This window comes from Ceratotherium simum, chromosome 6 (genome assembly GCF_057802395.1).
Source record: "Ceratotherium simum simum isolate JZ-2026a chromosome 6, ASM5780239v1, whole genome shotgun sequence".
Taxonomy (NCBI): Eukaryota; Metazoa; Chordata; class Mammalia; order Perissodactyla; family Rhinocerotidae; genus Ceratotherium; species Ceratotherium simum.
The window spans coordinates 61,166,045-61,308,149 of NC_141905.1; the positions used below are offsets into that span (position 1 = coordinate 61,166,045).

At 50.6% G+C, this 142,105-nt stretch overlaps 2 protein-coding genes across 6 annotated transcripts; one reads left to right on the forward strand and one right to left on the reverse strand.

Annotated features, from left to right (window-relative positions):
* Nucleotides 1-30,427: 30,427 nt before the first annotated feature.
* On the forward strand, nt 30,428-109,305 carry PAX2 (paired box 2). Of its 5 annotated transcripts, none has more exons than XM_004427956.3 (11): nt 30,428-30,485; nt 33,951-34,119; nt 34,869-35,066; nt 61,393-61,478; nt 63,035-63,154; nt 69,003-69,071; nt 87,669-87,844; nt 90,068-90,194; nt 105,224-105,325; nt 107,641-107,727; nt 108,216-109,305. In XM_004427956.3, the coding sequence occupies exons 1-11, from the start codon at nt 30,443-30,445 to the stop codon at nt 108,335-108,337; spliced, it is 1,299 nt and encodes a 432-aa protein (XP_004428013.3). In that variant the 5' UTR covers nt 30,428-30,442; the 3' UTR covers nt 108,338-109,305. The 5 variants fall into 5 exon arrangements, with proteins under 5 accessions (XP_004428013.3, XP_004428016.1, XP_004428014.1 ...); XM_004427957.3 differs by having other exon boundaries at nt 30,443-30,485; nt 108,197-109,305; XM_004427959.3 differs by lacking the exon at nt 69,003-69,071 and having other exon boundaries at nt 108,197-109,305.
* An 18,849-nt stretch (nt 109,306-128,154) lies between these two features.
* LOC101402870 (prefoldin subunit 4) lies at nt 128,155-128,579 on the reverse strand. The gene has a single exon (XM_004427960.2). It carries the CDS (start codon nt 128,572-128,574, stop codon nt 128,170-128,172), a length of 405 nt encoding a protein of 134 aa, XP_004428017.1. The 5' UTR covers nt 128,575-128,579; the 3' UTR covers nt 128,155-128,169.
* Between the last annotated feature and the right edge of the window lie 13,526 nt (nt 128,580-142,105).

Genomic DNA, 142,105 nt, shown 5'->3' on the forward strand with positions numbered 1-142,105 from the left:
GAAGAGGGCCGGTGGCCCGTCTGGCCCAGCCTGGCCGCGCAGGGAGAGCCGGGAGCGGGGTGGGCGGGGTAGGGCGGGCGCCACCAGGCGTGGCGCAGGGAACCGAGCAGAATGAAATGCAGATGCAAAACGTGCTCGTAAGAGTTTCCTCTCTCTCCCCATCTGCCAAAGCCGAGATTTTAATCTTTAATCCATGAGCAATCAGCGAGCAGCGGCGAATGGCACATTACAGATGTTTTACTGTCGCGGGCGCTCGCAGCTTCCGAGCTCCGCACAGGCGCGCCGGCGCCCTCGCCCCGCCGGCCCCCACCCCTCCCCTCTGGTCCCTCTTCCTCTCCCCTCCCCTGGTCGTCGTTTAACAATAACCCCCTCGCCTGCAAGCTCCTGGCCCGCTGTGGAGGTGGGAGTGGGGCGCAGGGCCATTAACCCTTCCTAGCGGACCTGGGGCTCCGCTGGTGGGGGCACACGCAGAGGCACTGGCGAGGCGGGGCGGGGCGTCACTCAGTATTCCGTTGAGGCGGATTCCCAGCCCGGTCCAGATTCGGGGCGCGAGGACAGGGGCATCGAGTGCCCCGCTAGCTGAGCTATCCCATCCCTTGTCCTCTTCCCGGACCCCACCTCCGGGGCCGCTCTCGGCTCCTGCGATTAGCGCTCCAGATGTTCAGCTGCGCTGGGACCCCGATTTCCAGATGTTGGGCACCTCTATTCTCTCGTGTGGGACCACGATCCCTCTGCAGCGTGAGGGAGGAGAGTACTTCAGTGGTCAGATCTGGAAGACCCTACGGAAATCTGAATGGATGGAGTCTTGAAAAACAGCTGATAAAAATCTCCCTTCAGTTAGGGAGTTGTGCCCTCTGTAAAATTGAGGCAGGAGTCCCTCCTACTTCTTGGGAGCTTGAGCATAAGGAGGAAGATGGACCCCCCACCCCCCAGCCCCCATAGGATCCCTGAAAGCCACAGGGATGTACTCTTCCACCAGCTCAGAAATCCTTAGCGTGATCCCATCTGCAAAGATATATTCATGTGACTATTTGATTAATATGTCACTTCCACTAGTCCATAAGTCCCATGAGATCAGGGACTGTGTTTTCACTCATCGTTCTGATCCCCAGGTGTAGCCTGGCACATAGTAGATGCTCAATAAATATTTGTTAACTGAATGAAGGAACTCGTGTGGTCTGCTGTGGTCTTGGATATTCTTGTGCCATTATCAATGAAGACAGGCCCTTCACCCCATGCACCTAAGCATGCAACACAATCTCCCTCCAAGACTCTTCCCAAACTGCAGCCCTCATCTCTCTAGGTAAAAGCTCATTTTTTCCTCTACCTCAATGGTGGGTCTTTTCCATTAGTTAGAAGGGGACTCCAGGGGCAGTGTGTGTCTGACACTAAGCCAGGGCTCCTTTGGCCAGCTGCCTTCTCTCCCCAGGCCCCAGGGGCTAGGCCTCTCTGACTTATCCTTCACCCCCAACTCTTGGACAGCCTCCCCCTTCCCCCAGCTGACCCCTTCTGTTTGCATGGCCACAGACACCATAACCCTCTCTGACACTCCCCTTCCTTAGTGGCCCCAAGTGGCCCCCCAATCCCAGTCCAGGCCCAACCTAGTCCAAAGCCCCATTTCACTAAGCAGGGTCTGTCCCATCACCGGGACTCCCCACCCCAAATGGCTTCTGGTCTTCTGAGAAGAAAAAAGAAGGATGTGGCGACTGGAAATGCAGAAGATAAAGAGGTTGAAAAGAGAAAAGCTTGAGAGGAAACCTAGACAGTTGGAAGAGGACATCCACAACAGAGGTAGGGGCACAGCGGGGCACACAGAGACGAAAGAAGAGCGCCTGCGATGAGAGGACAGAGGCAGGTGTAAAAACAGAAGAGGGAGCAACAGTGATGGGCAGAGGCAGCGGAAGAGGCCCAGACAGGCAGAAAGAGGGCTGGAAAAGAGGGAGGGTGCACTGGGGGATGTAGAGGGAGGGCAAGAGAAGAGACTCGGATTCCGGGGGCAGCAGCGTGGGGAGGCAGACGCCAGAGGGCGAGGGCTGAGAAGGCGAAGAGCCGGGAGCCGGGCCCGCCCGAGCCGCGCGCCGTCTGTCGGGAGCCGCCGGGGCCTAGGCCGCAGGGCCCACAGGCGGGCCTGAGAGGCGGCGGCGGCGGCGAGGGAAGCCGGAGTGAGAGGCAGCGGAGCCGCGTGTGTGTTTTTATTATTATTATTTCTGATTAAAGAGGAATTCATCTCGTATCTGCCTCCTGCCAGGGGCCGAGGAGCCGCCATTGGGGTTAACGGTGCGGAAGAATACAAAAAAATTTCATTGAGGAGGATTATAAAAGTTACTAGCTGGAACATTAACAGAAGAGTAACTTGTAAAAAATGCAATATTACAATATTCACAAGGACGGCAGAGCGTGGTAAAGCTATAAAATTCAACATTAAAATCTTCCACAGCCTAGATAACCTAGTTAACAAACATGGTATTGGAACTACTTTTCTGTTGGGCTGAGGAATACGAGCCGGGGGGCTGATCACACCTCGGCAGCCGCGGAGGGAGGGGGCGGGGCGGCCCTGGGCGAGCCCCGCCCCTCCCCAGCCTCAGCCTCCTCCCCAGGAAAATGGGGATAAGCCCCGTCCATCCAGTGTTGGGGAGTGCCTGAGGCAGCACCTCAAAACCTCCGATGGGGCTGTACACCTGTGAGGTTATTTTTTGTGTGAAGTGCTATTTAAAGGAAGCGATTCACCGTGGATTCAGTCCTGCTGAAGAGGATACACATTTCTGTAACTGCAGGATGTGCATATAAAATGCATTAAGAAAGGATTGTATGTGTGTATGAATGTATGTGTTCAGGGTGGGATATGTGTGCCTGTGCAGGATGTGTACCCAGAGTCTCTGTATGTGTGTGCATAGTTCTTGAGAACATAGGCATGGTATGTAATGTGTATGTAGGTAGGGTGTGTGGGGCACAGAAATTTGGGGTGCAGAGTGTGTGTTCATAATATGTGTTTATGCCAAGTGAGTCTCTATGTAGGTATATATGTGTATGCATAGAATCTGTGTGTAGGTAAGATATGTGTCCAGACAGCACAGGTATTTGCTGAGTGTATGTGTGTGCATGGTGTGTTCATGTACAGGATATGTGTGTCATTGCATTGTGTATCTTTTTGTAAGAAGAGTTTATAAAGAGGATATATGTTTGCATGGCTCTGTGTGCATGCGTGTGCAAGGCATACATATCACACGGCATTATGTGGTTGTTAACACAGGGTGTTTGTGTGTGCAAATAGCATAGAAAGCATAATATGTTTGCTATGTGTGCAGAATATGTATTTATGCACAGGCCCTCTATGGGATAGTGTGCATAAATGTGTATGTGTGTGTTCAGGGCACGTGTATCTGTGTTCAGTATGAGTGTATATGAGCAGAGGGGATGTTTGTGAGTGTCTGTGTCCAGGTATTTTATGTATATTCAAGTATCTGTAATGCATATGTATGTGAGCAGAATACATGTACGTGAAAAGTGTGTGGATGAGTGTTATATGTGTATGAAAAATACACAGACATTATGTGAGACATCTGAGTATGTGGAGTGTGTGTCTGCAGTCCTGTTTCCATCAGGCCCCCAAATACTTGTAGTGTGATGGTTAAGAGCAGACTCTGGAGACAGGCCGCTTGGGATTGAATTATATAGCTTTGTCATGCATTTAATGTATGACTTTGGGCAAACTTAACCTCTGGCTGCTTTAGCTTCCCCATCTAGCAAAATGGGGATAGTAATAGCACCTACTTCATAGAGTTTTTATTAGGATTAGATGAGTTATAACACTTGCTGTGCTAGGCAGAATAATGGCTGACCCACCAAAAATGTCCACAGCTTAATCTCCAAAACATATGATTATGTTACCTTACATGGCAAAGGGAATTTTGAAGATGTGGTCATGTTAAAGATCTTGAGACGAGAAGATTATCCTGGATTATCCGAGCAGGCCTAATGTCATCACAAAGGTCCTTATAAGAGGGAAGCAGCAGTATCAATCAGAGTCAAAGAAGATGTGAGGACAAAAGCAGAGATTGGAGTGATGTGGCCAGGAGCCAAGGAATGTGGGCGGTTTCTAGCAAGTGGGAAAGGCAAAGAATTCTAGTTCTCCCCTAGAGCCTCCAGAAGGAAGACAGCCCTGCCAACCCATTTTAGACTTCGGATCTCAAGAAATGTAAGATAGGGGCCGGCCCAGTGGCGTAGTGGTTAAGTTCACGAATTCCGCTTTGGCAGCCCGGGGTTCACAGGTTCAGATCCCGGGCACGGACCTACCCACTGCTATCAAGCCATGCTGTGGCAGGTGTCCCACATATAAAGTAGAGGAAAATGGGCACAGATGTTAGGCAAGGTCCAACCTTCCTCAGCAAAAAGAGGAGGATTGGCAACAGATGTTAGCTCAGGGCTAATCTTCCTCACCAAAATAAATAAATAAATAAAAGAAGAAGTAGTAACGTAAGATAATAAATGTGTTGTTTTAAACCACCAAGTTTGTGGTAATTTCTTACAGCAGCAATAACATTTGTAAAGTGCTTACAGTAGTGCCAAGTACACAGCAAGTACCTTCTAAGTATTGGTTAAATAGATTCCTTGGAGATGATGCCTGAGGCCCCAGGGGAGGCCTAGTAGGCCAGTTAGTTGCCAGATTTGCCATCCCTATCTATGGCTGCCTCTGGGTACCCTGGGCCCTCCAAGATTCTGGATTCTGCCAGAGCCTGTGTTTCGCCCATATAAGCACGGACACATTTCGGGGCAGGAGGTGCTCCCTCAGTATCGCCTGCTTGTTCTTCCTTAATCATGCACTGGGCTGCTACTAGGGATCTAGGCCTGGCTGAGGAGATTGCGGGGCAGGGTGAGAATCTTCGGACCTTCCGGTTCACTTGCTCTTTAGCCCAGGCTTGGCAGGAAGACAGGGTTGTTGTGGGAGGAGGGAAACTTGTGTGGGAAGTTGGTGCCTGGAGAGCCAGTGAAGAACACGCATGTCCTTGTGCACAGAGAGCTACACCAGACCATTAGTCACCCTCAGCCACAGTTTTAGCCATAGGACTTAAGCCACCAATGGGGGCATTCTTGCTCAAAGCCATGGTTCTTCTCTTACCTCTCTGCTTCTCTTGCTATTTTCCTCCATCTCTAGCTTGGGGCCCCAGGTAATGTTGCCGCAGTGGTTCCTAGACGGCGACAGGGACTTTGGAGGCATTGCCCTGAGATAATGGAATGACTAGTCTAATTTACGCCACAATGTATTTTTAATTCTTACAAGCACGTGTGTGTGCACGTGCATGTGTGTGTGTATGTCATGTGTGAGCCTCAGTTTCCTCACCCACAAAAAGGGAATAGTAATCCTTTTCTGCCTTCCTCGCTGGGTGTTAAGAGAATCGAAAAAGAACGTGCTCTATAATCACTTGGTATTGTCAGTGCCTGGGGCCCTGGAGCCAGACTCACATTTACTCAGAGAAAAGAGGTAACTCTGGTTGCTTTCAGGCATGGGGCAGTGCAGGGGCCTAAGCAGGAAGGGCAGGTCATAGGGATCGGAAGGACCATTGCTGGCAGTTAGATACCCATTTCTTCTCAGCATGGAAGAGGACACAGAAAGTCTGTCCCCTGAGGGCATCTGCTCTGGGGCTGTGCAGATGTGTCTGGACAAATAAACATGTACACAGGTCCACATTATAGGGGTCAGGGGCAGGTCCCAGGGAGGTGTGACAAAGCGTTCTTGAGATGGGCCACCAGGGGTACAAAACTAGGATGCGGAGTTCTCTGTGTGCATTGAGATGGTTAAGCACCAAACTTGAGTTAGAATACCCGGGTAAGGATCGCAGCACCACCACTTCCTGGCCAGTGTAACCCTGGCAGCTTAATTAACCCCTCTTTCTCAGCTTCCTCATCTGTAAAATGAGATAACAATGGGGTCTAATTCAGAAGATTGTTGTGAGGGTTAAATGCGACTGTGCCTGGCACGTAACAGTTTCCAATAAGCATTGTTGTCGACCATGATGATGTTATTAGCATCATTAGTCCTCCCCTCTTCCAGGGAGAGGCAGTGTGTGCTGTGGCCTGTGCCAGAGGGACCTGGTGAGAATCGAAGCTCCACCACTAACAAGTTGTATAAACTTGAACGGCTGTGCAACTTGGAGCCTCAGCTTCCTCATCTGTGTAATGGGGTCAGTAATACCTACCTCAAAGGGATGCCCCATGAGGATCAGAGTTTATAATTAATGTGGCCCAAAAGCCATAGCTGGCTTTTAGCTAGGTTCGCTCAGCCTATACTGTAAATACATAAATCATGCAGTTAATGCAAAGTCAAAACATACCGAAGGGTATACAGGGAAAAATATTCAGATGGAAGTCTTCCTTCCATCCCTGCCCTCTTCTTTGAGGCCATTACTGTTTCCAGTTTCCTGTATATCTTTCCAGAGCTAATCTATACAGATACAAATTTGTGCACGCATGTATGTGTGTGTTTCTTTTTCTCTCAATAACTGGTACCTTACGCATTGTTCCATGCCTTATTTTTTTTCACTTAATTCACCTTGGAGATTTTTCCATATCTATATATGAAGACTCACTTCATTCTTGGTTAAGGTTGCCTAGTATTGAATAGATATGGCATAAGTCATTTAACCAGGCTTCTAATAGTGGACATTTAGATTACCTCTAATCTGGAAACAAAGCTGCAATGACTATCCTTGCACATCCATCATTTGATCATCTGCCTGGTTAGGATTTTTTTTTTTTTAGATAGTTTCCAATGAATTTCAAATAAAAACCAAGATTCCTGGTTGCTCTTAAAAAATCAGACAACTTGGCCTCACTGGCCCCCACTTCTGTGTGACAATCACATCCTTCAGCAAGGCCTTGCCCTCTCCAGTTGCCCCAGAACCCTCGTCCCTATTGTCTCCCCAACCATTTCTGCCCCCACAGCCGTCTGTGTCTATGAACCCCTAGTAAGACTTAGGATATGGCGTATGCAAATAGTGTCTGGTAGCCAAGAAATGCTGTTGTTACTCTTTCATGGGGAGTTTTTAGAATGGGCCTGTTTGAGAGGCATGGGTTCCAATGTTCATGCGCATGTGGGTGGCTTGTGTTCCTATAGCGTGTAGGGAACTGGTGGTCCAGACAGGAAGAGGAGCCATGCTCAGAGGCCCCTCACTCACTCACACAGGCCTTCCACAGCTCTGGAAAGAGGGAGGGAATTCCTTCTGGTATATCCTGCCCCATTTAACGAAATGAAGACTAACCTGACCACGAGACCTGTGCTAGTCAATAGAGTAGCCATTAGCCACAATTAAATTAAATAATTAAATGAAATGAAACGAAATTTAAATTTCAATGAATAAAATTAAAAGTCAGTCCCTCAGTCACATTTGCCACACTTCGAGTACTGAATTGCCACACGTGGCTAGTGACCACCATATTGAACAGTGCTGATATAGAACATTTACTCTGTCACAGAAAGTTCTATTGGACAGCACTGCTCTAGACTGTAATCCCCATGGAGGCAGGGATGGGGTATTTCTTGTCCAGCACTGTAATTCCTGTGCCAAGTACAAGGTTGACAGAGAGAAGGCATCTGGTAATGTTTGTTGAATTAATGACTGAGGAATGAATGAATCAACCAACCAACGGCCCACGGGAGAGACAGCCACAGGCTCCTCCACAGTAACCCACTGAGGGGTCGGGCTAGGTCAGAGGGGACTTCAATACGATGCTGGAGCCTGGCTGCCCCCAGAGAGGCCAGCGGGGTCACTCTCAGGACTGAGGCCTAAAAAGGAAGCAGTCACCCACAGATGGTTGTTTGAGTCAGAAACCTGTGTTCTGAACATTCCTGCTGTCACTTTTTGTGAGGTCTCCCTCCTTAGAATCTGAACAAAAGCCCCTTCAGAAACATCCTGATGTTTGTGGGCCTGAACTGGGAAGAACTCATTAACCCCCGGGGGTCAGTGCAGAGCAAGTGGGGCTCTTCCAGTAGCAGGATGGGGCAGCTAAGATCTTGCTGGTTACAGGGAAACTCCCTCACCCAAGCCAAAAGTTGTTCCAGAGGCTCTGATGCCTGACCTGTTCCTGCCTAAAGTGTACGTATATGTTGAGAGAGAAAGAGAGGAGAGAGAGATGAGGGCTGAGCATCTGGGTAAGAGGACATGAGGGGACACCTGTGTGTCTGGGATGTGCGTGTCTTCCTGCACCTATGTGTGTCGTATTGGTACGTATTGGGGGCTATATGTGTGGTAGGGAGGTGTGTACGTAGGGAGCTGTGTGTGGTATGGAGGGGGCTGTGTGTATAGAGAGACTGGCTACATAAATATGGTTAGGAGGTTGTGTATGGGGTGTATGTGTTGGCGGCTGTGTGTGATGTATGCGGTGGGAGCTGTGTGTGTATTAGGGGTTGTATGTGGGGTGTGTATGTGGTGAGGGGCTGTGTGTGCGTGGCATGAGGGGGCAGTGGGGGGGTATGTGGGGGGGGTATGTGTGGTGGAGGCTATGTGGTGTGTGTGTGTTGTGGGTTGTGTGTGTTTGTAGTAGGCTGTAGTGTGTGCCAGGCACGTACATGTCTCTGTGTGGCCCTACTTCATTTCCTCAGACTCCTGGATGTGGGCCTGAGTTGACCCCTGGAATCAACCCAGGGAGCCCCACTGTGCAACACCTCCTCTTCCATGAGGGGAGGCTCAAGTTGTTTTGCCACAAACCGCCCTTCTTGCTTCTTGGTTCTGGCAGGGAAATGGGGACGCTGGGTGGGGAGAAAGCAAAGACACAAAGAGAGCGATAGAGAGAGAGGGGAGACTTGACCAGGCCCTGGAGACCTGAGGGGGGGTGGAGAGAGAGAAGGGCGTGCCGGGGTGGGGGGGGAGTGGATCAAAGGCCAGAGGGAGAGATGAGAGAGAGAAGAGAGCGGCAGAGAGATGAGAGAAAGAGAGATTGATGGGGAGTGAGGAGAAGAGAGAGAGCGGTGGGGGAAAGCAGAGACAGCGGATCAAAGGCCGGAGCCGGGGCCCGCGATGGGGGAGGAAGGGGAAGGGGCTGAGGGGAGGAGGCTCCGCGGGGGAATTGCCGGGCGGGCGCTCGGGCGCTCCGAGCCGCGCGGCTCCCCGGGGAGACGGCAGACACTTTGCGGAGATGTTACTCCGGAGTTGGAGACGATGATAAATATGATAATTTGTATAAAATCTGAATGGGTCTTGTTTTCAGGGAGAATGCCTCGGATGATGAATGGGCCCGGCTCTCAGATAGATGGCTGATAAAAAGTGTATTGAATTGTTGAGAGCGATTTTAATTCTCATTCTGTACCTGCAGATGCCGCGGCCGCCGCGCCCGGCCTCCTCCTCCCTCCTGCCCACGGCGCGGGGCGGCCGGCGGCCCGGCCGGCCTCGGCGGCTCAGGACGCTTCTGAAATGACTCTAATTACAGAGTTATTAATTTTAAGAGGAGGGTGAACGGGGGGTTTATGATTATTAATCGAGCGCCGGCGCTCGGCGCGCGGGGCGGGGCAGGGCGGGCCGCGGGCGAGAGCGCTCAGAGCGCGGAGGACGCGCCCGGCCCCGAGGCAACTCCAAGCCCGGTGGGCTCCGTGGCGGCGGCGACCAGGCCCGCTTCGGACACTGGCTGTAGGCGGCAGAGTACTCCTGCGCGCATTCTGCACCCCTCACCTCTACCTGCGCACCCCTCACCTCTACCTGCCATCGGACCCGGCTGTCCAACCTCCAGGCCTGGCCCGAGCGCCTGCGCATCCAAGCGTCCGGCTCTGAGCCCGGGGGACCGGCGGGTCCACAGCCCCGGATGGGGGAGGTGCGGCTCTGCCGAAGGAAGGGCACCCCGCCCCCCCCCCCCCCCCCCCCCCCCGCTCCCAGCTGACACGGGTGTTGAGGAGTGCCCGTGAACACCGAGCCTGTGACTGACGCCCGTGCAGGCTCCTTTAAAGACATATGATACTAACAATGACCTTTATGGGGGTCCTCATGTGTGCCAGGAGGCCATGCTGGGCGCTATCATCTCCCCGTGCAGACGGGATGAGCCTCCCTACATCTCAGAGGAAACTAAGACTAAGAGAGTAACTTGTCCTTCGGAGGGGATATATCCACTTGAGGGGTGCGGATCCCCCTCTACACAACTTTCCTTGAGGAAGAGCTGGGGGTGGGGGGACGAAAGGGCGGCAAGAGAGAAAGCTCCTCTCTAATTTACATCTGTCAGTCACCTTCATCCCTGGCGTCTGCTCTGAGTGATTTGGCATCATGCCTAACACCCTGTCCGTCTTGGAGGAAGATTTTCAAAAGACTAGGCTTGGAACTGGGCAGGCAGGCACCCAAAAGAAGTCCATAGAGGGTTTTGCTCCATGGTGCTGACACTTTGGGAATAATATCTTCCTGACTATTCTAAATAACTCACAGGTCATCTAGAAGAGGCCATTCGGTATATTAGATGGGGAATTGGTTAAATTCCAGTCAAAAATGAGACCCCTCCAAATGTAGGCACACACCCCTCCTCCCTAGACATACACATTCATCCCTGCCTCACTTTACCTGGGTGGGTTAAAGGAAGGCAGAGATAGTCTCCACAGATCTGGATCATTCCAGAACTTCTTCAAATTCTGTCTTTTTGCAAAGATAACTCTTGCCCAAAAGGGGAAAAAAAGACCTCTATGGGTCTAGAGAAAGGAGGGACTGCAGGGTGGTCCCAGCATCTAGGGGAGGGCAACTCTCTGGCCACAGTGAAGTCAATTCTGACGATAGCCACAGTGCCTGTTGTGTGGACCCAGGGGAGCCAGTAGAGAGCATGGGTTCATGAGTAGGGTCCTCTGTGCTCCTCTGCAGTTCCCAGAGCGGTTTGGCCCAGCTCAGGGGGATCTGTATGGGATGACCCAGGCAGGGCCTGTGTAGGGCGCGTCAGGATCAGTCCAGGGGATTCTTGTCTGTGGCTGGTGTTGAGGATCAGGATCCACTGAGGCCTGGTCAGAGGCTGAGCCCAGCTGGGGCGAGGTGTGGAAGGGAGTCCCCCAGCCCCATATTGAGGCTGCAGGCCTGGAAGCTGGAAAAGCCTGAGGGCCCCTGGAGAGGGACAAGTTCTGGCTGGGAAAAATCAGTCTCCTAATACAAAGGACAGTCCTTCGAATGTGGCTCTGAGATTCCCGCAGGGCTGGTGGAGGGCTGGTGGCCCCGCAGCCTCACAGACTTGGCGGGCCTGGTCACAGGAGCCAGCTCTCAGTTTCAGGGTTCAGAGGCGCTGGGCAGAGAAGAGAGAAGAGCATGGCAGTGTTAAAAGGGGACTGGTGTGAGGATCTAGAAGAGACAGGGGAGGAGGGCTCCTGGGTTTCACCCAGTGGATGCCCTGAAGGAATCCTCTCAGACCCATTCGACCTCTGAGCCACAGCCAGTGTCTCTTTTCCCTCTGACCTCCCTTTGGGCACTAGAAATATCCAGTACAGCATGTGCTTAAGAGTGTAGGTTATGGAGGCAGTCTCTGGGTACAGATCCTACCCTTGCCACCTACTCTCTGTGTGATTGTGGACAAGTTACTAAAACTCTCTGTTCCTCAGTTTCCTCATCTTTAAAATGAGGTTAATAATAGTAGATGAAGATTAATGGAATTAATATATGTAAAGAACTTAAAAAAATGCCTGACATGTGGCAAGCCCTCAGACAGGTTAGTAGTTTTTGTTGCTGTTGTTATTAACCTTGCTCCAGTGGGCACCTGCCCTTCCCCCCAGATTGACAACTTCTCCAGAGTATCTATATTACTGCTCTCTGTACCCCTGACACCCTGTGCCTGTGCTGGAGACAGAGCTCAATCAGTGAATGCAGAGGTCTGGGCCTGGGGTGGGCATAGGGAATGAACTAATGTCTCAGGGGTTAATAGACCCCTTATTTAATACCACCCAACAATTCCATAAGGCAAATATTCTTGTCCCCATTTTACAGATGTGGACACTAAGGCACAGTGAGTTCAAGGAAGGTGCCCAAGGTCACACAACTGGTACATTTTAGAACTGAGAAAGGTGGGGTCTACCTCAGGACTCCCTGGCTCCACTGATCACTCTTGGGTGCTGCTTTCTCCATCTTGGGGTTAGTGAGAAGTTATCCTCTTCTGCAGTGCACATTGTTCTATGAGGCTGTCTGGTAAGGGTGTGTGAGGTGGGGAGAAAAGTGTTGCCTCCACACATGATACGTGGGTTTCCACTTCCACAACCACGACAGGGGGAGGGTTTGCAAGGTGAGGGAGGTGGAGAGTGAGGAGAGAGGTCAGAACTGACACTAAAGTTACCCAGAGACATAGACAGACCTTAACTTATAATCTCACCCCACAATACCCACACACACTCCCCCCCAATCTGTGCCTGCGTCCTGACCATCCTGCCTCCATCTCTCACATCTACCCTCTCTTCTCTATCTCCCTCAGACTTGTTTGTTTCGAGACCTCCCGTCTTCTCTTGCTAAGACTGCTTTCCTAGTGTCTGTTCTGTCTACCCCAGCCCACTGTCCATGTCTGCAGAATGGTCTTTCCCCTCCACATCACATCTTTTCCCTTCCCTGCTTAAAATCCTTCAATGACATCCCACCGCCTAAAGGAGAAAATCAAAACTCCTTAGCAAAAGTGCTCCTTAATCTGGGTCCTGCCTCCCTCCCAGCCTTATTTCCCTTGCCTCACCTCTCACTCCCATTTGGCCTCACAGAATCCTTTGCAGTTCCCCAGCTAGGTGGGTTGTTGCCCCCTCCCCATGCCTTTGCTCCTGATCTCCTTCTGCCTGAGAACATTTCACCTAGCTATCCTCTGCATTTAGGGTACATCTAATCATCTTGCTCAAGACCCCATCTCCTCTGTGAAGGTTCTCTGGGCCTTTGTCTGCTACAGCCCAGGCCATATCTTGACACTTTCCAGAGTTTCTTGGCAAAGCTCTCTCTTTGCCACCAGGGAATGTCATCCTTGAAAGCAGGGCCAGTGTCTGATTTACCTCTATAACCCCAGTGTCCATCATTTACCTCTGTAAGATGCAGTCGTACTGACTGACTGGTGCCCTACCAGCTGGTCCAGTTGGTGGCTGCCTCTCCACTTTCTCCAGCCCAAAGTATTCTAGTCTAGGTATCAGTTTCTTCCTGTCTCTGTGCAAAAGTAGGAAATGACCGAACTGCCTGTCTTCTTCCTTAAGGTCTTCCCAGCTACCCCTTATCTAGTCTGGCTCCTCTAGTCTGGCTCTGTGGCTGACCAGGTCTGCCAAACAAGGCAGGAGGGTGGGGCAGGAGTGGGGAGAGAAGCAGAGTGGGCTGGACTACATCGACCCAGAAGTCCCAAAGGTTGGAAATTTTCTGAGCACTTGTCATCCCAGGGGCTGCGTGGCCGACAGGGAAGCCTCCACTTCTCACCCTCTTGTCCCACGGGCACAGACGCCTCCAGCCGCCTTGTTGGGATCTCAGTCTCCAGCCCGGCGTCCTGGGGGCGCCAGAGCATAGGGGCTCGAGGAGGGGGCGCTTCCACATTTGTCGGCACAGAGACCTCATCAGACCGGAGGGGAGACCCTCCCTAGCACCCTTGCTCCTTCCTTTCCCCTCTGGTCTGCATTTCCACTTTTCATCCCTCTCTGCTTCTCTTCTGCACCGCCCCGGCTCCCTCCCCTGCTTCTTTCTCCTCTTCTTTCCTTTCCTCCTCCGCACCCTCCGGCCTGGGCAGTCAAGTGCCAGGCCTGGCCCCTAGAGCGAGTGGATCGGCGCCGTGCCTCTCAGTCGCCGCGGGGAGGCAGTTCGGGAAATGCGCCCTCCGCTGGCGCCGGGTCGCGGTTCTCGCGGCGTTACTTTTTTCTGACAGCTGTGCCTCGGCTCGTGGGCCCGAGCACTGGGGATCTGCAACGGGGGAGTTCTCCGAGGCCCTGCTGAAGGGGGTGGGGAGAGGATCCTAGCTTCGGGGACGCTGGTCGGGGTGGGGGTGGGGGGTGGTTCTGCGCTAAGCGACCGAAGCCCGCCCTCCCGGGGTCCCCGCCTCCCGTCGCGCCAGGGCTGGAAGTCCCAGGAGCCCAACTCGCGCCCAAGAAAGAGCCGTGCGCCTTTTATCTACCCATCCCCTCCCCACCTCGGATCCAGGATGACACCCCCCACACAAACACCATTCCTTCCAGGGGCAGATACTCCTGTGCGCCCTGAGCCCTGGAACTTCAACTTGGAGTCCGGTTCTGCGCGCGACCCGGCCTAGAGCCCCCAGCGCGCAGGCTGCGCTCCCCGCCTGGCCTCCCGGGTCTGCGGCCCTTGTGCTCGAGCCCTGGCCGCTGCGGGGCGCGCTTTCACTGCCGAGCCTCGAAGAGGAGTTTTTGTGGATAAACAAAAGCGTTTGCTCTTTTGGTTTTCTTTGATTTTTCTTTATTCTTTTGCCCCCTCCTTCTTAATCTCCCTCCTCGCTCTTCTCCAACTTCTCTTTCCCCTCCTCATTTTCCCTTTCTTTTCGTTCGCTTTTCTGTCTCTGTCTCTGCCTCTCTTCTATCTGTCTTTTTCTGTAGCTCCCTTTTCTATTTTAGCCCTTTCTCTGCCTCTGGGTCCCTGTCTTTCTTTGGGTTTCCCTTCCCGGGCCCTTCGCTGTCCCTGGGTAGGGTTGCGCCGTCTCCCCGCATCATTTTTCCCGACTCCGCCGCCTCTTTCTCACTTTTTCGTTCTTCCGGCGGCCCCAGTCTGGCGGGCTGGAGTCCGGCTCCCCCGCCGCCGCTGCCGCCGTGGTGATTTATTCGCCTCACCCGGCGGAATCAGGCGCTGAACCGAGCCCCGGAACGAGGGAACAGATTTCTCCCAGGAAGGATTTTGTGAAGTAAATGATGCTAATTACGGGGTGGGGGACGCGCCGCCGAGGAGGGGAGGCGCGCCGGGCCAAGCGCGCCGGGTGAGGGGAAAGGCCGGGGCTGTGCCGCGGCCCTCCCAGGCCGCCTCCCCTGAGCCTCTCGCCCGGGCTTTCGCCTTTCCCTGGGAACTTTCCCGTCTGAGTTAACTATTAACCGCTGTCGAGAGGCAATTTTCTTCGGAATTTCAGCGATTTCCTTTGCGCAGTGGAGGCAGATTAACATGCAAATGGTAAGATGCTCGGCTTGAGTCTGCGCGCGGCCGAAGATGCCTCTGCCCCTCCAAACAGTGCCCTTCGCGAAGGCGGAAAACTACAGCCCCGGCCCTCCCCCCGCCCCTCTTGTGCCAGCGCAGGAAGCCGTGACCAAGCCAGTGCCCGGCCGGTGCCCGGAGTTAAGGTGGAAAAAGCCGAGCGTTCGTGCTTGGGGCAGGGTTGGGGGGGGCTTCACCTGGGCAAGCCCGGGGGACCTCAGACTCGCGGCCTAGCACGGCCACCCGAGGAGCGCGCGATCAACACAGCCTGGTCCCTACTAGGAGCCCAGCATATGGGGACGCTCGTGGAGGGGTTGACAAACTCGGGGGAAAGCCTTTTCCAGCCTGCAGAACCCCCAGACAGTCCCTCACTTCCTCCCCGTTCGCCACTGCCGTGCAACCCAACACACACGCACACACACCCTGCTCTGGCTTGTGACCGCTGCCAACTGTGTCAAACTTGAGCCGCTGGGCACAAACTCCTCGCCTTTTCCTCTTTTCCTCTCTTGCCCGGCCCGCTTTTCCTGGAGCAGAACAGGAAGGGGGTGGGGGCGGTCCTCGGCGTCTGGACCTAGAAGAGGACAGTTTTCGAAAGTCCGGGCCTCGTCTCACTGGGACATTAGCCCCTGGCCTCCTGCCAGGCCGCCGGACACCCAACGTGTTCCAGGGTGAAAGGCGCTGGCGGTTGCAGCGGCGAGGCTTAGCCGACAGCCCCGCCGCTTGCCCGGGCCGGGCCATCCCAGAGTGCCTGGGTCCCACTGTTGCGTCGGACCGCGCTGGGCTTGGAGCCCCGGTTCAGGGCTGCCAGCCCCTTGCCGAGCCGTCCTCTCTGCGCTCTGAGTGTTTCTAGCCCTGTTCCCCCCAGCGCTTGTCCCGGGTTAGCTCTCTCCCCGCCCGCCTCGCAGGCTCAGTCTCTAGTAGGGCTGCCTCTCTCTCTCCCAGTCTCTCTGTCTCTGTCTCTCTTGTTTGTTTCAACGCGCGGACACTGATTGCGCCTTATGAAGTTCTAACTGGTTTTGTGTCAGGAAGATCTTTCTCGCTGCTACCCAGCCTGGCGTGACGGATTAAACATCAACTAGTTAAATAAAAATTAATATCAACTGCCTCCTAACTTCTAATGTCATGTTGTTTATAACTAATGAACTGATTAGGGGATAAACACATCACGGAGACATTCGGCTCTCCTGCCTGGGCCCTGCTGCTGCCGGTGCCCACTCCCTAGCACAGCCTGACGGCTGCCAGGCCAGGAGGAGGGCCGGGGCTGGAGGGGCTTCGAGCTCCCTGGGGCTTGCTCCTCTGCCTGCCTTGGTCTTTTTTCCTCTCCTTTCCTTCTTCTGTACATTTCCTTTTCTCAGTCTCTCCCCTCTTTCTTTTCTTTTCTTTCCTTCTTTCTTCTGTCTTCCTTTCCTTCTTCTGTCCTCCTCTTCTGTCCTTTGCTTCTCTGCAAAGAACAGTCCATCAGACTGTCCCTGGTTGTGTTTGTCTGTCCCTCTCTCTTGATCTCTGCTAGTCTGCTCCCCAAACCCCCCTTTCTCTATGGGAGCCTCTACCTCTCTCTTCCTGCTTCTCCCCTGTCATTTGAATTCATTCCTCCCCCAGCGCAGAGTGTGATGACTAAAAGCATCCTTGTGACTGGGTTTCCACCCTGCTACAAAGCAGGAGGCTGCAACCTCTTTCTCAGCAGCTTCTGAAAGACTGACACGCCCTCCCCAGCGATTTAGGGGAAAGGGAGGGAGCTAGAATAAATGGGGTTGTTTTTTCTATTTCTCCTCTATTTAATCTAGAAGGGAAGGGAGAAAATAAAAGTGATTTTTAAAACTTTCACCTTTCCTCTTGTCCCAGAAGCAATTAATACAGGTTCAAGTGCTAAATTATTTTCAAGGAAAGAAAAACTGCTCGAGTGTCCTTCCTCCAGGGGCTTTAGAGCCCTCTCCATACACACACAGACACCACACCAGCCAGGCCCAGCCTGTCCTGAGCAGCCTCCTTCAGGGCCCTTTTCCTAAAGATACTTAAGCAAAATCACAATTGTCATCATGACACCATAAGGCAGGAAAGCAAGTAATCACAGACCTGGCCCCGGTGATTTTTTTTTCCTAAGAAGCCACAACATTTAAACTTGGTTTGCCCTGGACCGCAGGGTCTGACAAGACAATAACAACAGAAAAAGCTTTTAAAACCAATTTAGCACACGTGAAAATGTAATTCTAATGAAGAATCAATAGGCTGGTGGATCATTTTTCCCGGGACTCCTTGGAGAACCTGAGAGAGACTTTCAATCAATGGGGCGGGCAATGAGCAAAAGGGCCCGAGAGACAGTGTAGGACCGGGGTGAGGGCTGGGGGACAAAGAGAAACAGAGCCTGAGGGAGGAGGCTGGAGGTAGGCTAAGGTACAGAGCTGGGCCCTTTGACTGGCATCACTTCGCAGGCTTCCAGAGTCCCTAAGGCTCCAAGAGTATCAGAGCCAAGAGCTAAGAAAGCTCCTTCCTCCTCTTGATCCCTCTGGTATGCGACAGGCTGCTTAGCACAATGGCCTCAGCTGCCTTCCCCTGGGCCTAGGCCCCAGCCCTGGCATTGCCCCAACCCTGGGCCCTGTGTTCAGGTAACTGTGACGAGCTGGCTCAGGAGCAGGCAGGGACACTGAGCTGAGTATGTGTGTCCCCAGTTCAAAACACCTTGTTCCCCAGTGGGTGCCTCCCTGCTATCTGTGTGTCTGGAACCTGGGGTGTCAGTTCCTGTCTCTGATAATACAGGTGCAAGAGCAGCGAATGTGTCTGTGGTCACACTTCACATTTGTTTTATAAATTACTTCCACACAAGTTATCTGGTAAGAAACCTGTGAGAAAGGCAAGGATTGTTACCACTATTTTAGAGAAGAGGAAACAAAGGCACAAAGAGCTGTGCAGTGAAGGTGTGACTCAGCAGGTCACTGCCCTCCCTCATGTGTGACTGGGTGTGGTTCTGAGGAGGTGACTATGTGAGTGGGAGGCTATGTGAGTGTGTGTGTAACTAGGGTTTTATTTATGCATATTGCTCTCTCCTCCTTATACTTGGAAATGTTGCTCTGTGTATAACAAAAAGCATGAAAAATTTTTTTTTGCTTTTAAGTTTTTGTGCTCATAGATTGGAAAATCACGGTTTGATTTAAAAAAATAGAAAAGAAACTCCCACACAGTCTGATGTTTTAAATCACAAATATTGGTAAGATGATAATTTGGCCATGATGTGCCTGATAGAAATTCACGTTCCTGTAGGAAAATTTTAAAAATTTAAACTGGGGATCATGAGATAGGTTTTGCCTCTGGGCTCCTGTGCCCCTCCAGTTTCCTGTCCCTAGTTGCACAGTCTTTCTAGAAGAACTTCAGCTGAAGTGGATGGGACTCCAAGTGAAGAACTTCAATTCCTGACCTAAATGGGCTCAGCGGGCCTCATGGACCTGGGCCCTCCGCCTTGCCTTGGTGCCCTTCTGCCTGGGGCCTGGTTGTGTGTGTGCAAGAGAGGGGGCCAGTCACAGACCCCTGCTTGCACACTAAGGCTTACCCAGCACTTTTCTTGACAGCCTCTCACGGTTACTCAGCACTTGTGAGCAAGGCTGTGTCAGAGTGGGAGACCCAGGGCAGGCAAGTGGGTGGGGATATAAAGTAGGGTAAATTATTAAGGGGTACATGGGGGGTAGGAATGGGAGCAGTAGTGCTTAAGAGGTGTGTGAGTGTGTAAGATGTGGGAGTATGAAAGAGTGCATATGAGAAAAGTGGTGTAAGAGATTTAAGGGAGAATTTGTGACAAAGGTGTGAGGGGTGTAAATTCCAAATTGGGAGGCATGATGAGGGAGAAAGCTGAAGTGAGCCTTTGATCAGGGATGAAAGTGTGAGTGTGCCTGGAGAGGGTGTGAATCTGAGGGTCCAAGAGACTTGGAGTGAGAGGACTAGAAAATTGTGGAATGGTGTGGCTAAAGCACATGGTCATGTGAGTGTGGCAGAAGCTTGAGAGGGATCTGGTCATTCTCCCTTACCCCCACCATCTCCTTAAGGACAAGGAAGCCAGGAATTTTTCCGTTTCCTCTAAGTTTAAAAAGAAACAGAAAAAAAACGAATCCTGAGCAGGAGAGCTTGTGAGGGATTTAGTGAGCAGTGCCACAATGTATTGGTGACAGGGACCTCCAGGAAGCAACTATGCGGCCAGAGAAAGTTGGGGTACGTCTATAATGGATCTTGGAAACTGAGGCCGAGACCCAAGACCCGCGGGTGTGTGGCAGGCTGTGGAGCCTGATGGTCGAGAACGGAGAATGGGGTGGGTGCCGAGATTGGTGGGGAAGGGGAATCGTACAAAGTTGGGAAGGGCAGGAGAGTGAAGACGCCCCTGTGTGTGAGGCTGTAAGGCTGCCGGGGAGCGTGTGACAGTGAAGAAGAGGGGGTGGGGTGAGAGGGTGTGCCGGCGTCTAGGCTGGGGATTCGGTCTTTGGGTGCCTCTGGCAGCGCGGGTGCCGGCTTGCCCGCGGCTGGCTCGGGGCCTGGGTGCGTGTGCGCGCGTGTGCGCGGGGCGGAGAGCCTGAGGCTCCTCGGCGTATGGCTGTGCCTCGGCGTGGCCGGCTGTGTGAGCGCGGGCGGGAGCGGAGCGCACAGCCGAGGCGGCGGGCAGCCTGGGTTATCTGAGCCGCTCGGTCTTGGGTGGCTGCGCCCAGATCTCGGGGCGGCGGCAGCAAAGGCGAGACGCGCTGTCGGGCCGCGGAGGAGCCGAGAAGCGAGACCCAGGCCCAGACGGTAGCGGCGGGGAGCAGAGCATGGAACAGCGCGCGGGCCGGGCAGGTAAGAGCGGGAGCGACCAGTCAGCGCCACAGGCAAGGGGCGGTGGCATCTGAGAGGGATGGGGGCCGCCAAGCCCAGGGCAGACTCCACTTCTCTTTCTTTCTGTGTTTGCCCGGCGGGGCCACTGTAACGGCTGGGTCCTGGGGCTCTGCCGCCTCTCCCCACCACTAAGGCTTCCTGGGCCTTCCCTCCCGGTGTCCTCTAAATCTACTAAAAACTTTCCACCCAGCAAACACGAGTTTTACACTTCTCTTGGTCTCTTTGCGGAACCTGGCTTTTCCTTTCTGTTGTGCGTTTAGGACTTGATCTTTTCACTTTCCCTCAGTGTATAAATATTTTGCACAACTTCCTCCAAGGTGGGAGCACTGGGCAGACCTTAGTTTCTAGTGGGAATGGAGTGTGGGTGTGTGTGCATGTGTGCCACTGGAGGGGACATGCTGTGTGCACGTGTGAGGGTCTTGTGTATTTGCGTATGAACCAAAGTGTAAGCACTGGTGTAGATGTGCCAAACTTGTGTTGAGAGAAGGGTCTGCCTCCAAAATAAACAACTAAAGGGAGGCATGGGGCAAGGGGAGGGGGGGTGGCAGGCCCCAGGGGACCCAGGTGGGGGTGAAGAATCTGAAGCTGCTTACCCAAAAAACTAAGGGAGTAGAGGGCTGTTCTCTCCCTTTTTTTCTGTTCCTCCCTTTCTCCTCCAGGCCTGCCAACCCCGCTCAGTCTGCCCACTAGGTATCCTGGTGTACTGCAGGGGCGGTAAGCCAGCCACCTAAATTTAGTTTTGGATTGGTGGGAAGGGAGGCGGTTGGATCAGGTTTCCAAGAGTTTTCCAAACAATTCCACAGAGGTCAAGGACTAACTCCAGACCCTTTTTTGCCTCACTCCTCACCTTCCCCAAATCTCCTCCCTCCCCCCACCAGCTCAGGTTCTAGTTCTTTTCTCCCTCAGCACTGCCCTCCCTCTAGCTTCTTGGCCGTCCCTGGACTGCTTCCATTCCCCCTTGGGGGCTTTGTCCCTGCTAGGGAACCTGGGCCTCCAGGAGTGTCAATTGTGCCTCCTGGGCTTTTAGGGCTCTGGGCCACCCCTCCGCACCAGAGGTTTAAGTAGGGAGATCAATAGCAAACAGTTGTAATGATCTAATTAATTATGGCAAAATTAAAAGCGAGTACAAAATCAATCTCTGATGGTGTTGAAGATGGAATTCAATTGAGAGCCCATCTGTGCACCCCCTCGACCGTATAAATATGCAGCCCAAGGACAGACGTAATGGCTGGGCCTTCCTGAAACCTCTCTCTCCCTTTCTTCCTCTCCTGCACAGGGCTTCTCCCTCACTCTGAATCTATTTTGCCTTCTTCCGCCTTCTGCCCCCACCCCTTCTTCCTTCTCTGTCCCCTCTGCTCAGGCTCCTGACACTCCCACTTTTCCATTTTCCCTCTCCCAAGGCAGCTCTCCCCTGCCTTAAATGCCTGAGGTGCGTGGACCTGGTTCCCAGTCCCGGCAAGTGTCCCAGAAGACGCAGCCAGGCCCCCTCCCCAGTGCCTAGGGAAGGAGAAGGCAGAGCGGTGGGAGGCATCCTTGAGCGCCTATCAGGGCCCTCCTCCCAAGTTTCCTGGCGCTCGGGATATTCCAGAAGGGACCAGGGTGCTTACGCAGGGGTGCTTGCGCCTACCTGCGCCTGGCCGGGTAGCGGTTCTCCCGGCGCGCGTGGCAGTGGCCGGGAAGACCAACTGCGCACCGCGCTCCCTTCCCCTTCCCTTTCCCCGCTTTTGCCGGTGCGAGGATCGCACTCTCGCCAGCCGCGGCTTGGGTAAGGGTGGGGAGGAGGTGCGGAGCTGGACAGGAGGCAGGACTGTGTCTCAGAGTGGGAAACCCCCGTACCCTTCGAGGCGGCCCCACCGAGCCCCGGAGTCTTCCGCCCTCCAAGCCGCCTTCTCTCTCGCTTTCTGTCTCTTTTCACCGCCCCCTCCCTCTCCTCTGCCCTCATCTCTTCCTTAGACACGTCTAGCCCGGGCACAGCTCCCCGGGGGCCCCGCGCCCCTAGACGGCCCCCGTGCCCCTTTTGGCCCCATCCAGCTAGTTCAAAATGGCAATGACACGCGGGCGCGAGCGAGCGAGCCTGGCAGACGCTCTGGCGCAACCGCCGCAGCCGGGTTTGCGAAGGATGCGGGTTTTATTTAGTCTCGCTGAGCCTGTTCGGGAGCAGCGAAAACCACCAGGAAAAGGCGGGGGAAGGGGGAAAGGAGTGACAAGCGGTAACTAGGTCAATTGTGGTCTCTGGCCATCGTCGCCTATACCCCCAGAACCATAAAAATAAGACTTTTACTTGATGTTCTCCCTTTTACTCCGCTGGCCTGTCCCAGCTGGCTCTCTGGCTCCCTGTCGCTGGTCCCCTGCCTCTCCCTCCGGGGGCCCTGGGCCCACTCCCTGCCCCACACGAAGTTCCCAGGGTTCCTTCTACCCTCGGAGACCCCCCGCCCCAACTCCCTGGTCCTGACGCCGGGCCCTCAGAGCCTGGGGGAGACACAGCCCCACGCCTCCCCGCCCGCTTTTGCCAGGCCTCCTCACCCCGTTATTAATTACTGTGTTGACCTGCAGGATTGATTGGCGGCCCCGCTGGAAGCGGCTGCGGAGGCCTTGGCCTCGGAGCAGCCACGGCTGAGGGCAGAGGGAGGAGGGGGAGGTGCTGGATATGGGCCCTAAGCTCGTATCTCAGCCCCGCCTGGGACACAGCTGTTTGCCTGGACATCCTTCTCCACCCCCCTCACACACACACCTTTTACACACCCTCACAACACACACTCACACGATCTCCGCACCAAGAGTCGTTCAGTCCCCAAGGAGACACATCAGAAATTCTCCTTAATTGATTTAGAAATTGAAAGAGGCTTCCTCCCTCCATTAGTCAGTTTCTTCAATATATTGGTTAGCCGCGGGTTTAGACCTCACCGCCAGGCCAGACATGGTGGAGCCAACTACTGGGAATCGGGCTTTTTTCTGTCCGAGATTTACTTGCATCTTTTTTTTTCCCCCTAGGAACAGTTACAGAAAGTTAAGAAATAATCCTGGATGAGGGTAACCCTTGAAGTCTCGAACCAAACCACTTTTTCCAGAAAGAGCCCTTGCCCTGGTTCCTAAGGAATTCGGTTGCGCCCTTTTGTTTCAAGTCCAGGGAATGGACGGCTCTGGACCGCGGAGAGCAGAGGCGGAGGCTTGCAGCCACCTCGGGCAGGGGTCTAACCCGACAGTGAAGGCCCTCCCCTCCCCTCCCCACCGCCATCCCCCGCCTGCCTAAACCATTGCGCGCGCGCGCACACACACACACACACACACACACACACACACTTACACGGCCCCCACAGCCACAACAACACCCCTTGCCCCGACCCCAGGCCACCGGCCCAGGGTCCAGGAACCCAAGCGGGAGTGAGCCCCCGGGACGTCCCGGCTCCAGGCTAGAGTAGGCGGAGGCGGCAGGAGTAGACAAACCTCGGCCGGTCTTTGCTCGACCCTTTTCCTAGGTTCTCTCTCCGTCTCACAGCCCCTCTCTCCTCCGTTTTCCCCTCTCCCCTCCGCTCCGGTCCTTTGTCTCCAGCCACTTTGCGATGCCGAGCAGCCTGTCCCCCGCCTGGCCGGCCCTGCTCTTCGCTTCCCTGTTTCGCTGGCGGGTCTCCCCTGCCTTACCCGCTCCCGGCTCTGGCGCGTTCTCCGCCTGCTCCTCACATCCACACAGCTGCTGGGAGAGGAGGAAGGGAGGGCGGGCGCGCCGCGGATGGATCCCAGAGTAGATTTGGTGCTTGCTCGCAACTCCGGGAAAACTCAGCCCGCCGGGGTTCTCCCGCCCCTCTCCAACTATTCCTCAGCGCTGCGGAGCTGCGTGCCCTCGCCTGCGTTTGGCCCCTTCCTTTCCTTGTGCATTGGCTGTGGCTACTTCGCTCCCCTGCTCTGTCCAGCATCTGGAGTTGCGCTCCTCCTGCCCTGCACTCCGTTCCCTTTGGGCTGCCCCTTGCTACCGCCTGCCCCCTTACTCCGCAGCCCCCTTCGTCGCGGTGGCCGTGGCGGGTAGCGCTGGGGAGGTCGGGGGCCCGCCGGCAGTGTCTCCCTCCACCACAGCCAGGTCAGGCTGCGGGCTCGGGGGCCTGGCGGAGAAGAGGGTTAATCATTACTTCGCCACCGACACCGCCTCACTCGGACTCTCTCACCCTGGGTTGGGGAGGAAGGGAAGGGGCAGTTGGTCGTGTGGGGACCTCGCTTCGCCCAAACCAGCCTCTTCAGGCCTTCCAGAGACAGGTGCCTTCTCCGTTCTCTAGGCACCCCTTTCATGTCCGTTTCTTCCCCTCCTTTCTCCCCCCTTTCCACGCCTCCCCTTGGTCAGGCCTCTGTCCCCACCTTCCCATCTCCGCTCTGGCTGTGGCAGGTTGACTGCAGGTCCTGGGAGGACCAACTTTCTTTGTTCGGAACCGGACTGGACGGGATTCCCTTCCCAAGTCTCCGCCAATGGGCCAGCTCCTCCCAACGGTTTTGGCAGAGTGGCCCGAAGGGGACCGCGCCAGAGCCACAATTAACCTGGCTGTTGGGGGGAGGGGAAGGATTTAACTGATCCTCTAGCAGCTGCGCTGGTGCAGTGGGGTGAGGGTTCAGGAAGAAGTGGGAATGGAAGAGTGGCAGGAAAGACAGAAAGCAGAGTGATAAACAGGTACTGGTGTGGTATAGTCAATGAAAAGAAAAAAAAATCCTGAAAGGGAGGAACATAGGAAGGGAGGTGGTGAGGACTCCTCTAGTTACCTTTATAGGATAAAAGTTGGATGGAAAACACCACCCTCTGCCCTGCCTAAGCGCCCAGACCCCTCCCTTCCCTCTTTGTGGAAGATTAAGGGGTCAGAAACTAGGCACTTATTCCTTAGTCTACTATAGAAATGTTTGGTTTTCAAAATGCTTTCCTACTGGCTAGCTCCATGGAGTAGGCAAGACAGGTGTAAATATCCCTATTTTACAGGTGAGAAAACTAAGACTCAAAGAGGCAAAGGGACTGCATGTGGCGGCTGCCGCTCCTTCCTGTGGGCTGTGGAGTGAGTGGCCCCTTTAGCTGTGCAGAGGACCATGAGTGTCTAAGGGTGAGGGGGACAGGCTGTGTCCAGGTCTGAGCCCGAAGTACCAGAGCCTCACTGGGGCTTTTGTGCCCCCCTCCCCCCAGCTTGTTCTCTGTTGGACAGAGCCCTCCACTTCTATCCTATAGACCTGCTGGCCCAGTTTCTCCTGGCTTGACTATTTTTCCGGCTCCCTAATAGGGTGGCCCACCGGCGGCAGCCACCTGGCAGGCCCGTGCCACTAAGAGGCCGCTTTGGTGGCCAAGTGGCTTGCATTGTCATTTCCCCCTCCAAGGGGCTGCGAAGGGCTAGGCAGGTCGCTAGAACCTCTTGTGAGGAGAAGCCGGGTTGAAGGGGGAGGGGCCAGGGAGGATAAAGGCGCAGCACGTGCGCCCGGCCTCCACAGGACCAACAGACAGAGCGGGCGGGGCCCGCCCGGAGTCAGGCCCCCCGGGCTTCACGCAGGGAGCCCAAATATTGGGAACAAAAGCGGGAAAAGAGGAGTGAGAGCAGGAGGGAGGGAGGGAGCAAGGGAGGGAGCGAGGAAGCAGAAATTAGGGGGTCTCAGATGAAAAAAAAGAAAGTAGCTTTAGGGGGAATGTGCCGTGGAGTGTGAAATTGCAGCCCATGGTGCTCCATATTGTACCAGAAGCTCTTCCAAAAAAAAAAAAAAAAAGAAAAAAACCCATCCTCCAACGTGACCAGAGGGCTAGGAAGGGGGAGAGGCGGGGAGAGAATGGGGAGGAGGAGGGGAAAGGGCCAGGCGGGAGCCGGTCCGGCCGAGCTAGAGAGGCGGCCCGGGTGCGTGCACCGGCTTCCTGGGATCTGATCGCCGCGAGTATGAGCCCCAGGGCGCGCCGGGCCCCTGGGGGCGAGTGGGCCGCAGCCGTCCGGGACTTGGATTGTCAGACGAACTTTTTTCTTTTTTCTTTTTTGTGGTGGTGGTGATAACTTCCAAAACGGTACTAATTCAGAAAAGGAGCTCGGCTGCTGCTCTGCTCTACCCTCCTCTCTTCCCTCCTCCGTTTCTGCTTCTCTTCCCTTCGGACTAGTTTTTCCCTCCTTGGTTCTAAACAGCTTTTTTTCCCCCTGAACTTTAATGCGTTTAATTTGGTCCGCGCTGTGGGGAGCATTTCCTAGGGAGATACATTTAATTTCGGCATTTCTAATCCCCTCCCTCCGAGCCCCGGCCCTGGCTCCCCTCGCCGCTCCCCAGGAGGTGGAAGGAGTGGAAGGAGGAAGGCAGGCCCAGGCCACGTGGGAGGGGCACGGCAGGGATGCTCCCGCGTGCCTGCCAGGCGCCCCGCAGCCCAGCCGCCTTCCCAAACTGCTCGAGGTCGGGAGCCTGGGCCCGGTCAGGGCCCTGCCTGTGGCGAGGAGGTGGCCACGCCTCTGCCTTTCCTCGCCTGGGCAGAAAGCGCTGGGCCGGGAAATGGGAAACTGGGGAAGAAGCAGAAGAGTGGCGAAGGGACCGGGAGCAAGCGGGGACGGTGGACAGGGTCTGTACGAGCACTTCACTTCATGGGCCGTCTACCCAGAAACGCATTTGGGAGCTTGGGGTGCTAGCCGCGCTTGGTTTGGCTTGAGGCACCCGTGCATGTGTACACTTGTAGGGGAGCTCCGTGGGGACCACTGCCTCTAGAACACTTACACCCTGGCAGAGCAGGCCCGGGACAGGCGGAGAGCCAGGTGGGCTGCAACTCCTCGATGAGGAAGGAGGCAAGGGGGGGGGGCGCTCCGGGCACCCGGCAAGCCTGGCAGGGAAAGGAGCATAGAAAGCGAAGGAACAGAGATCCACAAGGAAGATTTATTGGGCAGATCAGATGCAAGGAGGCGGCTAATGAAGCAAATCCTGAGATGGGTATCAGAGCAACTCCCCAAAAGTTTATTTGCCTTTAAATTTCCGCAGGGAGGCGGGCACCTTGTTTGAAGTGTAAATGCCCCTAGCTTGGGGGGGTGGAAGGGCCGCTTTGAAAACACCAGAGAGAAAAGGTTCATTTAGAGGCAGACGGGAAAAGCAACCAACCCTGACAGGTCGGAGCCCGGGTTGTGTTTGGGGTTGAGTTGCTTTCTTTCTTTCTGTTTCTTTTCCTCTTTCCTTTTCCCTTTTTTCCTTTCTTGCCTTTTTCTCCTCTACTAGACTCTATAGAGAAGAAAAGGAAGAACAGGAAAGGGCGCATCAGAGGGAGAGGCCAGCCCTTCAGCCTGGAGCCCTAGGAGAAGGCAGAGCCTTGGCTAAAAGGATTTCTAATCAGGAAGCATTGCTCTTTGACTTTCTAGACCCAGAAATGGGCTGGAGCTAAGGAGGAAGCCAGCAGGGGCTGACCTGGTTGGAGGGGGGGTGAGTGTCCAGCTAGTGCAATGCTGGGGAAAGGGTCCCAGGAACAGGGGAGGTTTCTGGAATCTCAAGGGCTACCTGGGAATTGGACTATCATGGAAGGGTCTTCACGCCTCAGGGGGTATATGTGAAGGATAGATGTGTGAGTACAACTTCCAGCACATTTTGTGCATTAAGTCCCCTACTTTACAAAACGTGAAAATCTCTCTTGCCCTATATGTGAAAATGCCTGTTGTCTGCACTCACACTCCATTGTATGTGCAACAGAGATATGTCTAGCTGGTTCTAGAAAAATCTATGTATAGAGAGGGGTTCTGCCCTCAGTCTTGTTCCTCCAATAGTCCAGACTCCCCAGGACTTAACTTCCTGGACCAACATAGGGAGACGTGGGGCAAAGGGCTCCTTTAGCTCTGAACTCCTCCCAGTAAAGACCTTTTCTGGATGCCTCCCCGCCTCCAGCCCAATTCTGGATTAACTACCTCCCTAAAGGAAGCCCAAGGCTGTACCAGCTGATACCACCTGAGAGCCCCTTGCTCCCAGGCCTGGGAGCCTTTCCCTTTAGGGTTCGCGAACTCCTGTTTTCCTTTTTCGCTCGCCACACGAAGTTAGTGCGTGTTCGTGGGGTTGTGAGGCCAAAGCAAACCCGGGAGCGCCATCTGCAGGTCTCGAGAGGAAGAGACTGACCTTCGGGGCTGGATCCTGCGCCTTCCACCTCCCGCCCAAGGGAACCAGCTTGGCCTCCCAAAGGAAGTCGAGGTGGGGGCTGGGAGAGAGGGGGCGGGCGGGCGGGCAGGGAGGGATTTTTTCCTCCCAGAAGTTACTGCGCAGGTGGATTAACCGGATCGGGCTCAGAAGGATCCAGGAAGAAGGGCAAATGCTAGGATCTCTGCGGACCCGGCCCCCTAAGTGGGAGGCTCAGAACCCTGTGGGGCTGAGCTCGGCCCTGCCGACGATTAAGGGCGCTCGGAAAACCTGGGTGCAAGAGGCCCAGTGGAGTCTTCTCTTGGCTGAGTCGGGCAGATGCGGCCCCCATGCTAGCTGCCGTCTGGGCTCCGGCCAGTGGGACAGCAGCACGAGTCCGCGGAGCCTCCGCGGCGCCAGGGACTGCAGTCAGGGGCCAGAGGAGCCTTGAGTCCGGGCGGCCGGAGCGCAGCGCGGGCTTCCCTGAGCCGCCCTTTCGCAGACCCAGGGAAGCGGTGGGAGGGAGCGAAGGAGGGAGAGTTAAAACATCAGCTGAAGTGCCAAGATGATTTATGAGACGAGGGAAAATATTTCATAAAGATCTCCCGGATATTCTGTACTTAACCAGTTAGGAGACAAAGGGCTTCTCCCGCCTGGTGCGTGAGAGCGGACCCGAGCGAGCGAGGGAGCCAGGGCGGGCGACGTCTGCAGAGGCTGGGCCAGCGGCTCTGGCAGGAGCGAGGCCGGGCCCAGCGCGCTGCGCCTCCTGTGCACTAGCTCCGGAACCGCCAAGCTGGCAGCGGGCGGCGCTCAGCCGCGTTCGCAGCCTCTTCTCCCCAGCCGGGGAGAGCAAGCCCTAGTCTCCCGCGTCCTCTGCCTCCAAGACTAGTCGCTCTGCGCCGTCTCCTTCCTCAAGCACCCCCCTCCCCGGCCACCGGAGGGCCCAGGAGCCAAGTCCTTGGGCTCTCCCATTGTCCGCTGGGTCCCACTGAGGCAGGTGGGTCTTTGCCGGAGGTCTCCAACTCGATTCTAAATCGAGCGTTCTGGACTGCCCAGACTCCGATGGGCAAGGGGACGAGGGAAGCCCTACGCGCAGCCGCGCGTGGGACGGGAGAGGACAAACTGACGGGGCACTTTGCCCCGGAATGAGAATTGGGGGTGCGTGGGTGGGGAGGTACCTCAGGAGGGAAAGGCGAAAGGGAAGGACCAGAGAGGAAGGAAGAACCAGGGAGGAACGGAAGGGAACTCAGAGCTGAGAGTAAGAGGGTTAGGACTAGGGATGCGACCCTGGCTCGGGGCCCCGTGGACCATGCGGGCATTAGCCGGTGGATGGCAGGGCTGGGTGAGTTGGGACTATGAGCCCGGCTTCCGAGCACGGCGCGCTCCGCGGCCCTCTGTCGTTGCCTGAATATTCATTAGACTGGCCGCTCTTTATCCTTATCTAACGTTTATCTTATCGGCGAGTTTCATTTCTCAGTGTAGTTTTAATCCCGGGCTCCCCTTCTCCCTCCCCCTTGCCCGCTCCCCTCCCTCCCTCTTTCTTCGCCCGCTCCCTCCCTCCCTCCCGTTTCCCCCTCCCCTACCCTCCCCTCGCCGGCACCGGAGTGACAGGCGCGGGGCCCTCCTCGCCGAGGCTCGGGGCTCCAGCGCTGGCGAATCACAGAGTGGTGGAATCTATTGCCTTTGTCTGACAAGTCATCCATCTCCCAGCGCGGGGAGGGGGAGGGGGTCTGGAGGGGGCTTTGCAGCTTTTAGAGAGACACACACCGGGAGCCGAGACTCCAGTCTCCGGCCGAGTCTTCTCGCAGCCGCAACCCACCTGGGGCCAGCCTAGTGCTGCCGGCGCCGCTCGGCTCCCTCCCTCCCTCCCGGCCCTTCGGCCTCGGCGGCGTGCGCCTGCCTTTTCCGGGGGCGGGGGCCCGGCTCGCGCTCTCCTCTCCCGAAGGCGCCCGCTCGGACATCCCGAGGATTGCTACTTCTCTGCCAACTTCGCCAACTCACCGGCACTTGGAGCTGCCCGGCCCCCGCCGGGCGCCCTCGGGCCGCCCCAGCTCCTCGCCCTTTCCGAACACCGCCTCTCGGATGACAGAGTTCCAGGGGAGCTGAGCGAGTCGCCTCCCCCGCCCAGCCTCAGCCCTGGCCGGAGCTGCCACGCGCGCCATGCGCCCCCAGATCCCCCCGGCCCGGCCCGCCACCCTGGGGCCGTTCTGCTGACCGCCCAACCCCGCGCCCCGACGGTGGGAAGTTGCGGCCGCTGGCTGCGGTTGCAATCTTCGGCCGGCCGGCCCGGGAGGAGTCCCTGCGGGGAGCGCAGCGCGGCGCCCCCCGCCCCCGGGCGCCCCGCCGGAGCCGGGCGCCCGCTCACCCTCCCCCCCACCGTCCCTCCCTTTTCTCCTCAAGTCCTGAAGTTGAGTTTGAGAGGCGACACGGCGGCGGCGGCCGCGCTGCTCCCGCTCCTCTGCCTCCCCATGGATATGCACTGCAAAGCAGACCCCTTCTCCGCGATGCACCGTGAGTACCGGCGCCCGGCTCCTGTCCCAGCTCGGGGCTCCCAGTCCCAACCCTCTCCCATCCTGGCGCGGCCCTAGCCCCCTGAGCTCATGTCCCATCTTGGAGCCCACGCTGGCTTCTCCTTGTCCCTCCTTTCCTCCCTCTTTCCCTCATTTCCCAGTGTTTCTAAGGCCTCTGGTTTCTCTCCCTTCTTTCTGTCACTGATACTTCTCCCTCTGCCTGCTTTCCTACTTTCCCTGGTGCCCATCACCTGCCTGCCTTCCACCTGCTCCTTCTTAGGTCGTGAATTCACAGCCCCTGGCCCTGGCTCCAGCCACCCTACTCCCTGGTCACCCTCTTGCCCTGGGCTGGGGGACTAATAGACAGGCAGTTTTCAGGGTTTTGTATTGTGTTGTTTTCTTTCTCTCTCTCCCTCTCTGCCTCCTCCTCCCTCCCCTCATCTCTACCTCTCTGTAACACAGAACTTAGAGTGTGGCTGTCCAGGAGGAGACTCCTAGCATGGGCAGCCTCAGTGTCAGGACAATCAGGCAGAAGAGTGTGGGGGTGGGGTGCCCCCTTCTGACCCTCAGCTCCCAGCATCTCTGGGCCCTGCCAGCCCAGCCAAGGCTTCTTGTGGGCTGCTTTGAAATACTTCCTTACTCTTTTCTTTTCTACCTCCCCTACCTCTCCTTCCCCTTCCCTTCTCCTTGAGTTGGGAGTCTGAGATTGGCAGGACCTCGTGGTCATCTTTCTCCACCTCTCCCTGGGAGATGCTCTAAAAACAAAGAGGGGTTCCAAGGAGAAATCGAAGTCAGCAAGAGATGGAGTAGAGGAGGCTTCCAGGCGGCCCCTGGGCAGAGCAAAGCTCTGCTTCCAGTTCTGGAGGCTCCTTGCTGGCCTCCCATTCCCTGGTGAGGACAGTACAGCCAGTGACCCTGCCAGGGCTAGGCAAAGACAAGGAAAATGAGAGGGAAAGAACAAAAGGAAGGCAAATGCCAAAGCCAGGAAGAAAGGAGAGAGAAACCAAAACCAGGGGAAGGAAATGAAAGAAAACAGAAAGGATGTTACAGAAAAAAAGAGAAAAGAAATGAAAAAATAGGAAAAGAGGGAATTATTTTCAAGAAATTTGAATTTATCTAATTCATGTCATATGTCCTTAGCTTGGAAAACAATTCAGAGATTTTTTTGTGGGATTTTTTTTTAAAGATAGACTCTAGATAGAAAACTTCTTCTCTGTAGATTAATAATTAAGGATGATTTGTAACTTTTCACAGGGAAACTTTTTAGACCTGGCTTGGATCTGTGCTACGGACAAGAGAGCCGAGGAGAGAGAGCTGTGTTTTTCTCTAAGCATACATTTAGCATTACAGGGGGAGCTTTAAAAAATACTCCTGCGAATGAAATATATTTCCCTAAATAATTTCCAAGCACAGGAAATCCGAGCCAGGGGCCTGGGGCCGCCGCGGGTCTCCTTTTCGGAGGGAGTGGAACCCGGTCCACACGCCGCCTTGGCCCAGCCCGCCGGCCTCCTGGCCCGGCTGTCTCTGCTCTCACTCTCCTCTCTGGCCGATTCCGCGGGGGATCCTCGGAGTCTCAGTCGTCCACTGGGTGCCACTTTGAAGCCTAACGGAGAGCAAGGCAAGCTGAAGGTGGTTGGAGGAAGGGAGAGATCGCCGCGCGGGCCGGCGGGCTGACAGGCTGGCCGGCAAGCAGCCGCAGCCCGAGTCGGCGCCGGCGGCAGTGGCGCATTCCAGGCCCGACTCAGCGCCGGCTCCCCGGCCCCCACCCTGGACTCCCGCCGTGCCCCTTCCCATCCCTACTTCTTATATTGGGGACGAGGGGCCGGGCCCAGAGCCCGGGGAGGCTGAATTATTCATCTTTAATCTGCCCGCAGCTGCCGCCTTTTCATAACGGTAACGCGAGTTCTCCCGGGGCCTAAATTATTGATGATCGGGGTTGGGAGGGAAGGGAGGGGTGAGGAGTGGGGCTAGACGTAGGGAGACTAGCGGGGATGGGGTCGTAAAATAGAGGCTCCGGCCTCCCTCAGCCTCCAGATCAGAGGCCTCTCCCCGGGGGTTTTGTGGGCCCTTGCTCTTGGCTCCCCCAGAAGAGGACGGGAGAGAAATTAGCGGGGCGCAGATGTCCCCGCTTTCTCCGAAAGTCGCCTGAGGCTAGTAGGGCAGGGGCTGCAGGTTGCCGGCCCGGTCCGACCCAACTCGGCCGCTAGAAGTCTCTGCGTTTGGATTGCTCAGTAACTGCGGCTGTGGGTTGATCGCCCTGGGTGCAGGATTTCTAGACTGCTGTAGGCCAGGGAGAATAGGGCACCGGGCACCACCCTCAGGCTTGGCATCCGGTGACCACCTCGGCTCCGAGGTTGGGAGCCCACGCTGGAGTCGGACTGGAGACCCAGCGCCCTTCTCTTCACCAGGAGAGCAAACGCCCTTGTCGCGTGGTTTCCTGGGCGGCTGCTGAGGTCTAAGAGGTCAGAGGGACGTGAGCTGGCTCAGGCTGGCTGCACAGGGTGCCCCGTGAGCCCTCAGCCCGCCTGGGCGATCTGTACCACGCGCCCTGGGTGAGGAGGTGGGCCCCAAGCCTGGCGCAGCGCTTGAGGCGGGCGAGCCCAAGCAGCCTGCGTTCTCTCGCTGCTGCCGGGCTCCGCGCAGCTCTCGCTGCCTCCCGATCTCTGAGCGCAGCAGACTCCGTGCCCCAGCCTCTTCAGCCTTCCCTCCTCCAGGTGGCTTTCTTTGAACTTTACATACTAGGGAGGCCAGGGGTAAAATATGGTCCCCCAAACATCTAAAAATAGAAAACATAAAGGAAAGAAAAACTCTCGATCAACAAACAAAACAAAAACACAGGGAAGGAGGTAGGAAAACTCCAACTTCCAGTAAAAATAAATACATGGAGAGAAGCTGGGAGCAAAAGTGGGCAATGTCAGGCGCTTAGCCCCGCTCTGTGCTCGGAGCCTGTATGTACGGAGTCAGCTGGATACATACCCCCCAAAATCATCCGCCTCCAAGCTCGCACGCGCCGCCGACAACTCCCTCTTGGCTGCGGCTCAGGCGGGATCCCGCTCCGCGCTGGTTCGGTCCTCCGCCCGGCCCTTCCTTTCTTCTCTTTCCTGCATTTTTTCCTGCTGGCATTAATTCTCCGTTTGCTGTTTTTCTACCCCTCTTCCCTCTTTTCTGTCGCCCTGCTTCTCCATTCCTTCCCTCACTTTCTCCCTGGCGTCACACTGTTCTTAGAGCCCCGTTCTTTCCCAGCCCTCCGCCCAGCGTCTGCGCCCCCGCGTCTCTACCGCCCTGCGGGTTCCAAACCTCAATCCTCCACGTTGCGATGGGGGGGGGGCTACCGTTCTCCCGCGAGTCCGGGAACATGCTCCTCCGCCCTGCCTGCTCCCTTCGCACGTCCTGGGCCGCGAACCCTGACTAATGGCTGGTCCCTGCTGTGTGTGGGGTGTTGTGTTTTTTTCTTGTCTCTCCCCAGCAGGGCACGGGGGTGTGAACCAGCTTGGGGGGGTGTTTGTGAACGGCCGGCCCCTGCCCGACGTGGTGAGGCAGCGCATCGTGGAGCTGGCCCACCAGGGTGTGCGGCCCTGCGACATCTCCCGGCAGCTGCGGGTCAGCCACGGCTGTGTCAGCAAAATCCTGGGCAGGTGAGGGCCTCAGAGCTGCCCCTGGGAGATGTCCTGTCTCTTTTCTTGGCCAGCCTTGGGTCTCCAGCCCAAGAACTTAGCTAAAAGTCGAGGACACCAGCAGGAGAGTGGGCGCTCGAGTGGTGGCAGCGGCCCCAGGAGCGAGGGTGGAGCAGAGTTATCCAGTGCCTGCCTAGTTCCAGGGTCCTTGCCGGGAGGTAGCCCCATTCCCATCTTCAGAAAGGGAGGGATGCCTCTTCTAGCAGAGTTAATTTGGACTGGGAGTTAGAGGAATAGAGTGAGGAGTGAAAATGGGTCCGAGAGAGAAGAAAAATTAGCACTGGGGAGGCGGAAGAAGGGTCTTGGTTGCTGCAGGGGCTCTGTGCTCAATGGGAGAGGGCTGGAGGTGGTGCCCTAGCCCCGGTCACCTCTGAGTCCACCAAATGCTGTTCCTCTTGCTCTTCCCAAATGAAAGGCCAGCCTTTCACTCCCAGGGGCGCCTATTCAGGCTGGTGTGCCTGCAGCCCCTGGCATGACCGCCTCCCTGGCGGGGTCGTCCCCCTCATCCTCCCCCTCGTCCTGCGCTTCGTCCCTCGCCCTAGCCAAGCGCCCTCTGGAAGCCGGCTCAGCCACGCTGGGCCTCTTCCCACCTCGCTGCTGCTGCCTCGGGCGGGCGGGAGGGAGAGTGGCTCAGCGGCTCCGAAGCCTGCAGCCTCCCTGCCCCTGCCACAGCCTGCTTCTCGCTGACCCCGCCGGCCTTCCCGGCGCAGGTACTACGAGACCGGCAGCATCAAGCCTGGAGTGATCGGCGGCTCCAAGCCCAAAGTGGCAACGCCCAAAGTGGTGGACAAGATTGCTGAATACAAACGTCAGAACCCAACTATGTTTGCCTGGGAGATCCGAGACCGGCTCCTGGCCGAGGGCATCTGCGACAACGACACGGTGCCCAGCGTCTCTTCTATCAACAGGTGAGCCAGCCACCAGGGGCTGCAGGGCAGGACTGCAGCTCCCAGCTCCTGCCCACCAGGGCAGCTCCCAGCACTGGGTCTTGGTTCTTTCTCCAGCCTCCACCCTTCCTCCCTGCTCCAGACCCATAGTCCTTTGGGCAGGGAGAGGGGACCTGGAGGCAGAGAGATGGACAGACAGACAGGGCTGTCTCTAGCTCAGGGCTGCATATTCCCTGCCAGGCTTCTCCCACGGCGTCCTGGAAATGAATCCAAGTGTTTGTGGTAATTAAGACTCCAAGATTACGCGCCTTGGTATCTAGAGACAATCACAGCCCACAGCCGAAGCCGTTAAAATGACCAGTGTCTATTCATTGCTTCCAAACAGACTTTGCTTTCTGAAGGCACGCTCCCTTCCCCAGGGGCAACCACCTGTCCTGGCTCCGCCACCCTCCCTTCCAGCTCCCACAAAGCTTGCCTCCTGGGAGCCTGGGCCTTGCTAGCCAGCTTCACACAAATTTCCAGGCTAGAAGCACAAGTATCCAGGCCTGTAGAGCAAACGCCAACCACCAGCCAGCAATTGGCAGGGACTGGACGAGGAGCTGGACAAGGAGTGGGATGCCAGGCAGGAAGGGAGAGCTCTGGACCCTGAGGCTGAACCTTAGGAGATGCCTCCAGCCACCTAGGGTGCCTGTCCAGGCCTGAGCCGGCACTGATGACAGGCTCAGGCACACAGTGACAACAACAGGCTGGAGTCAGCTCGATATATAGTAGCACAAGATAAGCTCCCAATCCCCAAGCCACTCCAGTGTGCTGTCTGGGAGAACACATGGGCACACTCCATGTATGCACAGCCGGCCAGTGTGCACATGTGGCTATCTGTGGTGGGTACAGCGCATAAAAACAGCACTTAGACGGCAGAACCCAGGATGGCTTCAACTTCACAGAGCTGTGCAACCCGACATCACCAGAGACCCTGTACAAGTTCCAGACAGCCTTGGCCAGCCTTTCAACTCCTGCCCCTCGTTTTAAGGCAAATCCCCAAATGAGAAGAAGGCTGTGGGTTTCATTCCCATGTTATTCTTTGCACTCTTCATAGGCTCATTATCAGGGCAACTAATAATTCAGATGGTGCCTTTTTCTGAAACTGGCATCACATATTAAGGTTTTTTTTTTTAATATTTTGCAAATGATATGGAATTATCCCAAATCATCCTGAAAACAGCAGGTAAAATTAGCTGGTAGAATGTACCTTGGCTAAAGAAGATTCCCTCTGCCACATTCCTGCTGTAACGTACTGCGAGGCAACCCCAGAAATTATCCCAGTGTGTGCCATCTGTATTAAAATGGTTATTCAGTTATGAACAGGGTAACATAATACTGATCAGCTAATTATACACCCTCCGAAAACCCTCCAGCTCCCTGGGCCTGGCTCAGCTAGGTATTGAAAGCATAGCGGTTTGACATTCAGACACCTTCCGAAGGAGCTGGAGAGAGAGGCTGAGAGGCGTTTGCATTTAAAAGCCGGAGGAGGAAGCTGGGGAAGCTTTGCGGCTGGGGCAGGAGTGGCGGTTAGGGAAGAAAAGGGGACAAAGCATTGTTTTCTGAGCCATCAGAGACTCAGCCTCTTGGCTGGCTGCTGGTTCTGGGAGTGAGTTGGAACCTCGGTCTTGGGAGGAGAGCAGCCTTGCTCAGGAGCCACGTTGCTGGGACTGGGTGCTGGTGTTCTGGAGAACATTAGAGAGAAATGCTTGTTGTCAGTGATAGGATTTTCAAGTCTTTGGAGGAACCCAAGTCATGTATGGTTAAGGCAGTTTGCTTCTCTTGATGGGTGGAGAATCAGCAATCAAGGCAGGTGTGGTGGTGTCACCCCTTTGCAAGCACCCCTTGTCCTCCCTCTTCCCAATGTATACCCCTCGCTGGCTGAGGTGTTTTGGGAAGCCGGCTTATGCAAAAGTGTGAGAATGCTCTCATCCTGAAAAGTCATGGAGAGCAGGGGACAGGTGACCCAGGATCAAGTCCCAGAGACCTTGAGGTGCGCCCACCAGAATTGGGAGAAAGTAGAATAGTGAGCTGTGAGTGGGATGAGTGGGAGAAAGAATGCCTCAGCTTGACAGCTCAGATAGCTGCAGAATCTTCTCAGTGAGGAGCCCCATCACCTGAGGGGCATGGAAGCTTCCTTTGGGTGTGGAGAAACAGCCATCTGTGGGCAGGTGTTGCTGGAGATGGAGAGGGCGTGGGAGGAGAGGAACAGGGAGGCCCCTGGCAGCTTGGGCAGCCAGCCCTGGATCCACATTTAGGATTCTCGGCTTGCTTTGTCAACAAGGAGAAGTCGGGGCATTCTTGATTTTGCTTTGGGACAGATTCTTACTGCGGTTCATATTTTTGGAAAGAATTCTAGGGGCTTCCCAGTGTGCTGCTGAGTCGGGCTGGAGAGATATACCTGGGCCCCACGCCCTTAGCTTCATCCCTTTAGGTGCTTTGCTCCGAAAGGGGAAGGTTCATCTGAGATGCATTGTTTCACCCTAAACCCTAATTAAGGCAGGATGTTTCTGCTGGCAATGGTGATACCAGGAACTTTGTGAATTCTTACCCGCTGTAGGAAAAGCCTAGAGATTTTCTTCTATGCAGAAAGTGTGGCGCACTGGGGAACGAGTGATCCTTGAGTTTAGAGCTTTACTGTTGGTGAGGTGCCCACTTGTGTTGGGTACTTTATAACCAACATGAGTAAGGGTGTGCATATGCCGGTGGTTGGCAAGAAAGGAAGTCCACACATGCTCACCCACCTGAGCCAAATCGTAAAGTTTTTCATCTTCTCCCCCCCAAAAACAGATGCTGCCGCTGCACTTAAAATATGCTGTTACGGTTATATACTAAATTGCTTTTCATGCTTTAAAAGTGGTTTTGGCTTTCTCTGATCCTGTTGCGATAACGGCTCGGACATCAAACCCTCATTCTCCATTGGCAAATCCTCATAGAAATACCTCTCTGAGGCAACAGAGTAGGTCAGGGAGGCCTCCCAATCCCACTCTCACCCCTAGAGACCACTGTCAAAACTTCAGAGGGTTGACTGGATTGCTTAGCATGTGGAATTTATCTGAATCATTCTCAATATTGGGTCACTGCCGCTGTAGAGGGTGGGTGTTTATAAGCAGGTGACTTGAGATTGAAACCTGGTGTGGGAGATGGCCAGGAGAGGGAAAAGATGGAGGGAGATCCATGCTACTAAAAGGGGGAAAAGCCTCCTAGTTACATGGCTGAGCAATTGACTAGGAGGAAGGATTTACCTGATTATATGCCAAAGTCTTCTGGTTTGGCTGTTGCTCTGGGCAGGGAATACAGCTACGTTGAAAGGACAGGCACAAACTTCAGATAGAGTCTAGGGTTATTGAAGATCCCCTGAGAGCACTCTCTTGGATTGAGCTGACAAGAAGGCCATTGCTCTCTTAACTTTTTCAGCCTGCCCTACACTCTTTGGGATCAGGGCACTCCCTGCCCCTAGATCTTTGGATTGGACTCTTCCAGAGCCAATTTCTCACTGATCACCTGCTACCCACACTGTCTCTTAGCCTGTTTGGCTCTAAGTGAGAGCCAAGCATTCATTCTCCTAGCAGTGACAACGCTGGCTTCAAGAGGGCTACAGCCCCATTGCTGTTAAAGAATTCCATCCTGTGTCATTCGCAGGTCTTCATCAGAGGTCTGGCAGTGGGGTGACGGTGGTCTACCAGCTGTTCATTCAAAGACCTTTCCAGATAAGCTGGGAACCACTCCTCCTAGCCAAGGGAATGCTGAAGACATGTTCAGGGCTGGGGTCTGTATCTCTCTCTCTGAAACTCAGGTTCTAGAACATTGCACGTTTGACTCTTGGACCTGGCTTGGCATGAAGCTGGGCCAGAGGGGCAGCATTGCCTGCCACATCTCTAAACCCTTGCAGCTGTTTGGTGGTCAGGGCTGTTGGTCTCATGGCCAAGAGCCGAGGCTAGTTTGTGGACTAAGAAGAAGACTTCTCCCCACAGAGGAATGGGAGAAATGAGGAGAGAGAACTTGCCTTCTGTGGCCCTGGGCCTACTAGCCCGAGACACAGCAGACAGACATGCCAATTTCCGTCTGAGAAGCGTTGCTCGCTTCTCTTTCCCCAGAGAGGGTCTCCTGCTGCCGAGGTTGCCCTTCATTAGAATAACATGTGAACTGGTCATGACTGTTGGTCTTCTTATTCCTTAAAATGAGCTGGAGTTGTCCTCCTGAAAAGCAATCTTTGTTCTCTTAGTTATTTTAGACTTCTTGGCCAGCAGTCTCATTGGTCTGACTGTTTCCCTGTTGGCTGGCTCAGAGTGGGCGGTCAGGCCACAAAATGGCTTTCAGGTGAGAGCAGTGGCTGTTTGCCCTGAGTTTGTACCTGACCTGGCAACTCTTGAAAAGAGGAAGACAGGAGAGGTTGTCCCTAATGAAAGCTCCAGGTGGGTTTTGGAGGGTGATGCAAAGAAAGAAAGAGAGGGAATACCCTAAATAAATAAATAAATAAATAAATAAATAGTGTCCCAACTATTCTGAGAACTCAATAAAACAATCACATCAAATATGAAGAGGCATAAATCTTGTGTCTGCAGAGGTAACCTACTCAATTGCTTTTACTATCGCTCAGGCTGCCTCCATTTATTACCGTGCACAGCCTGGCCAAAGGAGGTTGCATGGAGGGTGGTCTCCAGTGCAATCCTACACCCCAAGAGGCAACAATCAGCCCATACAGCCAGGGATTTCGGTGGGAGCTCGGAAAGGGCCCATCTGTCTGCATGAAAACCAATCAATAACTCTGTAACCAGAGCCCTTGTCACAGGCAAATGGACAACACAACAGTTCAATACAGGGGCCACAGGGAGAATTAGCCAAATGGAGATGGGGCCAGGCAGGAGCAGCCCCTGGAGAAGGGAAACGGAGTGCCTGGAGAAGGGAATATTGGGGAGGGAGTGGGATGTGGCAAGGAGAGAGCAAGGGCTTTGTGTGCATATTGGCACAAGGGGGGAATTGTGCAAAGTAGATCCAGGGGATAAGAGGCATGGTTGGAAGTTGGGGCAGGAGCGAATAGTTGGGAAACAGACTTGTTCTGGTGCACTTGGGATAGTGTGGTTGTATATGTGATGGTATGTGTTGAGGACAGGAATATTACGGCTTCCAGAGAAAGAGTAGCAATAGTAGTAACTGGTGCAGAAGATGAATCACCACCACCAAGAGCCTGCATCTGAAGAGGGGGCTCCTTATGAGCCCACATGGGATGGAGTCCTGCTTCCCAGTCTTCTCAGCAGGACTGACAAAGGGACACCGTAAACCAGGGGCTCCACTGTCTGCTCCCAGCTTCCAAGATCTCCAGCTCTAGGTACTCTGCAGCTTTGCCCCTTAATGCTCAGGTCTGTTCTTAGTCCTTCCTTGTTGCTACCTGGAGTTGGAGTTTTATATTAAGAGGAAACTCTGTATGCTGGAAAGAATTTCTTTTTCACTTCCTGTTCTTTAAAAGAATTCAGTAAAGGGTGCTAACCTGGCCTGCCAATTCCCTGGATCGCTGCTCTTTCTTCTCATACCCACCTGCCTCCAGGTTCAGATTCTTGCAGGGAAAGTTTCTTGAGTTCAGATTCATGCAGCAGAAGCAGTTCAGGTGCAGCTCTGGCCAGTGCAGCTTCCCGAGCCCTGTGGGTGAGCCCAGAGGAGAGAGAAGGGCCCCTGACAGATCCGAGGAGTGGCAAACAGTGTCTTACAATCAATGCCCAAATAACAAGTAAAGTATGAAACAGGTGGGAAATTAAATGGCCTTGGGTTTATCTGTCTACTACTAAACTACTGGATTGAGATGTTTTTCTCCCATTGAACAGGTTGTTTTGGTGCTACAAAGGTGCAGCTTGAATATATTCACATTGGTTGATAGGCATAGAGGTTGATATCTTCAGGGCATGTGGATTTGTGTGTGTTTGTGCCTACCTGTGTCTGCCCTTGGGTAAAAGGGCTCTGAGGCCAAGAAGAGGAAAGGGAGGAAGGCCCAAAGGATCTGACTTGTAGTCACAGATAAAGGCCAGATGCTTTGTCCTTGGACCCATCAGGTCAATCAGTGGGGCAGTCATTGGGCCACTGGGTTGCAGTAATAGGGCTGGACTGGAGATTCCTCATTTCGTAACTGGGCAAACTGGGGCCAAATTTTCCTTCAATTTTTATTTGTGCTATAACATTCCACAGTCCGGTTAGCCCCCAATAAGAGGGGCTTTGCTGCAGTGATGGCACCTTTGTGATGGAGAGCTGTGTGATCAGCTGTCTGTCTTTGCTTCAACGCTTGAGTCTCAGCCCAGTTGGCAGAACTAGTTAGGGACCAACTGCAGAAGCAGCCAAGAAGATGCTCTTCCTCGTGCATCCCCTTCCTGCAGAGTTGTAGTGGAGTGACCCACCAAGGGACCTGCAGGTCCTCCCAGCAGGAGGCATGGCAGCAGCCCTGGGACACAGTCATTGGCAGAGCTTTCCTAAGGGCCAGGCCCCAGGGCCAGCCTCCAAATCCTTCCCCAGTAATCCAGGTACCAGGAAATAAGGAAGAAGCTGTATGTAAGAAACGCATAGCTGGGGACTGGAGGAGGCTTGGACACCAGGCGGGGCATGACGGCAGAGGCAGGGGCCTGGGGCCTCATGGGAGGGTGGAGCCTGAGCATAGGGGAGCTCTTGGGGGTGTGGGAAACCAGAGGAGAATGACATGGGACTGGAGAAGAAGGAGCAAGGCCCCATGTAGACCTTAGAACTCTCATGTAGGAGAGGAAGGCATGTAGGAGGGAGGAGGGAGACAGGAGAGGCCATAGGGCCAGGTTCCTCTTGTAGCTCATCCTCAACAACCACAAAAATAACTGGACTCTTTCTTTTGGTTTTTGAGAGAATATGATAAAGAGATATTTTGTGTTTTTCGTGTGTGAGAGAGACTGAGAGTCGTCGGCATTCTAGAGAGGTTCAGGTTTATTGTAGGGATGTGGGGGGAGTAGTGTCCAGAAGTCCAGACTGGCAAGAAATGTGTTAGTGAGGGACAGTGATGGAGATGACCTGTGGCTGCAGGGGTCACAGGCACAAATGTCCTCCAGGACAAAGGTGGTGAGAGCTGGACCAACAGGAGCTGGAGTGCGCAGGCCCAGCCTAGAGGGCAGTAAGATTTGTTTTTTTGGTTTTTTGTTGTTGTTGTTGTTGTTGTTGTTTTGTGTGTGTGTGAGGATGATCAGCCCTGAGCTAACATCCATGCTAATCCTCCTCTTTTTGCTGAGGAAGACTGGCTCTGAGCTAACATCTAACATCTATCGTCAATCCTCCTCCTTTTGTTTCCCCAAAGCCCCAGGAGATAGTTGTATGTCATAGTTGCACATCCTTCTAGCTGCTGTATGTGGGACGTGGCCTCAGCATGGCCGGAGAAGCGGTGCTTCAGTGAGCGCCCGGCATCCGAACCCAGGCCTCCAGTAGCGGAGCACGCGCACTTAACCGCTAAGCCATGGGGCCGGCCCAAGATTTGGTTTTTAAAAACTCTGTGCTGGTCAAATAAAACACATCTTCAGGCCTGATTCAGTTCATGGGCCAGCGGTCTGCAGCCCCTGGTCTGTGTAACTGGACATAACTTATCTCTCTGCTTCAGAGCAGAGCAGTAGTAGCCTCAATGCAGGTGCAGGGGAATGTGACATTTCCTGAGCCCTTGAGTCCAGAAGGCCTTGAGGAAGGGAGGTGGGGAGAGAAACTCCCTACAGCTAGGGGAGGAGAGGGTGAGATGCGGATGGAAAGGGAAGGACAAAAGTAAGGATGGGGACTGGGAGAGTGAGGGAGGTGATGGAGTTGAGGGGTAGAAAGGAGGGTCTAGAACTGGCTCTGCCTTGCCAAGTTGGCTTGGGAATGGAGCGTATGGTGCGAGTGCAGAGCGGGGAACTACAGAAGCTTGAAAAGGAGGGATTGGAGCCCTCTTATCTGAGCCAAGGCCTTTGATAGCCCTGCAAGGTCTTGGAGGTGACTGGAGAGAGCCAGACCTCTGGGCGGCTGGTAGACCAGGCTGGTGGGGGCCTGAGGGGAGGCTCAGAGGTGGTAAAGCAGAAAAGGCAAGGCCAGCCAGGGAGGAGAAAGGTAGCAGAGCAAAGGAAGTGGCATAGCGGTAAAGTTGCAGGCCCTGGAGCTCACAGCCGGCCGCCTGCACCAGGCTGTGCCCTCATGGCAGGCCCGCCGGCTGTGGCTGTGGGCTGCTGCAGTGCGGTTGCTCCAGCCTGGTTCCTGGCAGAAGGGAGAGTGGGAGAGAGGCCAAGAGGAAGGGAGGGAGGTCCACGTTTCCTGGGTCTTCCAGATTAGAGCCCCCTCCACCTGGGAGCCTCTAACCACTTTGCTCTGGACTTCCTCCTCCGCCTGCCTTCAGCCCCGCCCAAATTTCTCTGCAGTGAGCTCCCTCTGCAGCCATCCAAGAACAGAGGAAGCCAGAGGACACGACAGGGAGCTCCTGGCAGCTCTTGGCAGGAGGAGGAGAAAGGCTGTGAAACAGGGCAGCAGGCTGGAAGGGGAACTGTACCCACCTTGTAGGCACAATGAGGTGAAGATATAGAGAGAAGGACTCAGAGGATTGGGGGCGGGGTGGTGGCAGGAAGGGAACAGTGGCCCTAGAGCTTGAGCAAATGGGAGCACTGGGGGCAGCTTTCCCTGGTCCTGATGCTCCCTCGTGGCCCAGAGTCATTGCTGGGCTGGCGAAGGAAGTTGAAGGAAACCAAGAGCCTCGTGGGCAGTATCTGGCCTGACAGGCCTCAGAGATGCTCAGGGAGGAGGTCCTCATTCTGCCCTTTATCCTGTGACCTTTTATCCTAATTCTAGAGGACAAGATGGTGCCTGCCTTGTGTGTTGTACCAAGAGAAGTTGGTGACTATGTGTTGGGGGCCTTTGTGTGGCTCTGTTTTGGAGAGAGTGTGGGCTCATGATATCTTGCTGAGCCTGGCATTCATGCCCTGAGAAGCTGTCTCAATGGCCCTGGCATTCCGGGGAGCTCTTCAAAGGAGTCAGTCTTGTCGAACAGGGAGCTAGTGGTTTGCTCTTCAGAGAGTTTCCAGCTGAAGGCATTGTTTGGTCCCAGAACGAAAGCCTCTGCCATCACATGGACAGCCTGCCTGTTGAGGGTGTCAGAATACATTATCCGGAGAGCGCGGGGTTGAATGGACGGTAGATGTCCTGATGGGTTGATGTTAGGGGTCTTGTCAGGTACAACAGAGGGTCCCGACACATTTAGTCTGTGTGCGTGCCAGGTGCATTTGCTCTGCTAGAGGTGAGGGTGCAGAGTTGTGTATGAAGCTGGGTAGTGGGTGTGTGTAACACACTACTAGGAAAACTGGTAGCAGCTGCTTGGTTTGTGTCTGCTGAGGTCCTCAAAGGGAGTATGCGTTTAGGTAGGGACAAAGGTCAAGCTATTTATCTCCTTTTATCAACTGCAGAGAGAATAATTCCCCCCTCCCCCCATCCCTCACCCTTTCCTTCCTCCCTCTCCTCCTCATTACCCAGGTTAGCTGGTTTGGGTTAGGAGGCCAATCTCAGTAGACTCTAACTGAAGAGTGAAGAGAATTTGATAAGATAAGGAAGGCCATCCTTCCTCTAGGGACCAGTAGAGGTTTCACGTTCCCCAACTCCACTCTGTTTCCCTAGGGCAGGCCTTCTGCTGACTGTGACTCTCTGGCTCTGGGAGAGCCAGAGAGAAGGAGGTATCCCTGGGGCTGACACTTGGGTTCCTTTCCCCGGTCACCATGGGCCCGGGAGGGGCAGTCTAACAGAGCCCCGGATGAGAGAGGAAAAGAGGGCAGAAGAAAGATGGCTGAAGACAGGAGAAGAGAAGTGAGAGCCAGGTGTGATTGGCCAGCCCCAGCGAAAGCCTGTTTTTGGCCGTGGAAATAGACTGAGTAGGTGTGTTGGGAAGGGACTTCTTTTTTCATTCAGAATCTTTTCATTTTTCAGAAGAGACTCTGAAGCCTTTTAGCCAATCTGCTGGGCTGAATGCTCAGTTCTTTGCAGAGGGTGCAGCGCTGGCTCAGGTCCAGCTCCTCCGAGAAGTCGTGTTCACGCTCACTCTTACGCCTCCTGCGCTCCCACCCCAGCACATACACTTCACTTCTTCCCCAGCCCTCACTTTCCCTTGCTCCAACTGGGTAATTCCTGTCCCCAGGGAGACAGCCTGGAGGGTAGTGCAGACTGCTTAGGAGGTGACATCCCAGGGTGTGTACAAGAAAAAGTTGAGAGAAATTCATTTCATGGCCAGTGGCTGCTTAGAAAAGGCGATTCCAGCATACGAATGTGATAAATGTTAACTGAGCATTAATCGCATTAAAGAGGGCCCTATAAACTTTTCATTTCTAATTAAATTCGTCCAGTGATGCTGCCCAAGCGAGTACTCTGGGCCTTTGTTTATGTGGAAAATTAAAATGCAAATACAATGGGATTTATTTCCAGGAGTGGAGTGATGGGCTGGCCCCTATGGCTATTGGTCTCCAGGCCTGTCAGGCCAGGTAACTGCTTCTTTGGAGGTGCCGGCCCCCTTGGGGCACATTCTAGTGTGAAGGGAGAGGCCAGAGTTCAAAGTCAAATAAAGGTAGAATGAGGAGAAGGTGTGGAAAGAATTGAAGAGAAGGAGAAAAGGCAATAGATGATCTGGAAACACAGGGAGGCATTGTCCTGGTTTCCCACCTTCCTCCTCCAACTCGCACCTCTAGGAGAAGAGCCCCCCAAACCTTGCTTATGAATAATGTCATCGCAAGCCTCCTCTGCAGCTCTGGGATGAAAGGTGTGTGTGGGAGGGAGAATTTGGAGGAAGTTGCCCTGCTGGGCATATATGGACCTGCTCCTGAAAGAACCAAGTGGTCATCAGCAGGGAGGGCCCAGGGCCTGCATTTATCTCCGGCAGTCTGAGGGTCAGCTGCTGTCCACATCATGGTTTTACTGGGCTCTTCCTGCCAGTGCCAAGCGGCAGTGACACAGGGCAGTGGAGCATAGAGGCACAAACCGAGGACACCATGCATGCACGCCCGCATGCACACAGCCTTCTCGCACGTATGGAGAGCCGGTCGCTCATAAGAATAAACAAATGTCCCTTCCGGGGAGTTCTTTAGTGCCATGATCCCTTTGATAAAAGTGGTAACCCTAAATACTATTGAGTGGAACAATCTAAAGTTCCTCTTTACTGAAAGATAAATTAAGTCGAGTGGAGAGAAAACCTGTGTAAGAAAAAGCATTTGGGTATGTCAGTAAAGACACTGAAAGATCGCTCTGCTGCTCTGTGGATAAGGAAGTTGTAAATAGCGTTAAAAAGTAGAGAGGGAAAGAAAATGAAAGTAGGAGAGATGACAAAAGGCGGAGCACTAAATCACAAATAGGGGTACAAGTACAAAGTCACAGACCAGATTTATGCCAAGCTTTGCAAAATCTATAGCTTGGACTGACGCTACGTAGAGATACCAAGAGTGCAGACATGCAGGCGCCCGGAAGGTGGATGAGGCTGTGTCAGTATGAAGAGGGTGGATTGGCCACAACGTGGGCTCTCTGTACTGGACACTGGGACTGATCCCTCAGCTCCGCTATGCAGGGATCTGATCCAGTAGGGTTCTGTAGACAGTTGAGGATACAGTCTTATAAGGTTTTTAAAGGTCTTTAAGCACACGAGTCTCTTGTGAGCTGGGTCCACGTTCTAATGGATCTCCAAGGTGGCAACCCGTTCCCAGAACAGTCTGCTTGACTAGTTTTGTCGAATAACTGCCACCCCTGCCCTCTTTCATCTGTTTTCTTCTGGGTTATTCTTTTCCTCTGTAGTGTTCACAAGTGTATGTCTCTTGGAAATGCAAGAGCACTTGCTGACAAACAGGTTAATGACCGTGGCAACTCCCAAATACCTGGATGAAAACCAAAACCTTAAGTCAATCATCTATAAAGGTTGTCAATGTGATGCCAAATATCTGGCGATTTAGAGACGTCTACATAATTGATTGAATGTCTTAGTTTTTATCCAGGCACAGCATCAATATCCATTTTCATTTCCTTGGGAAACACCTGTTTTCAGAGGAAAATACTCTAAGAAATAAAGTGATGTGGTTAGAAAGCATCTTTGATGCATTTGAATCTCATTCCTTGTTTGAAGGAAGGCTGGGCTTGGCCCGAAAGTCAAGTGGAGAGCTGATGCTTAGAGCATTTAGGGTCTGAACAAGCACAGCCGGTGAACACTTTCCCCTGAAAGTTGGTTGGGAGGACAAATCCCTTTGTCCAAATAAGCTTAAGCTATCAATTAGGCCCGGCTTCCATTGGGGAATCCACTTGGCCATCTTAAAGGAGAATATCAGGGTTCTTAGTAGATATGGTGTTTCATTCATTTATTCTTTCATTCATCCATTCAGAAAACCTTTGCTAAGCACCTGCCATGTGCCAGACAATTCACATAAACCTATGTGGCATAGAAAATGTGAGAAAGCAGGCTCTGGAGAGAAATTGCCAGAATTTGAATCTTGCTTCCCTCCTCAAGGGCTGCATGGTTACGGGTAAATATCATCTCCTCTCTGGACCTCAGTTTCCTCACTCATCTAATGTGGGGATGATCGTATAGCGCCTCATAGGTTCTCATGAGGGTTATATGAGTTAATCCAAACGAACCTGCTTAGAATTGCACCTAACAGATATCAAGTGCTCATCAAATGTTATTTATTGTTATGGCAATAGTAATCCTCAAGTGTATATTTCTGGTTATGTGTCCCTGTCAATGTGTGTGAGTTCTGGCTTGTGTGTGCATAAATATTGAAATCTTTTAAATAAAAAAGCTTGAGGAGCCAAAAGGATATTGTGTGAACAGAATTACGTATCATGATTGCGACTGGGAATTGTGGTCCCCTATGAGCCAAGCTGGATTTAGGAAGGGGGCCTGCTCTGTGTACCTGCAGGGGAAAAAACTCTATGACTCAGTTATCTGACTGTTGAACAGAATTAGTCAGATAATTGCCCCCTTTGTCAACTTTAAAAGCCCAGCCTCTGAGTGTGTGTGTGTGTGTGTGTGTGTGTGTGTGAAGTCAGTGTGACTGTACCTCCTTCTTTGGGATAAGCCCAGAGAGGTTGAAGGTTGGCATTCTCTGGGATTCACGGCATTTTCATGGGTTGTGGTGCTTTGCATTTTGTAGTTTTTTTAAAGGTAAAATGAAACAGTAATGGAAAAAAAAAAAATCCTTATTTGATGGGTTTGGAGGTTTCCTCTGATTCTTTGATGTCATAGAGGGGAGAGAAAGGGGAGGAAAACAGGAAGAGGAGGAGAGGAGAGGAGAGAAAATGGAGATAAGATAGAGGATGAAGAAAGAAGAGAAGTGAGCAAATATTTGATAAATTCAAACCAAATCTGTCTGCTACTGTCCCACATATCTGGATATCCCAGGGAAGTATGGGAGGTTGATAATCATTGCAGTTACTTCTACTGCTAATGGATAAAAAATTTTAAGAAAAAAATTAGGAGAAAAAATTTACTTTGGGCTTAATGTATTCAGTGCCATGGCTCAAAGCAACTGGACAACTGCAAATTCTCCTTCTTCCTCTGTGCCCAACAAGAGCAGAGATGAAAACCACAGTCTCCCAAACTCACGATGATGTGTTCCGGCTCCCCATCTTTAATAGGAAAGCCCATGGAGTGAGGCTGAGACCCCAAGTTCTCCCTACCCCTTCAGCTTAGTTAGGTAACCAAGTTCAGCGCAAGGGACTTCTGTAAGATCCACACCCAAATGCCTTAACAGTCCCTTATCTGATTCCTTTTTTAACCCTTCCTTAGTTCCTAAATTTAATGCCTAGATTCCACTATTCCTCATTACACCTATTAGCTGGTAAAGGTCCTGATTTTTTTAATTAGAAAATAAATATTTTAAATGAGCCAAATTTGAATCCTGAGATCTTAATCATGCTTAAAATTTTTTTATAAGTGTAACATGTATAAGGGCCACCATCTTCCTTTCTGCCTATTCATCGCCACAGGGCTGGATGCAGCCGTCTGTATGGAGAAGGGCAGTGGTGAACTCTGGCAACCTCCAGCCTCTGCCACTGTCCAAATGGACTAGAAGGTCCAGAAGAGAACTAACCCCTGTCCCCACCTGATTGTCCCTCTCTGACTGTAGTTTTTGCACTTCTCTGCTTAAATCACACACACACACTTTGATTTATCTTGGGATTTTATGTACATCAGCACATGTGTGTACTTGTTTCTACGTGTGAATAGGCCAATCTTATGGCTGCTTTACTTGGTTAAGTCCTTATATTCATAATAATAATAGTATAGCCAACAAGTGCTTGCTGCAGGACGAACTGTTATAAGCATCTTGCATTGATTTAAGCCTCATAAACAACCCCATAGGGCTTTATAGGATTGTTTATAGAGGAGGTAACTGGAGTACAGAGAAGTTAAATAACTTGCTCAGGTCACAGGCTAAGCAGCAGAACTAGGATTTGACCCAGGCAGTACTGGCTCTAAAACTCATGTGCTTATCCACTAGTCCATACTTCATATCAACCTTTGATCAAAGGAAGTTCAGGTTTGTGTAATCTCTTGGGGAGCTCTGTATATTTTGCAGTCTCATGCCCAGCAACGTGTTCATACATTTACTTACAAGTTCAGAACAAAGACCCGGCACCCTAGTAGAAAGTCACACCTAGTACGTGTTCCTCTGCTCTTCCGTGGTGTGTGTGTGTGGCCCCATGATTGTTGAGCCACAGGATCTGGGGATACTAGGAAGGAGGACGACGCGGATGGCTAGAGCCACAAAGTGGAGCGAACTGGGCTTTCTTGGAACTAGAGTTCATGTTGTTATTCCCATTGGAATTGGGGGTTTTACCCCCATCCATCCTCCTCTAGCCTCATCAGGGATCTAGACTCCCCACAGGCATAGGCTTTGGCTTAGGGGCTTAACTCTCCAAATTAGGCAGATATAGGAAGAGTGGCACCAGGAGCTGTGTCGGTGTGGTGAGGTCAGAACTCTTCTGTCGAGCAGGGGCAGTTTGCTTCCAAGACAAATAGAACTGTGCATTTGGTCATCAAGAAGAAATTTGTCCTGCATCTCTAGCATCTTCCTCCTGGAAAGGAGCAGTGCAAATGACCAAGCCAGAGTAAGCTAAAAAAGCTAAAGGATGGGCCCTCTCACCCACAACCCCACTGAGAAAGCAATTACCAAATCATACACCACCACCCAGATCCAACATCATTACTCAGCCCACATCACCAAGGAGACACCCATTAACCTAATCTCTGAGACATACGTTATGAAAAAAAAGACACTGATACGATCGACGAACGCAATAATTCAAAGCAGAAACACAGACATTGCCACCAAACAATACTCAAATTCCTCCAACTCGGTGTTACACCAAGTGCGGTCACCTCGATACAATACCACAAAATACCGAGTAACAAACCTTAAGCCAGCTGCCGGAATGCGACAGCACAATGCAATACACGGTAACACACAACACAATTCAAACTCTCCATCCCAGAGGCACACCCATACACAAAGGCTGAAATCATGTGGCCGCCCAAGTGGTGATAAACACCTGTCCAACATACACAGAGATGGAGCCAGCAGGGCAACACCCTGCCCTCTGCATCCCCAGCAGAAAATGGTCACAGCTGCAGCGTCCCCAAACCCAGCGCTCCCCTGATCCCCAAGCACAGCGCAGCCTGCCAGAAAGCAGCAGCACCATCCTGGTTCTCCAGCAGGTGAATGTGTCCAGACCATCACCTCCAATAGGGCCTCCGGGCGCTCGTTGCTAGTAAGAGAGTAAACTGTCCCCTGAGCCTGCTTCCCAAGACAGGACAAATCAGTTCTGTCGTGGTTGGGGTTTAACAAGACTTCGCTGTTACGGAAAATGACAGAGCTCCAGGAATGGAGGGAAAAGTGGGGGTGGGCCATGAGGGGGCTCGCCAAGCTGGGAGCAGGAATTCCCCTTCCTCCACCAAGCCCTGCCCTCTGTGGCCATTCCAGAGCCGAAGCCCTCTTGCTGGGTGTTCACTGAGTATCGATTCAGTCTGCAAGCAATTTTAATATTTCTTCAGGGACTTTCCAGCAACAGCACAAGTCATTAATTCACCCTCCCAAATTGCTTATTCAATAGCAGGAACATGGCTCCTGAATAAAGTCCCAGAATTTATGTGACTCGTACGAGTCAGGAGGTCAAACAACTGTTATGGAGCGAAGTTAAAAATCCAAATAAAATATTGACACTTTTTTGGGGAAGAGGAGGGGGGAAGTAAAGGTATTTAAAATAGGTTTTTGTTGCAATGCCCCCAGGATAAAGAATGGAAGGAGACTGAAGACAAGTTGGAGTTTATAAAATCAATGGAATTTATTGCACATCTACTTGGCATTTAATAATTCTCTCATTTCCACATCCCCCCCACCCCCACCCCATCCTGGCCATAGACAGAAAGATACACAGGTATACAAATGCACATTTACGCACATCAATACTGGTGCACAGACCAATATAAAAACACAGTTGTGATGTGAGCATCTCAAACGCCCTGGGAGGGAACAGCGACGAGTGTGGAGTCGTGTGTGACTGTGGCTTACATATTTGACAGAAATAGGCATAACTGGGCAGAAATTCATGAAGTAGGTTTTGATAAATATATCAGTATTATAAATCTTGGATCAATGCATTAAAGCAGACATGAATGTAAAGGTACACTAATTGTAGAAATAGTTCTAATAGTTCTAGAAACTGAGAAACTGAGAAACACATCTGTAAGCGGTATCACCACACAATCATGTGTGTGATTTGGAAACTATATGGATGGATAGAGAGATAGATAGATGATCAATGGATGGATGGATAGATAGATGGATAGATGATAGATGGATGGATAGATAGATAGATAGATATAGGGAATTTAGAAAATCTACCCTCAAAACCTACCAATGCATATAAAATACACTGAAACCATAGCCACTTAACCTAAAATTGAGGTTCGTTTGTAACACAGACATGATGCTTATCCAATACAACTACTGGATGTGCACAGGAGAGGGGAAGCATGTTTGAATCACAGCCACATGCAATCTCTGTTCACTGTCTACATATACATTTGCTCAGTTGTCCAGATCATTGATGTGAAAAGACCGAAGGAAAAATTTGTTCATGCCCAAATAGTTAATAAACACAAAAAACTATTAATATAGAAATTTCCAGAAGAGGTGATATAATTCAGCGTATAGACATTGGAGTCACAGGACTGGACCCAAAGTCTGGCTCCAATGCTATTAAGCATGTGACCTTGGGCAGGTTGCTTAGCCTCTCTGTTGTCTACTTGGTAAAACAGGGAACGTGCCTATTTGATAGAGTTGTAGTTAGGCTTCGAATGAGAAAATGCTTTTGTTACAATGTCTGTCGCATGGTGAATGTGAAATAACAGTCATTACTTTTACTATTATTATAAGCAGCTCTTCTATTCAGGCCCAGTTTCTCGTAGGTTAGACCACCTGCTCTTGACACAACTGACTTATTCTACCCAGTGGTTAGCAGCATGGGTTCTGGAGTCAGGCTGCCAGGTTTAAATCCTGGCTCTGCTACTTAACAGCTGTGCAACCTTTGGAAAGTTACTTAACTTCTCTGAGCCTCAGCTTCCACATCTGTAGAAAAGGGATAAAATCGTCATAAGAAGTTGTGAGAAATAAATTAAATAACCCAAGTAAAGTGCTTAGCACAGTGCCTGGCACATAGTGAACATATATTAGCTGACTATGTCTCTTAAGATTATGTTATTGTTATTATTACTAATAGTAACTTTCATTTGTTATTCACAAATAGTTTTTAAGTACTTACATTATGCCAGGCACTGTTGCTAGGTGCTGGAAATACAATGGTGAGAAAAATAGGCGTGACATCTTCCCTGATAGGACTCAGAGTCTAGGGGAGGACTCCATGTGAATTGAGAAAGCAAGAAAACAAGGCTTAAGCTCTGTGCTAGACCCTGAGAGGAAGAAGGGAACAGAGAGAAGTAGATTGGAAAGCCAGGGTGGAGCCAGATTGGGAAAGATTTTGAAGGCCAGGTTGAGGAATTTTGAATTTATCCTGTAGGTAATAGGAAGCAATTGTAGGGTTTAGCCACGTCACGTTCTTTCAGGAGGAGACAGAGAGAGACCGTGGATTGTTTCGGAATACTGGTGTAACTAGGTGAGAGGTGGGAGGGGCTAGAGGCAGGGAGGCCAGGCAGTCACTAGGAGGCCCCACCTCTGCTGCTGCTGAGGGGCCCTTCCCTTCAGGCTTCCTTGGGCTGTGCTTACAGAGGGAGGTGGGCGTGCCCGTGGAGGGATGGGAGGATGGACGGGGAGCACATGTCCCAGCAATGAGTCTACAGCAGCACCCCTTTCACCAACATATCAGGCAGTCTTCTAGCCTCTGGAGCCTCCCAGGCGGGACGGGGGGTGGACAGCTGGTGGACCCCAGGTCTAGCTGTGAAGTCCTGACAGATGAGGGCAGGGCCAGTGGTGAGAGGAGCTAGTCTGGTCACGCTCTGGGCTTGGCATGCACCGCAGACTGGTTTCCAAATGGTTAGTTAAACACATTGCCCCTTAATTTTTAAACCTATGCATATCTTGAAGTTAAATCAATCCATATGCTTACCATTCATCATATAAACCATCACTATTGCCCCCCTGGGCCAGCCCTATGGCCCATCTAGCCTGGTAAATTGTGTCTGGCCTGGGCTCCCAGGGACACGTGGTGGAAAGATTATTGCCCTCAGTGCCAGTCTTAGAAACCTAAATTGATACAGAAAATACGCCTGGTATCTAAGGAACCCACTGGGAATCTACCCTCCTGGAATATACCAAAAACTATTTTGAAGTTATTTTTATTTTTAACCCATAGTCTAGTTTCCACAGAGGAACTGAGAGTTTCTTGCATTTTGGTTACTGTGTCAGTTGGAGTTAGGATTAGCAGATGGAGGGAAATGTGGATTGATAGACTATGAGGAAGGAGCCTTGTTAACTCACTACAACTTTCTCCCAACTCGCACAAGGATGGTTTTCTCACCCTCTGGCTTAAGGTAGTCTTCTCAAACATTAGAGAGTTTGAGAATAATCTGGAGAATTTGCTTAAATACAGATACCTAGGCCCCACCACCATCAGAAATTCTAATCAGAAGGTCTGAAGTGGGCCCCAGGGGTTTGCATTTTAACAGGCACCCCAGGGGATTCTAATGCAGGTGGTTCAAGGACAGTAGTTTGAAGACACCCTTCTGCAAGCTTTTTAATAGGACTCTCATCTCTTGGAGCTCAGTTATGACTTCCAAGAAGCAACAAAGGAGGCAGAAGCTCTTGACACATTTGGGAGGAACCCTGCTACCCTTGGAACCTGAGTATTCCAGGCATATCCTACTACAGCCAGAATGGAAGTTCCGGCCCACAGCTCTGAAGAATGGCCTTCTCCTCATCAATGGCCATTCTCATGCACAGAACCCTGCCTGACATATGGTCAGTTGTCCAAACTGAAACCTGCAGGGCGTGTGAGTGGGCGTGGGCAGACAACTCAACTCTGCACAAACTGCAAAGCCTGGGAGAACAGTTTATGTGAAGCGTTTCCAGGCTGCCAGTGGGAAGGGCAGGGTGGATGCTGCTTCCTCTGGGTTTCTAGGAGGAGGAGGTAGTAACTTTCAGTTTTTCAGTTGCTGGATGTACAGAGGGGAGATACTAGTTCCTTCGAGTTCTCAGGAGTAGGGAGAGGTAGGGACCATTATTGGAGAGGTGAAATTTTCCTGGATGATCTACGATATCTCACTTGACATTCTGCCATGAAAAGTCTCCAGCTGTTTGTGCTGCTCTGACTTGCCTCGGGGCTGAGCCAGAGACACGTGCCTGGTGTAGGCGGCTCTCAAAGGCCTGAGTTGAAGCAATTACCTGCATTCGTTGGGCAAAATATCCTTTGCTGAAGCAAATATCGTTTTGTCTTCTGGAATGAACCAGCCTATAATAAATACCCAGGCAGCCTGAAGTCACTGGCAGAGGCCCCTCCCACCACTCATCTGGCTCAGAGGGCAGTGGGGCCAGCTAGTCTGAAAACATTCTCTTACCTGGAGTTCCTTTGATTTAGCGAATCAGGAAAGACTTTCCCCACACCGAGGATTAAGTATTTCCTGCAAAGACTCTAAAGTGGGCAGTCTACCCCAGAACAATTTAAACTGATTTATACGTGTATATGACACATGTATGTAGATACTTCACTTCTTGCCCGAAAGACCCTTTGATCAAACCAGTGATATGACCAGGCCTGGAGCCAGCCTGCCGTTCCGATAGGAAGTAATTCCAAAGTGGAGAAGGCAGTCTGTTCTAGGCAGCTGGACAGGATTTCATGGGGACATGCTTGGGGATCCCATGTATTTATCACATTGTCAGCAGCTGGTCCCAGCAGGTGTTATTATTCCCGTTTTCTGGAGGGGAATACTGAAGCTCAGGGGGCAGCTTATCGTTTCTTTCTCAGAACACAACAGAACAAGAGACTAGACACAGAATCCAGGAGTTTGGATTCTGGGCTTTTGGGTTTCTCTCTCCTGGAGGCAGCATAGCTTAACGGGTAAGGGCATGGGCCCTCCCTGGATTCAAACTCCAGATCTGCCGTCTATTAAATGGGTGACCTCGGACAAGCTATAATATGCCTTACCTGCAAAATGGGCTGTGTGAGGATTAAGTGAACTGTTTGAAGCACTTGGAACATTGCCAGGCTCACAGTAAATATTTAGTAGACAATGGTTTTGATTATAGGAGCCTCTGCTAAGGAAGCATTGCTCCTAGAAATCCTGAGCAGCCTAGTCCTGGAAATTCTGCCACCTAACTCCCTCCAAGGTGAAATGTCTGAGGTCACCTCAATGCTAACAGGACCTCTTCTTGTCTCCACCTCAGGGGGAGTTTTTGCACACCATTTATTATCATATAATATAATATCATACATAACATAACATAATATGATGGGTAGGTTAACTTGGAAACCCTGAGGCAGACCGTGGATGGATGGATAGATGAATAGATACATTTGTACTAAGTATACATACATTATATCATTCTATTGATTTGTAAAAAGTTCCCGGTCTGCCTGGCTGTAATGAGATTTTTGAACTTTGCGTGGCGATCAATGAGAGGAATATTATTGGCCTGGAGAATTGATATACCTGCTCTCAGTGGCTTGTTCTGCTCCCAGGCTGCCCCGGCCCCCCAGGTGTACGATTCCAGCAGACACTTAACCTTTTTTACAGTGTCATCAGGCTAAAAGGAATCTAATAGTGACACAGGACTTGTGCTCAGCACTCTGCCACTATTGCTTTCCTGTCACAAATAATTTATAGCCTTCTATTTCCATCCCTGAGCCTGCACCCCAGCCCTGCCTCCCGCTTTCCCCCAGCTCCCAGGAATCAATAAACTCACATAGGCACAGTGGGACTTGAGGGTGCACGGAGACAGACAGACAGACAAAGAGAGGGGAGACGGAAAGAGGGGCAGAGAAAGACAGAGGGGAGAGAGAGACAGAGAATGAAATGAAACGCGGAGGGAGGAATCAGAGGAGCAGGCAGAGGGAGAGGGAGCAGAACCAGAAGGGGAGTAAGACTCTCCCTAGTGCTTTCTTAGAATGTTGGGAGCGGCTCTGTTTCCTCACGAGTTGAACAAACTGTTAATAGGAGACTCATTACATGCTTTCATTCTAACTCACAGAGCTGATGAGACTGTTTGGATCTTCAGCTTGGTGGGAGGTGGAGGCCTCCTGGGAATTTAACCAAAGAGGGAGTGACTTCACCTGCCTTGTCATCCTTCATTCTAAAGCTCTGCCCCAGGCCCCTGGCATCTCTTGGGTCCTGAAGGAGCTGCTGCTTGTACTGTCTGTGGCTCCTCCCCTGTGCCCCCAAGGCTGAGGTCCCCAGTCTGTCTTCCCGACAGTCTGTCTGATGCACCTGTTTTTGGGTCAGACTGTGATACCTGCTGCTGCTGTTTCCTGTCTTCTCAACGATCTCCCCAGGGTCTCCGTAGCAGCTTCATTGACCAGGCTGGGGCATATTGGGTGAGAGGCCTCCTACCTGCACCTGGCTCAGCCCCTACACAGAAAGCAGCCAGGCCTAGGGGTCACCCATAGGAATAATAACATTAGTAGCTATTATCATAGCCAGCATTTACTGAGCCAAGCATCATACTAATCATTTTACGTGGATTATCCTATTTAATCCTCACAACAGTCCTGGGAAGTGGATAGTATTATTATCTCATTTTACAGATGAGGGAATAAGAAACCACAAAGGGTTTCCCGGGCGATAAGTAACAGAGCTGGGACTCAGACTGAGGCAGACGGAGCCCAGAACCAGCCCCTTCGTGCCTTTGCTCTGCTCACACCCTTGTGAGTGTCAGAGACACCAAGTGCCTGAAGTGCCCAGGCTGGGCCCAGGCAAAGCCCTGGAGGTTCAGGAAAGGTGGGGGAGAAGGAGCACTCCTGTGAAGGAAAGCATGCTGGAGAGAGAAGTGGGGAGCAGGCACCCTGGCAAGGCAGGCATTCCATGGAAACAGGAAATGGCACCTCCCAGTCCCCAGTAGAGATGTGCCTTCCAGGGCTCCCAACTGCACCCACCAAGGATTCATGTCCCGGGACTTGACTTTCCAAGCCAAACCTGTCTGGGGCCGTGGAGACCATAGATGTGTCTGGCTGGCTTGTGGGGCCAAGAACGAAAAAGAATTGGAGGAGGAGGAAGAGGAACCAGGGGAAATAGTATCAGGCAGTCACCCAAAGCAACTGCTTTACTTTATCCTTTTAACCCCTAGTGTTCTTCCCATGAGCTGCCGGGTTGTGTATGGGATGCAAGAGGGCAATGGATGACCATCTGGTTTCCACAATCCCAGTTCTTAAATTCCCTGAGATCAACTCTGGGGACTGGCAAGTGCCCACTGCCTGGGGGGCATGGATGGACACCAAGACCATTAGTGACTTGCGGCGGGCACCCTGCCCAACTCCTCTCCCATGCACCACCAAGCCGCTGTCAGGGAGTAGTGATTTTCCATCACTTGCTACCTCAGCTAAATCTGCACCGGCACCCCAGGGCTCAGAGGCTCTGGGTAACAAAGACAGAAACGCCACAAGGCCATCCAGTTGTCCGTCTCACCCAGCCCCTGCCCTGGGGCTCCCTTAGTCCAGAGCCCATCAGCCCTCAAGCCAGAGCCACCCACAGGCCCAGCGAGACCCCAGAAGCTTTTGCCGCAGTGGATTAGGGGCAGCTGCTCTGAGATGCTCAGCCTCCTTCTAGACTTTTCATGTAGACCCGTCTACACTGCCCTTAGCTACTGTCTGGTCTTTCCCTTTGTGATCACTCTCCAAACCTTCCCCGCAACTCTTGGGAGATGACCTTACCTTCTTCTTTGTTAACAGACAAAAGCTGTAAAAGCTCCTTTTTGAAGCTTTTGGCCATCTCAAACTATGCCATCTCCTGCTAGCTGCTCCCCTGTGCCCTGCGTTCCGTTCTCTCCTTGTTCTGCCTTTCTCTCGCAATCATCTACATTCTCTCAGCCCGCTTCAGTCTCTCCCTCTTCCCTGATTCTTCCTCCTCAGCCTACAAACTTAAATCCACCTCTTTCCTACCCTAAATAGCCTTCTCGCCAGTCAGCTGCCAGTTCCATCCTCCAGCTTCCATACTTGCCTGTTCTTTCCTTTTCTACAAATTTTTGAAGCCAGTAGTCTACTTTCACTGCCTCCCTCTCCTCCTATTCACTCCCTAACCTCTTTCTGTCTGGCTCCTGCCTCAGTTGCTTTGTTGAGACTGCTCTCTCCAAGGTCACTAGTGGTCACCAGAATTCCCAAATCTGTGCCTCTTCCTATTCCCAATTCCCTTCAAATGCCAATCCTGGTTCTGCCATTTCCTGTATGACCAATTCTGACCCCTCTGCAAGGTCAGGTTCTTTTCCCAGCCTCTGAAAGTAGGTGTCCTCCAATATCCTCTCCTTAGACCTCTTGTCCCTGTCAACACTCCTTTCCCTGACAATCTCCTAAATCTGTATCTGCTGTACATGGCCATGCCCACCTGGCTGCTCCCCTACCACTGCAAACGCTGCAAATCTAGGACAAAAACAGTCACCTCCCTGCATCCCTCTTCCTAACAGTGGTGCAAACCACCAGCCTTCCAGTTAACAGAATTGGGATTTTAGAGCCATGGTTGACTCCAGTTAGTTGCCAAATCCGGCCCATTCTGCCTTCACAATGACTTGCAGATTCTTCTCTTTCTTTCCTGAGACCAGCCCCTGACCCCCTCATGCCTGTGTGTTGCTTTCCCAGGATCAGTTTGTACACATCCGTCGAGTTTAGAAATCGCTCATGGCTTGAGACTCTCTACACTTGGTTCCTATATGTTGGGGGGAGTATGACAAAGTAACAAAAAGCACACATTTTAGAGACTGAATTCTAACTCTCCTCTAACTGGCAGTGTGATCCCAAGTAAGCTACTTAACCTCTGCCAGCCCTGGTTTTCAATCTGAAAAATGAGGATGATGGCATTTACTTTTGAGGTGGTTGTGAGAATTAACAGTAGTATATATGTCATATAAATTGCATATAATATTGGCACATAATAGATGCTCGATAAGTGGAAAAATCACTCTGATCATCATCACTTTCAAGTTTGCAGCATTACTTCCTCTTACTCCTTTACACTCCCCCACCGTTCTGGCTGACCGGCCTAGGCATTAACCCATAACACAGCTCACTCACTCGGCGTCCATGCTCTGCTTCTACCCTCCTCCAGCACCTGCTTATAACGCGCTCCCCACTGCTTCTTTGTTCATCTTAGAATCATATTGCTTTTTACTGGGGAAAGAGACCTGAGAGATCCTGTAGTCCAGCCTCTTTACTTTACGCCTAAAGAAACTGAGGCCTGGAGAAGTAGAATGATGAGGCCAAAGCTATGTGGCTACTTAACGGCAGAGTCAGCAGTTGGACTCAGGGCCCCTTCCATGCAGCCCGGTGCCCTCTCCACTACCCTCTGTGCCTCTGGTTCCTATATGTCCATCTCTATCTCTATCTCTATCTCTATCTCTATCTCTATCTCTATCTCTATCTCTATCTCTATCTCTATCTCTATCTCTATCTCTATCTCTATATCTGTTCAGCCCTACTCTGCTTTGAAGATCTACATCAAGTTCTGCCTCCTCAGTGACTTCTTTCCCAATTCCCTCACCTGCAAGGCAGATGGTTCCTCCTCTGCCTCCTTCCAGCAGTTACTGCCTGACCCGTTGGTGTTACCTAGCTTTCTTTGGGTGGGTATCTTCCTTCCCCAGCACTGTGAGGCAGGGGCCTTATCTCTATTGCCTCTGCGAGTGCTCAAGTCCACTCATGGCTTGTGACTCACCTGGCCGATTGAGGTGAACTTGGCTCACACACCTCTCCACGGAGAGGAGCAACACCCTCGGAAGAGTTGCTCTCAGGGGCACCTAATTTGACCAGTGGGTGGAGGGGAGTGTTCCTCAGTCCTGGCCCCAGGGTTGGTCTTTTGTATCACTGAGCCCTGGGTCCTTCAGATCATTGACAAACAGGCTCACTCTCAGCCCTGGGATGTTTGGTCCAGCCCCCACCCCCAGAGTGCACAGGGAGGGCAGCAGGCTTGTCACCTAGGCTGGTAGAGAAGCTGTGATCCAAGTCAGACCTCAGAAAAGGAGGCCATCGGGCCAGTGAGCAGGACAGGGCTCTGACTTGTTTGAGAGTACCAAGTGGGCTCAGGAAGTTGTTCAGGGCCTGACATCTGGCAAGGGGACCACATGTGCTGTGTTGGAATACTGGGGACAAAGGGTCACCTGTGACCCAGGCCATCCCTAGCTGTCTTCTCTTTAGCGCAGGAAATGGGGACATCTCACCCCCTCCCTTGGCTCTGGAGGACTGTAATACAGTCCCAATCGGAGATCCAGCTCCAAAACAATCTCCAGACCCAGGCAGTCCTGTTCCCAGGAGGAGATGTGTGTGGTTGAGGAGGCAATGGTGGACAGCAAGTCACCAGGGCAGTTCCCACCCCCCGAAAGGGGAAGGAAGCTGTGCTCCACTTGCTCTGCCGCACCGATCTTTGCTACCAGAAATCACGCTGCAATTCGGACGATGCACACGGCAGGGCAGAATGCAGACTGCCTCCACCCAGAGCTGCGCTAGGCTGGAGCCACAGAGCCCACAGGAGGGAAATCTTGTGCCTTGCAGCCATCAGTGAGGGCAGGGGTGCAGGGAGCAGAGGGGTGAGGGGGGAGCTGAGGAGCTTGGAAGAGTTCCTCTGCAGGGCTGGGCTGGAGCTGGCTGGGGCAGGAGAGGGCATGTGATGGGTGATGCTGTTGCGATGCTGTTGCAGGATCATCCGGACCAAAGTTCAGCAGCCTTTCCACCCAACGCCAGATGGGGCTGGGACGGGAGTGACTGCCCCTGGCCACACCATTGGTAAGAGGGCTCAGGGAAGGGAGGAAGCTGGGCCCCACGTAGGACACCTGGGAAACTCGGCTCCACCCCCGGGAAATGCCCACCGCCCGCCTGTCTGAGGTCCAAGGCCTGGCCATTTTCCCAATACATGCTCTCCCTGAGCCCCTAGAGGCTCGGTTCTTGCCTCAGCCGTGAGGCTGCCTTGCCTTGTCAGTCTGTGTCTCACCTCTCTCTCGCTTTCTCTCTGTCTCTCTCCCCTCTTTCTCAATCAATATTTTTTCTTTAGCTCTTCTCCTTCCCTTCTGCCTCCTTCTCCATCTTTTGTTTTTATCTAATTCTGTCTCCCTACCTGTCTCTCCCTCTTTCATATCTACTTTCTTACTCCATTTTTGTTTTCCTAATTTTAAAATTAGCCTTCTCTCTTCTCCCCTTCTCTCCCGTCTCCCCTCCTCCTCCTTCCTCTCTCTGCCTTTCCCTTTCGCTTTTCTTCTCTCTGCATGTGTGGCTCCAGATCTGTTCTGTTTCTCTCCTTCCCTCCTCTTGGCCTGTCTCTCTTGATCTCTTTGTCTCTCTCTCATGTCCTCGGTAACTCTCTGCCTTTCTCCGACCTCCTTATTTACTGAGCCTTCCTCATGGCCTCTCAGAGATATGACCCAGGCCTACCAGAACACCTGCAACAGCCCCTACACACATATACTGTCTTCCTTTTGGCCCAAGGCGCTTGGTGCTGCTACAGCCATAGATGAGGCCTGGGGTTTGAGGGGCCGGGATATGTTTAAACTTATCCAGCTGTCCCTCTTGGCAGCTGTTCCCTTCTCTCTTGACCAGCAGGAAGTAGAAATGGCTGGTCCCAGCCCTCCTGGAGTTGGCAGGGGCTGTTGTTTACAGGGCCTGTGTTACAGCGTGTGCCAGGAGAGAGGGTTGGGCCAGGCTGTACCTGAGTCGATCACCATGGAGTGAATGTGTTCACTAGCCTGTGCCCTGAGGGGAAATTAGGAACTTCTCAAGTGATTTCAAGACCAGAAGCAACTGGGAAAGAGGAGCTAAGCACTCCTGGGGACTATCAGGACCATTCTTGTGTCTCTTAGAGAATCAGAGACAGATCTTAGAAAGCCACAGACTCTAAATCAGGGCTGATAAAGACTCAGCCGGGGAGACTGAGAGACAATGAGCTGGGGTTTGTTTCGAAGGATTTGCCCTGCCTCCAGAGATTAGACAAGCTGTGCAAGGAGGCATCCTACGAGCTGTTCTCTCTACAGGACTGCCGAGTCACTTTCTAGATTCAGTCAGCTTTAGTGTTTCCATCCATCTTCAGGGAAGTGAGTTCAAGGGCCTCAGTAAAATCTATAGGTCTGCAGAGAAGGCCTGGGGCTGACTAATCGCCACTCAGCTGGACAGAAGTGAATAGTCTGCACTATATATAGCAACTCCTTCTCCCCTAAACCTCGGAGGATGAAGGGGATGTGGGCTCCCCATCCCTCCTGATGTCCTCTGCTTCTCTCTGCCCCCAGCCTTGGGGCTTTGGCCTGCACTCACAGCTACTCTCCTGACGGCATTTTCTCCTTACTCTCATCCAGTTCCCAGCACGGCCTCCCCTCCTGTTTCCACTGCCTCCAATGATCCAGTGGGATCCTACTCCATCAACGGGATCCTGGGGATCCCTCGCTCCAATGGCGAGAAGAGGAAACGTGATGAAGGTAAGGAGGAGGAAAGAGGCTTGGCTTCCCCTGTGCATGCTTTGTCCTTGGACTCAGAGCTCCGGTTTCGGCCGGGCCTCGCAGCTGCTCTGCTGTGAGATCAATTTTAGTAGCAAAGCCCAGGTCCCCCCACTGCCCTGCTGGCTCCTGGAGAGAGGGAAGCAGGCTGCTGGTGGGGCCATCAGCTTCACCATCTGCTCAGCAGCCCCGAGTGCCTCATCTTCCGCTGGGACTTACCCTGAATATCCCAGTGGGATGCCGGGAGGAGAAGCATGAACCATGTACCTTGGGAAGGTTTTGGAGGTAGGGGAGCAGCTGGTCTCTGACCCGAGAATGAAAGGCCAACTTGCCTTGTCCTCACCTGATCCCAGCCCATCAGGAGATGGGGGAGTGATGTCACGTACAGCTGACCCTAGTGACATGTGGATATTATGCCCATTATAATCACTCAGTTTGCTGGACATGGGCCCCTCTCTACTCTTCTTCTCCATGGGAGGAGACACCATTCAGGCTCCTCTCTGGCCCTTCCCCTCATTCCCTGTAATTCCTCAAGGTGCAGCCAGCTGTTAGGCACACAGTTAAAGGGAGAGGGAAGTGGGAGGAGGGGGAGAGGGGAAAAGAAGTAAGAGGAGAGAGTGGTGGCAATGAGCTTGGGAGAAGGTGTTTTTCAAATGTGGTATTAGGGGTCCCTTGGTGACCATCTGGTTCTCTTCCGATGCACGAGGCCAGGGCGCAGGGCTGGCAGGCCCAGACAAATGGAGACACCAGTGTCTGGAGCCTGCTTCCTGCCCCAATCTCATGGGCCCTGCGGGGGAAGCAGTAACCTCCTGCTCTAGGGAGGGCATATGATTTTAAGGGTATCGCCCATGAAATAGACAGGATCCTCTAAAGATAAGTGTAAAGGGGGTGACCATGCATCCCGTTAGTCCAGGCCAGCCCCAAGTTATGCCTTTTGTCCCTGCATCTTGACCAGTCAGCATCTCCTTTTTCTCTCAAAAATGTCCCTTTGGACAATAAATCATATGGTCATCCTAAGCATAGACAAGCCCTTGATTGAGGCAGCTTTAGAGGGTAAGGAACAGAAAAAAAGGGACAAAGCTGAGATTCCCTGAGCCCAGGCTGAGGGAAAAGGGAATGTGAGAGCCCTGGCCTCCAGCAGAAGGGACAGAGTGCAGGAGAGGCCTGGGTCTGGCAAGACAGTGATGACCTGGCACTGGCCTCCTTCCAGAAGCCCTAATGGCCTCGTTTCACAGGAAAACAGCTTGTCTGGCTCTATTTCTCCTTCTTCCAAAATATCCAAACCCATTTGGCTGCCACAGCCTTTGCCACTCACTAAATTTCATTGTGGTTGTTTTGGCGGCAGCCCCTGATGGGCAGGGGGAGGCTGCATAAAGGCCTGAAGTCCCAATTCTCCCTGGGGGTTTCCCACACTCAGACTTCAGCCAAGCACCCTGGCACCCTGAGTGATTTGGAAGATTCTGCCCCAGACCCTAAGGGTTTCTCCTTTAGCCACCAGCCCCTGCATTTTTTAGAGTGTGAGGTGTCCAGGGGTCCAGGGAAGGCCACCAGACCCCCTCTGTGCTCTCTCTCATTGGTCTGCAGTTGGGCCCAAGCATGTCCTCTGCTTCCTGGGCTTCTATGAGCCGTGAAAGGAGGCCCAGGTAGGGAGGCACCGGCATGAGGCTATGGCCACCCTGGGTTGGGCCCAGCTGGCCCAGAACAGAGCGCTCTCCTCTCTGAGCAATTGATCACATTCATTGTTTCGAGTCAATTCAATTCAGTGAACCCTTCCTGTCCATCAGTTGCAAGAAAGGCTTGGTGCTATAGGATCCCAAAGCAGAACAAGATATGATTCTTGTCCTTAAGGAGCTTACCGTCTAGTGGGGCGTGTAAAACATGTGAGCCCAGAAAGCAGAAAGGCCCATCAGATATCTGTGTTATGATGGAGGTCTGGGCTGCAGGCCATGGGAGCTCAGAGTGGGGAGGGAGTAACCCTCCAGAAAGGCTGCAATTTGAGGGGTGGCCTGAGGGATGGATGAGGGGCATGTTCAAAGACAATGGTAGGGGCCCACCTAATGGCATAGCGGGTCAAGTTCGTGCACTCCACCTCAGCGGCCCGGGGTTCGCAGGTTCGGATCCTGGGTGCGGACTGATGCACCACTTATCAAGCCATGCTGTGGCAGCATCCCATATAAAGTAGAGGAAGATGGGCACAGATGTTAGCCAGGGCCAGTCTTCCTTAGCAAAAGGAGGAGGATTGGCAACAGATGTTAGCTCAGGGCTAATCTTCCTCAAAAAACAGACAATGGTAGTGTGAAATTCTATCTGATAGACTGGCCTTGTGACCAGAAGGTACTGTAGTGAGAAAATGCAGGGGCGCTTTGGCTGGGATAAAGGCATGAGGGGAAGTCATGGGAGGTCAGGCTAAGTGGATGGGTCAGGGTCACAGGAGATCAGGCCAAGACTGGACCATATATGGAGTTTAGACTTTTGTCTGCAGGTATGAGTAGCCACTGAAAGTGTCTGAGTAGGAAGGGAAAAGAGCAGGGCTGGGTTTGAGAAGACCATCCTCCAGCAGGGTGATAATGATGGCAGCAGGGAGACATCTCAGGAAGCAGTTGGAGTCTTCTAGGTGAGGGACAATGGGGGCCTCTTAAGTTTCCTCTTACTGCTTAAACACTTCCCTGCTGGGCCTAGCCAGGTGGCAAGAAGGATCAGAGGCCCGACTTCTCTTTTGGGGGGTGGTTCTGTTGCTCTGACTCTCCCCTCCTCTTGACCAGCCCCTCCCTTGTGGAGGCCAGAACTATGAGAGAGGCCAGTTCTCCCAGATCCCTCTCCCCTCCTGCCCACCCGCCCCACCACCACCACACTCCTGATCCATCAGACCCAGGTGGGAAGGGAGAGGAAAGGAAAGGCGAGAGCAAAGGCAGACCTTTCACAGCCTGTCCTCCCCAGCCCCCCGCCCCCGGCCACTCTGGGTGCCTCCAAGCAGCCAGGCCCAGTTTGCATTAGGGAGCAGCTCAGATGATTAAGAATAGGGGAGATAATTATGTGTCAAGATGATGTAGCCCAACTCTGCAGTCAGGCCAAGGTAGCAAAGCGGCTGGCAGGCTGGTTGCAGGAGGCAGCCTCGGGCATGGGCTGCACAGACACGCAGGTGTGTCCTTCAGCTACTGCGCCAGCGCCGCAGGCACAAAAGAAAGCTGACTTGGGCACTGAGGGGCGCTGGGATGGGAACGGGGACACACATCGGAGGACTAGACCTCCAGGGAGTGGAGGGGCATGTCTCCCTCCAGGAGGACCCTGCTGCCCAGGCCAGGCTGGCCCTCCTTTGGCCCCACACACTATGGCATCTCCCTAGAAGTGTCATACCCCGAGGGCAAGCTGTGAACCTCTCTATCCTCAAGCAGGCTGTTCCCGCTCCTGCCTCTGGGTACAGTTCGGCCTATTCTTCAGCTCTAACAATGTCACGGTGGTGGGCATTAGCGAGGACAATCACGGCAGCGTGTGCTGGCATTATGGAGACAATCTCAGCGGCAGTTATTGGTGTTTGCAGTGATAATACCCAGAGCGTTATTGGCATTGGCACTCGGAATATGGACAGCGTTATTAGTATCAGCAGCAATCAGATCTGTGGGGTATTAGTAAAGGGCTGATCAGCCGTGACTCTGGGGAAACAGGTACCTGACAGTGACTGTGAGCCTGCTTGAGATGCTTTCTCATGCCTTGGCCTTTGGAAGTATGGAAAACTCCCCAGACTTTCCTCTGAGAAATGTGCTAGTCGTGAAGCTTTGACACCCCCACCCCCAGGAGTCCAGGAGCTCCCAGAATGAGACAGGTGACAGACCAGGGGTAGATGAGGAAGTTATGTCACGAAGCACCCGGAAGACAGGCTGTCCATCAGTCCGAGAGCATAAATCCCCATTCAGTACTCTGCTAAAATCTTTACCTCTTTTTGGCTACAATTATTGGTTGGTATATTAGGGTCCTTTGAAGGGATGCTGCTTCCCTGAATGTTGCATGCACTGGCTTACATGGCTGGAGAATAGAGATTCTTGTATTTTTTTTCAGGCTGAACAACCAAAGTCCTTTGCCTTTACCCAGTTGCTTTCAGCTGTGGCCCAAAGCATTGCTGTCCATCGGTGTTGTTGAAGCACAGAGCACTTACATAACTTGTCCAAAAATCCAAATGAAGTCATATGGTGTGAGTCTGTTGGTATGTGTGAGAGGAGTTGTGTTGGTATCATCCTTTGATGTGTGGGATTGCAGGGGGCTGGGATTCTGCATTCCATTAATTAGGTGCACAATGAATTGTGCAGTTGAGTGGTGCCAAACCGGTGCAGTTGTGCATTTGCAGGCAGGGCAGGTTGCACGGCTGCAATGGCTGAGTCCTGTCGCTGCCTTTAATAGCTCCCTTCTGCTTTGGATGAAGCCGTAACTGGAAGAAGCGGTTTAGTTCCTTAGTTAGTTAGTTAGTTAGTTTCCCTCCTAGAAGTCCTGGAGTGTGTGTTGCTCAGGTTAGACTTGGAGCGAATGAGGGATTAGGCTGTGGAAATGAGCAGCACCTGCCCTGTCTGGGAGCCCTGGCTTCAGGCAGGAGAAGGCTGCAAAGACCCCACCAGGGTGGAGGCCAGCAGGCAGTCCCTGGAGCGCAGCACAGGTGGGCAGGGTGGCCCAGTGGGGAAGGGTGTGGGCTCTGGAGTGAGGCACAGCCGGGTTTCAATCTCAGTGCCTTGGGCAAGTCACTTACCCTTCACGAGCTCAGTCTTCTCTGTAAAATGGAGATGGTAACAGCACTTACTTCACAGGAACTGTGGAGAGGACTACATGAGATCATGGATGTAGAGTGTTGAGCCAACTCTGTCTTGGAAGATGGGTCCTTGTGTGTTTAGGAAGGAAGGCCTAACTGGCAGGTTTATGTTTCGAGGGGAAATGAAGTCGTGTCAGAAAGAAACTTATTTGGGCACAGGCTCCCTAACCTTGGCGCAGCTCCTTTCAAGTAGGGCAGCCTAGGGAAGTTGACGCTGGGATAAGCTAACCTGGATGGGACGAGGGCAGTGGGGGAACATGTCAGCCTCCCCTGGGAGATTGGGATGACCCTTGCTCACTTCTGCTTACTCATTTGCTCTGGGTTTTTTGGTTGGGCCACATATCTCTTAGCATCGACCAACATTTTAGATGTATGTAAATAAATATAGGACCCCTTCTGAACTAACAAGGAGGCACCCCTCCCTCTATCCATTGCAGTGCATTTCTGCTCCCACATGCAACTTTATTTATTTACCTTGGGAAATGTATGCTTGTTTTATGGACATATATGTAATTTTCTACATGGTTTATGCGAATGTGTGTATGTGTGTATTTTCTACCATTCTGAGATCTTTGGGTGAGAGAGGATGTGGAAGGCCATGCATTGGGCAGGCATGCAGTTTTCTGGGTAGTGTATATACTTTGAAGAGATGATCAGATGTGAGCAGGTGCATGTCCACCAGCGCCAGTGAGTGGAGAGAGCTCTAAGCTAGGCCTGAGTGTGTTAAAGGTCCATGGTCCTGAGGCACAAGTATGCATATAGAGTTTTGCCCAAAGGGCCCCATAGGCCTCACTTGCATTCTGTTGGCAAATAGATGGGCTGTCCTGAGCCTGCCTCCAGGGGTGGCCTGGATCCCAAGGCCAGGGAGCCGGAAGCTGGGAACCCTTACACCCTCAGGCTGTGAGAGATGCTGCCTGGGACCCCCGCAGCCCTTTGAAGAGGAGCCTGGTCTCCCAATCTCAGAGTTTTGCTCCCAGGTCTTCTACCTACCTACCTTTCAGGATCTCTCAGTGTCCGTCTATCTCTTATTTGCTCTAGTCGAGGTATACACTGATCCTGCCCACGTTAGAGGAGGTGGAGGTTTGCATCTGGTCTGGACTTTAAGAGGTATGGGGGCCAGAGGGAACATGGTGTGGGGGTCAGGGGAAATAGTTGGGGAGTGGTGGTTAGAGTCTATTCAGAGAGTGGGTTCCTAAGGGCCAGAGAGCGGAAGAGGAGGAGGTGGCTGGGAAACCAAGAGGCTAACAGAGTCTGGGGCCTGGATCACTTCCGCCGTGGGCCACTGCTGGGTTTGGGGGCTGAGGCCCCGGTGGCCTGGAGGGTCAAGCACTCAGTGGTTGGGGGCACTTTTTCCAGCCCTTGGAAAAACAAAGAGCAGATCAGGTAGTAAAACAAAAGCAAAGGAGACCTGGAAGCACCTGACAGCCCTAATTCATCACGGCCCAAGTTTTTTCCTGTGTTCCCATTATATTTGTTTGTAAAAGTGGAAATCAATTTTGAAGGTAATTTTCTGGAAAGAATGGAAGGGAGGTGGGAGGGCCGGATAAGGCAGAGATGGTAAAAGGAAAAATTTAGGCCAGGCACAGCCCAGGGGCAGCTCTTGGCAAGGTGAAAGAAAATTGCATATTCAATCTCCATCCATGAATCTCCCTCACTGCTGCCCGCCTCCTGCTTGAAAACAATGAAGGCTTTTTCCCAACGCTGGGCAGGGCCTCGGTATCAGCCTCACTTTAACTTCAGGGTCATTAATTCCCTGATTATTGAAGGAGAAGAGAGGGTTGCAGCATCGTCAATTCTAAAGGCGCACCCCCCCATGTGATCAGGCCCTGGCTGGGGTGGGGTGGGGTGGGGGGCAGCCAGGGCAAAGTGAGGTGTTGTTTCAGAAGAGCAAAGAGGTGGAGAGGGAGGAAATGGGGAACCAACTGGACTGGGGGGAAGGAAGCCAGGAGGAGGGTGGAAGAAGGCAGTCATTACTGCATACCTCTGTTGTGTTGTTATTGCAAATTAAAAGTAGCATGTTCCACTCCACAGCTATCTTTGGGGAGGGAGGGGCACCGAGGGAGGTGGGGGATCTTATCATTGCTTCTTCAGCAGACCAGCCGTGGTGTCACCGTGTGAGGTGACATTTGAATTTACAATTCCGCTGAGAAAAGCCATTAATTCACAAATTAACATTTCTCCCTCTCCCTCTCTCTTTAACACTCTCTCCCTCTCTCCCATGGATGCGCAAGCAATTGAAAAGACAAAGGAAATAGCCTTAAGGAAGAGACTTTACTGCTAGTCTGTCTGTGCTGAGATTGCTCCCCCTGCTTCCAGATAGATAAACCAATTACCTGAGCAGCTCTGCTCCTGGCCGCCCGCGATAGCCTTCTTTTGTAGGCTGCCTCCATGGCTGGATTACACTCAGTGTATCTCATTAATGTAAACCAGGCATGCCCTGGTCCCCGGCCTCTCTTCCCCGCTCTCTTTCTGGAGTGGCAGCAGGAAGAGTGCTGGTGTCAGAAAAGGCAGGCAAGGAGGACCCCTGGGAAGAGGAGAGGCTGCCACTGCCCAGCCACCAGGCCCTGGGACTTTGGGTGCAGCCTGCAGTCCTGGAGGAGGCTGATGGGGGAAGTCTGCAGGTGAGCACCCCTTGGTAGGCTTGCATGGGCGGTCATTCAGAGGCAGAGGCAGGAGCTGGAGTGTGATTCTCTCAGGCCCACAATGCCTGTTGGTCCAGAAGCAGGGGGCTGGCAGAAGCAGAAAGGGATCTGAGCACTCCCTGCCTGGGAAGAGCTTGGGGAAGTTTCGCTGAGTACACACCATTTTAGTGGGACAGGATTCAGCCTGAAGGAGCTGGCAGGGGTGCTGAGGAGGGCCTAGAAGACACAGTGAGGTTGCACTATGTTGTGTAAATAAAACGAGGTTGCACTGACTCCTTAACCTAAACCCAGCAGTTGGGCACAGTTATGTCTGTTTACCACCTGATCCTTACACATACATCTCAGCCATCCAATTCCCTTCTCAGAGAATACCCACCCAGGAGTGTGGCCCTGGGAATGGTGTGCTCTCCGAGCTCTAAAGTGAGCATACACCGTGGACAGGGACCCGCAGATCCTCTTTCTGCCTTCACTCTCCTCCAGGCCCTGGCCAGGCTCTGAAAGAAAATGTTATATTGGCAGAGGGAAGCCAAGCAGAGTTTGCATTTCTCTGAAGAGAGGAACTCTGTGGATAGTGGCTGGAATTATATGATTTCACACACACTATCCTACCTAGCACAGGTCACATACTGCCCTTCATGAGGCAAGTCCTATGAAAGTCCAGAAACCAGATCTACATCTGTCCAGACAAGTGCCTGAGTTTGACTGTATTAGCAAAGCTCAGCCTATGTTCAATTTCCAACAAATATTCAAAACCTGGCTAATGTCCACTCCAGTTCAAGAAAGAGCTAAGGTTCAAAGGTCAGCATTCCCTAAGACGCCAAAAAAAAAAATCCACTTATGAACACGCATTCATTGTTATGATTCTATCTTCCTAGTAACCTGGGAAATTAGACCGTTCATACCTGAGGGAGGAATTTTTCTATCTTAGTTGGATCGCATATTTTAGCCAAACTCTCTAGGTGATATTGGCCATGAGCCTGTTGAATACTGACCATGTCATTATGCAGAGGTAAGTGTAGGTTATGTCCATGTTTTATGAAGACCTTTACCTTGGGCCCTGTGCACACATGGACTTACTTTTTTCTGTGGAGAAATACCAGGCTGTAACCATGCTGTGTGGAGCTGACACAGGTGCATGAATTTGTACATAAATCCCTGTGTTTCTATCAGACTGCAACCAAATCGTTAACCACCTTAGTTTCCCAACCAGTTCATGCTGTTGTGGATAAAGAGTTACATATAGTTGTCTGAGGAAGTATGTTGAGATTTAGCACAAAAGAGTATTGTTTTTCATGAAGTGCCAAAAAGTCAGAATAGATAGGTCGACCCCACCCGCCAGGAGAGAATGTACAGATTCACGGTAGAGGGGGCCGTAGGTGTGCTCCACCACTGGACGCTGGGGTGGGGAGAGCACAGTATTACAACTTTCCCAGCAAAGGCCTCAGGTCCTCCTCCCCACATCCGCATCTGTACACTCCTGTGCAGGTGTGTGTGCACACCCATCTTGTCAGAATATATCTTCAACTCCTAGTCTTCCACTTGGCAATTACCTTCCTACGATGGCAGGTAGGCATCGTTTCCTTCCCCCACCTGGCAAGGGCACCAAAGGAGAAATCCGCTGCCTCAGCTTTGCCCTTCTCCCCTAAGCAAGCACAGGCTCTGGACTCAGGAGGAAGGAGCCAGGCACTAGGCTGTCCCCCAGGCCTTGCTGCTTGTGGGCTCACCTCCCTGGGCGCCTCCTCCTCTGCAGGCCAGCAGGCAGCTGAGAAGGGCAGGGGCATGGCAGCCCCCTCGGAAAAGCGGCTTAGAGAGAAGGTAGGCTGGGGAGACCCAGGATTGCTGCCTGTCAGAGCAGTGGGTCCCAGCAGCCTCCCCGACCATTGCTGGCTACACAAAAAGGAGCCCTGGAGCCCAGGGAAGGACCCCTCCCCTGCCTGCCTTCCTCAGGGGACCCTCCCCATTCTGCCCCATGGGAGTAGAAAGGCAAGGAGGATTGGGGGAGGGCTGGGCCTGGATCACGAGCCTCAGAGCCGAGTTGCCGCAGAGCCAGTAATTCAAACCATCCTGACCCTTGGATGAACCCGAACCTGCTGACCTTGACAGCACCAGACAAGGGAGGCCTCACAAACCTCAACCTGCGTGGAGGCCTCGCCTTCTCTCCTCTCTTCCTTGGAGCCCCGTGGCCCAGCCTCCAGGTGGCTCCCAATTTTGCCAGCCCCCGAAATGTCAGCATCCCTCCCTCCCTCCCTGAGGCACCCACCTGCCTGCCTCAAAGCGGCCTTTGTGCTCCCCTCCACTGGAGACAAGTGCGTGGGCATCTCACGGGGCCTTTCCAGGGCTTTCTCCTTTAAACAGAGCTTTTACACCTTGCGCATTCTCCTCCTGCCCCAGGCTTCCTCTTTTTCAGGAGTACTGGCTGTAGTGTGTGCGTTTGTGTGCGTGTGTGTGTGTGTGTGTGTGTGTGTGAGGTCTAGGTGCACACAGGGGCAGAGATAAAATGTGACCGAGACAGAGCAGACAAGGGGAGAGAAGAAAGCCTGAGGAAAGCAGCCCCAGGAACCTGCATTAAAGTAAATGCAGTTGATAAAGTTTACACTTTCCTCCTAGGGAGAGCTGGATTCCATCCAACAGCCTCTCAGAGCCTGCCAGACAGCTCCTGGAGCAGTAAGCGCAGGCAGGAGTGCGAGCAAGCCAGTGACAGAGGGAGAGATGCACGGACACACACATGCACACACACATTTTCTCTGTCTCACCGGCTCACACAGATCTCCCTAGGCTCCAGCAGACTGTGAAGCCTGGGATGGAGGGATGCAGACAGGTGTTTGGTAGGAGGGACTCCAGGAGCTCCTCTTTCCTTCCTTCTTACCTCCCCACCCCCATCTCCATCTCTTTTGGTGTGGCCGGCCCAGACACATGGGCACTGTGGACACCTGGGTGGACTGGTGGTGTGGTGAGCTGGGCCGAGGGCAGTGTGGACCACTGCACAACCAGCAGTGGAAGCTACTCTGGGTGAGGGGCAGTGTGGGTGGTCTTGGGGTGGTAGGTATGAGGTCTAAGTAGTAAAAGAAATGAGAATGTGGTCTGCCAGGAACCGACCTTTTTTCTGATGCTGGGGATCCATTTTTCTCCAGCACTTGGTCTAGGCCAACTGGGTACCTTGCGGCTACTGAAGGCGGCTGCCAGTGTCTTGAGGAGAAACCATTAGAGACAGTCTTTTTTTCTAGGCATTCAAAGGAAATAAATGGTTGACAGGGTTAGGATATGGGAGCTCTCAGAGGGACTTATAAGCAAGGTGGAATATCTGCCTTTCTAGACTCTTCTTCATGAGCACACGCACATGTGCATGTGCACCAATAATGTGTAAGTGGGCCAGGATGGTTGACTTTAGAGGAAAGGGGAGTATAGAGGAGAAAAATGACTGGAAAGGGAAGTTTCTAGCAAAGGCCTTTGCTCCAGCCTGTGGGGTTGACAACATCCTGTCTCTCGCCCTGTGCTCTCGTGACGTGCCTCCACTGGGGATGGGCAATAGGGAGAAGTCTCTCTCTCACCTCTTCCTGGGAACTTCATGTCCCTATTCAAGTTCTACCAGGACTGGGACAGAGGAGGACAACAGAGGCAGAGTCACCGAAGGCAGAGAGTAGAAGGGAAAGTGAAGGATGGGCAGAAATTACTGATTGTGGAGGATGCCTGGGAAGCCAGGAGACGTGAGGCATACACGTGAGACATGGAGGGAGGCAGAAACTGGCCAAGGATGGCTCTCGCCCTTTCCCTCCGCTTCTTTTTCCTTTCCCCTCCCCCTCTTTATCCCTCCCTTTTCCCTCCGCACGTCTTTATTGGTTCCGGTAACAGCGTTGATTTGCATGTCAGGCAAAGCCTTGCTACACACACAAAAAGAAAACCCCAGCCGTGGCGTGTGGCAGTGTCAGCTCTCGCTGTTGTTCGACAGTGTAAAATTAAATTAATAAAGCCCCCAACACAGGAAAACATAACAGGAAATTAATGGCCTTTACTGTCGCTCTGATGCAGTCATTTGCAACCCTGCTTTCCGCACCAAAGACTTCATAAATGCAAGCAGTTTCTCTAAACAAGCATACTTAGGGCGGCCTGGTATGTAATTTTTCGCCTTGCTTGTGTCCTTTGAGCTAACAAAGCCCCCATCCCTCCTGGCTTCAGAGAGTTTTCTAACTGGTTCTGGCCCCAGCTGGAGCCCAGCACCAGGTGGAAGGCCCCAGCCCCTCCCTGAGAGCCCAGAGACACTGAAGGCAGACTCAGGTCCCACTCAGACAAACACTCAGCCAGCTCTCCTTCCCCACCAGTGGTCAGCGAGCCTGGAGCCTCAGCCTCTGCCAGCAGGCCAGCAGGAGGTACAGTGCGTGCTCTCAGGCAGGAAAGCTGATCACTCTGGGGAATTCACCCAAACCCACCCAATGCTCACCCCTCCCCTTTCCCTGTGCATCTGTCTTCCCTCCCCCACTACCTGTTTGCTCTCCTTCCACTGCCTCTGGCCTTCCCTTCCCTCCTCCGCGATCTGTACCCGCTGACTCTCCTACTTCTTCACCTATGGATCGCACACACTCAAGCTGGCTCTGTGTTGGCAGTGGGCGCCCATGCCCTTCTTTCCTACAGGTAGCAGGGGGGCTTTTGGGAGGAAGGGGGCTGACTTATTCAAAACGGGAAAGTAACTGCTCTGGTACTTCTCTGGGGTTCTAGGTCTCCCCCATATCTCCCTCTTCTCTACAGGTTGGTTAGGAAATACGAGGACCCGAAATGATCATTCAGGCCATCCCTCTGTCCTTGGGCAGATTTCCTACAAACCATTTCAGAGAGCTGAGAATCTATGATTTTGCTTTGGTGTATAAATAGGTGGGATATTGAGAAAACTTACACTTACCTCTCTGGAGAGCTCTATATCAGTGTGGCCCAAGTGCCCACTGTGTTGGGCTGTATGAGAGGAGCAAATAACCAGGACATGGATCTCAAGGAACTTACAATCATGATCCATTAGGGGAGCAAGGCTATCACACACCAGACAATGAGCTGTTAATTAAATGCTGAACCCTGCGGCTGAGTGTTCAATAGGAATCCCAAAGTGGCCAGAGGAGCAAGCAGGAAAGGGGACTCGAGCCTGGGAGTGGTAAGATTCAAGAGGCTGTCTCCAGGGACTTCTCCCATATGGAGGGAGACCAGTGGCTAGGCTGAGAGTGGTGACAAGGCAGAGTCAGATTCTTTTTTTTGTGTGTGTGAGGAAGATCAGCCCTGCACTAACATACATGCCAATCCTCCTCTTTTTTTTTTTTTTTTTGGCTGAGGAAGACCGGCCCTGGGCCAACATCCATACCCGTCTTCCTCCACTTTATGTGGGACGCCGCCACAGCATGGCTTGACTAGCAGTGCGTGGTGCGCACCTGGGATCCAAACCTGGGCCGCCAGCAGCAGAATGCGCACACTTAACCACCACACCACGGGGCCAGGCCCCAGAGTCAGATTCTTTAAGTTCATCTGCTACTCACATAGAACCCTCTCCTCCAGCAGTTCTGCCGGACAGGTCACAGCCCCTGCCTGGACATGGGACATAGATGGACAGTTGTCCTTGTTGGCAGCATTGGCTTTATACTGAATCAGTGTGGTGTCAAGGGAAGAGCACAAGACTTAGAAACCAAATGTCTGGCTGTGGGCTCCATCTCCGCTCCTTACTTGCTCTGGAACCTTTGGCTAATTACATAATCTGTCTGAAGCTTAGTTTCCTCATCTTTAAACTAGAAATGAGGACATTAACCACATAGAGTGGTGGTAAAGATCTCCATTTGACACCTTCTCTTCTCTCCCTCCCTCCCTTCCATTCATTCCACTGATTTACTGAGCACCTGGAAAAACACAGGGCTGAGTCCTGAGTGGATTTCAGTTTCTCACATGACGTGATTCCTGCACTTGAAGGAGGTCCCTCACCATCCTGGTTACCCATCTCTGAATTCATTCTTGATAATTAAAGTCCCTCTTCAATGAACACTAAACTCTAGAGACAGTCTAGCCAATGCTGAGTACAGTAGAACCATTGCCACTCTCCATCTGGAGACTCTACATCCATAATGTAGCCTAAGATTACATTCGATTTTTTAGCAGCCGTGTCAGACTCAAGCTCATATTGAGTTCGTGGTCAACTAAAACCTCGAGATCTTTTTCACGTCAATTGCTATCAAACCGGGTCTACCCCATTCTGCACTTGTGTAATTGATTTTTTTAAACCTAAACATAGGGCATTCCATTTATCCCTGTTGAATTTCATCGTGTTGGTTTGGGCTCTTAATTCCACCCAATTAAGATCATAAGGATGTCTTCTATATTATCATCCCAGGAGTTTTTTTTTTTTTTTTTTTTTGAGTTATTTTCCTTTAAAATAAAGGAGAGCCACATGGCCCACCAGCGGAGACCTCCTTCCTGGTTGTGATAAATGAATGCTTTAGATACTATTTAAGCCTAACAGCCATCAACTATTTCACTTTTCTTCATCTTGCCCATAAAGTTAGGGAGGAGGTTCTTTGTGAATTGTTAACATTCACCCCATCCACAGAATTTCCTTAATCAATCAATAAAAAAAATCCAATTTAAGTTGAGGAGCAGATTGAGTGCCTGTTATCTATAAAGCATAGCAGGACTGATTCACACAAAGGTCAACAGGACACAGTCCTTGACCTCAAGAAGCTTCTTATCTAGTAGGGAGATAGATGTGCACATCATTATACAAGCAGAATGTGATAGATGCTATGATCAAGATATGAAGTGCTATGATGAATGTTAAAAAAAGAAAAAAAGTTGTTCCAACCAGGGCAATTGAGGGCGTCTCAGTGACGGCATTTGATCTAAGCACTGATCTCTAGTTAATGTGCCACAACTTATTCTTGGTGAGTGCATGCAGGCTCCAGGGTATCACCATTTTCTTTCCTAGTGCCTACAAACTAACTGTATAATAATTTCTTCTAAAATATTTCCAGACCCTAACACTAAATTTATTAGAGTGTTGTTTGCATAAGCTTACCTTTCCCCCTTTTTCGAAAGACAGGATGGCATTAGGCTTTGTCACTGCCTCACCCTGTCAGTGTGACTTCTCAAGGATTATCAATAAAAATTTTAGGATCCTTTCTACTTTTTCCCCTAGTGTCATGATATATGAATTATCTGGGCCTGGGAAAGTTAGCTTAATTGAGGCGGTTAGGAGTGACCTGCTTGGCTTCTCCTGACCTGGACAACTCCAGCTGGTCTCATTTTTGAAGGTTCTTTTCTTTGGTGGAGAAGACAAAGGGAAGCTGAAGCTCTGCCTTCTCTCTCGTTTCTCTCAATATTACCTCCTCTTCCCGAACACTGAGCCTGAACCTGCCTGCCTTTTTGTTCTTTCTCCAAATGTAGCTACCCAGGCCCTTTTCTGTTGTCTCAGCTTGTTCTGAGCTTTCGTCTTCCTGACAGGCTCATGCTCCTCTCATATCCATCCTTGGTTATAGTCCCCTCCTTCCATCTGTTGTGTGTCCTTTATAAGAGAGGGAAAAATTACTTTTGTCTGATAATAAGTGTAATACGTGCTCATTGTAAAATATTTGGATATACAGTAAATTTTTTTAAAAATCGCCTATAACCTCATCACTAAGAGATAACCACTGTTGGAATTTGGTATATTCTTTACAGCCTTTTTTTTTCTGTGCATATATATATATATATAATTTTTTAATCAAAATTGGAATGATACTGTACGTACAGCTTGTGTGTTGCTATTTTCGCTTAACATTATATAGGATCATTTTCACATATCATTAAATATTCTTTGAAAACATGATTTTTTAATGGCTGCATACTCTTCCACTGTTTGGTATACATGTCCTTTTAAAATCTAGGCTCATCATATTTTAAAGCTTATCCGTGTGCAACAACAATGATTTTCCTTAAACGTCCTTCTCTTTCCACCTCTCCCCCACTCCCACTCCCTTTACTTTGTCAGGTTGATTATTTGAGCTTGTAGAAGTGGAATTTCATTTTTAGAGCATCCTGTCCTTATGGAATTATATTCCTTTCTAGAATCTCTTGCCATGGGAATCACACGACCATTCTTTCCCTTAACACATAGCAGTTGGCTTTCCTCAAGTAGGATTCTGTCCCATGTCCCCTTCCTTTGCTACTGTCAGCTCTAGACATGGTTCTTTCTCCCCAGATCCTCATCACTTCCCTTTTATCGGTTTTTCTTTCTTGGTCAGAATTAAGCAGCCTGGAATGGTGGAAAGGGCACTGGGCTGAGAACTTCTTCCCATCCTAACGATGACTAGCTGTGTGACATGGGAAATTACTTAACCTTCCTGGACCTTTTTTTTTTTTTTAATCTCTAAGAGGGAATTGGATTAAATGATCTCCATGGTACTTTCCAGCTGTAAAATGTGATGATACTGAATCCAGAGTAGCAATTTCCTTTGTTGCTTCTTTTTCCTTCTAAAAGGTAAACTGTCGAGGCAAATTAAGAATTTATCAACCTTTGCTTTTGGAATTCTTTTTGATAAATCAGCCAGTATTTTTCATCACCTATTATGTGTAAGGCCCTATGCTAGGTTTACAAAGATGAAAATGATGGGTCCCTGCTGTCAAAATACTCATAGTTTCGTGGAGAAAACAAACATTAAAAAATAACTGATACACTTAGATTCTAAATTTGGGTCTGCCGCTCACTGGCTGGAGTAAGTAATTCGGGGCAAGTTACCTGAACTCTCTGGCCCCAGGTTTCTCCAGCTTATGAGCTCAGCTGCCAGAGGTATATTGCTTGGGTCTGCTTCTCCCTCCTCCGTCACTTGATAGCTGCGTAACCTTAGGAAAGTTCCTGAACCTCCACACTTCCATTTCCTTATCTACAAAGTGGGAATAACAATAGAAGCTTCCTGCTTAAGTTCTGGTGAAAATTAAATGAGTTAATATATGTAAAATTCTTAGATGGGTGCCTAATATATAGTAAGCACTTAATGTTAGCAGCTGTTATTGTAAGGATTAAATCAGTGGCTGTACGTTAAGCTCAGTGTCTGGTACCGTAATAGGAACTGGATCGATTTTAGTTATTATTGTTATTTCTACAATAGAGGTTTGGATAGATGGCTACTGGAACACAGAGAAAGGAGAAGTTAATACTGCTGAAGGAGGAGCTAGCAAGCCTCTGGTGTATATCTGAGGAAACTCAATCCAGAACAGCTCAAGGGACTTGGCCAAGGTCATATAGTACGTGAACAACAAAACCAGGATTTCAACTCAGGAGATGTTACCCCCAGTCTAGCGTTATGTTAGGGCCACTAATTCAGTTGGCATCCCCAGAGGCACATAGGTGTAAATGGGCCCAGCAAGACAGGCCAGGCAGCCACCCCCACCGTTCACCCTGTCATAACTCAGGGAGTGTTTAGAAGCTGGGCTTGATCGAGGATAGCAGGTGGTTTGCCAGGGCTGGAAGGCTGGGCAGAACCTGGTCTGGCTCAGAACCTAAGCTTTGGGCTAGATTTCCAAGGGCTTCTTCGTGCCCTCCTCTTGAGCTTGGCTTGGGGTTCCTGGCCGGGGTGGACTCCCAGATTGTCCAGTTTAAAGATGGGAGGCAATGGGGAATGTGGACAAACAGTGTTTCCTCCAGCACATTCTCCAGCTCCTCCCAGCACACTGCAACGCCCCTTTCCTCCTCTCTGCTCCTTTCCCTATTTCTCCTTTCTGCCCGCTTCCCCTCACCCTCTCTTCCTCCTTGTTTCTTCCCCTCCTTTTCCTGTCTCCCTCCTCTCCTGATTCCCTCACTTTCCTGCCCTTTCTTTTCTCCTTCTCTCTCCCTGCTGTCCCCTCCCCTCCCCATTCTATTAATTCTTGCTCTTCTCCCAGTCTAGAAGGTAGCCCCTTCCTCAGCGTCTCACACCTCACTCCCTGTTCTCAATCAGGTGGGAGGGCCAGGGTGGCAGCCCAGACCTCCGTGGTCCTGCGCCGCCGTGGGGGTGGGGCTGGGGCTGCACAGGCGGGCTGCCCTGAATGACAAGCTGGGATATTGATCGCATTCTGAACTCAGCCCAGCCGATAGAAGGTAATTAATGACTCCATTTGCCTCAGTACCGAGGAGAACAATTGAGTTTGAAACTGCAACAACTGGCAGCTGGGGAGACTGGGGGGTGGCCTGGGGGTGAACCCCTTAGAGGGGGAAGGTGGTGTTAGGGGAGCTAAGATGGGGAGAGAGAGGGCGGCCGAGGCCACCAGTCCGAATGGTGTGGAGCAAACGTTTGCACAGAGCCCCCACCCCGACCACAGCTGACCCCTGACTCCCCCTACTCACCTGGCCCCCTGGGGGCTGAGGCCCATCACCCACTGTCTCCTCTTCCGCCCGCTCTTTTCTTCCTGTGTCAGATCGTTTTCTGTCTGTGGATGAACTGACTTTCTCTCCCTGGGATTGCGTCTTGTCCACTATGTAATCTTGCCCGTGTTTTCTCCTCTCCCTCAGCTTGTTTCCTCATTTGTAAAACTGAACTAATGGTATCTCTTTTGCAAGTGTTCTGTGAGGGTTAGAGATAATGTGTGTAAAGCACCTCAAGCCTGCCTAGTACATAGTTAGTGCTCAATAGGTGATGACGATGATGATCTTGACAAAGAAGGCACATTTGATAGAGTGGAGAGGGCTTCGGAGTCAGACATCCCTGAGCCCAAATTCAGCCTTTGCTACTTACTAGTTGGACAATGTTGAACAAATCATTTTGCCTCTCATCTAAAAAACGAGAGGAAGAATAATGAATACATCATAAAGTTGAATGGATATAATGAGTGTATGCGAAAACCCTAATATTGTCAGTTTTCTCATAGAAAGGTAGATATGTATATTTGGGCTTAGAAAACTGAAGTTAGTAGAGTTCTTTACTATACTTTAAAAGAATTCCCCTCAAATGCCTAATTCCTACTTCTTGGGATTTGGTGGGCAGCCCCTGGTCATCCCATCTTGATTTTGCGGACTTTGATGAGCCATGGTGCTTTCTCACCAAGGAAATGGCATTATTGCATTCTCTCCGTTACCATCACCCCCACCTACCTTTTGGTCAGTGCACAAGAATTTCTCTTGTCCCTGCAGTGACTACTTTGGGAATTCAAGTAGAATGTTGGCACACGAGGAGGACAGAACATTTCTGTTTTGTCCCTTGTCCCTAGCCCTCATCCCTAAGACATGATGTTCAGTGACTGCCTCCCTCCCCAAGCTCCTGAGACCTCACTGGACAACACTATTCATGATTGGCCAGCGAGGGGGTTCTGGCCTGGGGTCAGAGAGCTGGGAGGTAGGCTCTGCTCCAGGGCAGCCCGGGAATTGATGGGGAGTGAGAAGGCTTAGTGAATGAGGAGATCAGATCTTTTTGTTGACGAGTAAAAGACATTTTTATTAATGATGCTAGAAATGGTACCTGCTTATTGTACAAAGCCTGGACAATATGGAAAAGCTTAAGATGAGAAGAAAATAATTTGTTAATGATCAAAATGTAACCACTGCTACCCTGTTGGTGGCTCTCTTTCCAGTCTTTGGTTCTGCAATTCTCTTCATTTGCCTGGAGATTGGGGCCCCACTGCTGGATCCCATGCTCTGGATGTCGGCTGGGCAGGCAGCTGCTGCTCATTGCTGTTCAGTCCACAGCTGTCCATGGTGTACCTTCCTTGTGCAGGCTCCCTGGTGGATATGCCCTTGAGCTAGCCACTTACCCTCATTTAACCTGCAAATCATTTACTCTGAGCCTCAGTTTCCTCACCAGTAAAAAGGGGATTATAATCCATACCTACCTTGGAGAGTGTTTAGGAAGCTCAAATAACCTAAGGTCTACGAAAGTTTTTCGTTAACTGCTAAGCATATATGAAGCAGTCAGAGGAGAAGACAATATGAGCCTTTGTTCCCTTTGAAAGAATAATATATGTCAAAGTTTTAACTCAGCAGTTTGTCTAATTTAATTAATTTATTTGTATCCTGCTCCTTTCCAAAAAGGACTTGTGGTAGTGCACTCTCCTTGAGAGTGCTCACGCTGTAGTGGACAAAGCACCTGGAGTGGGCTCCCATCCTGAGAGTCCTGCTACCTAGTTATGTGACCTGGGACTGGTCACCTCCCCCCACCACCTCACCGCCCACCCAGCTAGTGTTCATTACTGTGAAATGAGGAATTTGGACCAGGTGTCTCCTAATCATTCTGGGCACAGCTTGTGCTCAGCCAGCTCAGGGGCCATAGGCTGCAGCCTCAGTGTAGGGAGGGTGCAAGGCAGAGAAGTGGGGATGCTGGGAGGGGAACCGTGTCCCGGATGGGGCCAAGTGTCCCTCAGCTGGGCCCCTGGGTTTGGCACCCAGGCAACAGAGTTAAATGATGTCGAGGGCAGGCTCTGGAGTCAGATCTGAATTCAAATCCTGACATGTACCAGCTGCATGGCCTTGGATAAGCTACTTAACTTCTCTTCACCTGGGTTCCTTATCTTTAAAATAGTTGTCACGGTATTTACTTCCCAGGATTGCTGGGGGATTCAGTGGCGTGTAATAAGCTCTCAGTGCTGTGAGCTGCTAATGGATGGTGGCCAGGCATGGGACAGCAGGAGAGAACAGGGCTGAATCCTCCACTTATGGAGACTGACTAGCACATGGCCCCTTCCTTGGTCTGGGGGTCTTACTAAACCTACAGCAACCACATTTTCCAACCTCAATCTAAAAACGTGGCCTGAGAATGGGAAAGAATATTGGCAATAAGAATTGTTCCAGAAAGCTCAGGGCATATGGCCACCATACTTCAGCCTTCTTCTTGGAGCCCTGACTTGTTATCCCACCAGGGTGAAGGCCAAGGGCCTCCTCCCATCATTTAGAAAAAGCCTTCTCTGAAACTAGCTCCCACCACAAGAAGAGAGACCCATTTTATCCCAATCCTGCTCTCTGTGACCAGGGCCTTGGTGTGGGGAGTCCAAAGTAGAGGCCATTTCTGGGCCCTGTTCTCAAGCAACTCTGCCACCTGCTTTGGTTTTGCAGGTCCAAGATTAAGTTCTGCTCTTAACTGGAAACATGGTGTTCTCTGTCCCTTGAGTAGAGGCACCATAGGTGGACGTGATGGTGTTGATGAGAGTGGAAGGGGCCTCTTGTAAACCAGAGTTGATGCTGTTAGAAGCCCACAAGCAGTGGGGGCAAGTGAAGAAAGAGAATCAGTCTACCCAGGGGCCTGCTGGGGGTCTTCCCACAACCTCTGATAGCGAGGATTGCATGGGACTTGCCTGACAAGTGACTGGGTGTCCGGGGGCGCCAAACCAGTCAGATGGCCAGTCCAGAGACCTTCTGCCAGAGGTGTGGCTTTGAATGCTACCCAGGAGAGCCTCATTCATTCATTCAATCATTCACTGAGTACTAACTCTATGCCCAGCTCCATGCCTGGCACTGGAACTACAGAGATACATTGGTCATGGTGCCTGCCCACAAGGAGCTCACAAGGGGATGGATGCTATCTAATTACTCACACACTTTCCTTCCCTGCTCACTCTGAAGCCTAGACCAAGACTTGCTTCTGCCTTCTGCTCTATTATAGCACAGCTCTGCCAGAGAGCCCTTCAGTTCAGTATCAGGGCCTAGCAGTGGTTTCATAGTCCAGTTCCATCCCTCTACCTCGCTGTCACCTCTGAGACTCTACCCTTGGGAAGTCCCACTTTGGGCTCTCTCTCTCCATTGTCCTGAGGAGGTTTCTCCAAGTGGTTGGTGCTGACAACATCTTCATTTCCTCTTCCTTTTCTAGTCTCTTCTATGTTCTCTTTTCTTTTCTGCTCCTTCCCTACTCTCTTCTCCTTTTCAACCGCCACCCCCTACCCTCCAAACCCATCCCCATCCAGGCCTTGGACTGCCCTCCTTAGCTGGATACCCAGGCTTTGGGAAAGCAGAGCCCGCTGATTTTATCCCTGTGGCAAGTGCTCTCCCCCTAGCCAGTGCTTCCCTAGGTTTCTAGCGTGGGAAGCTTCTTCCCTTTCTCCCTCTCTCTCTCTTTGCCCTTCCTCTGCCTCTGTGCCTGCTCCTTTCCTGAGCTTCTCCTCCTTGCACCTCAGACCCCAGGCTTCTCCCAGCCTCCTCTCCTCACTCCCTCCCACCCTTCCTCCTTGCCTTCATGGGGCGCCATCCCATCCTCTGGAGAGAGCCAGTGAGAGCCTATGGGCCCTTGGCTGATTGAGAGGGCTGCCTCTCTGTCCCTCACCAGTAACGCCACTGCCCTCTCCCTGTCCCTGCACCTCTCCTCCCTGTTCCCCCAGAACTTTGTGCTCCTTCGCCATTTATCATTACTGCTGCCTTTCCCTCCTCCTCCTCATCTTCCTTCTCCTTTGGGGAGTTTCCTCAAGCCTCTTGCAGCCTCCCTTGGGGATTCTCTGCATGCTTTCATCACACTAGTTTGCTTTTCTGCTCTTCTAGCACCTTCTTTCTCTTCCTGTCCCCCAACCCCCTTCCTTCTCTTCTTCCCTTATCCTGCCTCCCCCTGCCACCTCTGCCAGTAGCAGGCTTCCTTTCGCCTTTCTTTCCTCCCTCCCCCTTTCTCTCCGTTGCTGCCTCTGTAACCTGTCTTATCACCAGGGCCTGAGTATACAAAAAAATAAATAAATAAAAAGGTCAGTGAGTGGAGGGAGCAGCAATAACCCCTAAAACAGTACTATCAGTGAAACATGATTGATCAATTGAATTCCATAGCGGCTGAAAAATGTGGGATTAAGTAGTGTATTATACGCACAATGAGTTGAGGCATGATGTTCATTTCAAGTTCATTTCGCCGGCCTCTGCCACCAGATCAGGCAATCAATAGGGGCAGCAGATATCATATATCACCTCTCTGCGGGCTGGGGAGAGAGCACCATAATCTCTCGCAAATTTAGAGTGACAGATTTGTCAAGATCTGAAGGGCCCCAGAATAAATGAAGGAAAAGAGACTCCTCCAGCCAGTGACCTGAGGACAAAGCTCCAGTTCAGCCCCTACACACACACACACACACACACACACACACACACACATACACACACACACACACAGAGGCTAAGCCAAGCCACACACAGGCATATACACAAATCTACACAGAGGCATGGTATGAGTCTCCCCACACATATGCACACACCCATGCACACAATATGTGAGCACAAGCTCACAGACAAATGCACACTTTACTCCCCAGGACTCATTGGTGACACTGCAATAACCACACACAAAGACACTCACTGCTTCCCTTGGCCCTGACAGCATGGCTTTCCAAAAAGGTAGCAGGACTCCAGCAAGACAGAATTCAACACAATGGAACATGCAGATAGCGCCAAGAGGTGGAATTAGAATGATGGCACATCCTTGAAAGAGAAGCAGGCACAGAATAAACATGGAGCACGTGGGCTCACGTTCCCCGTGCAATCGCACACGTACACACACACTTTCTTTTAGGAAGGTTCCTGCTCTGTCACTTACACATACGCAGACATTTATTTATCTGGATGCTTACAGAGAATACTCACACAAAAGGGAAAAATAAATATACCCCATACTAACTCAATAGAGAGAGACACATACACCCTCTAAGACGGAAAATCATTCCAGAGGCTTACACAGAAACAAACACAACAACCAAGTTTTGTGTCCGTAGGAGCATAGGGAACATAGGAGAACCATCAAGGCTGCCCTTGGGTCTGTCTGTCCGCCTCAGATTTGATCCACACACACACTTTGTTTGCTTTCCCACCCCCTCCAGAATAGAGAGGAGGGAAGACAGGAGGTCCCTTTTGGAAAGCAGACCCCCATGCTCCATCTAGGAGGCCAGCAAGAGAGGATGGCTGCAGGCTGAGGTTAATCAATATGTAATATTTTCTATGGTCTCCCGAATGATACTGTACAGTGTTACTGTATATAATGCAATATTGATTACATCATATCATATAATCACCTATAAACTGATATATATAACAGTCCCAGAGGAACACCCAGGGGCCTACAGCATGGGCTGGCCCCAGGCCCAAGGTTCCCCAGCTGGTCTTGGGCTGAGGGAAGCCAAGGAGTGGCCAAGCTGCGTCTGGGGAGGAGCCAGCTTTGGGCGGGGGAGTTGCAGGGTGGGGTTCGGGGAGAGGTGGCAGAGCAGGCCCTTGGCCCACTGTGCGTTCTGAAAACTGCAGTGGGCCCGACATGGGAGGGCAGGGACAGGAGGTGGAGGTAGCAGAGTGGTGAGAAAGCTGGGTAGAGCAGGACATGGACAGGACTGGCCTGCAGCCACAGAGAGTGGGCACTTATGTGGCACCACTGGGCCCTGTCCTTCATGGAGCGAATCTCAGCTCCCTGTGGAGACCTGCAGGGGGAACCAGGTGGCCAAGGAGCTGGCCTCTGATGGAGGCCTAGCCAGAGTCCAGGTCAGGGACAGAGGCTGAGAAGGGTGGCCTGGCACAGCGGTGTCCACAAAGACCCTGTCCTTAGTCTCTGCCCAAGTCAGTGTTTTACAGCTCACGGCTCCAGTCTCAGTCCTGGCCCAGAGCAAGCAGAATGCCTTGGCTTGGCTTTCAGAGTCCCTCCTCCCTTGGTGGTAAAGTTAATTACTTCGCCCAGTCTCTGTGTTACACTCAGCCTCGGAGATTTGATGATTTTCCACCCTTAGAGTCAGTAGAACTGAAATTCATCTCAGAGCTGAGTTCAATTCTCCACAGGCTCCGTAATGCTCGTCTGAAATGCCCAGCTCCTCCCCAAGACTGACCCAGGCCTGGGGACAGAAGGGGTTCAGGGGAGACACCCCTGGGCAGACGGCCCCTGGGAGCCCCTGTGGCTCCACCTCTGCCTAGTCTCTCCTGTCCTCTGCACTGTGGCAACTTGCCTTTCTCTTCCCAGGTCCTTCAGAGGCTCTGGCTTCCTCAGCCAGATCTCTGAGGCATGGCCAGCCCCTGGGCCAGCCCCTCCAGCCTCAAAGCTGGGAGTAAGGGGTCCTAGCAGGGGTGCAAAGCCCTGGGGGCTGAGCCAAGTGCCCCCCCCCTTTGCCCACTGTACTACTCTGTGCCTCTGCTGGCCTGTGCTGATGCCCCGAGTGTCCATGTGTTCTCCAGATGTGTCCGAGGGCTCAGTCCCCAACGGAGACTCCCAGAGTGGTGTGGACAGTTTGCGGAAGCACTTGCGAGCTGACACCTTCACCCAGCAGCAGCTGGAAGCTTTGGATCGGGTATTTGAGCGTCCTTCCTACCCTGACGTCTTCCAGGCATCAGAGCACATCAAATCAGAACAGGTGAGGAAGGAGCTTTCTGCCTGCAGATGTGGAAAGGAACTGGGTAAACAAGGCCTCTGGAGAAGATGCACACGGATCAGCCATGTGCACACCTAGCATTGCATGTGCTACATATGGGTGCACCGCATGTGTGCTGTGTGAACACACTCACACAAGGACATTATGGTAGAGTTAAGAAAAATCATTATGGTACATGGTAGTTAGAAATGATGAGTTCTGGGTGCGAGTATGGCCTTGGGTAAGTCTTATCCCCTTTCAGAGCCTCAGTTTCCCCATCTGTAGAATAAGGGCTTGGATGTATAATCTAACAGGTGCCTTCCAGCCCTGCCATTCCGTGCTTCTGGCAGGGTACTCAGGAAAGTCCTCTTGCCCTGTCTCTTACCAAAACACCCCTGGGGTCCTGCAGAAAGTCTGTGCTTGCCTGGTGTCAGGAGGAGAGCCTGCTGTGCCTGCCTCCTGCTCCCCCATCCAGCTGTCCAGTGTGACCCCAGGCAGGCTGACGGCCTGCCCCTCAGACCTAGTACTTCTTACAGATGCGGAACAGCCCAGAACACACAGCATGGGACACAGACCACAACACACCAGCATAACACACAAAGTAGAAACACATCTCCTGACTCCTCACATTTACCCGCATGCACGTGCACCTCCCCCCACCTGCTCCCTCCCCCCACAGCCCCCAGTACTCACAGCATAGCCGGCCAACCAGTAGGCGGGCATCCCCCCAGACCACCAGCTCAGCACACCTCCAGCACCCACCTCCACCCACACATCAGTGTAGCCCCCAGTGCACACGCTCAAACACGGGAGCACACACCCATTCCTCCCACACCTATGGCCCAGGCCAGGCCCAGAACCGCAGCACAACAGTCTTCTGTGCTTGTACACACACGCACACCAGCGCAGCCCCACAGGCTCCACACAGCACAGTTCCGCTCCAGGACTCCACCAGCTCTCTGCCACTCGCCTTTCTCCCCGCCCGTCCTTTTATCCCATACGCTGTTTGTCTTCATAAAACAAAAATCAAAAGTCTTTTTAAGGTGCCCTGAGCCATAAACCAACAAAGGAGGAGCCGGCCGAGGCGGGCGGCTCGGTGCACCCTCCCCGAGTCCCCGGCTGTATTACAATGAATAACCTTTATTTACTTTCATTAGACTATTAAACACCAGCACAGTCATTTTTCCCCCTGAAACTCAGAGCAGGGCCCATAAAGCAAATCCGAAGCCTAATTGAGTTCATTTTAATTTCTCTCCGATCACAGCGAATTACTCTGGTGATAAATCAGGGGGCAGCTTCACCCCCAGTAGAAGGCCTAATTTGCAGCTAATTACAAAACTGATTTCTACAGGAAGATCAATACGAGAAGGAATTGGAAATGACGAGGCAATCCCGTCCAGCCAGGAGGGGAGGGGACCCTCTGGGGGGGCCAGGAAGCGGAAAGGAAAAAAACGGACCCGAAAGAACAGAAAATCAGTTTTAATTTAACGTAATATTAATCAGAGCAACTTTTCCTGCTTTGTGCAGTCTCCTGGTCTGCCCAGCTCTGGGGTCTGGCTTGGCGGTGGCTGCAATAAAAAGGCAATTACCCGAGTGTTTCGGGCAGGACACCCTTTCAGAGTCAATGACTGGCCCCCTCCCACCCTTCTGTTAGCCATGTGGACTCTCCCCCTCCCCAATTTCATACCCCAGTGCACAGGCAGAGAGCAAGGGGCCCATGGGGCTGTCTTTGTTTGTTTTTAAAAAAGGGGCGCTAGCACCCAATCAGCCAGCCCAGCAGTGCCAGGCTGGAGGCCCCATAGGCCCTTCCCCCAGCTACTACCTCTGCCATCATGTCATGGTTGGCCCCTCCTCCCCAAGGGCCAGTCACTCCAGGGGGTCCTTAAAACACCCCTTGCCTCTCAGCAGGGGGAATCCCCACTGCTACACTCCGCCCTTGGGGCTTCTTAGGCAGGAGATGGTACAGAAGTTTCAAGGGTGCTGGGATAATCACTGATAATGTATAGGCTGCACCTCCAGCTTCACAAAGTCAGCTCTACCCCCACCCACACAAAACTCGCCATCATCTGCCCAGCCGTCCTGCCCTCTCTCCCCTCCCTCTGCCTGGCCATCTCCTTCCACCCCATCTGGGAGGGCTCCCGGTCCTCCTCCCCATCTGCACGCTGAGCCCTTTCTCAGTGGCCTGTGCACATCAATAGAGAGCTGTCGCTTTTCTCTCTCCCCCAGGGAAATGAGTACTCCCTCCCAGCCCTGACCCCTGGGCTTGATGAAGTCAAGTCGAGTCTATCTGCATCCACCAACCCTGAGCTGGGCAGCAACGTGTCAGGCACGCAGACATACCCCGTTGTGACCGGTAAGGGGGCTTCCAGGAGGGTGGGGGTGCTGCTTTCAGTGGGGGCACCTCAGCCTGTGCCATCTTGGGCCCAGTGTGACAAGTGGGCCCCCTGCCATGATATCTGCAGAGAGTGAGCCTCCAAAAGCCATGGTGCTTCCTGAACAGATGTGTCCAGATGTGAGAAGAAAAACGGTGGTCAGGGTCTCTGTGCTCCAGCCTGGAAAGGTCAAAGCCGGCAGGGGCTATTGCTGGTTCTTTCTGCCCATGCTCTTGCCTTGCTCTTTGCCATTTTTTTTGCCTCCACCAAGGTGCCCAGAATTATGGGCCTCTTGCTAGGATGTGTGCAGAAGAATGCAGGGGGTAGATAGGCCAGGCTGGCGAGAATGGAGCATAAGAGCCCAGTGTCTAGCCTCCACACTTCTGTGTCCCCAAGGCTCCTGAGGGACCTGCTTTCCTCTCCCTCTGGGCAGCCTGGGTGGCCATGGCTTTGGGCTTCAGGGCATGGCATCTGGCTCTGTGGTTACAGAGAAGCACAATTATTCCAGCCCTTCTCCTGCTTCCCAGAGAAATCACAGAGACCAAGGCTTGAGTTCAAGGCCAAGCAGGGTCAGACCTGTCCCATAGTCAAATGCAGGGGGAGGGCCCCTAATCCAGGCACTCCCATGGATTAGGAGCGGCAGAGGCAGCTAGAGGGGAAGATGGCCGAGGTGTGGTGCAGGGAAGGGCCCAGCTGATGAAGCTCCAGGCCGCAGAGCTGCAGGCTGTGGAAGGCGCCTGGCACTGCAGAAGGGTTTCCGGGCCAGGAAAGTGCCCAAGTGGGAGAGACACACATTGAGGTGTTATTAAAATTCACCTAATTATACTGGAGACACTAAAGCCAATGTGCCGTTTGTTCCTTGGGAGACAGAATGATTGAGAAGGGTCTCGATGGGGATTGGGAGACACTGAGGCGTTACCTGCCGAGCGAGGCAAGCGGAGGCGGCCTGGGGACCTGGCAGCAGGACTGCAAGCAGCCAGCGTCACAGCCAGTGGCAAAGACAGGGAGCAGGCATGGCCCCACAGTAGGACAGGGCCCTGGGTCTGACTTGGAGCTGATTTGAGCATAGCTCAGGCCTGAGATGGGCTGCCAGGGACCACCCAGCTTCCACCTGGGGGGGCTTGGGAGACCCCTGTTGTTAGCTGTCCCAGGTTCTCCTTAAGGGGTGCCTGGTACACCTGTTTCCAGCTTGGACAGAGTTGAGCTCTTCGGCTAGGCAATCAGAGGTTGCATTCTGGAAGTGTTGGAGAATTGGACGGGGCTTTTGGGAGTGACAACTTTAGCCGGGTTCGCCAGGTCAGGACACAGCTTATTATCAACTGGCCCTCCCCATGAATGAGTCCTCCTTAGCCCAACTAGGAAACCCTTTGAGCTGCTGGGTATTCTGACCTGAGGCAGAGAGATGGCCCAGGCCAGGCCCCCTTGCTCCTGATCTGCTGAGAGTTATAGTGGTCACTTCTTAAATGTCGCCCACCCCAGGCAGCTGGCGAAAGAGAGCCCAGGAGACATTTCTCTAATCCCAGCTGTGCTTCCCTGTGCCCAGGGCCACAGTCCAGAAGGCAGGGGTTTCCTGGGGTGGAGAGATGGCTCTTCCGGATATGGTTCCTGCTGCAGGAAAACTCAGACTGGTGCAGAAAAGGGCCTCCACCTTGAGCATCCCCCACCCGCCTCCCCTCCATGGCCCTGGAACGGTCCCAGCTCAGCCTGGGAACGTCTCTGGCTGATCCATCTGGATCCAAGTGTGAGAAAAGTTCATTTCAGACCCAGCTTGACATTCCCAGGTGGCAAGTTAGCACTAACATCTCAATCTGTATGCGACATTTCAATCAAGCGAAGAGTAACAAAAGCAGAACCATTAACATTCGGAGCTGTTCACCAGTGGTAATGACGGGGAAACTCGCTCAGAAACTGGAAATTACCAAAAAGAGAGAAGTGTATGGAGAGGTGGGGGAGGGGAGGTGGGCGGGGGTGGGGGCAGGGAAAGATTTTTCTACACTTAGGCCAAGATCCAGTGTTTGGATTAATGGTGCCATTACCCGAGAAAGGGTTGCAGATTATCCTCATTCTTAAAATGTTTTTGCTGGCAATTAAACGGCTGCAGTTATTGATCTTTGTTGATTTTATGTCCTCCTAATTTGCATAATCTATTAAAGATGAATGATTCATGATGTATTTATTATGGGGACAAACAGAATTTGCTGGAGGTACTGTCAAGGTGAGAAACAGGGCAGTGCCCAGAGACTTCATGGGCCATCTCAGGAGTGGGTCCAGCGTGTTGGCCTTCGGGCCAGGACTTTGTGGGTAGCAGTGAGCAGTGAGCAGTGATGTAAGGAGAGCAGACATAAGAGAGGTGGACTTTGGGTGAGTTCTTCTAGAAAGATGTTGGCATCTGTGAGAACTGGGCTCCTAGCATGGCTGGGATATGGGAGAGGCTTTGTGTGTATTTGTACAAATTCCCCTCAAAGATTCTTTAAAAGCTTATTTGGTTGGAGAATATGAAGGGCTTTGGTGGAGGAAGAAAAGAGGAGCCCCTTCGGGGGGAGTGATTCTGGCCAGGTGTGTGCTAACAGTGAGAAAGCGGTAAGGTCATCCTGGGCCCATGGCCAGGCAAGGTGTTCAAGGAGCTCTCTTCATCCCCCACGTCTCAGGCACCCAGCTCATCTTCTTCCCTGGGCACAGGCAGCTGAGGCTGCAAACCTTCAGGGATGTGTCCTGAAGAAATGGGCCCGGGAATGTCCTAGCCCAACCTAAAGACCCAACCTTATTGATATTCCTGCCACCTCAGCACTGGAGGCTGATTTCAAACTTCACCAGCCACTTGATACAGCTGTTCCACAAGGTCAGAACTGAGAGGAGAGAGGAGCCTGGACTATTGTGTGGAGGGGAGAGTGGGGCCCAGTGGGCCAGGACACAGCTAATCACATTGCAAGCAAGGGTGGCTGCCGGAGGCTAGAGCTCAGCCTGATAGCCTCCCCTCCCCACCTTCCATCATGGAACCAAGGAGAGAGACGGATTTTTCTGGGTAGTGTTTGCAAGTTCTGCCGAGATTTTAATTTCACTGCATCACAACTCAGCAAGCTGCCAAGTCAAGCTGGTTATTTAAATTTATCACCCACTTTCCCTTCCGCCACTGCGCTGCTCTAGCTCAGCGGCATCTCTTCTCTCCAGCCCACTGCTCTAGGCTGCTGGTCTGGAACGGAGCCGAGTCTCTCCTAGGTGATAAGGAAAAAGGGACCAGCTAGATGAGAGAGTGGGTTAGGGGCACTCTGGGCCCAGGCTTCCTCAGGTTGGCTACTGTGGCTGGTACCTTCTACCAACTTCTTATTCTTCCAAAGTGGCCCACAGGGGGCCACCATCAACCCCTCCGTAGTCCCAGGGACCTCTGGGCCAGTGCCTCTTCAGCAAGAACTCTGGCTCCAGCTGTGTGCTGGTGCCTTCATTCCTTCCTGTCTCCCATCACTGGTAGAAAAGTGCCTCTTCCCCATGACCTCCTCACCTCGACCCTTCCCTTCCTGTGCCTGTCCAGGTCTGCAGCCATAGAGGAGCATGGCAGTAATGTTGATCTGGGAGGAGAATATGAATACTAGTTTCAGGATTCCCAAAGTCACTTGGAGATGCTTCTGAGCATTTAGAGAGTCCCTTGGCCTGGTGAAAGTCCACCCTGAAGGTTAGAGTCCCTACCCCAGGTGCTGGAGGAAGTCAGGGATTACTCAGAGGCTCTCCATGCTCACTCCAGAAGCCGAGGAATACACCGGTCCCCAGAGCTGCTGCACCGAGCCGGCTTCACTGGCCTCTAGTGGGCATCGCTGCCAAGCACTGGGAGAGCTTTGTGCCAGTGTAGTTCTCACCACCTTCATTTGAGTCCCAGAAAGGTAATGGAGGAATGAGACTGATGTCCAGAAACAAGGTAGGCAAAACACAGCTGGATAAAATATAACAACAAGACTTAAGACACAACCAAACCTCACTGTCTGGTGCCAGAAATAGAGGGAAACTCAAAGCCAGGGCCATATGTGAGAGACTGCTGGCATCACACTGAAGGTAGACCCTAATGGGGAAGCCTGGGGTTGTAACTCACCAGACAGGAGACGTGACCTTGAGCCCAAGAGAAGCAGGAAGCTAGAACTGAGTGTTACCCTGCATAAAGCCAGGACCAGAGCAGGACTACACTATCCATGAAAGGGAAACACACCAACTCATCCCAGTGGCCCAGGGAGGCAAGTGAGGGAAAAAATGTCTCCGTGAGAAATGGAGACCCTAAGCCTGATCCTGGTTCAGAGTCCAAATTTATACCATGAGTTTGTGGCAGGAACCCCCAGCCGGGAACTTACATAAAAATTTGTCCAGGATAGTAACCCACTCAGAAACCCCAGCAGGAACAAGGGCAAACCTTCTGTGTAGAGACATTCTACAATTCAGGGCACATGGGACTCCCACAGAAAAAAAATCCACCACTAAAGGTGAGCTCACTATAAAATTACACACCTCATGTGAATACAAACTATCATGAGGGGGAGTTAGCAGAAGCAATAAATAGGACAATTAACACCCCCAAGAACTGGAGATAATAGAACAATCCAAAAGCAACTATAAAATAAGCATGTTTAATATTCTAAAAAAGATCAAAGAAAAGTATCAGTTTTGTGTTTATCATAAATCTCAATTCCACGTCCCCTTCCCCACCACTGCTCAGCAAATCATCAGATAATAGAAATGGAAAAGAACAAAGAATGAAGACCACACCTATAGCTTATTGTTTCGGGGTCCAAGAGCCATGGAAAGAGCTGAGCCTCAGGCAGCCATCAAAGGAGAGCCTGATCTCTGCTTATCCAAGACTGCTAAGTCTCAGCAGAGAAACTTCTCTTTTCTTTGGAAAAATGTCTAAATGTCAGAGAGCCAGGGACAAGGACAGTACATTCCTCTCTGGTGAAAAAAGAGCCTTGTTAGCTGCTCTACCCTTGGGGGTGGCGGGGCAGTATTCAAGAGCTTGGGAGAAACTTCTCTTGATGCCTAGAGACTGACAGCTAAGACCCAGGAAGAGATGTGGATCATGCCCAAGAGGGAAGTGCCCAAGGCAAAGAGAGTAAGCAGAAGATGCTAGTCTCCTGGAAGCTGGCAAATTTGAACAGAGGTGGGGGAGGCCAGTAAGGCAAAGTTCAAACCTGAAAAGCAGGGGCTGGCCCCCCGAGTCCTGGAGGCCTGTGAGAGAAATGTGGGCTCAGCTTCTGAGAAGGAGTTATGAACTCTTCGAAGCTCAGACTCCTTGCCCACCTCTGGGATGGTCCGCGAAGTGGCCTTTTAGCAGATGAAGGTGTGGACCCTGGGAAACCCTCCTACTACTACTCAGGGAGTCCTCAGGACCTCCAGAAACTGCCTCTTTCCTGTAGTTAACAACCCCCTTCCAATGCGAAAACATTTCCCTCCATAAAACAAACAGCTTAGCCCTTGGCCAGCCCCTCTGGGGGAGGAGAGGGCAATAAAGGCTGAGAAATGTTTCTGAAGGAGGCTGGGAGTCTCCTAGCCTTGTCTGTCAGCTCAAAGCCCCTGATTAGCTAGAGGAATTTAGGGCACAGACATCAGAGTTCCTCTCCAACCTTGAAAGGAGAGGGCTAGGGCAACTTCGACCATGCAGAGCAAGTCAGGGCCCTTTCCTGTGGAGGCCGGAGCAAGCCAGAGGGCTTCTCCTCAGCACGCGCCCGGACCCTAGACTCTTCATTTAGGTTGAGAAGGCCCAAAGGTAAGAGGCTAGCGTCCTCTAAACATCCCTGAGGCCTCCAGGGACCTCCAGCCCCCAGACCTCAGCTCTGATTTAATTATGAGGGCATTTCCATAGCAATGAGACATTGACAGATAACATGGGTGCCCTGGGCCTGCAGCCGAGGGAGTCATTGGATCAGGGCTCCTTCCCTTCCTCCTTTATCCAATCCACCTCTAGAGGGAAAGGATATTGAAAAGAAGAGGCACTAATCCACTCTAGGACTGGGAAAGTCAGGTCAAATTTGAGCAGAATAAAAGCTGTACCACCCCAGTTTCCAGCCCTAATCTCACCTCCATGTCTGTGCCCACCAGCCATCCCAATTGCAATGGGCTGCACTCCCCAGCAGGATGCCTTGGGCAGAAGCACAAGGGGCTGCTAATGGAGCTGCAGAGGGGAGGAGAGTTGTCGGGAGGATGAAAAAGGTATGAAGGGTTTCCGGACATCTTAGCAAAGATTTAGTTCTATGATCTTCTAAGCTGAGCTCAAATTTGGCCCATTACATTGGGCCTTCCTCTTGACTCCTTGCTTCATCTCTTCCTTCTATCCATGAGACCCAAAGGCTGAGCACACCAAATGGACTGTGCTTGGTCCTCCACAGCACGGTCTCACTGATTTATTTCGGGATCAGGGAGAGAGGCCAGTTTGAATTTGAATCAAAATATTTTCAAGAAATCAATGATCTTTATTTCAAGTGTGAATAGTAGCCAACTCAGACTGACAAAGGGTTGCCTAGCAGGAAACACTGGGCATTGCCTTCATGATTAGCTAGGTTATACAGAACCTTTCAGCTGCTATAGATGTTTAGAGATGCTCGGGGTGTCCCAAAGGAGCATTCTCCAAAAGGGGGATCCCCAGCACTAAGCTTGTTTACTCCATTATTTAGCACTTTCTAAGAAGAAAATATTGGCTAAGTAAGGTCAGTCAACCCAACCTTTTCTGAATGACCAGAAATCTTAAATAGTGGTGTCCCAATGAATGTTACAGGTATGTATTGGGACCAAGGGCTCAGAAATGTCCTGGTGGCCTCAAAGCTACGTAGGCAAGACCTGAAAGCCTATTTCCCCCAGAGAGCCAGCCACCCCCCAAGGTGACAGGAAGACCCCCCACTCCCTCCCCAGGGTGATCAGATCAGAATCCTTCCTTCCCCCACTATTAGCTATAGCCTCAGGACAAACAAGCCAGCACTTTTTCAACCCTGAGCTTTGCGAGGCAAGCCCTACGACTATTGTTACTTCTGTGAGGGCTTTGCCGCCTTCAGCCTGGAATCCTCGCCTCTCCCCGGTGGCGCTGGGCTGGCGGGCAGGGAGGGAGGAAATCCTGCAGCAGGCTCGGGAAGCAGCCTAATGCTCCAGCAGCTTAAGTGGCCGTTTTCCTTGGGATTAGGGTTTCACTTACACAGAGCGCCTGAAAAACGCTGCTCTTTCGGAAGGATTAGAGCTGACAATTCAGTGCTCTCAGAGAACAAAATAAAGCCCGAGAGGAACTGGGAGAGCTGGAGTCTCAGGAGACTGTGCAAACAGGCTTAACCTCTGCCCACCCAGCATGAGGGGCTCTCTTGTTCTGAGCCCATCAGTGAGCCTGGGCCCAGCCTCCGGAGTGCCAGCCCCTGCCCAAGCCAGTCTTCATTTGCGATTTGCTAATGGAGCCAGAGAAGGCAGCATGGGGAAGTGAGAGGAGGAGAGGGCTGGGGTGTCTTCCCCTCTCTCTGAGCCTCAATTTCCTCCTCTGTAAAATGAGAGAGTTGGACTAGAAGATAGCCAAGTTCCCTTTCAGCTCTTTGAAAATGTGATTGTTCCCAACACTCCCTAGCCTTAGCCCAGGGTCCTGAGGCTGCAGCTCCACCCATGGTCCAGCTGAGTTAGAAGGAAGCCACATCTTGTGGTGCCCTAAGCCAGCAGGTTACCGCAGCCCAGATGAGCTGGGAGGAGAAGGGGTGGGAAGAGAATGACTGGTTGTGTCCAGCTGGTTGGCTGGTGAGAAGCAGACCTCACTGAGCCCACACAGATCTGGGCAGCATCCCAGCCTAGGACACCCCAGGGACTAAAGGTCCAGCTGTCCATGGGAAGCAAGATCAGCTAGGAGAGCAGCCACCCTGAGCTGCAGCACAGCCCCCTCTACTGGAACCCAGAGCAGGCAAGCCCCAGGATGAGGAGCTGTGGGGCCAAGAGTACCTGGGGCTGGGGGCCCTCAAGCAGGTGCCTCTGCCCCAGAGGAGAAACCTTTGGGAGGATTTGGAAACCTGGGAAATAAGAAACAAAATGAAATATGCAGAAAATTCTTTCCCTCTCCTTTTAAAGCAGCATCTTTTATAGATTTAAAATTTGTTACTTTAGTGCATTATGTATAACTTGGATTGGTCATAAAGTGGTCATAATTGGTATAGTAAATGTAAATGTACAGTATATTTAGGCAGTAATTACAAATTTAATAACTGTGTGTTCTTGGAAGTATTATAAATGCTTGTGTCAAATGCAGGCACAGAGTGCCAACCTTGAACCCATCTAATGTCTTCATTTTTACCACCTTATGAGAAGCAGACAAAACTTGAGGAGAGGACAGTAAAACAGGAGTTATGTCTTCTGGCCTTAGGGTCCTCCACAGTGTCAAGTGGATAGCAAAAGTGCTCATTTTCAGAGAAAGATGCTGAGGAAAATCATCTCCAGACTCATTGAATATAACTTTTGCTGTATAAATCTATGTCTAATAAGTCTCATTGTCTGAGCCATCACTCACAGTAGTTTCTGCTTCTTGGCGGCTTCCTCCTTATTATTTCCTTAGTCTTCTGAACGCTGACATTTTCCTTGACTTGGGATAAGCCTCTCTGCTCCTTCACATGTTATTTTGTGGTTCTTTGTATGATTTTGTTTACTGGTACAGTTCACATGGTTTCTTTAACAATTTTTTTTTTAAAGATTTTATTTATTTATTTTTCCCCCAAAGCCCCAGTACATAGTTGTCTGTCATAGCTGCACATCCTTCTAGTTGCTGTATGTGGGACACGGCCTCAGCATGGCTGGAGGAGTGGTGCCTCGGTGCGCACCCGGGATCCGAACCCGGGCCGCCGGCAGCGGAGAGCACGCACTTAACCGCTAAGCCACGGGGCCGGCCCGGTTCACATGGTTTCTAACAAGTCAATGTCTTTCTTATGCCAAAGAACAGAGGTTCTTTTGGTCTTATAAACAATGCTTATTAACCTTTGAGTCATGAATACTTTGGAGAATACGATAAAAGCCATCTAGATATTATATGTGTATATCTATAACATTTTGTGTGTGTGTGTGTGTGTGAGGAAGATCAGCCCTGAGCTAACATCCGTGCTAATCCTCCTCTTTTTGCTGAGGAAGACCGGCTCTGAGCTAACATCTATTGCCAATCCTCCTCCTTTTTTTTCCCCCAAAGCCCCAGTAGATAGTTGTATGTCATAGTTGCACATCCCTCTAGTTGCTGTATGTGGGACACGGCCTCAGCAGGGCCGGAGAAGCAGTGCATTGGTGCACGCCCGGGATCCGAACCCGGGCCGCCAGCAGTGGAGCTCGCGCACTTAACCGCTAAGCCACGGGGCCCGCCCTATAACATTTTATATATAGCTTTATATGGACTCCCTGACGCGTATCTGTGGAGTCCTGCAGGATCAGTGAACCCCGATTTAAAGCCCTTGCTGTAGAAAATGGAAGAACCTGAAACATGCAAGAAGCAACCAGATGTTCTGTTATAGGAAGGATTCACTTAGCATAGTCCCAGGTTACTTTCCTGGACTAAATGCCTATCTATTTCCTGGGTCTACAGTATTTGAGAATGTCATTCTAGGATCAATTCCCTAGTATACTGCTTGCCTGTAGTCCAGGATCTGCCATCTACTAGCTGCGAAATCTTGGACATTATATTTAGCCCCTCTGAGTTTTGGTTTCTCATCTATAAAATGGGGATTAAAAACAGATCAACATCATAGGTTGATAGGAGGATTCAATGAGCTCATACACAGAAAATATTCAGGACAGTGCCTACCACCTAGTAGGTGCTCAATGAATGCTAGCTAGTCCAAGTGCACGTAGAAACATAGCTCTACCCTTGAATCTTAGACCTGACAAAATAGCATAAATTGATGACTGAAATTTTCTAATTTCTTTATAAAGTCTTTCACTTTGCTTTTCTCTGCACTTGTAAGAAAGACTGCACTTAGATTCTCCAAAACAGTTGATTTGATCTGGCCCATTTGGTAAGGAATGTCTGACAAAAGTGCACTGTCTGATTCAGATGCAGTGATTGCTGTAGAAATTGGCTTTAGAGTCTTCAGGGACTTCTGCAGTTGAACTGAGAAGACATCCTCATCAAGTACAGTGCTTCTAACACTTCTGGGTACTTTAAGATTCTCAATGACTGCTGTTTCTTGAAGAGCCTCTTCATTTTTTAGAAAACTCTCAAAGGATATTAATACTCCAACCCATGGAGTTTTACTACAGACTCGCAGTGTCAGTATTTTATTCTTTGTGTCCTGTTTCTCCTGCCTCAGCTTAATGACAGGAGTGACGATATGAGATTTTGCTTGTTGGATGACTTCTTTTCCTTTTCTTTGGCTCTTTTGGGGAGTATCTGGCTGCATGTTATCATTAAAAGGCAGTGTGTTACAGACATAGCTTCAAACTTTGGCTCTATCATTTACTAGCTGTGTAGCCACAGGAAAGTGCCTCCTTTTTCTCAACTTTAAAACAAGGAAGTTAGACTGATCATCTCAAAAGCTCTTCCATCTTTAAAACTTTGTAATCTTGGGCCGGCCCCATGACTTGTGTGTGCGCACTCCTCTACTGGCGGCCCGGGTTCGGATCCCGGGCGCGCACTGACGCACCACTTGTCCGGCCATGCTGAGGCGGCGTCCCACATACAGCAACTAGAAGGATGTGCAACTATGACATACAACTATCTACTGGGGCTTTGGGGAAAAAAAGGAGGAGGATTGGCAATAGATGTTAGCTCAGAGCCGGTCTTCCTCAGCAGAAAAAAAAAACTTTGTAATCTTAAGAAGCAAGTATCCAACATGAAATGCCCATCCTCTTGTAATATGTGGGTTTTTATTCATTTGTGATTCTTGGCGCTGTTTTCATGTTCCCGGCATTGTCAGTGAGCAAAGCAAATACTTTACTGCTTCCTGTCTTCTGTTGGATGACACATATTTTATAACTGATGTATTCTGCCGGGTAGCTGTTTTCTCCTCTTTCTGTGCTTTTGCTTGTTTGTTTTAAGGACATGGCTGTGCTGTCTTATAGTTTTAGAGTTTGTCTCTGCTCCCGTTTGTCCATCTGTCTGTGGTACTGCAAGGCCCAGTGCTCTGTTGGGTCTTGCACAGATTCCATTACCCATTCATATTCTCTCACTAAAAGAGGCTTGCTCAAAGAATGCTGCTGGGCAAATGGTATGACGGTCTTAGTAATTTGAAAACTTCCTGCAGAATGTGTTTTCCATTATTGACAATGGTGTTCCAGAAGAATATATGGCTCTGGCAAGAGTTTGGTCAATTTTATCCTGCTCTTCAGGTGTCACCTGTGTACTAACGAAGCCATTGAGAGTGTTCTGTATACAGTGGCTTGCATCTTTGTTGACTCAGGGGTCCTGAATGGGCACCTCTTTGTGGTGATACTGATGTTGCAGAATCTGCAGCAGCAGAAGCACAGCTGTATGCAGAACATCAGGAAGCTCGCGTGTTTTTCCTCATCATAGGCCTCTTCTCTTGCATTTTAAAATTATCTGCATAGCACTTCCCAGATTCAGTTTTTTAAATAGAATTTGGAAATGCACCTTTAATCAATAGTGCTGTGGGTGACTTTCAGCATGCAAAAGCTTCTATATGCTGGAAGTTGGCCTTACCATTTTGCAAGAGAAAAAGCCAGTGGAAGTAAACATTGCATAGGGTGCCTCCAGCTTAGCTGGAAACACCTTTTATCCATCCAGCCTTTCTTCCTCTCTCCTGAAGCTAGGTAGGGATTATGTGACAAAACCTTAAATTACAAGGAATTCATGTGTGACATGTTGTAGGAACCGTGCAGCCGAAAATCAGAATTCAGATGCATTTAAATCTCGATTAAGAAAGAAGCATACTTCTTTTCCTGGCTGCTTTGTAGACATTAAGAGCGCAGGACCAGGAGGAATTGGGTTTCTGTACGTTTCTAATTTCAAAACCTCTACATCTTCCCTAACTCTCTGCTGTCTTGGGCCTTTTTTTTTTTTACCAGTAAATGCCATATTATTACTCTCTCCAGGAGTTCATAGATATTGCTGTCCTTTCCACTTCAGGACCACTCCACTGAGAGACAGTCAGAAGAAGTGTGCCTTTAATTGACAATAGAAGTGTCAATGAAAGAAAACCCACAGCAAAGCAAACAGATTCTTTCTTCTATCTCTCTGGGAGTCTGACATGATCTCTTATCTGACAGTTGTACTCTGTTGTTTGTTCTTGAGCTTTAGGAAATGTAAGATATTAACCATATTAGATACATATAGAGGAAGATCATTCTATCGTATGATAAAGATGAGTCACAATATATGAGTCCCTCACTGTAAATTTTTCATCATCCTATAAAAATTCATAATCCATTGTGCAAACTATTTTTAGAGAAAAAGCAGATTCCAATGTTTACATTTTATCCCAGATTTTACCTCTTCAAAGGAGACCAACCTATATGAAACAATTCGAAAACAATATAACTCACCTGGAATTGGTTATAAGTGCAATAGAGTGATAGAGAATTAATCAACAAGTATTTATTGAGCATCTACTACGTTCTCAACTGTGCAAGATAGAGCAGAAGAGAGGGCCTTGCCTCAGTTTGTTTATGATCTGTCTGAGAAAGCAAGCCATAATATGAAACAACAGGGCTGATGCGTTATGAAGTATAAGGACATGGTAAACCATGGAGCGTGGCCACTATAAAAGTTCAGAAGAGAGAAACTTCTCTGATGAGTAGAATGGTTGGCATTTTAAGGCTTGTGCTGGATTGAGAGGGAAACGAGGAGGAAGAAGAAAAAAAACTATATAACAAAAGTACGGGAGTTTCACAGCACATGAGCTGGTGAAAACAGTCAGACTAAACCAGGAGGGGTGAGAATCAGAGCTGAGAAAGTTGGGTGGGGAGGGTGCCTGGGAGGCTTTGAAAGCCTGGCAGGGTTCAGATTCAAACTGTAGCCTACAGAGAATCAATAATGGCTTTCACAAGGGAAGTGGTGATGAAAGCGATGTTTCATGAGGACTAGCCAAGCAGCCACATTTGGAACTTTTATAGCGGCCATGCTCCATGGTTTACCATGTCATTATACTTCATAACGCATCAGCCCTGTTGTTTCATATTATGGCTTGCTTTCTCAGACAGATCATAAACAAACTGAGGCAAGGCCCTGTCTTCTGCTCTATCTTGCATAGTTGAGAACATGGTAGATGCTCAATAAATACTTGTTGATTAATTCTCTATCACTCTATTGCACTTATAACCAATTCCAGGTGAGTTATATTGTTTTCGAATTGTTTCATATAGGTTGGTCTCCTTTGAAGAGGTAAAATCTGGGACAAAATGTAAAGGATGAGAAAGGATGTGGAGCAGGGAATACAAGCAAAATAACTGTTGTGGGAAACCAAGGGCAGGTGCTCAGGAGCCGAGCTAAGGAGGTGATGGAGGAAATGGAGACGGGACAGATGTATCAGACGTCACTAAGGAGAATTGACAACACTTGGTGACTGACTTCATCTAGAGGGGGAGGAACAAGGCTATATCAAGAAGGATCCCAAAGTGTTTGGTCTGATGGTCTTCAGAGGGCCCCTTCAAGAGGAAAGATGAGTCTGCTTTTATTCCTGTCAGGTTTGAGCTAACAGTGGGACAGCTGATGAAAATGTTCAGCAGGAAGCTGGAAATGCAAAAACCTGAGCTGTATCTCTGTCTACTTAGGGAAGGATGAATCACTCAGATGTGTTAAGGTAGGGGTGAGGAAACTCACATCTCAGAAAAGTAGGAGGTAAGGTTACCTTCAAGGGGAGAGTGGCAAGGAGAGAGAGAGGGGCGCTTTGGAATAGCCATCGGCAGGATGAGGACTAGGGCAACTGATGAAAAGCAAGTAAACTGGGCCAGATACGCATGGTTCTATGACTTCCTCCAGCCACAACTTGCCTTCCCAGGGCTGGACAGAGACACTAGAGTGGGAGAGAGGCACTGGCTGAAGAGGAGGATAAGGTGAATCTGGAGAGGATAAATGAGATCCAGGAGACCTGGGAGAGAATAAAGTAGTCTGTAGGGCATGGAAGTGTGGGAGAGGGGAGAGGGCAAATTTATTGTCATTAGAGATTGGAGCATACTAAATTGCAAAGGGAGATGATGACCCCTTCATGGCAATGGAGGGGGCAGGCAAGGAAGGGAGGTCACTCAGGTGCAGCTGTGCTCCAGAGGCTATATCTGTGGACCATGGGTATCTCCCTAGTATTGATTTGCTCTGCCTTCACTCCAGGATACTGCTAAGGAAAGCCCTGTCTCCCACCCCCCAGACTCTAGCTAATAGATGCCTCCTGGGACAGCAGTCCAGCAGCTAGTGGGGGGAGCAGGTTTTGCTCTTGGAACTTGATCTGATCCACTTGCACTGTTGGCTCAAAGCTCCTGATTCGCTTCAGGGATGGTTTTCTATCATTTAAATGCCACAAACACTAACAGCAAAATAGCCCACTGGCTGGCCCCCTGCTCTCCACACCTGCCAGGCCCAGCACCTGCAGCTCCACTTAGAGAGGACAAGGAATACCCATCAGCCCCTGTATTTGTGGTGGTGGGGTGTCCTCCAAGTGTGAAGGAAAGTTGGGTTTTAGAGAGGGGAGAGGTGAGCAAGATGATAGAGGTCCATTGGCTACTGGAGAGACCACAGCTGAATATCTTGCTGGGAAGGAGGAGTAAAACCAGGTCATTGCCCTCCCATCTCCAGCTGCATTTGGGCTACAGGGAGACACAAGCAAATGCAAACACACACACACACACACAAATGCAGAGAGAGAGACACAGAGCTACTCACAGAGCAGAGGTGCATACACCCAGCTGATCATAGGGCAGACATTTAGGTAACAAGCTTAGACACATGTAAAGGCACACCTGGACCTGCTCAATCAGATGTACCCCCACATGTCTGCACAGTTCTTTCTTTTCTGAGAGTTTCCTGTCCATGGAGTACTCTGGTGTGAGTAGAGGCAGGCCCCTCTCTTCCAGGCCTCACCCCTTCCCCTTTGTGTTTTTCCAGGTCGTGACATGGCGAGCACCACTCTGCCTGGTTACCCCCCTCACGTGCCCCCCACTGGCCAGGGAAGCTACCCCACCTCCACCCTGGCAGGAATGGTGCCTGGTAGGTGACAATGCTGCAGCTACCTAACTTAGGTGGTGGTCACTAAATTGTGGGTGAGCTGCTGAGTGGTCTGTAGTCTGAGGCTGGGGGTGGGGGAGACCCAACATCCCCTCCCCTAAACCACTGGTCTTCTATCCCTCTCTCTCCCTGAGGCTGCAGTTGGTCCCTCATCCTCTCTCATGAGCAACCCAGGGAGGGAACTTGCAGAAGAGCCCCCCTTGTGTGCACCCTACTGCATGTCATAGCCCCTCCCCAGTGCCCACGCACCTGAGCCTGGGGAGCATACAGCCTTGGCTCTGCCCTCAGTGCCCCAGACCACCCCCATAGCCCCTCCCCAGTGCCCACGCACCTGAGCCTGGGGAGCATACAGCCTTGGCTCTGCCCTCAGTGCCCCAGACCACCCCCAGCCAGCTGACACTGCTTGGAAGAGCCTGCCCTGGTTTCCATGGAAACTTGGAGCCAAGAACCATTTCTAGGGGCCTGTCAGTCACTCAGACAAAGCCACCCTGGTCTACATCAATCCACAGGGAAGATCAGTGTCAAGAACGGACCCCACCCCAGGGAGAAGAGGGAGCTAGTCCCTAAGGAAAAAGGAACAGAAGACAGGCTATGGCAGGAACCAGAGAGACTTTGGCTTCAGAGAGACAAGCTAGAGCACCCCGACATCTCAGAGGAACCCAGGCCCTCATTGCTCCTGTGGGCTCTGACCCACCCCCTGTCTGAGAGGAGTTGGGTCTGGGCTGTGTGGATCAGAGAGGCAGAGGCTGTATTTAGGGTCTGGTGACTGCAGCTGGAGGTTGGGCTCTCCCCAACTCCTCACTCCAGGTTAGGAGCTGGGCTTGAAGTCAAAGAGAGTTGAAGCTCCTATTTGCATAAACACGAAAAAAACTCTTGTCTTAAAAAGGGTGAGACTCACTGGGCCTGCAACACACTCCCACTGGCTGCCCTCTTGTGTGCCCCTCCCCTGAAGCTCAACTCTCCGTGGGGTGGGGGGTATGGGGGGTGGATAGAAGAGGGTAACTGGCCCCATTCTGGGACCCACCATCCAGGGACAGCCCTGGGTAAGCAGAGCTTGGGGGGCGGGGCATGGCAAAGAGGAAGATTGCTGTAGGGTGTTGTAGAATAGGGGCTGTGAAGGGAGTTAGGGGAACTGGGTAAGGAGAGCTGGGAGGTGGGGGTAGGGATTCTTGCCTGGATTTGCGATGGGGGAGTAGAAGTGTTAGGGGCAAAGAGATTCTTCAGGGAAGGTCCTAGCATGAGCAGGTGGAGGCTAGGGAAGGTCTTAAAGACAGGGGGGTGAGAGGTGCGGAATGGGGGGGGCAGTCTGCAAGGAGGTGGGGATGAGGGGAGCGCACAGAGCTCATGGTGGCAAGGGGGGAGTCGTTAAACAGAATCTAGTGCTGATGAGGAAATTACACTTGTTTCATTAGCGATGGGGAAGGAGATAGCTCAGTTCCTCTTGGTCACAGTTGAGCTCAGAAGCTCATTATCCTGCTGCACGCATGCTTTCCCTCCTCGTCAATAAACAGGCTTTCCAGTGGCTGCATCCCCCACCCCCACCCCAGCTCCTTCTCCGAGAGGGGCCCCTTCTCCTCTACTTAACCCGCGGTTAGGGATCACTGTAAACAGTCTAGGGTCATCACACAGGAGAAAGGGCGAGGGGGAAACCTGGAGGCCTGGCCTTTCTTGCGCAGAGGGAGGAAAGCAGCTTCCGACGCCTCCAAGCCCACGGGGCCCTCCGCTCACCACTTGCGGACCGGCGGGCAGTCCACCTGCTTCCCGCCGCCTCCCTCCCCTGCTGCGTGGCCCACGTATCTAAGCTCTCTAAGGAAAGGCGGGAGGGAGGTGTTTCCCAGCGGAGCCCCCACCCCTTGCCTTGGCACCGTGCTGAGATGCCATTCTTAGGACTTTGTGGGACAAAGTGTCCCGAGGGCCTTTCTTTGCCACCCTCCCCCGCTTCCACTCCACGGGCCCCCAGCGCAGCGCGGGTAGGAGCGCCTGGACAAGGAACAGACCTTTCCTGGGTGGCCTGGAGCGCCTCCGCGGGGGAGCCCCGGGCGAGCACTGCCCGGCAGGTCCCTCCACGCCCGTGTGCGAGGCGCGTCGGTGCTTCTGCACTCCCCTCCTCCCAACACGGGCTCTCCCCAGGCGGACCCGGTAGATTGCTCTGCCTCCGCCCGGCCCGCACGCCCGCAGCGGGCATTGCCCTGCCCGCCGCACCTGCACCTCGGACCGGGGGGAGGCCGCTGGCTGGGCACTTCGGGTCCGCCCTGGCGTTGTGCGTGTCTGATCTCCGCTCCCCCACCATCCCACAGGGAGCGAGTTCTCCGGCAACCCGTACAGCCACCCCCAGTACACGGCCTACAACGAGGCTTGGAGATTCAGCAACCCCGCCTTACTAAGTGAGTACGCCACCTGGCTGGCCGGCGGCTCAGCGCGTCCGCCCGCCGGCCAGCTCGGCCGTGCTGCTTCCGGACACGGGTCCGACTCCCCGAGACCCGACCTTCGGATGCCGGGCCGGGCAGGCTCGTTAGTGCAGCACTGAGGCCCCGGGATCCCTTGAGGACGCCCGCGCCTCTCGCCCCTTGCCTACCCCCCTATTCCTCCCCGGTCGCTGGAAGGCTCTGCGCCGCTCCCACCCTCGGCCCCCCTGAAAGGTTCGCAGTTGGGTGGCAGCAGTCACCTATCGGGCCCTCTCCCACCCGATGAATGAGGCTCTGCTGGGGGCAACCGGCCCCCGCAGCCCAGCCAAGGTCTCCCTGCCCGGATTCCGCCAGACCCCAGCCCTGGGAGTTCTTTGCTTTTCTTTCCTTTTTTGTTCTCCTGTTTGTCCTCTCACCCAGCCCATTCTTCTCCTGTGTTAACTTCCAGGTTCCCCTTATTATTATAGTGCCGCCCCCCGGGGCTCCGCCCCTGCCGCTGCTGCCGCTGCCTATGACCGCCACTAGTTACCGCGGGGACCACATCAAGCTTCAGGCCGACAGCTTCGGCCTCCACATCGTCCCGGTCTGACCGCCCACCCCGGAGGGAGGGAGGACCGACGCGACGCGGAGCCTCCAGGCCACCGCCCCAGCCCCACCCCCATCCCAGGACCCCGGCAGCCCTTCACGTCACCCCGTCGAAGGCCGGACAGGACGGGTGGAGCCGCAGGCGGGACCCTCAGGCCCGGGCCCACCGCCCCAAACCCCGCCCGCCGCCCCTCCCCGCCTGCCTGGACTGCGCGGCGCTGGGAGAAGGGACCGACCCAGCTCGCCCCGGCTTCGCCCGAGCCGGCCCCGGAGCCCACCAGCCACACCGCCGGACTCTGGCCGGGCCCGCCGCTGCGCGCGGGGACACGTTTCTGTGACACACAATCAGCGCGAACTGCAACGCGGCCCAGCCCCAGAGCAGCCCGCCTTGGACGCTCCGGCGCTGGGAGGCTTCGCTGGAGGGACTGGGCGAAGGAAATTAAGAACAAAACGATTTTCTGCAGAAAGAGGAAAAGCCTCCTGCCGAACCTTCGGGGAAAAGTCCTCACCCCCGCGCCGGCCGGACTGACCCCACCTTCCAAGTGTGCCCTGCCTCAGAAGGTGGAATGGAAGGGGGCCGGTCTCTAGGGACATGGTTTGGGGTCGTCAGGTCTTTCCAAGGTTGGGACCCAGCAGCCCGCACCCACCGATCCCTGCTCTTCCCTACTCCACCTGAACTGCCCAGTTCCCCAGGGCCCAGGCACTCCTACTAGAGACCAGACTCTCAGCCCCGCCTTGCCCCTAGCTCGGCGTCTCCTTCATCTGCTGACCTCCCAGTTTCCCCTCCTGCCCGTCCTTTTCCCATCCCACGACTCTCTGCTGCTCTCCGTCCTAACTCGCCGCCCATCGGAGGCCGTCCCGTGCCTGCCTGCCGCAGGACCCAGTTTCCGTAGGCCGCGGGCACTGGTCTTCCCGGAGCAGTTACTTGAGGTCGCCTCCCCGGACACAGACTCTCGATCTGCGGGTGGCAGGAGCAGGTTCTGAGCTGGCGTCCGGGCTGTGGCGGGGTGGAAGTGGGGAGCCTCCCACTCCACCCCCACCCACCCGCCCCCAGCCTCCTCCTCTGGCAGGAACTGAACAGAACTGCAAAAAGTCTACATTTATTTAATATGATGCAAAATGGAAAAAAACAAAAACCCAACAGGCTGCTGCTTTGTAGAAAGACGGTGTGTCGTGTGAAGGCAAAGCTCGGTGTATATAACCCCGCCCCCTCCGCCCCGCCCCGCCCCGCCCGGTAGAGTCCCCGCTGCCCGCCCGCCCTGCCTGTAGATACGCCTCGCTGTCTGTGCTGTGAGAGTCGCCGCTCGCTGGGGGGAGGGGGGAACAGCTACACGCCCACTAAAGCACAGCACGTCCTGGGGGAGGGGGGCATTTTTTATGTTACAAAAAAATTATGAAAGAAAAGAAATCTCTATGCAAAATGACGAACATAGTCCTGTGGACTCCTCTCGCCTCTGTTTTGTTGGCTATTTCTCTGTAATTCCGTGTTTTCGCTCTCTCCTCCGCATCTCTTCCCTGTCTCCATCTCGGCCTCTTCTCTGCTTCTCTCCCCCTCCGTCTCTGTCTCTCTCCGTCTTTGTCTCTCTGTCTCTGTCCCTCCCTCGGCCTCTCCCCAGCCCTGCCCCGGCCGCCTTGCCCTCGCAGGCCAGATCGGAGGTGGCAGCTCCACCCCCGGGCTTGCCCCCTCGCGGCCGTGCCCCACGTGCCCTGGGCCGCCGGCGGCCGGGCCGCCCCGCCCCGTAGTTGCTCTCTCGGTAGCGGCGATGCGCCCTGCATGTCTCCTCACCCGTGGATCGTGACGACTCGAAATAACAGAAACAAAGTCAATAAAAGTGAAAATAAATAAATAAAAATCCTTGAACAAATCCGAAAAGGCTTGGAGTCCTCGCCCAGATCTCTCTCCCCTTCGAGCCTTTTTATTTGAAAAGGAAAACGAGAAAAGAGAATAGTTTAAGGGAACTGCCGGCGCCCAGCCAGGCTCCAGTGGCCCGAGCGAGGAGCGAGGCGGCGAGAGCGCCAAGGTTCGAACTCCGAGGCCCGGCCCATCCCAGTCCTTGTGGGGCTGGCCGGACAGGGGCCCCACAGTCAGGACCCAGCTGAACCCTCGAAAGATCCCTCGACAGCTCTGGTCTCCTTAGCCACTTTCAGCGCGTCGGTTCGTTTTGATTTTCTTTCTTTTTTTTTTCTTCTTTTGTGCACATGAGAAATAAATAATAATAAATAATAATAATAATAAATAATAATAAAATTTTGTATGGCACTCCCCATGGCTCCAGGTTTGTCTCTCCCTGTCTCTGGGACAGCCCTCCCCTCACAATGGTCGATCCTAAATGACCCCCTCAATGATCCACCTACCTACACTCCCACTGCGAGCCCCCTCCTACCCCTTGGCCGAGGCGATCTTAGCGGCAGCTGAAAGGAGGCAAAGCCCCAGACAAGCCTGCCCTTCAGTAGCCACCGTCCCCCAACCATCCCTACCCACCCCTGCCCTTGGGGCAGGAAGTTTTCGCTTTACAAAACTTCAGAGTAACTTCGAGTTACGCATCTATACCAGCCCGATTCGGTCGCCCTGCCTCTCCACCCGCACCCAGATTTAGGGTGCAGGCTCTCAGAACGCGACGTCTGAGGCCCTCTCCCCATGGGCAGGGGGTTGTCTATTGTTCTATCTCCCTCCGCCGCTTAGCCGCGCTGCCTCAATTTTATCCCCCGAGTCCGCACAGAGACCACAGAGACCGCAGCCGCTTGCCACGAGCTTCCTCGCTGAGCATTTACTTCCGAGCCCGGACAGTGCTTAGCCCCGCGGAGACTCGGGGAGAACCAGCTGGCTCACGGGGCCTCGCGCGCCCTCTGTGTCTTGCGGAGTCCCCGGGGCCCTGGCGAGCAGCAGCTAGGACTGGTGCTGTCCGGGTGTGTCCCAGAGAGGGCGCGCAGGCGCCTACGTCTGTCGGTCGGTGGCTTCAGTTTCTGTTGGTCTGCGTGGGTCTTTATGGCCCTGGATAGGTCAGGGGGTGGGGAAGTGGGAGAACTGTTTGTTTTTTCTTGCGCCTTATTGTTCTTTTGCCTGGTTCTGCAGTGAAGGATCTGTGTGTCTGTCGCTGTATCTCTGTTCCTGTTTTGGGAAGGGATGGAGTGATTGTCCAGGATTGGACAGGCTGCAGCTGAGCTACTTGCAAGGGGTCCCCTCTCCACCCCATCAGCAACTTCCCAACTCCAGCCCTCCAACAAAGGCCAGAGCTCCACCTGGTCTCTGCCCTTGGATACTTTCCTTCTCTGCCCCTGGGGAACCTGCCCAGCTCAGCTTCCATCTCTTCCTCCTCCCACTTGAAAGGCTGTTGAAGCTCTGAGCTGCCAGGGATGGCTGGGGGGCTGCAAGCAGGGCCTGGAGGCAAACTAAGGAGTGACCTTCCCCCTTGACTGGAGGCAGTGTCTCCCACACGCCCCCTTCTCGCCAGGATCCCAGAGGCCTGTCTTTCCCCAAGCCTATTTGCCCAGCCTCACCCACATCATGACACTGCAGGACCCCCTAACAAATCAGCAAGCCCCTCATCAAGTCCATGTTCTTCCTTCTCCCTCCCCACCTGTGTCTTCTCCCTATTGCCATCTTCGCAAATGACAGTCCCACCGTCCACCCTGCCCGGTGCTGCCCCTCTTGACCACCAGTCTCCTAGAAGAGTGGTCTTCAAACTTCTTTGATTGTACACCCTAGCAGTAAGAAGAATTCTGAATGTGTACTGCCAGTATATTTACTTATTTACAAATTCCATAAATGTACTACTGGACTAATATGTTATGAATTTTATAAGATATAAAGTAGAAAAAGGATGAGACTGGAATACATAGAAATAGAAGTTCTAATGTTCTCTTCTCACACCTAAATGAATTATCTTGCACCCCCTGGAAGATGTGCACCCCACTTCAGAGATCCTTCTCAGAACCCATCAAAACCAAGCATGGCAGAACTCCTGACTATTGCCTGATGCCCAGTGAGTGAGTTCCTGGAAGTTGTCAGGACAGTGGGTTGGCCCAGTCAATGCTCCCACCATTATATGTAGCAGGCTACCTGGCCCCCAGTGCCTGGCTTTGCCTCCAGGTGCCCCACACTCTGAGCCCTGCCCTGCTCAATCCACCAAATTGGGAGCCAGGGCTTCTTACCTGGGTCCCACCAGAACTTCTTACCTTCTGTTCTATTTCTGGTCTTTTTCATACCAAATTTGACAGCAAGTATCCACTGTCTACAGTGACCACCTCTGCCCAGAAGCTTTCATGCTGCATCCCTCCTGGGGTGCTGATTTCTCCTTGGAATCAGCTTGAGGGCCCCCAAAACATGTTCTATTGTCCTTGACCAACTGCCTTTTCTAACCGCAGCCCCGCTTACATACCCCAAACACAAACAGAGCCTGTTCTCCAGCTTCAGTTTTCCCCAGAACTCACCTAATTCTGACTCTGTTAGTCCTGTCCCCACCCCACCCCCACACAGTTCCCAGCTGCGGTACACCAACTATGACAGTTAGAAATGGGTGAAGAGGGACCGGCCCAGTGGCACAGCAGTTAAGTGCACCCGCTCAGCTTCGGCGGCCCGGGGTTCGCAGGTTGGGATCCAGGGCGCGCACCGACGCACGGCTTGTCAAGCCATGCTGTGGCGGCATCACATATAAAGTAGAGGAAGATGGGCATGGATGTTAGCCCAGGGCCAATCTTCTTCACGGAAAAGAGGATTGGCAACAGATGTTAGCTCAGGGCAAAAAAAAAAAGAAACGGATGAAGAAGGTGTCCTGGGTTGAGGGAACAGCAGGAGCAAAGACACAGAGGCATGGAAATATACCAGATAAAATGTGGCTAGAGTATCAGGTGTCTTGGAGAGACAGAGGGGGTCAGGGGAGGTGGCAGGAGATGAAGCTTAAAAGTAGTTGAGAGCCAGGACACTGTGCTGGGAATGTCAAGATGATATTCGTCACAGTGGCTCCTTTAAGGAAACTGCCCCATTCTCAGCCCCTCCTGCCCAGGTAGACGCTATATTTGTACCAATGACTCTGTGACTAGTACGGAATTGGATTCAAGCACCAATCCAAGCCGAGCCCATCAGTTCCGCTCTCTTAGGACACAGAACTGGGAAGTATGGAGAGAATGAGGCCATTAACCATCAGAGGCAAAGGCCAGGGGAGGTCCTAAGGGGATTGCCCAGTCTTCCTATCTTAGTAAGGGGCAGCTCCATTCTACCAGTCACTTCAGCCAAAAACCCAAATCTTCCCTGACTCCTCCTGTCTTTCCCATCCCACACCTGATCCACCAGCAAAACCAGACAGCTCTACCTCTAAAATAGATCCTGAATTTGACCATTTCCAATGATCTGCACTGTACCATCCCAGTCCAAGCCACTACAATCTTTCACCTGGACTTGCAAAAAACGTTCTAATTGGTCTTTCTGTTTCCATCTTTGTCCCGCCTACCCCAGTCTAGTCTCCTCCCAGCAGCCACAGTAATCCTCCAAAATGTAAAGCAGATCATGCCCCTCCTCTGCTCAGAGCCCTCCAGTGGCTCCCCTTCTCCCCCAGAGTCAAAGTTAGAATCCTAAAACTGACTCACAAGGCCCTACATTTTCTGATCACACCTCACTTACCTCCCATTACCTCCCCCAGCTCACTGTGCTCTGAGCCTACTGGCTTCTGTGCTGCGCTTCAGTTACCCCAAGCGCTTCAATTACGCCAAGCACAAGCCTTCTCAAGACACTTGCACTTGATACGTTATTTCCCCCCGACGACTGGCTACCCTCGTCCTTAAGGTCTCTGCTCCGATATTACCTTATCAACAAGGCCTTCCCTCATCAACTTTAAAAAAATAGTGCACACCCCACCATCACTCTCTTCCTGTCCCTCCTTCTCCATACTCTTCACCACCACCTGACAGATTACATTTTATTGGTTTATATCCTGTCCTCTCCATTAGAATGTGAGCCCCATATGGACAGGTTTTTGTCTGTTCTGCTTGCTCCTGTATCCCCAATGCCTAGGTCAGGGGTTGACACACACAAGATGTTCAACTTATATCTGATAAAGAAACGAATGGAGTGATGAGGAAGAAGAAATCGTGACTAAGCAGGAGGCTGAGGCAGGGAAGGGAAACCCAGAGCAGAGGTGGAGAGACGGAGGAACCTCAAACACTTGGAGGAGGGTGACCCACAGAGAGTGGCTAAGTGGCTAACGGGGGGATGTGAGAGAGGGCAGATGCTCTTCCTACTTCTCCTGCAGCCCAGTGGTTCAAGATTCGTGAGCACAGGGGCCAACCCTGTGGCTTAGCAGTTAAGTGTGCATGCTCCGCTACTGGTGGCCCGGGGTTCGCATCCCGGGCGCGTGCCGACGCGCCACTTCTCTGGCCATGCTGAGGCGGTGTCCCACATACAGCAACTAGAAGGATGTGCAGCTATGACATGCAACTATTTACTGGGGCTTTGGGGAAAAAAAGGAGGAGGACTGGCAATAGATGTTGGCTCAGAGCCTGTCTTGCTCAGCAAAAAGAGGAGGATTGGCATGGATGTTAGCTCAGGGCTGATCTTCCTCACAAAAAAAAAAAAAAGATTCGTGAGCACAGAACTCCTCGAATAACTCTTACCATTACCTGGGGTGACTCTCTGCTCCTTACAACCCAAAGCACTTACCGTTGTCCCCATGGGGGGCATCAAGGGTGCACCCCTCCTTCCATTGGGAAACTGCCCCTCCATCATCCTGTGTAGTTCTTGTGGGACTGTCAGTCACAGTGCCCCATCAGCTCCTGACTCTTGATATGGGCCTGAGACCCACATCTGGCCAATGGGGACCCCCATGTCCCCGTCTAAAGCACAAAGACCTCAAGTCAAGTACAGAGTCCTCTCAGAAGGCTTGTTATTGGGGACTTGAAGAGAGAGCATCTCTTCTTCTTTTGGACTGTGAGCTGCAGTGATGAGGTCTTTGGACCCCTAAGGACTGCCCCCACCATGTGGAGACTGCCTGCCTGAGAATGGAGTCATGCTCACAGTCAGGCAGGGACACACAGAGCTGAGAGATAGAGAGAAAAAGAGCTCTGGTGGTATTATTCGAGTCTCTGGAGCCAGCTAGGCCTGAAGCAAGAACACTTTTGGACTTCCAGGGTCGTAAGACAGTGCATTCTCCATTTTTTTTCACTTAAGCAAATATGTTGAATGTCAATTGCAACCAAAAAGTTTCTGACTTAAACAGTTCTGGAGGACATGAATGCCCTGTTAAGGACTTTAGATATTTTTTCTTTCTTTCTTTTTTTTTTTTTTTTGTGAGGAAGATCAGCCCTGAGCTAACATCCATGCCAATCCTCCTCTTTTTGCTGAGGAAGACTGGCTCTGAGCTAACATCTATTGCCAATCCTCCTCCTTTTCTCCCCCAAAGCCCCAGTAGATAGTTATATGTCATAGTTGCACATCCTTCTAGTTGCTGTATGTGGGATGCTGCCTCAGCATGGCCTGACAAGCGGTGCGGCGGTGCGTGCCCGGGATCCGGACCCGGGCAGCCAGTAGTGGAGCACGCGCACTTAACCGCTAAGCCACGGGGCCGGCCCCAGATTTTTTTTCTACAGGCAATGAGAACCATGGAAAGTGTTACGCAAGAGAGAACAGTGTAAGAGATTTGCATTTTTGGAGGAGCTCTCTGTCCGTTATGTGAGGAGTGGGATACAAGGAGAGACAGTGGGTGCAGGGAAACCTGTATGAGCCCACTGCAATGGTCCAGGAAAGAGATAATGGGGTCCGCACTAAGGCTTAGCTTAGGAAGGACATTGACTTGGAGACGTGACAATGTTATACTTTTAAGTAAAAAAACAATGGGCAGAACAATGGACACATTTTCTTGTGTAAGAAAGTGGGAAAATAATTTTACCACATTTGCTTGTATATACATAATTGGAAAGATAAACAGCAGTCTAATAAAAATGGTTGTCTCTGAGCAGGGAACAGTGTGGACAGGGACTAGGTAAGAGTGAGATTTCTGTGAGTGTACTTCTTTAATGTAATTTTGAGTTTATTGAAAAATAAAATTTAAATTACAAAAAGTAAAGAAACAACCAGGTCCTTGACACATATGAGCATAATTTTTAATGAATAAACCAAGTTTTGCTTTTTTTTGTTCTAAGGCTGAGGGAAAGGCCATTGGATTTGGTGAATAGGGCATACCTGGTAATCAGAAAGCTGGTGCTTTCTGAAGGTGCAGGGAGCTGCTGGGGGGAGGGGTGGCTAAGACCTGAGGAAGTAGAAGGAGGCAGAGTGCAAACAATTCTTTTGAAAGGTTTGGAGGGGAGGGGCAGGAGATCATGTCAGTGAGCTCAAGGGGAGCTTCTTTCAGGCTAAGGGCTCTGTGGACAAGCCTGCTGGCTGAGGCAGAGGGTGGGGCAGAGGGTGGGAGGCAGGAGAGGTGAAGAGAGGCTGTTGAGAGATCAGCAGGAAGGGCTTATGGAAGGAGGCCTGAAAGAATGGGGTAGAGGCATAAGGGTGAGGGGTGGGGAGGAACCAGAGAATTCTGCTGGGGAGAGGAAGATCATGAGGGGTTGGGGGCCGCTAGGGCTGCTCAAAGAGATTGCAGGAGACACAATTGCTGTCTGCTGAGAGTGGCAGGAGCAGGGCTGGGACCAGCCTTGAGGAGGGTAAAGAATTTTGGAAGAATCTGTCTTGGGGATTCAGAAGGGAGTCTGTGAGAGCAGAAGGAGCATATTGCCAGCCAGCATCAGGGAGAGCACACACTGGTGGAAGACCCTTGGCTCCCCTTGCCCTGGCTGGCACCATCTCTCAGGATACAGCATCCAAGCCCCTCAAGATTACACTGGTCTCCCCTCTCTGACCTGATCCTGCTCCATGTGGCCTCCCTACTTGATTGAACCCCAGCAGCACTTCAGGTCCATTCTCATGGTCTGATCTTTGTGACTGTCCATCCCCAAGTGCCCAGGCATGGCCTCAACTGCCTTGTAGAAGAGGCCTGTGGAAGAGCCACCCCCCAAGGAGTTCCCAGCCGCGTATGCAACCTAGAGGCAGAACAGAAAGCATGTGTGTATGGAGGCATCCCCAAGTGGAGAGCAGAAGGAACCCAGAAGTTGGCTCAAAAGGTCACTGTGTGACCTTCAACAAGCCCCGCTCTCTCTGTGCACCTCAGTTTCCTCATGTGTAAAACCGGATGACCTCTAGGATGCCTTCCCACTTTGACATTCTAGGCTTCTGTAGTTGTATACTGTAGGTGCTCAGGCCAGGAGAAGTTCAAGCAAGCTCTGTGGAGGTGGAGTAGATACAGCCAGATGAGGAAGGGGATGGGGGTCTTTTTAAGCTAGAAAAGGAGGAGGCGTGGATTTATTTATATGTTGCCATCTCTCCCATCTGGGAGTTAGGACTGCCTTTTCCTATCTCTCTTCCCAGTGTCTGACCAGGGGTCTCTAGGAATAGGGGCTGCAAGCACTGGGACAGGAGAATGGTGGTGACCATTGAGGGTACAGAGTAGGGTATGACGGGAGAGAGACAAAGGAAGCAGCTATTTGGGGCCAACTACATTTCCTGCCTCCCCGCACACCCCCGCCTGCCCAAACCATCCCAATACCCTAATTAGCCAGTCCCTTAGGCCCCTGTTAGCCAAGCCGGCTGAGCGCCCAACTCCCTGGGGACCAGCCCCCTTACCCCCCAGACTAATCAGTCCTTGGCTCCTTGAGTGCATGAGTGTGTGTGCATGCATGCACACACACACACTCCTTGTTCTCTCCCAGATCCCCAGACCCCATTCCTACCTTCAGAGGGTTAATGTAGGGTGGTGCTAAATTTCCCCAATGAAGACACCCCCATTTGAGATGATTGAATGGTTAGGAGAAGCCAGACAGAGTTTGGAGTGTTTTCTCCAATTTAGGGTTTTCCCTCAAACTTGTGGGATCGAGGATGTGTAGCAAAGGATGAAGCCATGATTGGGGGTACCCTATGGCACCCCAAGTCCTTGGGCTGGCACCTCTCAGGCCCCCATCTATGGTCAATATTCACCCCAACTCAGACCCCCTCCTCCCCTTCATCTCAGCCCCCACATTCATCTCCCTACCCCCCTACCCCCCGACACCCGCACTGTCAGCCCAAACACATGATAAATTGCCCTGTCAACAGAATTCATTCAGGGACCAATTAATTCCACAGAAATGAACCAGGAGCCATCAGTTGCTGAAAAACTCAGAGTGCAGGGAGCGGAGGGAGGGGGTGCAGGCGGGGGGTGGGCGGCAGAGGAGGGGACAGGGAGGCTGGGGAAGTTAGTCTGACAGAAATTGGTCATTTAATGCTTAAGTGCACGCTAGACAGCCCTGTCATCGCCCGCAGCCCCCGTGCGGGATTAATTATCGGAGGAGGAGAGGGCAGCCCCAGCCCAGCCCAGCCGTCTGTCACCAACCAAGGCTAGAGTCACCCGGGACTTGGCCACCCTGAGTCCTCTTCTAAGTCTCCAGGCCTCCTACTTCCTCAGCTTCCAGGTCCCTCAAGGTCCCAATCCTAGGCCCAACCTCATATGTTGGACCCTCAGCCACATTTAGTCATGGCCTTGCCATCAGCTAGCCCAACCAGGAAGCCTTCTTTGACCCCTTGACTGGGTCAGGTCCCGTAACTCCCTGTGCTCCCCTATCCTTATCCTCAACCATCTTGGGTGACTCTGTGTGTGGAGCCCAAGGTGTGATTGATCCTCCACTGATCCCAATCTGAGGGAATGACACCATCTTCCACTCAACTGCTCAAACCAAATCCTGCTAGTTGTCCTTGACTCCTCCCTCTCCCTCATCCCTCTCATCCAATCAGAATCCAAGTCCAGTCAATTCAACCTCCTGAAAATATATCACATCTGGGCCACTTGCTTCTTGTTCCTCAACACCACCTAAAGCTAAGCCACCAGCAGCTCTGCCTGCTCTCCTGATTCAGGCTCTTGTTTGTAGCTAATGTTATCTTTAAAAATGCAAGTAATATCTTGTTGTGTCCCTTCCACTCCCACACACATTAATTCCAGTTTAACACTCTCTGGTGGACCACTATGGGCCTGCAGGGGATCAAGTCCAAACTCTTAACTTGACTCACAAGCCACAAAGCCCCAGCCTTTGCCACCAGCCTAACCTCACCTCCAGCATGCTTCCCCCACTGTCTCTGCTTCAGTCCCATTGACCTTCCCTTCCGGCATTTGCACATGCTGTTCTTCTCTCAGCTTGAAAAACTCTACCCTGTGACTCCCACCGTTCACTTGACTAACTCCTCCTATTCATCATTAAGATCTCAGATTAAATGTTACTCTCTCTAGGAAGTCTTCCCTGATCCCTTGATGTGCTTTTACATCTCCCCAAACTTCCCCATTCATCAACATCAACCCTACTTGTGCATTGTCTGTCTTTCCACCAAAATGTTAAGTTTCACAAGAATGGAGTCCATGTCTTGATCCTTCGAGCCTGGCACTTAATGGATACCAGAAAATATTTGTTGAATAAATAAATGAGTGAATGAATGAATAAAGGCCTAACTTTGTCTTGGCTCTATCCCTGACCTGACTCTAGGGCCAAGTTCCCCAGAGACAGACCTCTGCCGGCAGCCCAAAGTGGCTGGCGTGGCTGGAGAGATGAGAAACCCTCAGGCATGCCCAGTCAACTTTTGAGCCCAGCAGACTGACCCAAAGCAGCTGTGCTGGATCGTTCCAGTGAGGGAGAGTCTGCTGAGAGCTGAAGGTTAGAATGCTAGAGAGAATGACTGGGAGGACTTCCTGGAAGAGCGAAGCCCGGAGTCTGGAAGAAGCATGCTCTGTGCAGAGACGCGGGTTGGCTGAAGCATGGGTCTGATCAGAGGAGGAGGGAAAGAAACAGCTGGAAAGGGAACTCTCCAAAATTGATTTTGATATATTTGCCAGAGGTTGAACTGACAGGACTTGGATACTGATTGAATGAAAGGGATGAGGGAAAGGGAGACCAGTTTGTGAAGGACAATGAATGCCAGGCTGAGTTTGGCCTTTTTCCTGCCCTTGATGAGGGGAAGGGGGTCACTGACTGCTTCTAAAGAGGCCAGATGCAAAGTTTTATTTGAAAAGTTAATTCTGGCTGCCAGACAGGGTGGTTGAAGGGAAAGGTTGAGGCAGGGAGACCATTAGAAGGCTGGTGCAATTATGAGAAAGGGAGTGTGTGTGTGTGTGTGTGTGTGTGTGTGTATGTGTGTGTGTGAAAGAGAGAGATTGACCTGTGGAAGGAAGGTCTGTGATGGAGAAGTCTCCCTTGAGGGGCAGAGGGGGACAAGGTGAGCTGAGTGGGCTCCATCTCCAAGAAGCCCAAGAAGGCCTGGTGGCAGCCTCACTGAGGTGGCATATCTGGACTTGGCTGCTAATTGGACTTGAAGGTGAGGAAGAGAGATAGGGCAAAGATGACTGCCTCTAAGGTTTGTGTTCTAAGAGGCTGGGTGGCTGGTGGGGCCCTCAGCAAAGGTAAGAAGAGAGGCTGACTTGGGACTAGAAACAGAAAGTATGACTTTGTATACTGAGTATACATGCCTGAGTTTGACATTCCTGGGCTTGATATCCAACAGACAGAATTACTGGGCAGTAGCTCCAGGGGGCGAATTTGCCTTGGGATGTAGAATTGGGAGATGTACCTTCCTGCCTCAACTCTCCTATCCTCTAAATTTGCATTTCAGTTTGAATGGATCAATGTAATTTTGTGACAAAGTAATAATATAATACTTAAACAAAGTGATCCTACAATAATATAATGCAGTAGAGATGTGTCACCAGGTATAAGTGATCACGTAGGGCTATAATGGTGTAATCCAGAAACAGGATAACCATATGACAATTTACTAATACCAACCAGGAAATGAGGGGTCAGTGACCTGGTTAACTATATGGCTCTATATTGTGGTGATGAGGTAACCATGTAGTCAGTGACACTGCAGTGCTGAAATGACTGTAACGAGGCACACAACCCAGCAATGAAATGACAACCTAACAGTGTAATCATGTTAACTTGGTAATGATGTACTGACATAATGATGCCATGACTTAACGGCAGAGTGTGGTGATGACGTCACACAATAATAAAGCCTCAAGGACAGTGGAAGGGGAGAGGATGGAACTTTTAACCATGAGCCCCAGGACCCTGACAATGGAGTGAGAGAACCCTTCCTAAGTTTGAAAAGAAGCTTCCTCAGGATGCAGCAGAGGTCTGGAAGCAGCTTCTGGAGGGATGATGCAGTCTGGGGCAGGAAAGAGCTGAGCCAAGAAGGGAAGCTGGGAAGGCAAGAAATGGTGGTGGCTTTGCGGGACAGGACATGGCTCTGTGATGCTGGCCAGAATGGAAGGGCCTGGGCTGGAGTCAGAAGGAGGCAGGCTCTGACTGCAGAGTAGTATCTGAGCATCCCTAAAAGCATTCAGTGCACAGAGTGCTCACTTGGCCAAAGAGGTGTCTGCTCCTTCAGGAGCTGAAAGGGATGGTAAATCCCATTTGGTACTTATAAGATTCTTAGAATCATCAAATTGACAAGAATATAAAAGAAAACCCAGAGCAAATAATAACACAATTGAAAACAACTCCAACCTTTAGCTTGTGCTAGGCACTGTGCTCAGTTCTCTACCTGCATTATCCACAATAACCTTGTTAAGAAGGTCTTATTATTTCCATTTTATAGAAAAGGGTAATGAGACCAAGACAGGTTAACATATTTGCCCAAAGTCACACAGCAAGTGAGGGGTAGAGCTGGAATTCAAACCCGGATCCATTTCTTTTTAAAGCACATCCATGCCCTTGCCATTGGGTATCTGCTTTAAAAGGTGTCTGTCCCTGAGTAAAAAGCAAACTACGGAGCAGGTTGAGCCACAACGTAAACATGTAACATATTCCTAGACATAAATTTTATTAAAAGACCAATATTAAGGTAGATAAAAATGTGTACAATAGGCAACCATTTATCTAAGAAATAAAGGAGGAATATGAATACATATACTTATTTATTTACATTTTACAAAATGGAAAGATAATCCAAAAGGTTTTTTTTTAATGTTTATCTATTGAAGAAGGGAGGAAACAAAATGGAGGATAGGGTAAAAGGTAGACATCACTGATTATATCTTATTTTGCAGATTTGACTTTAGAACCATGTAAATATTTTACATAATAACACAATAAAAGTAAATACATAAGCAATCCCCCAAAAAGCTAAAGCAAAATTAAACAAATGAACAAATGAAACCAATGAATCTATTGAGTTGGTGTCATAACCACATAAAGAAAAACTATTTCAAGTGATTTAAAACCTAGTAATTGACTGTGTATGTATTCCCCCAGTGGGACATACACTAATAAAGCAAATAAGTAATGATATTGATGTTCTTGGTGTTTTTTGGTGTGGGAGAAACAAATAAACAAAACCAGATGAAAGATCAATGAAGATAAGTGAAATCCTTGTAGTCATGGATTTAATTATTAATAATAACTCTTGGTGCATTTTACCTTTTTTAAAAATGTATTTCCTGGCTCTGTCCACTAAAAAGGATAAGAAACTGACAAACTCAGTAGCAATAAGCACCTCTAGCCCCAGATTGTGGTCTTTAAATACCACTTTGCACTAAAAGGAACCAGGACTCTTTGGGGGAAATGAAAGATGCCAAGTCTGAAACAGGAAATGTACAAGATGATTCCGGAAATCTTGTCATAGCAGAAAACAAGGAAGCTATGAAAGACTACTAGGGTCATGTCAAAGGACTTAGGTGCCAATTAGAGGCTCCTGTTGACCAATGATGAGATAATTGAGCATCAATGAGAATAATAACTGCAATTGATAGAAACTCATCAGATATATTTAAGTCCATGAGTACATAATTATAGTTAAAAGAAAAACCCTATTGATATTCTTTGGAGGATGCTAGGGAACCAACTCATTATTTGGATACTGATAAATAGAGAGAGCGAATCAAATATTTCTACTGCCTTTCTTTTTTTTTTTTTTTAAGATTTTATTTATTTATTGTTTTTCCCCCCAAAGCCCCAGTAGATAGTTGCACGTCATAGCTGCACATCCTTCCAGTCGCTGCATGTGGGACGCGGCCTCAGCACGGCCGGAGAAGTGGTGTGTCGGTGCGCGCCCGGGATCCGAAGCCGGGCCACCAGCAGCGGAGTGCGCGCACTCAACCGCTAAGCCACGGGGCCGGCCCTCTACTGCCTTTCTTATATGAACTGTACCTTAGGAAAATCAAATAGTAGGTGAGGGGAAATTTCTCTTTCTAGAAGTCTTCCAGCTAATAAATGGAGAAGGAATGGATAGAATTAGAATATCACCATTTTGCAATCCCTAATGGAATAACAGATCTAGGCAATGATCATCAATGGCTGTTAATTTCACAAAAAGAGAAACAACAGAACATTATGTGCCTCTCAATGGAAATACAAAAAATACAAAAACAAAAAACCTTATAAGTAGTATTTCCAAAAATTCAAATGTGAATCTGATCAAGCCTCTAGATGTAACTACCATCTTACAGAAATACTATGAATAGAGGAGCCACAAGTATGCAATGTGATTTAGGCTCTTGTTTGTATAGTTTCCCCAGACTGTGAGAAACTTTAGTGCAAATAATCTTGCTTCTTCAATAAAGAAATTGCAAGGGGGAAAATGGATAGACTAAAAGAAACTTAAGAAACATATCAACTAATTGCAATATATTTGAATTCTGCAAGTAGTTAAAAAGAAGAAGAGGAGCAGGAAGAGGAGAAGTTATGAGGTAACCAAGGAAATGTAAACATGGCATTAATTGCACGTTATGAAATTTTTTAGAAGTGCTAGTGATATTATGGCCATTTTTAAAAGTCCTTTTATTTTAGAAATATAAACTGAAATATTTACAGATTAAATGATATAATGTCTTGGATTTGCTATAAAATAATCTGGGAGGTGGAGTGGTTGGGGACTATGTGGAACAAGACTGGCTATAAATTGGTAATTGTTGGAGCTGGATTTGTTATACTATACTCTTTATTTTCATATATGTTTGAAATTTTCAATAATAAAAAATTTAAAAACCATTGTTAGGGGCCGGCCCTGTGGCTTAGTGATTACGTGCGCGCGCTCTGCTACTGGTGGCCCGGGATCAGATCCCAGGCACGCACCGACGCACCGCTTCTCCAGCCAGGCTGAGGCCACGTCCCACATACAGCAACTAGAAGGATGTGCAGCTATGACATACAACTATCTACTGGGGCTTTGGGGAAAAAAAAAGGGAGGAGGATTGGCAATAGATGTTAGCTCAGAGCCGGTCTTCCTCAGCAAAAAGAGGAGGATTAGCACAGATGTTAGCTCAGGGCTGATCTTCCTCACAAAAAAAAATAATAATAATAATAATAATAATTTGTTTTAAAAAAATTGTTATATTAAAACAAACTAGTTAAATTTGGGGGTAGCCATCTCTTCCATCTTGACTTGCAGAAAGCTGACAACTATCTTCAAGTGTTTAGCTGTCCAAGCTGGAAATTCTGAAGAAACTGGCCAGCCCAAAAGAAAATACCTCTAGATTCTGGCAATTGGGGTCTCTCACGAAATACCGGGGTCTCTGCTTTATCACTTTTCGGTGATGTCTACTAATCAGCAGATTCCAAACATGCACACAGAGTTTCCAAGCAGTCTTTCAGTGCCTTACTTTTCTGTACTGATGGACAAGAAAGGATACTAATGGTTTAAAATAAGCTTCTAACATGAGAGATAAAGACTAGAATTAACTATCACAAGAAAAAGAACTTGAAAGTATCAAAGATAATTCAGGGAAGAGAAGAAAACTAAAAACAAAACAAAAACCCACCTACAATTAGTAGTCTCAAAGAGGTATAAGAAACTCACATCTATGAAACAAAAACAGGGTGTATTTTTAAGGTACATTCATGGAATAATAATAATTTTTAACCCCCTGGAAATTGATACATACATGTATGTATATATGCATATATATAAATTAGAAGTAAAAATAATTAATAGAAGGTTTTCAAGGTAAAGCTGAAAAACTATCCAGAAAGTAGAATGAATAGCCACAGAGATGAAACTAGGAAAGAAAAGAATTAGAAACTAGAGGGTAAAGACAGAAAGTATAAATATCTGACTAGCAGGAGTCTCAGAAAAAGTGGACAAAGAAAATGGAGGTGAGAAAATTATAAAAAAGTAATTTCATAAATTTCCCGAAAGTGAAGACATGAATTGCTATGTTGAAAGGGCCTATCAAATACCCAGTACGATGGATTTACAAATTCCCATACTAAAACACATACTCACAAAATTTTAAAACACCAAGGGATAAAGAGGATCCCAGAATGAGAAAGAGGGGAAAGAAGAGTTAAATACAACAGTTTGGAAATAAGAATGGCAGTAAACTTCTCAACATCAATAATGGAAACTATTAGATAATGGAATAATGATACCTTCAAAATTTTTATGACAAATTATTTCAGATCTAGAATTCTATACCCAGCTAAAATATCGATCAAGTGTGAGACTAAAATAAAGTGTTTCTTACATTTCCAAAGTCCCTCAAAATTCCCATGCATCCTTTCTTAAAAAATTAGGATGTTCTCTGTCAAAAATGAAGGAATAAACCAAAAAAGAGGAATATTTGGGACCCAGTAAGCAAAAGATCTAACACATGAGAAGAGTGAGGGGAATTTCCAAAATGATGGAAAAGGAAAATTTCATAATGACAATTGTGCAACATATCCATGGAGTAACCAGTGCAGATAGGAACAGGAACAGGTAGACCACATACAGTTGTGCAGGTTGTTCCCTGATAAAGGTGTCTAGCTTGGGGACCTTAAATGAGAGCCAAAATCTGTCTTGCACTCTGCTTGCCAAGCCACATTCCTGATGAAGGGTTGCATCAAACCTAGAGGAAGAAAACACTTACTAATGGGTCTTCCCAAAGAGAGCACTATTCTGTAATTTGTCATCCCAGGAAGCTCCTTTTTACAATCCATCTGTCCAGAGGGGGTGTCTTTTTAAAAATTTCACTCTAAAGGGCCGTTTGTGTTAGTGATGGCCCTGAATGGAAAAAGTGTAGGTCCAAAACAGATGCTACCAATAAAAATATGGTAACAATAGATTACAAAATATGTTTGACACAAATAAAATGTTTCATATTTCTGTTGGGAATTTGGACATGAATTAGTAATAAATAACTAGAATATTTAGCAAATAACCAAAAAAAAAAAAAAAAGCTGAGGCAATTACTAACTCCAAGAAAAACAAAAAGTTATACAGGAAATAAAATGTGATGCAAGTCATAACATGAATCAGCTGTAAAAAAAAGAAAGAAAGAAAGAAATATTTACATATTTATATACATAAACACAGAATATTGATTTTACTCCAAATGGTGATGTAAGTATATTGAGAGAATGAACAAAGGTAAGGTGAACATAGATAATGGTATAAGAGAGCTCAACCCTCATCTTCCATACTAAATAATCAATAGGTAATACCCAAAAAATTAACAGTCAAATATAGCAATATAAACATGATACTTCAATAGAAATAGGGAAGTAAATATCAGAAGATACGGTTAAGCAGTTTTAAAATGGTAGCCTAGAAGGAGGTAATAAGGAATAGCTATTACCTTACATTAGTTTGCTTTTTGACCTATGTAAATAATTATTTTTAATGAAAACATCAAAGATACATAAAAATAGAGAAAATAGTACAATGAACTCCCACATTCTAATCACTCAGCTATTATCAAGATTTTGTTACACTTGCTTCATGTAAGAATATTAGTTAAATTTTTGGAATTGAAAATATTTAGAAATACACACAACAAATTAATAATATGGCTACCTTTGAGGCACACAACTGATATAGAGGATGGGAGGACTTTTTTCTTTTAAAGTTTTATTTTTATTTTTATCTTATAAATTCTTATGCTATGCACTGTTCTAAACACTTTACGCTCATTTAATCCTCATAACAATTTGAGGTGGATACTAGTATCATCCCCATTCGACAGAAGAGAGTTGACTATGATGTGAGGTTTTTTCATTGAGCAGATGTTCCTTTTTTTTTGCTGAGGAAGATTCGCCCTGAGCTAACATCTGTTGCCAATCTTTCTCTTTTTTTGCTTGAGGAAGATTAGCCCTGAGCTAACATCTGTGCCAATCTTCCTCTATTTTGTATGTGGGTTGCCACCACAGCCTGGCTGACAAGTGGTGTAGGTCTGTGCCCAGGATCTGAACCCATGAACCCAGGCCCCAGAAGCAGAGCACGCCAAACTCAACCACTACACCATGGGGCCGGCCCTAGCAGGTGTTCCTTTTTAAATAATAATTTTGAAAAATAGTAGGCCATAGAAATCTATTTCCCTTCTCATATGACAACCATTTGGTTATTTGAATTCTTTTCTTCTCCAATATAAAAAGTCCTAGATCTTCCAATGATGCCTCAAAGGTAGAATTATTATACATTGCAGTTATTAATAACACTTTCTTTCACTCTTAGATGCATCCCAGTTTAGGTAATAAATTTTATAGTCACTCTACTCATGGGACTTGGTGTTTAGATCCTTTACCATGGGGTTGCCCTTCCCTGGATATCACTCTTAAGAAGGGTCCTCAGCCCTGAACCTAGCAAAATACGGAACCTAGTGGGACCACTGACCTTTTGTATTCCAAGCTTTCTGCATCTACTAAGGCAGTGTGGAAGCCTGGGAGTCATCACACTCCTTGAAGTGCCACACAATTGGTTGCTGTCAACCAGCTGTCAAATAAACTCAGTCTTTTTCAAGTGATTCATTCTTTTTTTTTTTTTAAACAATATTCAAGTTTATTAAACAAATTTAAAAAAGTATTATAAAATGTTTAACTTTCATCAGCTTCAAGGCTTATGTTGCTCCCAAATTTTGCATATAACTGAACTTTCAGATCTGCTAACACCCGCTGAATTGATTCCACTCTGGATTCTAAGGCGTCAATTTCTTCTTGCAAATTTTTCTTTGCTTCTTCTAACATTTCTTGTGTTTCTTCTTGAGAATGGCTAATGAAAACATCCCCAATTTGATAAGGTATCATTAAGCAGTCATCATCTGCAAGCATGATGTCCTCACAAGCATCTTCTAAATTTTGGAGTTGTTTCTTTTTTACTTCTATTTCTTCCTTCAGCTCTGTGATTCTACTTGTATTCCGTGCAAATTTGTTTATCTTTTGTTGATCTTCAAAAGTAACATTGACATCTTCTGCAGCCGCCTTCTTCATCGTGGCCACCATCTTGGGACTGCCTCAAGTGATTCATTCTTAAACCAGGGCTTCCAGTCCCATATTTGTGCTTCTGATCTTTTTAACTGGCCTGCAGGACTCCACATCCACCCTCCTCCAAATGTCACTTGTTCACGTAGGATCATCGTTCCAGCCTGTCAAGATCATTTTGAACCTCAATTCTGTCATGCAACCTATTAGTGATCCTGTTCCTCTTTGTGTCTTCTGGAAGTGTGATGAACTGGACACCTACATCTTCACCTGAGCCACTGATAGAAACATCGCATGACCAGGGCTGAGTCACAGGCTCAAAGACTTCCCGCTGGCAAGACACAAACTCTATCATCATCATCATACCTCGTTGGGTACAGTGAGTCACCAGTTATGAATCCTCCAAGCAGGGCCATCATGAAGCCCACATTTCTTCATTGTATCCACAAACTGCTTCATGCCCTGTTGAAAGCAAAAGACAGTATCTTCAACATCCCCCTAACCTCTTCATTCAATATCCTTATCAACAAAAGAAGCATGATATTCCTCCCTTTGGTATGTTTTTTTAGAGAACTCATGCTGGTTTCAGCCAAAAAGTAAACATATTCTCCTTGCTAAGCATTGCCAGACCCCATATATAATAATCATTTCTAGAATTTTGCCAGAAATCGTCAATCTTGACAATCTTTAATTATCAAATCCATTGTCTATTCCTCACTGAGTATAATGGCAGTAGTTGTCCATTTCCATCCCATAGCACCCCTCCCTTCCTCCATGATTCCCCAAAGGTCACTGAAAGCAGACTTCTGATCACATATGATCTTGACACCCATTTGGACCTGGACCTTTTTATCATGATTTGTTCCTACTATTTCTGATTTGAAATCATTTTCCTCAACACTCTGAAAAGAAGGAAAAAGAAAGGTTAGCAGCTCTTCTTTCTGTCTTCTGTTAATACCACACTATGACTTTCTATTCCAAAGGTTGTCCTGAGTATCAAACACATTTTATTTACTTATTTATTCATTAATTCATGCATTCATCCATGCATTCATTCATATTTAATCACACAATTAATATATACTCATTAAAATGCAAATATTACAGATAAACTAAAGCTCTCATTGACCAGTCCTTCTAATTCTATTCTATTCTGTATTGTTACTAGTGTGGTGTATATTCTTCTATGCATTTACACTTATATATGTACCTAAAAACCATATGGTTTGTTTTTTTGTTTAACTATGTTGGCATATCCTTTAGAACATATTCCCCCATTGACATTTTCCTGGCAGAACATCTAGGTTTTTAGTACCCAAACTTTATAGAACACATATATCTCACAATGTTTTTCAGTTGTTGTTTATATAGGGAAAATATACAGTATTTGCATCCCCAAAACTCAGTATGGCATTCTAAACATAATGATGTATAGGAAAAATCCCAAGTTACATTTCAAATAGAATTGATAGGGTTTCAGAATCACATGTAGACATTTTGAAAAGTGTCAACAAAGGGGATGCAAATTGGGAGTGTGGCTGATGCTGAGAGGCCTTATTATTGCTAACAAAGCAACCATTTGTTACAACCATATTCATTGTTTGATAACCAGGAAGCAATGTTTTGAGCATTTTACATCCTAACATACTAATTTGTTTTTTATATAAAGGAACTTTATTGGGATTTAATTACATTTTAAGAAATCTGTCGAGGGATGCAAGTTGACACATAACCTGTTACCATTTTTCCCATTTAAAATAATGGAAAACAGGCTCCTACTTAGTGTTTTCACACAAAATGTTTGTGTCTGATTTGAAGAAATGGATTTCTGACATTGAGAGAAAATGCCTGTCCATCAACAGATGAATGGATAAACAAAATGTCGTATATCCATATGATGGAATATTATTCAGTAATAAAAAGGCATAAAGTGCTGACACATGCTACAACATGGATGAATCTTGAAAGCATTACGCTAAGTGAAAGAAGCCAGACACAAAAAGACACATATTGTATGATTCCATTTACATGAAACATCTTACAGGAAAATTCATAGAGACAGATAGTAGATTAGAGGTTACCAGGAGCTTATGGGAAGGGGAAATGGAGAGTTATTGCCTAATGGGTACAGAGTTTCTGTTTGGGATAATGAGAAAATTTTAGAAATAGATAGTGGTGATAGCTGCACAACATTGTGAATATAATTAATGCCACTGAATTGTATATGTTAAAATGGTTAAAATGGCAAATTCTATGTTGTGTATATTTTACCACAATAAAAAAGGAAAGATTCTATGTATTTAAAAAAACCCTTTTTAGCACTGAGATTCTTATTTACATTTAGTCCTACAAAGATTAACATACATATGGAGAAATTTGGGGAGAATCTTCTGTTTACCTTATTAAACTTTTTATTTTCCCTGAAAAAAAAAAGAGGTAAGATGCCTATATATATACAAATGACAAATGTTTTGTTCTGTAACTTGCTTTTCTCATTCAACAATATACGTTGGAGAGCCCCTGTGTCAGTACCTGGCGGCGCCCCATTCCGTGAGTGCTGCAGAGTCCTGTGTAGGATAGATGTACGTGGGCTTATTTGGCCATTGCCCTGCCAGGCAGTTTTTAGCCGCCTCCACTCCTCTTGAGCTCTAACCTTTCAGGTGCTTCTCACAGTTTGTTGCCAATCTGGTGTCCCTCTCCCCAGTCACTCTTCCTTCCTCCCATGGTCTGTGCAAGGCCTTATCCACATGGCCTCATTAGAGACCTTCTCAGGCGGTCACATTGGTATCCTCCCATGCCTCTCTTGGATTTAGAGATACGTGCTTGGGGATGTTCCTTGCATTATTGTTTATAAAAGCGGAAAGCACCCATTGTCCATCAATAAGAGATTATTGCATAAAGTTATCCTTACAGACTACTATGCAACCATTAACAATGTTGCTACAGATTGTAGGACTATATTTATTGACATGAGAAATTGTCTACAATACACTAAGTGAAAAAAAAGTTTTCAAAGCAATATGTATTATGTAATACCATATTTGTAAAAACAATTGACTATGTACATAAAAGTAAAGTCTGGAAGGCTATACACCAACATGTGAACAGTGGTAATCTGGGTGACAGGAGGACAGGTGATGTTTTATTTTGCACTTGAATTTTCCAGGTTTTTTTTTCAATTAACATTCATAACTCAAGTAACTAGAGAAAAGAGTTTTTTTTTTTTTAAGCCAAGATTGACGTCCCTGACTCTGGGAATTGTACGGAGCTGTCTTAGAGCACAAATAACATCCCTTGCACTGTTCTGTCTTTCTCCCTGAGAATTTCAGCCTTCACTACAAGGAAGAGGGAGGGGAGGGAAAAGGAGTTGGGCCTACCATCTCCATCATTGCATTTAATCCCCAGAACAACTGAGGGGAGGGAGATATTATTAGCTCCATTTTCAGATGAAGAAACTGAGGCTCTGAAATGATAAGCAACCACCTTCAACCAGGCAGTTAAAAAATTACTAAAGCAAAATTCTGCCTGACCCCAAAGCTCACACACACACACACCACATTCTCTCTCTTTCTAGAAGTACCCCAGAGTTCTTGCTTAAAGTTTCCCACCAAATCTCCCTCTCCTCTCCACCCCCCTGCATCAAAGGCCTGGTGGCAGAGAGAATGTGGAAGGTGGGCCCATGGGGGCAGTAACACACACTAATGTCGCTCATGTTTTACGCAATAGCACCACAAGCGTCCCACTCTAACATAACTACCATCCTCATTTCTGTCAGAGGAGCCACTTGTTCTCTCAATGACTCTATACTGAGCACCTTCTAAGTCTCAGACAGAGAGACAGGCACTGGAGATTCAGTGATGAACGGGACCAATGTGGTTCCTGCCCCCCTGGAGTTTACATTCTGGCTGGAGAATGCATTACTGACAGTGCACAGGCACCAAACAGAGAATATCCAAGCATGGTAATAAGCAGTGGAGGTTCACCAAGAACCAACAGTCAAAATGGAGACAGGAAAGGAAAAAGTAGATGGATGTAAGCCTGAAAGGAAATTTCTAGAGCTTGGTCCTTCCTGTTCCTTGTTTTTGTTAATGACCTCAGGTTCTTCAGATTGTCAGAAGATATAAAACTTATTAAAAGTAGGAGGACAAAATTGAGGCCTCACAGATAGCTTGGAATAATGGGTCAAAATTAACATAATGTAATTGAAGGGACAAATGTGAAGTCCTGAATTTGTGTTACAAATCAATTGCCCCAGTTCACTGCCACATGGTCCGGGCCTGTCAGTGGGTCATGTGAGAAAAAGCAGGGAGTTTTTTGCCCATGAGCTTTATGTGGGTCCACAAAACCAACCGACTATAAAAAAGCTAGGACAGGAGCCAGCCCCATGGCCTAATGGTTAAGTTTGGTGTGCTCAGCCTCGGCAGCCCAGGTTCGGTTCACAGATGGGGACCTACACCACTCATCGGCAGCCATGCTGTGGTGGTGATCCACATACAAAATAGAGGAAGATTGGCACAGATGTTAGCTCAGGGTGAATCTTCCTCAGGAGAAAAAAAAAAAGCTAGGACGTAGGTGTGGGCAGCCCTGATGGAGTCCAGCAGAAGCTGGAAAGATACTTCCACTGTCCTCAGGGCTGCTCTGAAAGGGCCCTCCACCCATCCAGCCTCCGGGGCAGGTGTCAATAAAGACACATTGCATCTCTGCATCATCACATAGCAGGGCTGACCACCTGCTCCACCTCCTTGTAGAGCAGCCAAGTGAGGCCCAGGGAGGGGAAGGGGTCTGCCCAGTGGGGTCAGCAAGTTCACAGCAGAACTAGGGCAACTCTTGACTATCTTGAATCAATGAATGAATGAATGGATGGATGACATACATGGATAAAGATAAAGTACGTGTAGGGGCAGCAGACGAAATTAGGAACATCCATTTCATCTTCTTTGAGGCGTCAGAGGAATTAATCAAAATGATAAGTCTTCCCATTGATTTATGCGCAGATTCTTTGTGTTGAGTACATGAGTGCATATGTGCGTGCCCACACCATGCCTCTAAACGTTCTGCCTTGACTTCCACACGCTGTCCTCCCTGCCCCACACGGGTGCTGGAGGCAGTGGGGAAGGGACTACTCAGCCCTGCCCTCTTCCAACTCCCTGGGTTTTCTTTCCTCTTTCCAAGGCCCCTCCTCCAGGAAGCTCTCCTGGATTGGGGAGGCAGTGGTACTGGCCTCCCACCCAGTCAGAGACCACTGCCAGCTGCAGCAGCCTCTGCTCAAGGCAGTTATCCTAAATTGTCCTAAGGGATCAGGAGCCTAGAGAAAGCCCCCATCTTGTAATTTTGCACCTCCGTCTCCCCATATGCTTCTGTGCCCTGGCCCCTCATTCTCTCACCCATCCTCAGACACGTGTGTCCCTCAGACCCCAGACCCCCAGTTCCCTTTCCCTCCTCATGTACCCTCCCCCGAGATTCTCTCTCATTATCTCTGGAAAGTGAGGCTTGTGCATCATCATTAATGGGCTAAACAGCAGGGTCAGCAAGGCAGGTAGCAGTAAACGCAGCAATTACGGCTGCACCTCCATCCTAGCGCCTTCGCTCCCAATCCATCTCCCCTCATCACCGGGCGGTGCTGAGCCGGCCCTGCCTTCATTACATTAATCAGGTTAATTCCAAGTTAGAGTCCACATTCTAATCAAAAGGCAGTCAACAGGGGTGGGGTGCCGGAAGAAGAGGGAAGAGCTGTCCTCCCAAGAAATGGGGGTTGACAGCAGGGCCCCAGTCTGGACACCTGACAGCCTGGCCTCCAGGGGCAGCTCCCACTCTGTGTCTGGGCCTTGCTCCTGAGACATCTTTTGCATCCTGGATCTGAGCTAGGGCTGAGGCTCTGGATATGTAATTAGAGGCAAGAGAGAGTCCCTTTCTTGTCTCTCTAAACAGGCCGATCACACCATCATGGACGATTGGCAAGGTTGTACACTGACAACTCTAGGAGAACACCATATTCATATTGTAGTCTACATGAATGATGCCCTTAGAGATGTGCAAGGTACAACCTGCACAACAGTACAGAGAGACCCTGCCGGCCACCTCCTGAGAAACCAAGGGACCAGGGAAGGTAGGGACAGTGGAGGAAAGGAGAGTAGAGGACACAGAGCCAACACTGGACCTCAAAGAGCTTGTTAAGAGGAAACAGATCAAGAGACCCAGCCTCCACAAGAGCAACAACTCCATCAGCCCCAACATGCTGGCATGTCCCAAAGGTTCTGTCCTCACCCTCTGCTCGGTAACCTCATCTGCTTCCACAGCTTCAAATATCACTGCATTGATGAAGACCTCTTCACAAAGAGCTTTCCCACCCTGGCTTCCTATTCCACATGAGTAGCTCCGCATGGAAGTCCCTCCAGCCACACACCAAGAACGTGGTTGAAATAGCTCAGAAGCTTCTCTCCCAAATTTACTTGTCTTCGCTTTCTCAATGGATTCCTCCCTATGTGGCACAAGCTAGAAATCTTGGAGGTCACTTGAGAGTCCTCTTTCTTGGACCCTTTACTAGTTTTCTATTGGTGCTATAAAAAATTACCACAAACTTAACGGCTTAAAACAACACAGATTTATTATCTTTTGATTATGGAGGTCGGAAGTCTAAAATGGGTTTCACTGAGTTCAAATCAAGGTGTGGGCTGGGCTACATTCCTTCCGGAGGCTCCAAGAGAGAATCTGTTTTCTTGCCTTTTCCAGCTTCTGGAGGCTGCCCGCCTTCCTTGGCTCATGGCCCCTTTCTCCATCTTCAAAACTGGTAGCATAGTATCTTCAAATTTCTCTCTGACCCTGACCTCCTGCCTCCCCTTTCATTTATATAGATTCTTGAGAGTACACTGGGCCCACCCAAATAATTCAGGATAATCTCCTGCACCTGATTAGCAACCTTAATTCCATCTGCAACCTTAATTCCCCCTTGCCACGTACATAACATTCACAGGTTCTTGGGATTAGGATATGGACGTTGAGGGGCCATTATTCTGCCTACCACAAACCCAAGATGCCCCATTTATCTTCAAGTCCTATTAATTCTATGCCTCCAAAATGAGCCTTCCTTCTATCAGTTCCTATATTTTTCATCTTGGATTGTCTGGATATTGCAATCACCTTCTAACTGGTTTCTTTACCTCCAATCTCTCCCTTTCCAATCTATCACCCAAGTGACCATCAGAGTAAAGCAGATGCTTTTATTGTTCCGAGCATCTCTTCCACTCAGCCCACTTCCGATTTCAGGGCACCTAGCCTAAGAAAACGGATGTGACACCCCAGGGGCAACCTTCAGCCAATGTGGGACCTCATCGGTAGATAAATGCCCAGCTTCCTGTTCTTTAGAGGGACAACTCTGAGGTATATTCTACACAGTTCTGAGAGGGTCCCCAAGGATTGAACACCAATTACCCACAGTGGCAACCAGCTTTCCTCTCTGTTTCACTGTCCCCACTCCCTCACTGCTGCTCCCTAGGATCACCTCCCAAATAAACTGCCTTCACACAAGTCTTTATCTCATGCTCTGATTTGGGGGGAAATCAAACTAAAACATAGAGTGATATCTCTAAAATGAAAATCTGATCAAGTCTTCTTCCATGTTGAAGACAGTCAACAACTCCTGCCCTCAGATTAAAGTACTAACTTGTAGGTTGATATTCAAAACCCTCCATACTCCAACTCACTTCTCCAATCTCATCATCTTCTACGTCCATCCATTCATCCTATATACCAGCCATGCCAGATCTCACCACAAACTTTCACATGCCCAAGCCTTCACTCTTGCTGAGAGCTCTGAGTTCTATTCCTGCTGCCTGGACACCTCCACATAAATGCCTCATCGCAAACCTCAATCTCACAAGTCCAACACTGAACTCAACTTCTCATCAATGTTCTCCTCTCCTTCCTAACTTTTTCTCAGTTTTCCTATGTTTTGTCTGATTCTTCATCATCTTTCCCTGATTCTTTTTCTTCCTCCTGTCTCATATACATGAGTGATCTCCAGGCTTTTGCCCTGGACCCTCTTCTTGATCTCCACATGTTCCCTGGGTAGTCTCATCCATTTCTATGGTATTATTTACTACCTACACATATTGACCATTCTTTTATTTTTATCTCCAGATAGGACCTCTCTGCTGAGCTCCAGACTCATATCCAGCTGCCTGCTGATACCTCTACCTGGATGTCCTATCACAACTTAAATTCTACGTATTGAGGAACCTATCCTCCAACTCGCTTTTCCTCCAATATGTCCCTTTGTGGAATCACTTACTACCTAGATGTTCACAAATCTTCAATACCTTCTGCCCTATCCCCCTCTCCAAATTCTGCCCATTCTACCTGGTCTATTCTCTCTTGTCTCTTCCCTCAGACCCTCACAATCTCTCCCCTGGATTTTGCAATGGTTGTAACTGGTTTCCTTGCCTCTGGTATTGCCTTCTCCAATCCATCCTCCACACAGCAGTCAGAGAGGCCTTTCTAACACACAAATCTGGCAGGATGACTTCCCACTCAGTACCCTACAGGAAAAGACCACATTTTTTTAGCAAGACCCAAAGTCCTTCCTGATCTGGGGTCTGCCCTTCTGAGCATCCCCGGCTTCCCCTTATGCTCCACATACTGTTCCCTCTGGTTGTAATGCCCTTCCTATACCACAACCTCATCAATCCCTCCTCTACTTGAAAACTTTCTTGTCTTTTAAGCCACCTCTTCTGGGAGGCCTTCCAGAACAGTGCTCCCAGAGCAATCCATGCAGCAGAGTACTGAGACATTTATTTACTAATCTGTCTCTGCTGTTATACTGACTCCTTGAAGGAAGGGACCCTATCTTAGTCATCTTTGCCCCACAGCACTGTGGCTGGCTCATAGCAAGAGTTCATTCAGTGCTTGCTGAATAAATAAACTAATAGATGTGCAGCTTCACACAGCGAAATTCTTACCTACATAATGACACTCACATAGTCACTGTACTCATGGTTACACAGGCAGACACAGCCATCCTCATTCAGACTGTTGTTTCCATGTACAAGGAGTCTTCAACAGTCAGTCACATACCTCAGCCGTCACTTACCTACAGCCAAATACCAACATTCACCCATACACCCACCTCCACATCAACCAAGTCAACCAGAGTCACACCCATGCAAACACGCCTAGTCACAAACACTCTCACATGGTCGTACACACAAATTCACACAGAGCCACACATACACAGCCACACACACAGCTCCAAACACCTTGAGGGCACACTTCATCTCCAATTGTGAGCAAATGCTGTTGGTTTTCATTAATCTGCAGACTCTGTGTTTGCCAGTCTCTCTGGCTCCCCCTCTCCCTCTTCCCTGCTCTCTCTCTTTCTGCTCGGAGGCAGGTGAGCGCATCAATTTTCTCCTCGTCTGTGGCAGTTAAATTAAATGGAATCGGCCTGATTGCTGAAAATCAAAAGGAAGGCTGATAAAGCAATTAAATCCCTCTAATTCCTCGTCCTGAAAGGTGCAGCGGCTCTGAAGCTAATTAACTTCATAATGAAAATCCTTCTTCACCCTTTTAGGCTCTTCTCTCCGGGTCTCCTCTCCTCTCCTCTCCTTCTGGGGAGAAGCTGGTTACTGAGGAAGAGCTGGATCAGCAGCATTAAAAGTCAGAACTCTGGAGAGGTCTCAGGGGGCTCTTTCCTGCGCTTCCAAATCCAGCTCCCTTCTCATCCCTTCCCCACTCACCTGCCCACCCTCAACACCCAGCCCCCTTTCTCCTTCATTCAGTTGCCTGCTTACCTCTCAATATTGCATTTGTAGCATCCATTCCTACCCCAAACACCCAGCACTACACCAACACCATCCCAACCTCCAACACCATCCCTACCTCCAACACCAGCCCTATCCCCACACCCAGCCCTACCTCACTCAACAACCACCCCATCTCCAGCACCCAGCCATTCCACCTCTAATACTCAGCCCTACCTCAACACCTAGCCTTACCTGTACATCAGCCCTCCCCAACACCAGCTCTGTCTCCAATACTAGCCCTACCCAACACTCAGCCCCACCTCCAACCCCAGCCCTATCTCAACACCAGTCTCCCTCCAGTGCACAACCTATAATTTTGAGCACCTAATACACGCCCAGAACTATCCTAGGCACTGGGGCTATAGAGATGAACAAAAAAGCAAGCCCTACCCTAAAGGGTCTCCTTATCTAGAGGTAGAGACAGACAAGCAAAAAGATAATCACTGTATGAGCTAATAAGGGCTTCCTAAAGAGAGCCCATGACAGGGGCCCCCAAGGAGCTCTGGCAGACCAGAGAAGGCTCCCAGATGGGAGACACTTGAGCTAGGTCATTAAGTGTTAGCTGGGCTGGCTGGATGGGAGAGGGAGATGGTGTCAGCAGAAAAAGCATGTATAAAGCTTGGAGGTGAGAGAGAGCAAAGGCTGATCAGGGACTGGAAGTTAATTTAGAAAGAAAGCCACCTGGGCACCTGGGAGGCTTGGCTGGTGATGAGGCTGGGTAACTCGGCAGCGGCCAGATCATGAAGGGCTTTGAAGACCATAGCAAGGAGTCTTGGTTTCTTTCAAACAATATCAGGAACTGAAGAAGGATTTACATGTCAGATAGAACCAGAGTCTGTTGGACTTGTCTTCCACTACCCCACGTGTGGAAGCAGGGCAGCAGGGAGCCTGGCTGCCTCGTACACATATGTGTCTGTGGGCACACTGGCAGGGAGCAGGCCTAGAGAATGGGGACCACAGGAGGCATCCAGTCAAAGCCTACCTAACAAGGTAAGGGAGCAAGTGTATTGGTCTTCCATGATGGTCTTCCATGAGTTGAGAGAGACAAGAGACACTAGTCCTGTGGCTGACCCTCTTCCCGCCCTGCGATGCTGGCACTCTAGCACCTCCCACTCTTCTCTCTCTGGGAAGTTCATCCACTTTCATGACTTCAGATACCACCTCTCCGTTGATGGCTGTGAGCCCCACAAGGGAAGGGCACAGCCCATCTCATTCACCATTACATCCCCAGCCCAATCTACCACAGATGCCCAATAAATATTTGTTGACTACTACATAGAAATGAACAACGACTTCCAAATTTACATCCCCAAGCTCTGGACCCTTGTATTCCATTATAAACTGAACATTTCCACTTCGATATTTCCATCTCACACTCAACATTTCCAAAACCAAACTCAGCCCTTCCCCCACCCCCATCCCAATCCTGCTCCTCTTCTGAGTTTCACATCTTAGTGAATAGTGCCACCAGCCACACTAGTGACCAAGCCATGGGCCTGGGCTTCACTCTTGGCTCCTCCCTCTCTCCCACACCTACTCCCACATTGAACCAGTCTCCAATCCTATTCATTCTGCCTTCCCAATAGTTTCCCCTCCTTCCTCAATACCCCAGTCATCACCTCTCATTGTCTCTCTCGGACTGCTGCACTGATTTCCTAACTGGTCTCCCTGCTTTGAGTCTCATCCACTTCCAATCCATCCTCTAGAGTAATTGTTCTAAAATGGAAAACAGGATCACACCATTCACTTGCTCATTATCCTCCAGGATGGCTCCTCATTGCCCATAGAACAAGAGCCAAACCCCTCAGCCAGCCTATGGAATCCCCAGGCTTCAGCCACAGCTACCAAGCATCCCAAATTCATGTCAGAGTGCCTTGACGCATGCCCCCACCCCTACCGGGAATGACCTTCTCCAACACAGCCCCCCTGGCTTTTCCATCACCACATCACTCACTTGGTAAAACTCCACTCATCTCTCAAAACTCCCTGCAATTTTCTTTAAAGACTCTATTTTGTTTCTGTTTTCCTTTGAGCTTTTCTGTGCCTTCTCAGCATTCTGCATCGAGCAAGTAGTATTTTTGTAAGTAGAAAAAGAAAATGTTTTTAATGCAGCCCAGAACCCCTTTGTCTATAAAGCTTCTCCCCAGGCTTCCGCACCCCCATCCATAGAATTCAGCTTCCTTTGGGCCTCACTGGGCCCTCTCTCCCACCCCTGAAACACCAGCATTCTTATCTGCTTGCACATCTGTCTCCCTGGAGGGAGGGCGGGAGGCCTTCGAGGGCAGGGTCTATGAGTATCTTGCTCATATTGGTTAGCACGGTGCTTGATAGATCAAATGTGCCCCATGATTGTTGAATGAATGAATGACCAAATGGCCTGAGAAGCAGCTGAGCTTTTGGTCCAACCACAGCACTCCGTGGGGAGTAAGGGTGTTGGGGGCACTTGATCTGGGAGACGTGAAGAGTAGCCAGCATACCCATCCCTGCCTTAGGGCCCTGTCACAGACCCAAGCACCCGCCACTACCACCAACCAGGACCCCTGCCTCCTTGCCATGAGGGGGAAGGGTGGTGATAGAACTTCTCAAGTGGAGAAGACCACCCTCGGGGCCCAGGCCTCAGCCCCAGTCCAGCCCTGATCCCCACCTTCAGAGACTCTTAGAGCTGTGGCCAGAGGCACAAGGAGAGAAGAGTGGTGGGCAGAGAGGAGCAGGAATGTGGCAGAAAGGCAGAGACGGAGAGTGGCAGAGGGATGGTGGTCCTCATGAAGACAGAGGGGGAGGGACAGACAGACGCAGCAGCAGACACAGGAAGGGCAGAGGGGCAGCAAGACCCAAGCACAGCCCAGGATCCTCCGCATACACAAAGCCAAGGCTGGGGTTGGGAGATAGGGTCCCAGAGAGGGAGGAGAGGAGAGCAGGCTCCCAACTCCCCCCACCCCCACCCCCCACCCCCACCCCTAGACTTGCTGCCCCCATCATGGGCGGGCTCCCCACCCCATTCCGGAGCTGGAGCTGGCGGGCGGCACCCAGCAGGGGGCAGATGAGGCTGCGACATGAGTGATGGGTGCCAATTTGGGCCCAGATTTGCAGCGCTTGGGAGGGGCTGGCGCAGCTCCGAGACGAGGAGGGGTGGACTGGGCGTATGCAGGCCAGGCCAGCGATATCAGAAGTGGGATATCTCTCTGGGGAAGCTCCTGGCTCTCTTCTCTGAGCACCCAGTGGAGTTCAGGTGACCAGTGACTCAGGACAGCAGCCAGGAGACTTGAGAGGGGCACTCCGTGCAGGGCCTGACTTCTGTCTGCAGAGAGGGCAGGAGAGGCCCCCTGAAGGGGTAGTCACAGCTAAGCAGGCAGTAGGCATGTGTGTTTGTAACCCCCTGGAACTGCCCAGTGTGTGCGCATGTGCAAACACACACACACACTCACGCACGTGCACACACGCACACGCACACACACACCATTCCACAGCCCAGCATTCACACTCAGAACAAACCACTGTGAAGTGGCTAGATGGATATACTCAGCAGCACTGTTTGAACACCAACTGTGTGCCACAGCCCATCTGAACCATTCACACACTCAGTCACACCCCACACAACTCTCAACCCCACAGCCCCACAGATCAATCCCCCACACACAGTCATTTCCTCCACAGCCACATGCCATCACACCTATGCACCCTCATCGTCACACAACTCATGCTCAGTTACTCACACTTCCACAAGTCACAATTCCCAGCCAGACATAAAACACACC

Bases quoted from the DNA above. Each gene is read 5' to 3' on its own strand.
- PAX2 (XM_004427956.3), top strand. From the start codon at position 30,443: ATGGATATGCACTGCAAAGCAGACCCCTTCTCCGCGATGCACC. The intron at 35,067-61,392 runs GTGAGCCAGCCA...ATGCTGTTGCAG, and splicing joins AGCGTCTCTTCTATCAACAG to GATCATCCGGACCAAAGTTC. The intron at 69,072-87,668 runs GTATGGGGGCCA...TGTGTTCTCCAG, and splicing joins TCTGGTCTGGACTTTAAGAG to ATGTGTCCGAGGGCTCAGTC.
- LOC101402870 (XM_004427960.2), bottom strand. From the start codon at position 128,574: ATGGTGGCCACGATGAAGAAGGCGGCTGCAGAAGATGTCAATGTTACT.